We start from the raw sequence: 130,942 nt of genomic DNA, 5'->3' as shown, positions 1-130,942 counted from the left end.
GCAGACCTATTATTTCTGGGAATAACAGTTTTACAGAAAATATTAATCAATACATTGTTGAATTCCTATCTCCATTTGTTCCTAGCTTACCTGTCACCGCCAGCTCTCTGAGAAGCTCTGGCAGACGTTCTTCTGTACCTCTTGCATGATGTTCTTTGTTTTGGTTTCACTTTGTCATCTCTTTTCCTTCTCCCAGCTGTCACCTATTTACACTGATTGCCTCCCTTTATATTCCCTCCCATACTGCCTCATTTTGAGGTTTATACTACCGTATTTTTCGCCCCATAAGACGCACTTTTTCCCCCTCAAAAGTGGGGGGGAAATGCCCCTGCGTCTTATGGGGCGAATGCTTCCATTTTACATCGCAAACTGCGATGTATGAGCCGGGAGAGAGGAGGGACTGGAGTCCGGAACTAGGGACGGGGCCCGGTGCAGTCACTGTACTCTTACACCGGGCCCCGCCGCTCACTGAAGTATTTATAAACATGAATCCTTATCCTGTTATTAAGTTTAACTAACGATGCGCTCTCCCATGTTCCCCTGTATCCCCACAGCACTTACGAACAATCTTCAATAGCAGGCAGAGTGGACAGGAGCAGCAGTAACATCACTCACTGACGTCGAGCGCCTGCTCCGCCCACTTTATGAATGAAGCAGGCAGAGCAGGCGCGCGACGTCAGTGAGTGATGTTACTGCTGCCGTCCGCTCTGCCTGCTATTGAAGCTTGTTTGTATGTGCTGTGGGGATACAGGGGAACATGGGAACATGGGAGAGCGCAGTGTTAGTTAAAATTAATAACAGGATAAGGATTCATGTTTATAAATACTTCGGTGAGCAGAGGGCCGTTGTATTGGGGGACACTGTTATGAGGGGGATCTGTGGATGACATATAGCAGTGTCATCCACAGATCCCCTCCCCATAACAGTTCCATCCACAGATCCCCACCCCATAACAATGCCATCCACAGATCCCCCCACCCCATAACAATGCCATCCACAGATCTCCCACCCCATAGCAGTACCATCCACAGATCCCCCATAACAGTGCCATCCACAGATCCCCCATAACAGTGCCATCCACAGATCCCCCATAACAGTGCCATCGACAGATCCCCCATAACAGCGCCATCCACAGATCCCCCATAACAGTGCCATCCACAGATCCCCCATAACAGTGCCATCCACAGATCCCCCATAACAGTGCCATTCACAGATCCCCCATAACAGTGCCATCCACAGATCCCCCATAACAGGGCCATCCACAGGTCCCCCATAACAGTGCCATCCACAGATCCCCCATATGACAGTGCGTCATCCACAGATCCCCCATAATAGTGTCATGCACAGACCACCATTAATTCAAAACCCACCAAAAGCACACCCTTTGGTTAAAAATATTTTTTTTCTTATTTTCCTCCTCAAAAACCTAGGTGCGTCTTATAGGCCGGTGCGTCTTATAGGGCGAAAAATACGGTACTTCCTGGATTGTGTTCACTGCTAGAGGCTTCAACTGGTTCCTCAGATAAGTCTTTTTCCTTTATTTGTGTTTCCGTGCTGGCTTGATTCTAGGTGACCCTGACTCCCTCCGTATTAAGTGCAGGGAGGCGGTGGTCGTGTCCCCTCACTATTATAGGATTTTCAGGTGTCACACAGTCTAGGTACGAGGGCATGCAATCCTCTATCATAAAGATCTTTGCATGGGTATAGCAGTCAGGGAGAGCTCTAGGGGTTTTATAGGGCTCACCCATATTTTCCTTAGTTTGGGATCAAGTCAGTCGGATGTTTATTTATAACTTCCAGTTTTCTGCAACACCATCCGTGACATTATAAATCGCCAATACTGTCTTAACCGCTTTACGTCCGCCCATAGGATATAAACGTCTATTTCTGAACAGACGTTCCAGAACGTCCGTTCAGAAAGTGCAGCTGCGCGCTAATCGTGCAGCTGCTGATCGGGTTGCCCGCTGTCAGTGACAGAAGGGCAACCCTAAGACAAGGCAGGGACAGTTCCCAGGTGTCCCTGCCTTCCGGATCGCTGCATACACAGCACTCGGTGAGCGCTGTGTATGCAGAGAAGGAAGCGCTATGCTCTTCCTGTTCCGGCCCGGCGGTCATGTGACCGCCGGGACCGGAGTGTGCAGGAGCTGTGTGAGGTCTCTCAGAGACCTCGATCAGCCCTGCTCTGAGGCTGTACAGCGCTGGATTGCTGCTGTACAGCCTCTCTAGGGGTGTATTTGTCCTGTAACTGGGGCTACTATGTCAGCCCCAGTTACAGGAGAAATCAACAGAAAAAAAAAGTGAAGTAAATGTCCCCCAGAGGTCTTGTATGACCTTATGGGGGACGAAAAGTGTAAAATAAAAAAAATAAAAATAAAAGGTTGAAAATAAAAAAATAAAAAAAAGTTTCACATTTAAAAAAAAAAAAGTCCCCAAGTAAGGAATGAAAAAAAAAGTTAAAAATAGAAAAAATAAAAAAAAGTATACATATTAGGTATTGCCGCGTCCGTAAAAACCAGCTCTATAACCCCTCGGGTGAACACCGTAAAAAAAAAAAAAAAAAAAACGGTGTCAAAACAAGCAATTTTTGTCACCTTGCATCACAAAAGGTGCAACACCAAGTGATCAAAAACGCGTATGTCCCACAAAATAGTACCAATAAAACCGTCACCTCATCCCGCAAAAAATGAGCCCCTACATAAGAAAATCTCTCAAAAAATAAAAAAAACTATAGCTCTTAGAACATGGAGACACTAAAACATCATTTTTTTGGTTTCAAAAATGCTATTATTGTGTTAAAGTGAAACAAATAAAAAAAAGTATACATATTAGGTATTGCCGCATCCGTAAAAACCAGCTCTATAAAAATATCACATGACCTAACCCCTCGGGTGAACACCGTAAAAAAAAACAAAAAAAACTGTGTCAATTTTTGTCACCTTGCATCACAAAAGGTGCAACACCAAGTGATCAAAAACGCGTGTTCACCCGAGGGGTTATGTCCCACAAAATAGTACCAATAAAACCGTCACCTCATCCCGGAAAAAATGAGCCCCTACATAAGAAAATCTCTCAAAAAATAAAAAAACTATAGCTCTCAGAACATGGACACATTAAAACATAATTTTTTTGTTTCAAAAATGCTATTATTGTGTAAAACTTTAATAAATGAGAAAAAGTATACATATTAGGTATCGCCACGTCCGTAACAATCTGCTCTATAAAAATGTCACTTGACTGAACCCCTCAGGTGAACGCTGTAAAAATAAATAAATAAATAAATAGAAACTGTGCTAAAACAACCAATTTTTTGGTCACCTTGCCCCATAAAGTGTTATAATGAATGATCAAAAAATCATATGTACCCAAAAATAGTACTACTAAAACTGGCACCTTATGCCCTAGTTTCCAAAATGGGGTCACTTCTTGGGAGTTTATACTGTAAGGGTGCATCAGGGGGCTTCAAATGGGACATGGCATCTAAAAACCATGTGGAGTTCCTTTTCTTCTGCGCCCTGCCGTGTACCCATACAGCAGTTTACGACCACATGTGGGGTGTTTCTGTAAACCGCAGAATCTGGGTAATAAATATTAAGTTTTGTTTGGCTGTTAACCATTGATGTGTTAAAGAAAAAAATTGATTAAAATGGAAAATCTGCCAAAAAAGTGAAATTTAAAAATTTGATCTCCATTTTCCTTTAATTCTTGTGGAACGCCTAAAGGGTTAACAAAGTTTGTAAAATCGGTTTTGAATACATTGAGGGGTGTAGTTTCTACAATGGGGTCATTTATGGGGGTATCCACTATGTAGGCCCCACAAAGTGACTTCAGACCTGAACTGGTCCTTAAAAAGTGGGTTTTGGCAATTTTCTTAAAAATTTGAAGAATTGCTTCTAAACTTCTAAGCCTTCTAACGTCCTAAAAATATAAAATGACATTTCCAAAATGATGCCAACATAAAGTAGACATATGGGGAATGTTAAATAATAAATATTTTATGAGGTATCACTTTCTGTTTTAAAAGCAGAGAAATTGAAATTTAGAAAATTGCGAATTTTTCAAATTTTTGGGTAAATTTGGGATTTTTTCATAAATGAAGGTGAAATATTTTGACTCAAATTTATGACTATCATGAAGTACAATGTGTCACGAGAAAACAACCTCTGAATGACTTGTATAAATAAAGGCGTTCCAAAGTTATTACCACATAAAGTGAGATATGTCAGTTTTGCTAAATTTGGCCTGGTCAGGAAGGGGGCAAATGGCCCAGATGGCAGGTGGTTAAGCATGGATCCGGTTTCAGCCTTGATTGACCGCATGCAGGCTCTTTCACTGGAGGTAGCAGATCTCCGTAAAACTGTGTCTCAGTTTCAGGTGACAGGTTCTGCTTGCGTTCATGGAGTTTGTTCCGAGCCTAAGATCTTGCTTCCGGATACGTTCTCCGGGGGTAGTGAGAATTTGTTCGCTTTAGAGAGGCTTGCAAACTCCATTTTCGCCTACTTCCCCATTCCTCTGGTGATGAGGAGCAGAGGGTGGGGATCATCATCTCGCTGCTCAGGGATAACGCTCAGTCTTGGGCCTTTTTTCGCTGCCGGTGGGGGCACAGCCCCTCCGATCGGTGGATGAATTTTTTGTAGCCCTGGTGCAGATATATGATGACCCGGATCGTATTGCTCTGGCTGAATCTAAACTGCGTCTTTTATGCCAGGGTAAACAGTCCGCAGATATATATTTTTCAGAATTTCTGAGATGGGCAGCTGATACTGGTTGGAATGATGCTGCACTCCGAAGTCAATTTTGCCATGGTCTTTCAGAGGGATTGAAAGATGCATTTGCCTTTCATGAGAGACCTGCCTCGTTGGAGTCTGCCATGTCTCGTATTGTCAGGCTGTTCGTATTGACAGGCATCTTAGAGAGAGAGGAGAGACCACTCCTTCCTGTCATATTCAGTCCACGGACAGTGGGACGGTCTCATTCAGTGCGCAGGGGCCTCAGTCTCTCTCAATCCCCTCTGAGGAGGAGGCCATGCAGCTGGGTTTGCTTGCCTCTGATGTTAATTTATAACTTTCAGTTTTCTGCAACACTATCCGTGACATTACCATCACATATTAAAGACACCAAGGATGCGGTCACCAGGCTCCAGAATTACAGCTGACACAAAATTGGCAAGTCTAGACATAGAAGCGCTGTACACTAATATCCGACATGATTTGGGGATTCAAGCAGTCTCCTTCTTATACACTAAGGGCACTCAATTTCACGCTCACAATGATTTTATTTTGTCACTTTTACAGTTTGTGTTGACACATAATTATTTCATTTTCAATGGTCACTATTATTTATAAATCAATGACACTGCGATGGGTAGTAAATGCGCACCAAATTACGCAAATTTGTTTTTGGGGTGGTGGGAGGACACTATTGTTTTGGGGTAGGTATTTAGATGACGTATTAATTTTTGGGAAGGCACCACATCATTTTGTAACGAATTTGTTAACAGCCTCAATCAGAATGACATTGGTATGAGATTGATATGCATACGCTGACTTTCCTTGATTTAACCCCTTAAGGACTCGGCCCTATTTCACCTTACGGACTTGGCCATTTTTTGCAAATCTGACCAGTGTCACTTTAAGTGCTGATAACTTTAAAACGCTTTGACTTATCCAGGCCATTCTAAAATAGTTTTTTCGTCACATATTGTACTTCATGATACTGGTAAAATGAAGTAATACATAGTAATACCTCCAAAAAAGGTTATTCCTTTACATTCCCCATATATCTACTTCATGTTTGGATCATTTTGGGAATGATATTTTATTTTTTGGGGATGTTACAAGGCTTAGAAGTTTAGAAGCAAATCTTGAAATTTTCAAAAACCCAATTTTTAGGGACCAGTTCAGGTCTGAAGTCACTTTGCGAGGCTTACATAATAGAAACCACCCAGCAATGACCCCATTCTATAAACTACCCCCCTCAAGGTATTCAAAACTGATTTTACAAACTTTGTTAACCCTTTAGGTGTTCCATAAGAATTAATGGAAAATAGAGATACAATTTCAAAATTTCACTTTTTTGGCAGATTTTCCATTTTAATAATTTTTTTCCAGTTACAAAGCAAGGGTTAACAGCCAAACCAAACTCAATATTTATGGCCCTGATTCTGTAGTTTACAGAAACACCCCATATGTGGTCGTAAACTACTGTACGGGCACATGGCAGGGCGCAGAAGGAAAGGAATGCCATACGGTTTTTGGAAGGCAGATTTTGCTGGACTGTTTTTTTTTACACCATGTTCCGTTTGAAGCCCCCCTGATGCACCCCTAGAGTAGAAAATCCATAAAAGTGACCCCATCTAAGAAACTACACCCCTCAAAGTATTCAAAACTGATTTTACAAACGTCATTAACCCTTTAGGTGTTCCACAAGAATTAATGGAAAATAGAGATACAATTTCAAAATTTCACTTTTTTGGCAGATTTTCCATTTTAATTATTTTTTTTCCAGTTACAAAGCAAGGGTTAACAGCCAAACCAAACTTAATATTTATGGCCCTGATTCTGTAGTTTACAGAAACACCCCATATGTGGTTGTAAACTACTGTACGGGCACACGGCAGGGTGCAGAAGGAAAGGAATGCCATACGGTTTTTGGAAGGCAGATTTTGCTGGACTGTTTTTTTTGACACCATGTCCCATTTGAAGCCCCCCTGATGCAACCCTAGAGTAGAAACTCTATAAAAGTGACCCCATCTAAGAAACTACACCCCTCAAGGTATTCAAAACAGATTTTACAAACGTCGTTAACCCTTTAGGTGTTCCACAAGAGTTATTGGCTAATGGAGATGAAATTTCAAATTTTACATTTTTGGGCAAATTTTACATTTTTATCCATTTTTCCCAGTAACAAAGCAAGGGTTAACAGCCAAACAAAACTCAATATTTATGGCCCTGATTCTGTAGTTTACAGAAACACCCCATATGTGGTCGTAAACAGCTGTACCGGCAAACGGCAGGGCGCAGAAGTAAAGGAATGCCAAACGGTTTTTGGAAGGCAGATTTTGCTGGACTGCTTTTTTGACACCATGTCCCATTTGAAGCCCCCCTGATGCGCCCCTCACAGCTTCCGGCCTGTGAGATCCAGGGGGCTGGATCTCACAGGCTCGTCACCGGAAGGCAGCGCGATGCCTTCCTTAGACATCGCGCTGCCTTCCATGCCATTGGGTCCCCCCCACAGCCGCATGGGGACTCGATGGCACCGCCCGCCGCCGCCGCATTCGCAGGTAAAAGCCGCAAACCGCAGGTCTGAATTGACCTGCGGTTTGCGGCGATCGCCGATACGGGGGGTCACATGACCCCCCCGGCGTTGTGACAGGATGCCCGCTGAATGATTTCAGCGGGCTTCCTGTTCCTATTAACCCCCGCCGCGCCGCAATGTACTTTTAAACTTAGGACGTACCGGCACGCCATGTTTGCTGAGTCCTTAAGGACTCAGGACGTACCGGTACGTCCTGAGTCCTTAAGGACTCGGCAAACATGGCGTACCGGTACGTCCTAAGTCCTTAAGGGGTTAAGGATCTCCGTGGATCCTGGTGGCCGTATTCTAAGGCTACTTTCACACCTGCGTTCGGGTGTCCGCTCGTGAGCTCCGTTTGAAGGGGCTCACAAGCGCCCCCGAACGCATCCGTACTGCCCTAATGCATTCTGAGTGGACGCGGATCCGCTCAGAATGCATCAGTCTGGCATCACCCGAACAGCTTGCAGCGTTCGGGTGTCCGCCTGGCCGTGCGGAGGCAAGCGGATCCGTCCAGACTTACAATGTAAGTCAATGGGGACGGATCCGTTTGAAGATGACACAATATGGCTCAATCTTCAAACGGATCCGTCCCACATTGACTTTCAATGTAAAGTCTGGACGGTTCCGTTCAGGCTACTTTCACACTTAGAATTTTTTCTAAGTTATAATGCAGACGGATCCGTTCTGAACGGATACAAACCTCTGCATTATATGAGCGGATCCGTCTGGGCAGACCCCAGACGGATCCGCTCTGAACGCAAGTGTGAAAGTAGCCTAACGAAGGTGTATCGTAAACCAACGTCTACCAATAATTTATTACACTGGCAAGGCTTTCACCCGCTACCACTAAGGAAAGGTATCCCTACTGGTCAGTACATCAGGGCTCGAAGAAACTGTACGGATGATGCAAGTTTTCTTAGAGAAAGTGAGAATCTGTATCAACGGTTTAGACAGAGAGGGTACTCCAAAAGAGTTCTGCATAGGGCATTCGCACGGGTAAAGAGTATAAATCGTTCTGATTTACTGAGCAACAACAAACATACCACTAATTCTAAGATGATTAGAGGTATAGGCACATATGACGCTCAGAATCCAAAATTCTACAAGATACTCAACAAATACTGGCGCATCCTTCAGGTGGATTCTGACCTTCGGGAGGTGACAACTACACTTCCCAGTATTACCTATCATAGAGGTAAGAACCTGAGAGATTCTTTGGTTCATAGTCTCTTTACACCAGAAATTTCCCCCACCACATGGTTAAGATCTAAGATAGTGGGTACATATCCATGCCGAAGATGCTCCTTTTGTCCGTACATTAAGAAAGGTAAAACCCGTCTGACAGTAGGAAATACCACATTAGAGAATTCATCAACTTCCAGTCCACGGGTATTGTGTACATTGCTCAGTGTCCTTGCTTGAAAATATATGTGGGCAAAACCATACAAGAATTCAGATGCCGCATTTGTCAACATATCAGCAGCATCAACACCAAAGCTGATACCGCAATTTCAAGACATGTTAGACATTTTCATAATGGCAACCCTGGGTGCCTCACATTCTGGGGCATCTGTAAAAGGTCCTTAGGGGTGAGACAAGGCAATTTGGACAGAATCCTCTTACAGGAAGAGACCAGATGGATTTATCGGTTGGACAATTTGAGTCCTAAAGGGCTATATGAGGGTCTCCCTCGGGCTTGGGCTCCATGCAAGATCTCACCTTGTGGGGTATCACTGATGATAAGAAAGGTGAGGAATCAGCCCAGAAATACAAGGGAGGAGCTGGTCAATGACATGAAGAGAGCTGGGACCACAATTTCAAAGGTCACTGTCGGTAGAACACTACACTGTCATGGTTTCAAATTATGCATTGCACGGAAGGTTCCCCTGCTCAAGTCATCACATGTCCAGGCCCATTTGAAGTTTGCCAATGACCATCTGGATGATTCAGAGGAGGCATGGGGGAAAGTCATGTGGTCAGATGAGACCAAAGTAGAACTTTTTGGTCTAAACTTCACTCGTCGTGTTTGGAGGAAAAAGAAGGATGAGTTGCATCCCAAGAACACCATCCCTACTGTGAAGCTTGGGTGTGGTAACATCATGCTTTGGGGGTGCTTTTCTGCGAAGGGGACAGGACGACTGCACTGTATTAAGGAGAGGATGAATGGGGCCATTTATTGTGAGATTTTGAGCAACAACCTCCATCCCTCAGTCAGAGCATTGAAGATGGGTTGTGGCTGGGTCTTCCAACATGACAACAACCCGAAGCACACAGCCAGGATAGCCAAGGAGTGGCTCCGTACAAAGCATATCAAGGTTCTGGAGTGGCCTAGCCAGTCTCCAGACCTAAATCCAATAGAACATCTTTGGAGGGAGCTGAAACTCTGTGTTGCTCAGTGACAGCCCCGAAACCTGACAGATCTAGAGGAGATCTATGTGGAGGAGTGGGCTAAAATCCCTGTTGCAGTGTGTCCAAACCTGGTCAAGAGTGTGCTGTTATTTGTTAGTTCAGTGGTGTGTCATCTGTGAAGTTGGTCAAGAAAGGTATTGTCTTGCGGTATGAGATCCAATCGGCCCAGACTTTCTGGAAGGTGTTGTGTGATCTCGATTCCCATGCTAAGAGTTCCTCCATGTGGTATATGTGGTTGATTTTGTGGAGCCATTGTGAATGAGTAGGGGAAGTCTGTTGGTATCAGGGATTTTGCTGCGGAGGTCAGGTATAGGAGTTATTTTCTTTTTGTGTGGGGTATGTCTTGCAGCCCGACATTTATTAGTACTGCGGCTGTAGTGGGAGTTGTAGGTAGTGAGCATATGGTCTTAATTGCCTCTAAGCACTTGGACCAAAAAGGTTGAAGTACTGGGCAAGACCACCACATGTGCAGATAAGTGCCTTGTGAGAGAGAGCATTTCCAGCAATTGTCAGAGCTGAAACATCTCATCTGCTTGAGTCCATCTGGTGCAGAGTTTGAATCAGTTTTCTTGTAACCTGGTGCATCGTGAGATACCGTGTGATTGTCTGTATAATTGTTTTATCTCAGTTTCTGTCCAATACGTGTTGAAATCTCTGCTCGATGCCACAATGTATTCTCTCTCTGAGGGGTGTTTTATTTGTTGGAGGATCCTGTATAGTTGCGATAGCAAGTGTTTGGGGGGTGTTTTAACTGCTAACAATTTTTCGAATAGCATGAGGTCCCTCAGTGCATTGGGGAGTGCGAGGTAGGGAGATCACTTAGTAGCATGATTGGGGACGTGGGGGGACTTAGTTTGTCTCTGAGGGAACTCCGAATTTGCATCGAGGTCCTGGTGATCGGGTTTTGAATTTGGAGGTAGGATTTGGTTGTGTTGATATCCCATAACAAGGAGCAAGGTGGGTAGGAGGCTAACTGCTCCTCGAGAGAGACCCAGAGTTTTGTGGTTTTTGGTCTGGCCCATTGTATTATTCTAGACAGGTGTACGGCATCATGGTATAGTTTCCAGTCGGGAAATCCCATACCCCCTCGAGATTTATGCTGGGGGAGTAGAGTTTGATTTAGCCTGGGCCTTCTGTTTTGCCAGAGATATTTACTGGTGAGTTTTCTGATCGTTGAGAAGAAGGAGAGAGGTAAGGGGATCGGGAGAGTCTGGAACAAATACAGTAACTTGGGTAGAAGAATTGCCTTGATAAGGTTTTGCCTGCCTATCCAGGATAGATAGGGTAAGGACCAGGACTCTAGAGTGGCTTGAAATTGATGTGGAATATAAGCGTAATTGAGGGTGTATAGATTGATCTTAATTCCTAGGTAATAATGTGTGTAGATGCCCACGGGAAGGGGTGAAGAGCTTGGAGAGTTTTCTTTTGCGTCTGTCAATGTTAATCCATAGGGCTTCGGATTTTGTGGTATTTATTTTAAAATTGGAGATGAGGCCATAGTCTAACAGTAGGGATTGTAGAGCTGGGAAAGCTATTAGTGGGTTTTTCATGGTTATCAAGATGTCATCAGCGTCTGCTGCTAGTGTATGTGTGAATTGACCGTCATGGTAACCGTGGATATCTGGGTGTTCTCTAATCTTTTGGAGGAGTGGTTCGAGGGCAAGTACGAACAGGATTGGGGACAGGGGGCATCCCTGTCTCGTGCCGTTGTGAATATCAAAAGGTGAGGATAGGGATTGGTTAATACGTAATCTGGCAGAAGGGGAAGTGTACATACCGAATATAGCCTCTACAAACTGTATGGGAAAACCGAAGTGGAGTAATACTCGCCTCATGTAGGACCAATCCACCCTGTCGAATGCTTTCTCCGCGTCAGTCCCAAGTAGTACCAAAGGTATCTTTTTCCAATGGACGATTTGGAGAAGTGATAGTACTCGCATGGTGTTGTCCTTTTCCTCTCTGCCTGCGACGAACCCCACCAGTTCTGGAGAGATCAGAGAGGGAATATATGTGCTATTAGATGTACTCTCACTGTACTGTAGCTTATATACTCTTTTAGGGTATGGTCAATATCTTGCTTCTCTTATGTATATTCCATGATATTACTTAATTTTATGCATATTGTGCTTTTTTGTATTTATGTTTGGAAAACCTTCAATAAAAACAAGGTTAAAAAAGTATCAACCTATAAAACAGTCCTTGAAAAGTAAATAAAAACCCAAAACTTATATATTTCCTGAAAGCAGACAACCTCATGATTGCAGTTGCCTTGATGGACAACCATGTCCACTTTCATCTTTGTGACAAACAGGAATTATTTTTAAAAAAAGCATCAAAACAAACATAAAAAAAAATTTGAAATTTTATCGTTAGAGAAGTAGTCAGTATATTTTACTCTGTAGATCAGGTATGGACAAAATAGGAACAAAGTAAAATATATATTTTTCATATTATTTATCACTTTTCTTATATGGTAGCCATAGATTACGTTATATATCTCCCTTTGGATATAAATTTAAGAGAAGAGATGAAGTCCCTTTTCAGGGGAAATATATATGTATTTTTTATATTATTTTTAATTTTGACTGTTGGAATGTGAACTAACATATTTAATAATTGATAAAGCAAAGCTTTTTAAATAAAACACATTAAACTGCAAAAAAACCGCATAAAATCGCTTTGTAAACCACGTGAGTTTAGAATAATAGGTATATGAGCTTTTATGTGCAATAATTTGTTGGTATGGGGATAAATTGTGGATTTATATGTTTATAATAAAGAAATTTGGCAATCCCTTGGAATATACCTATATGTGTTTTTGTATACGGTCCGGAACTAAGGTGTATACGGCAATGCTCACACTGGAGCGAACTCCTTGCTGCTGAAGGAGGTAGCGCGCTACAATCCAATACTACTTGGCGACTTGCAACATACAAACCTGCAGCCACAGAAAACCTCCATAAGGATCGATTAGCGCTGACACAAAAGAAGGAGGCAAGTGATATAAGGTAGGGGGCGGCACCACTACAACGGCTCAGCACACATGAATGAGACGCTGGCGTGGCTAGGAGAGGACACACACGATCGGTGGTGCTCAGCTGGACGTAACAGATAAGGTACAAAGCGGAACCAATGTAGAAGTGAAAATAGGCAGCGGCACTCACCCGTGTGTAAGTAGACAGCTTTTATTTCTCAAAATAACATGAGGCAGGGGACGGAAGGAATGTACATTTTCTTTTAATATTTTTTTTCTTTTTAGCAATAAATATTTGTCTCTATATGCAAAACTAGAAGGATGTGTACACACCGTGTTTTTTCCAATTTTCATCCATTATTTTCTACTAGGATTGGGTGACCCAGTAAGGTTGTGAACCCTCAATATCCATCAGGTCCGGGTGTGAGCCCCCTTTATTTTTATTTTTACTAAAAGAAAAAGCATAGCTTTTTTTAGGTTTTTATTTTTTTTTAACTATTAAAATGCAAGAAAAACAAGTGCAATCATACTGACCTGGAGAATGAAGGTAACAGGTAAATTTTACAGCATAGGGAACCCCCGTATAAAAACTGGCAGAATTGTGTTTTTTTTCCAATTCCACCCCATTTGGATTATTTTTTCCAGCTCCCCATTATATCATGTGCAATATTAAATAGTACCATTAGAAAGTACAACTTGTCCTGGAAATAAATAAGCCCTGTAGTAGAGTCCACAGGATAATAATGGACGGACGATACGTGCCACCAGAGGTCCTTGCCTCGGTGGAGTAAGAACCGGATCATTGCAGTTACAGCGAATGCTGCTGGCACAGCGTATCCGGGCCGGTTCTTACTGAGAACAGATAAAGAGCAGGGTAAGTGCCTGTTCCCCATGGCCATCCCAGGTTTTTGGTGGAGCTGGGCCTTTGAAGAACCCAGACTGCTGAAGATGGGGGGTGGGGTGTGTCTTGCTGTGCTGGAGATTTTGACAGTCGGTGCTGGTCAAGGAGAGACTGGGCGCAGCACAAACTAAAGGATAGCCCTGGGACCTGTGGTGCCACTAGCCGAAGGGCCACCGGCCTGAGGGAGACAAAGGCAGGTAGCCTAGAAGCCTGCAGGACGGGTGTGGTCCGTACAGAAACAAGGTGACTCAAACCTGCTGTTTGTTTGCTATGGAAGGACTTTTTGTTCTATGCTCTATGTGGATACGCCGCTGTGTGGTCTGCACATTGCCTGTTATGCCTTTGGTGTGAATAAAGTCACGGTGTATCACAAAGACTGTCTGTGATTGCCTCAATACTGCCACTGCTATCGTAGTCTACCATGAGCACACGCCCACAGCCCTCATAAGGCTATGTGAATGGAAAAATAAAAAGTTATGGCTCTGGGAAGGTGGGGAATGAAAAATGCAAAAAATTGAAAATTGCATCAGATGGACCATGTCATGGACCATGTGATGAGCGCAGTGACATCATCAAAGGTCCTTTAGCCAGGTCCTGAAGAAATTAGAAAGAAGAGGAGATCCGCTACGCGATCAAGTGGATGGGTGAGTTAAATTTGTTTATTATTTTTAACCCCTCAATGGACATTTTACTAAGCATTCTGTATTAAGAATACTATTATTTTCCCTTATAACCATGTTATAAGGGAAAATAATAAAATCTACACAACACCGATCCCAAACCCGAACTTCTGTGAAGAAGTCCGGGTTCGGGTCTGGGTACCAAACATGTAAATTTTTCTCACGCGCGTACAAAACGCAGTAAAAAGCTTTGCACTCGCGCTGAAAAATTGCGCATTTTCCTACAATGCACCCGCATCTTGTCCGGTCCTCACACGCGACGCCCGTGTGAAAGAGGCCTAAGGGTTCAAAAACTTAATTTGTATAGACTTCAGGATAGAAGGGAAAGAGGGGACATGATAAAAAAAAATTACTTTTTCCCTGCCAAGGATGTATCTCATACATCCTTGCAGGGTGGTATTTCAGTAGCCAAGGACATATCTAAGTTTTAAAGAAGACAACCCAAGACACAACAGTTAGAGCTCATGCACATCACCGTATGTATTTTGCGGTCCGCAAAAACTACGGATGACGTCCGTGTGCATTCCGTATTTTGGAACAGCTGGCCCCTAATAGAACAGTACTATCGTTGTCTGTAATGCTGACAATAATAGGACATGGAGTAACTTCTGTTTTTTTGTGGACCCATTGAAAGGAATGGTTCCGCATATGGTCCGCAAAAAAAATATGGAACGGACACGGAAAGAAAATATGTTTGTGTGCATGAGCCCAGGTGCAGGTATCTTGCTATACAGCCTGTGATATACCAGGTTAAAGCAGTACCCTCTCCTTTTAGCCAGCTCTAATCACAGCCAACATGGAGAAGAAGGGGTGGGGGGACTTGTTGACAGGCAAGGATAAGAGGAGAGAATTGGGTCCAGGAGGATAATTTCGTGGACTTTTGTTTATATCAGCAATCCCCCTTCCCCATCAATCAGAGAGCATACTTACTCTCTGATTGTCTCATATGGTGAATCTTTTTTTTTTTCAGAAAAGGAGTGAGAAGATGAGCGCTCCTCATGTAATCACACCTAATTAGGCAGTTTATTTATTTATTTATTTTAAATGTATTTTTATTAATATAAAGAAACATGCAAACCATTATGTTTTTCATTCCATATTACAATATGAATTTGTTATTATTTTCAATTCCCCATAATCACCCATTTCCCACCCCTCCCTACCCTTGCAATGCATCTCTAGGTCCTCTATCATCCTACTCAAATAGGCAATAATGGAAACATATCTTAGTCCACTTGTCCTGACTATTTCTTTGCCTATATAGGACCTTCTCATAGTTTTTAACCTTATTAACCAGATTTTTCCAAGTATTCAAGCTTGGAGCATCTCGTGAGAACCAAACTCGGGTAATCAGAAGTCTTGCCAAAAACAATATTCTATTCAAAAGAATCTTCCCATACTTCTGGCAATTTTCCTTAGAAAGATCACTCAGTATACAACATTCAACCGAAAATGGAATTGGGAGTCTCAATTTCTGATTAATAAAGTTACTAATGGCAAACCTTTTTTTTTTAAATTCTGGACAACACCAGAACATGTGTAAGTGATCACCCCCAAAAAGACCACACCGTGGACACTTAGAACTATCTCTTAACCCACATTTATTGAGCCACAAAGGTGTGACATATAATTTATGTAGAATATTAAATTGTATCACTACGTGATTAAAGTTATGTGATATTGAACTTATATTCGATAATATATTTCCCCATCCCTCTAGTTGGATCCTTGGACAATCAACTCCCCAGGCCCTTTGCCCTGGTGATTGTGTTTTATTAAATAGTGCCTTTAGTAAGAATTTATACAAGTGTGCAATCCTAACCTTATAATGTAGATCATCGAGGAATTCATTTAAGAAGGTAGAAATATCTATCTCCAAGGGTGATTTATTCTTTACACTAGAAAGTGCCGAACGTAATTGAAAATATCTAAACCAAGACAAACCAACCATTTGTGCTAACCCCAAGAATGGAAGTATTTCTCCATTCTTCACCACTTGTGCTATATATAAAATATTATTTTTTTGCCAATACTGGTCGTCGGCTATTTTGCCTAAAGTTTGTAGTTGAAAATTATACCAGAGGGGAGTACACTGAAGAGATCCTGTTATTTCCAGCCATCTTCTAATAGTGTCCCATGCCTTAGATAATAACTTTTTAGCCTCTCTATACTCCTGTTGCATATTAGTTCCGATTCCAATAATGTGAAAATGTTGTTATACGGAGATCTTCTCAATAGTAGTACACAATACACTTTTTTCCATTCACAATATAGCCAAAGTTGCCCGGCTATAAAATAGCCCTTAAAATAGGGAAGATTCAATCCTCCATGATCCAGGGGCTTATATAAATATTCTAATTTATGCCTTACCCTCTTTCTTCCCCACAACAAATCATTAATAATTCTCTCGATAAGCTTAAAAAACATATCCTTTATCCATATAGGTGAATTCCTGAGAATATAGAGGAGCTGGGGCAAAATCACCATCTTAACCAGGGAGACTCTATCAGCTCTAGATAAAGGAAGTCTGAGCCATATCCCAATTTTGGACTTCAACTTAGTTAATAATCAAATCAAGTTAAGTCTTAGGAGATAAAGTCATGCCCAGATATTGAAAAGAATTAGAAACATTCAACATAGTCGAAGTTCCTTTAGTAGCGAGCACAAAACTATCCACTGGCATAAGAGTGGTTTTTGACCAGTTTATATCTAGGCCAGAAACCTTGCCAAAAGATTTAACTAAATGGATGAGTCTTGGAAGAGTTGTGTTAGTGCGATCTATAAAAAATAAAACATCATCCACGTATAAAGAAATACGGTCCTCCACCCCCATTGCTCCAAACCCTTCAATATTACTGACAGCCAGAGCTAAGGGCTCAATATAAATATCAAATAGCAATGGGGAGAGAGGACAGCCTTGGCTAGTGCCCCTGTTCAAAGTGAAACTTGTTGTCAAACTCTCATTTATATAAAATCTCACCAAAGGAGATCTATACAATAATTTGATCATATCTATAAATCTGTCTCCAAACCTCATCCTACCCAAAACCTTCGAGAGGAATCTACACTCCACCCTGTCAAAGGCCTTAGAGGCGTCCAAAGACAGAATGGAGCGGGAGATCCCCCAGGAGACTGAATGTTAGTAAACAATCAATGAAGATTATAATGGGTACGCTTATCTGGAATAAACCTGTTCTGGTCAGGGTGTATCACCGAAGAGACAACCTTAGAGAGTCCTGTAGTCAGAATCCTTGAAAGAAGCTTAACATCAGTATTGAGTAAGGATATAAAGTAGGTCTATATGACCCCAAGTCTAAAGGATTCTTACCTTTTTTCAGTATTAATGTTATTACAGCTTCTGTCATTGACTCTGGTAAAATCCCATCCTTTAATGAGTCAACAAATACCTTCAGTAGGCGGGGGAGGATAACTTCTCTATAGCTACGATGAAATTCATATGGAAATCCATCTGACCCAGGGGAGGAATTGCCAGAGCATGCCTTAATTGCAGCCTCTACTTCTTGTAAGGAGAAATCTGCCTCAAGCAATTCTTTTTGAGTATCTGTAAGAACTGGAAAGGAAATAGCATCCAAATAGGAATCCATGATTTCATCAGTAATATTAGTATCTGCCTTATATAAATCTGAAAAATAATTCAAAAAAATCCCCTTTATGAACTCTTGATCATTAACAATTCTACCATCTATTAAGCGGATACTACCTATCTGGATTTTTTTTATCTTGATTAGAGATCACCCTTGACAAAGATTTTCCCGGGCGACCTGATTTAGTAAAATATTTCTGACTTTTAAAAAATAGCCTCTGCTGGGCCTTATCAAGCAAAAAGTCAGAATATGCCTGACTTGTGTTCTCCATGACTCTTCTATTTACTTCTATCCTGTTCTTAAAAAAATTGTCATTCATGGCTGCAGTCGCTGCTTCTTTTAAACCTTCTCCTTGACACTATAACCTTTCCTTAAATTAAAGATATTACTAACAAAAAAAACCCTCTTAAAGGCCTTAACCTCTTGGGTACGTCATGATGTCATGGTACTTAAGGACACATGACGTACCGGTGCGTCATGTGTATTTCCGATCACCGCCGTGCGCAGGGGCGGACTGACCGGTCGGGCACTTCGGACATGGTCCGAGGGCCCGGCCGAGATGGGGGCCTGCCGCAGAATAACAATGTGTTATGGTGGTAATGGCAGCGGGGCCCGGTGCACTCACTGTATTCTATCGCACCAGGCCCCGCTCACTGTAATACTAATTTTCATATGTGAACAAGAAGAGAAATCCTCTGCGATCCTCTCCCTCTCTGTACTCACAAACTTAGTAGCAGCCTGGCAGTGGCAGGCCGGGCGGCAGCGCAACTCACTGACGTCACGCGCCTGCTCCTCCTGCTTCATTCATAAAGTGGGAGGAGCAGGCGCGTGACGTCAGTGAGTTGCGCTGCCACCCGGCCTGCCTGCTACTAAGTTTGGGAGTACAGAGAGGGAGAGGATCGCAGAGGATTTCTCTTGTTCTTGTTCACATATGAAAATTAGTATTACAGTGAGCGGGGCCCGGTGTAATAGAATATAGTGACTGCACCGGGCCCCGCTGCCATTACAACACCAGATGCCAACCCCCAGACCCTGTATTGGGGGTCATTCACTCACAGGGACACTGTTATGGGGGGATCTGTGGATGACACATATATAGCATAAGGTGCTATATATGTGTCACCCACAGTGCCATCCACAGAGCCCCCACGACAGTGCCATCCACAGAGCCCCCACGACAGTGCCATCCACAGAGCCCCCACGACAGTGCCATCCACAGAGCCCCCACAACAGTGCCATTCACAGAGCCCCCACAACAGTGCCATCCACAGAGCCCCCACAACAGTGCCATCCACAGAGCCACCACGACAGTGCCATCCACAGAGCCCCTACGACAGTGCCATCCACAGAGCCCCCACGACAGTGCCATCCACAGAGCCCCCACGACAGTGCCATCCACAGAGCCCCCACGACAGTGCCATCCACAGAGCCCCCACGACAGTGCCATCCACAGAGCCCCCACGACAGTGCCATCCACAGAGCCCCCATGACAGTGCCATCCACAGATCCCCCACGACAGTGCCATCCACAGAGCCCCCACGACAGTGCCATCCACCGAGCCCCCATGACAGTGCCATCCACAGACCACCATTAGTTCAAAACCCACCAAAAGCACACATAGAAACATAGAAACATAGAATGTGTCGGCAGATAAGAACCATTTGGCCCATCTAGTCTGCCCAATATACTGAGTACTATGGATAGCCCCTGGCCCTATCTTATATGAAGGATGGCCTTATGCCTATCCCATGCATGCTTAAACTCCTTCACTGGATTTGCAGCTACCACTTCTGCAGGAAGGCTATTCCATGCATCCACTACTCTCTCAGTAAAGTAATACTTCCTGATATTACTTTTAAACCTTTGCCCCTCTAATTTAAAACTATGTCCTCTTGTAGCAGTTTTTCTTCTTTTAAATATTCTCTCCTCTTTTACCTTGTTGATTCCCTTTATGTATTTAAAAGTTTCTATCATATCCCCTCTGTCTCGTCTTTCTTCCAAGCTATACATGTTAAGGTCCTTTAATCTTTCCTGGTAAGTTTTATACTGCAATCCATGTACCAGTTTAGTAGCTCTTCTCTAAACTCTCTCCAAAGTATCAATATCCTTCTGGAGATATGGTCTCCAGTACTGCGCACAATACTCCAAATGAGGTCTCACTAGTGCTCTGTAGAGCGGCATGAGCACCTCCATCATTCTACTGGTAATGCCTCTCCCTATACACCCAAGCATTCTGCTAGCATTTCCTGCTGCTCTATGACATTGTCTGCCAACCTTTTGGTTCAAAATATTTTTAAATTTGGCTATTCCCCACCCCTCTTGTAATTGTTCCGCTACTTGTGGGCTGCGCGGGCATGAGTTCAGTCACTTCGGTGGGTAATCCCGTCCTGCAGCGCGTGATCCCGCAAGACCCGCCGCTGTAGGTCACGGGTCTCGCGGGATCACGCGCCGAAGTGACTGAACTCATGCCCACGTAGCCCGCAAGTAGCAGATCAGTGGAACAAGTACAAGGTGGAGGGGACTGTTTCTAACAGAGGGTCACTAATGGACGCTGAGATTAGATCACCCCATAGGAAAGCATTGAATCAATGCTTTCGTATGGGGAAAAATCTGACCCTGGAGGTCATCATGCAGAGTGTGAGGACGTCCAGCGTCAGATACCGGACCAAAGGTCTGTTTTACTCCAGGAAGCCCTCAGGTGGCTGCCAGCCACTAGAGGCTGACTTATTGCTGGAACATAAACAATGCAGTTTCTCTAGAACATTGCAAAAGGGACACTGTACCCAGACCACTTCAATGAGCTGAAGTGGTCTGGGTGCCTTTTGTGTCGCTTTAACTTTGAAATCTTATTAAAGATTGTGTAGGGTGTGGCTGGAGGCGGGGCATGGAGGCGGGACAAGGGTGGGGCTTGCAGCAGAACATGGGTGGGGCCTGTAAGGGGGCCCTTGATTTATTTTGCCCGGGGCCCTGAGGGTTCTCAGTCCGCCCCTGGCCTTGCGATTACCAAGTGGTAATAACTTCGGCTCATAGGAGCTAATACATTCTAATACTGTACGGAGCGCTCACTCTGTGCAGAATTCAAACAAAGTTTTATGCGAATCGACTTCGGATGTTTAAAATTAACACTTTGGAAAAAAATAATTTTTTCTTTGCATCACCATATTCTTACCCCTATAACTTTTTATTTTGATGTGTATGGCTCATTTTTGCAAAGTGATCTTTACTTTTAATTTTGTGGCTTTGTGGTGTCAATAACTTTATCACTCTTTATAGAATTTTTTGTGGTTCATCGGGTAATTGAGGGTACATTTACACCGCCAGATAATCGCTAACAAGCATTCCTATGCATGCTCGTTAGCGATTATTTGCGGGATTCTCAGCCCATGCAAAAGGGCCCTTTACTTTCTTCTTTCTTCTCTGGTGAAAAAAACATATGGTAACTGCCAAGGCTATCCAGTAGCTACCTTATGCACTATGATAATAGTGAGCGTGATATTACCTTATTGTTTGCCAAGGTCACAGCATAATGTGCATCCATAAATAGTTATGAGAAAAATCCTCCCCATTCTCCAGCATTTAATATTGGTTCCTCTTTAAGGTACTATAACAAATGTGAGCCATCACTTTTTTTTTTATAAATAAAGATGATAACTAGAAGCCACTGGAGAACTCATCACTATTACCTTTTACCAGGTTTTCTATAGAGTTTAGAAGTTCAAGGACAAGACTATAATTTTATACAGCTTGTAAGTCGTCTTATCATTATTATAGGTATGCATTTTTCCGCTAACGCAATGGGTTCATGTGAGATTAATATTGGACTAGAAAAAGGGGAGTGAACAATGAGCTCTGGACTTTGCCCTAGCTGCTGACACTGGGAATCAGAGAGGAAGAAAGAGTGGAGCAGAATCGAGAGGAGGGAAATAGACAGAAATAAAAGGATACAGGCATAAGAAATAGCACAATTCAGGTGAAAAGAATTTCAAAATTACCAGTGAGGTTTAGACAACTCAAGAGAACTCTCCATGGACACTCCACTGCAACCAGCGGATAAGAATGTGCCATCTGCTCCTGCAGAGTAAGTGACTTTATGTATTGCTAAGCCATGTACTTCTTCCTGTGTTTTGTTATAAAAAAAAGAAAATATATAACTTTATGCCTTGATTTTATAGATGAAACTTATATATTACCATTATAAAAATTTTACTATTTACAAGTCCAATTTTCAAATTAATTTTCGATTTGCCTGCACGTTTAATACAGAACCTGGTAATGTAAATGTACTGCATAAAAAAGTCATTACAGTTAGAACATTTCTGGAAACCAGAAGAATACAGCCTTGTTCAAATCTGCGTTAGAGGCTCCATTTGGAGTGGAAATCGAACAGATCCTATTGTAGTCAATGGGGTCTGTTAGGCTCCGTTCCTGTCAGTTATGTGCCTGATCCAACACTTCCATTATTTGCATTGTTCTGCTCCTATAATGGAGCACAACAACAGAAATCATTAGCACCAGTGACAGCCATACCACTGCTATCCATTCTGTTTCCTGAGTTTGTCTAAATCAGGGATGCCCAACCTGTGGCCCTCCAGCTGTTTCAAAACTACAACTCCCAGAATGCCCTGTTAGCTGTAGGCTGTCCAGGCATGATGGAAGTTGTAGTTTTGGAACAGCTGGAGGGCCGCAGGTTGGCCACCCTTCGTTTAAATGATCTATATTGAAAACATATATTTTTTAAAGGAGCTGTCCTATATGTTGATATTGATGGTCTATCATTAGGATGGGATATTAGTATCTGATCAGTGGGGGTCTATCTCTAGGCACCTCCTCCGATCAGGGATGCTTTGGTGAGCGGTGAAGCCTCCTTACAGCTTACCAAGCAAGCGCTGTACATTGTATAGAGCCCAGGCCTGTTAACTTGAATGGGATTAAGCTGCGCCTAGGCTATGTGACCAAAAATGTAATGTCACTGGCCTAGGAAGAGGCTGCAGCACTTACTGGAGTGCCGTGACCTCTTTAAATACCTGATCAGTGGGAGTGTCTGGAGTATGAACCCCCACCAGTCGGATACTGATGACCTATCTATAGTATAGGCTAACAATATAATAATCTCGGACAACCCATTTAATGTTATCCATGGCCCATAAATCTCATAGGTTGCATTGGTTAACATCCACGACTCAAGCCCTAATGCAAAGCAGCTGAATACCTCCGCATTTAACTAGACCTTTCCTGTTACCATAAGAAATGATTTCATATGGAGTTCATTTGCGCATTTCTAACCATATATAATGAAGACCTGCTTGATTTGGGTAAACTGTGAGCTTTGAGTACATACTCAGAGCAGACTAGCTAATAGTTGAAAGAGAAATTGGATAACTGTGGTATTAAGAATTGCTGATAAATACTTTCTAAGGCTGGGTCTACACAGCGACGCGCAACATTCCATGCAATGTATTTTAATGGAGTCACAATGCGACAAGCTGCAAGACGTCTCAGTCCCCAAATCCATCCAAGTCAGGACTTTTAGCGACTGTCATGTCGCAGTAGCAGCATGTCGCATTGCTACACCACTGAAATGCATGACATGAAATATCACGCAATAAATGTTGCCGTGTAGCCCTAGCCTTATATAGTCAATACATAATTTTTTATATACAATACGAAAGTATACAGCCCTGACCCTCTTATTCTAGAAGCAGATAGGTTTTTTAAATTAAAAGTGGCAAGTCATTTCTTACATATTCTTTTAATTAAATGTGGTTTGCTTCTGTCACATGACAAATTATGACACATGAGAAAAAGGCACTGCTTAATCTGTGAACAAAGTCCAAACCTGACTAGTAATGATCGTAACATTCCTATTTATGTCCTCTGCACAGAAAACAAAGTGGGTATTTTAACCCCTTATGTAACGTGCCCATTTTTAGTTTTGCATTTTCATTTTTTTCTCCCAATGTTCCAATACCCATATCTTTTTTAACTTTCCATTCATATAGCCATATGAGGGCTTATTTTCTTACAGCATACGTTGTATTTTTTAAGGGCACCATTTAATTTAGTAAAAAAGCGAAAGGGTGGTCCCTCAGGGGAAAGGTGGTGCTGTCGCACATAACCCCGATACTGCTCGACAATGTAAACTACATGAAACGAAAGGGGGCAGCAACGTGTTTAAAACATAAAATTTTATGATGTTAGTAAAAAATCCCAGGAGCGGGAAAATGGACCCCTTACAAACATGAAACACAGACAGACAACAAAGGACCTGGAATGGGTGTAACATACCAGGTCACCTTTGATGTGGTCCCTAGCACAACCCCTAAACAAGTTGGAGTGGGTCTTACAGGACAAACCAAAGGTAGGTAAATGCAAGACCACAGATGTGTACTCAAAGATGCTCGTAGCACCCTACTAGGTCTAATAGCATGCCAGACAGGCAGAAAAAGGGTAGGTCTTACCGGGAGGAGGACAATCAAGACCGGCACACAGGTGCACATTCAGAGGTGATTCTTTAACTTGAGGAGGTCTTTGGGTAGACAGTCAACATAATAAGGGTGGGTCTCAAGGAGAGGATCTGTCCCTGTTGAGCCCTATTTGGCCTGTTGTACCCTGAAATAGCCTCCTAACACGGGGTCCTTGCCCCGCAAGGGGTAGCCCCGCCCGGAACCTAATCCTAAACTAATAACCCTAATTGGCCCTGCCAGAAGCAAAGTGTAGAGGCCAAGGGTAGAACATAAAATGTAGTGATGGATATAGAAAGCTAAGGTAGTGATATATTCACGTGTCCCTACGCGTTTCATATACAAATATATCTAAAGGGAGATACCTGTAACTATGAAGACCCCATAAATCATCAGGGGACAAAGGTCTTAAAATGAGATACCCCCAGGGCCGTTTCTAGGGGCGGGCGGGCCGGGCAGCCGCCCGGGGCGCTGTCAGAAGGGGGGCGCGCAGGCAGGGGCGCCCTCTTGTCGTTTCTCTGCCGTGCGCCCCGGCTCCCTCCCTCTGAGATCTCGCCTGCCCTGCGACCTGCGCCCGAGTGCCGAGTCCTCTCACTCTTCAGACAGTGTACATGCGGGCGGCACTTACTGACGTCACGCTCCTCCTCCTCCCACTAGGCGGCGCAGGCGCGTGACGTACAGTGAGTGAGTGCGCTCCGCACTGCCTGCCTCTTACCGCCCGCCCTGAGCCCCTGAGCAGTGCTGAAGGTGAAAAGAAGCCTGCTGTGAGGCGAGTGATGGTCTGGGGGGGAAAGCATTAATTACAATTGGGGGGGCATTAATTACAATGGGGGGCGGGGGCCACTGTGGGAGACATGAAAATGGGGGCCACTGTCACTGTGGGGGACATTAAGTTTAATAAGGATCACTATGGACATTATTTAGAATGGAGGCTGCTGTGGGTGTCATTATAACTATAATGTCTGATAGACCTAGTCCTGAGTTATATTACCCTGCCCATGCCCTGTATAATAATGTACCCATCCCTGATACCCCTTAGTTATATTACCCCGCTGGGGTAATATAACTAAGCGGTATCAGGGTAGATTATTATACAGGGCAGGGTAATATAACTCAGGACTAGGCCTATCAGACATTATACAGTTATAATGACACCCACAGCAGCCTCAATTCTAAATAATGTCCATAGTGATCCTTATTAAAAATAATGTCCCCCCACAGGCAGGCTCTGCAGGCGTCGGCGCTCACTCACTGTACGTCTTGCGGCGCGTGACGTACAGTAGTGAGGTGAGCACCGCCGCCTGCAGAGCCTGCCTGTTACCGCCCGCCTGGAGCAGTGCTGAGAAAGAAGCCTGCTGTGAGTGAGAGCCTGAGTCTGTGGGACAGTGCATCACTGGGTGCGTCACTGTGACCGTCCGTGCAATGTGGTTACACATTTTTTACAATGGGGAGACACTTATTTCATCGAGCAGTTTTGAGGGGGGGGGGGAGTTTTTTTGACACTCGCCCTGAGAGAAATTTTACCTAGAAACTGCACTGGATACCCCCACTCCTGAAACAGCTATGAGATAAGGTGTAGCTGGGCGGAAGGGGGGAAAAGATATGTTGCCACAGACCGTACAGGGCATATTGCCCTATTCCACATTGACACCTAAAAAATGGAAACACCAAAATAGAATCCTGTCAGGGCAATGGTCTAGCTAGCTGTAGACCCTGTCAGACCCACTCCAACTTGTTTAGGGGTGGTGCTAGGGACCACATCAAAGGTGACCTGGTATGTTACACGCATTCCAGGTCCTTTGTTGTCTGTCTGTGATTCATGTTTGTAAGGGGTCCATTTTTCCGCTCCTGGGATTTTTTACTGACACCATTTAATTTTTCATGCCTGTCATTGGAAAATGGCAAAAAAAAAATAATCTTTGTGGGGTTAAATTGGAAAAAAAAACACAATTCTGCCAAGATGGTTGGGGGTTTGTCATCATGGCGTACACTGTGCGCTAAAACTGACATGACATGCTTTTTCTGCCGCTCAATATGAATACGGTGATACCAAACTTGTATTTTTTTTTACTACTTTTGAAAAAATAAAACCCTTTCAAAAAATTCTAAATTTTCTTTGCATCGCTATTTTCTGTTCACAGAGCTGTATGAGGGCTTGTTTTTTGTGGGAGGAGCTGTAGTTTTTACTGGTCCCATTTTTGTGTTACATGCGACTTTTTGATCAGTAATAATTTTTTGGGAGGGGAAAAGGTGACTAAAAAATTGCAAATTGTGTGGTTTTCACTGCACAGGAAATTTAAAAAAATATTTCAATAGTTCAGACATTTTTGGACGCAGTGATACCTGATATGTTTATTTTTTTGTTGTTTATGTATTTATATACAGTACAGACCAAAAGTTTGGACACACCTTCTCATTCAAAGAGTTTTCTTTATTTTCATGACTATGAAAATTGTAGATTCACACTGAAGGCATCAAAACTATGAATTAACTCATGTGGAATTATATACATAACAAACAAGTGTGAAACAACTGAAAATATGTCATATTCCAGGTTCTTCAAAGTAGCCACCTTTTGCTTTGATTACTGCTTTGTACACTCTTGGCATTCTCTTGATGAGCTTCAAGAGGTAGTCCCCTGAAATGGTCTTCCAACAGTCTTGAAGGAGTTCCCAGAGATGCTTAGCACTTGTTGGCCCTTTTGCCTTCACTCTGCGGTCCAGCATACAGTGCAGTACTGCCGGCAAGGGACCAATCAGAGTGGCCCCTTGCCGGCAATCGATCCGATTGGTTAGTCTGTGCAGACTAACCAATCGAATCGAGGCAGTGTTAAAATGCCGGTTTCAGGCTCTGATCTGTGCTCTGCTGTCACGAGGGTGTCGAGGACCACGCCTGACTCCGTTATACCCGGGGTCAGGAAGTCGCAGCGGTTGGCTGCACGCTCTATTTAAGATAGGGCTGTTTTCCTTATGGTAGCTTTCTGGGTTTGCTTAGCAAACCCTTTTGGCTCACTCAGGGATCCGTAGCTCCTTCTCCTCAGCTGTTCCTTGTCCAGCACTCCCAGACCTCCTTATATTTCTCTCTCACACTTCTCTGGTTGCCAGAGATAGAGCTTCCTGCCTGGACATCTATTCTGACCTTCTGGAGCTGTGTTGCTGCGTTCGCTCGTGGTTGGTCCAGTACGCTACCCTCCAGATCCCTGTTGGACCTTTTTGGTTTATTGTGGTCGCCCACCTGGGTGTATGTGTTTGTATGTTTTGTCTGTCCTCTCCCTGGTGTTTCCCTCTTAGTGATAGTGGTGTGGACTAGCGATCCCACCGGCCTGTTCACTATCCAGGGCTCATATTAGGGAAAGCCAGGGTTTAGGCACGCGTTAGGGGTCACCACCGAGTTAGGGGTCACCACCTTTCCCTCTCCCTTGGGCAGGGCTTTCCCTGTTTTCCTCCCTGTGCGTGTCGTCGGTCATTACATTATCTCTGGCTATTATTTTGTGTAGGTAAAAAAATTTTTAAAAAAAAATAATTTTTTTTTTTTTTACCTACTTAGAATCCAGTATGGATCAAATTGCTGCTCTGTCCAAACAATTTCATGGCCTGTCTTTGGAGGTGGTAGGATTGAAGGCGTCGGTCCTCCAGCAACAGCAGCAATTACAACTGACTGCAAGCCCAGCGGTTGCTACTGGTAACCAGGTTGTTGCGGAACCCAAGGTCCCTCTCCCTGACAGATTTTCTGGGGGAAGGGACAAGTTTTTGACATTCCGTGAGGCCTGTAAGTTATATTTTAAACTGCGCCCTTACTCCTCTGGTAATGAAGATCAGCGGGTGGGGGTTGTTATTTCCCTGCTGCAGGGGGATCCGCAGTCCTGGGCGTTCTCTTTACCTACTGATTCCCAGGCTCTTCGGTCAGTGGATGAGTTTTTCGGGGCCTTGGGTCTCATATATGATGACCCTGACCGAGTCGCCCTGGCTGAATCAAGATTACGGAGACTCTTACAAGGAGAGCGGCCGGTAGAGGAGTATTGCTCTGAATTCCGTAGGTGGGCTACGGATACCCAATGGAACGACCCGGCTCTCAGGAGTCAGTTCTGCTCTGGGTTATCCGAAAGGGTTAAGGATGCGCTTGCATTATATGAGACCCCCTTTTCCCTTGATGCGGTTATGTCCCTTTCTATCCGAATAGATAGACGCCTTAGGGTCAGGTTGAAAAAACCGGAGCAATTGGTAACCCCTCCCAAGCAGCAGTTAGTCTGTACGGACTTAGACGAGCCTATGCAGCTAGGAGGAACTACTCGTCAGGTCCGTCCTCCTGAGGCTCGCCGTAGGCGTGGGGTTTGTTTTTTTTTGTGGGGAGAGGGGTCATTTCATTAATGTCTGTCCTTCTTTCCTCAGAAACAAAAGACCGTCGGAAAAACTACTAACCCCAGGCTGTGTGGAGGATGTCAGCCGGGGGGTATACGTTTCCTCCATACGTACATCGCAATTTGTGTTGCCAGCGGTTATTATTTTTGGTGATAAGACGGAGACTATTTCTTTCTTTCTAGACAGTGGAGCAGGGGTAAATTTGATAGATGCCCATTTTGCCCGCACTTTGGGTTTGTCTCTCTGTACTTTACAGAGACCCATTCCCATATTCGCTATTGATTCTGCTCCCCTGTCTCAGAGAAACCTCACGCACATTGTTCATAATTTACACCTTCGGGTAGGGGACCACCATAACGAGATGCTTTCAGGTTATGTTCTGGAGGGGCTTCCCACTCCGGTAGTGCTGGGTCTTCCCTGGTTGGTAGCGCACAATCCAGTGGTGGATTGGCAGGCCAGGGAGATATTGGAGTGGAGTGAGCAGTGCAGAGAAAATTGCTTAAATAGCAATTGCTTAGTCGCCTCCATAACTACCCTACCTACATTTATTTCGGACTTTGAGGATGTTTTTTCTAAAAAGGGTTGTCAGAAGTTACCACCTCATCGTCCTTATGATTGCCCGGTTAACCTTATTCCCGGCGCAAAATTACCCAAGACCAGGTTATATAATCTTTCGGGTCCAGAGAGACAAGCCATGAAAGATTATATCTCCGAGAGCTTGGCTAAGGGACACATCAGACCCTCTTCTTCACCCGTGGCTGCAGGGTTTTTCTTCGTTAAAAAGAAAGATGGGGGCCTGCGTCCTTGCTTAGATTTTCGCGAATTAAATCAGATAACCATCCGAGACCCATACCCTCTTCCTCTCATTCTTGACCTGTTTAATCAGATTGCGGGTGCTAGGTGGTTCTCCAAACTTGATCTTAGGGGTGCCTACAATCTGATTCGTATTAAGGAGGGGGATGAGTGGAAGACAGCGTTTAACACCCCTGAGGGGCATTATGAAAATCTAGTTATGCCTTTCGGTCTGACCAATGCTCCTGCCGTCTTTCAACATTTCGTTAATGACATTTTTAGTCATCTAATCGGCAGGTTTGTGGTAATATACCTAGATGATATTTTAATTTATTCGTCTGATCTGAAAACACATGAGGTGCATGTTAGACAAGTACTGCAGGTCCTACGGACGAATGAATTATATGCTAAAATTGAAAAATGTGTCTCCGCCGTTCAGGAGATACAATTCCTGGGTTATTTTTTATTTGCGTCAGGTTTCCGTATGGATCCTAGGAAGGTCCAGGCAATTTTAGATTGGGATCTTCCTGAGAACCTCAAAGCACTACAACGGTTCTTGGGCTTCGCGAATTTCTATAGGAAATTCATTAAAAATTATTCACTTATTGTAAAACCGCTTACTGACATGACTAGGAAGGGGACTGATTTTTCTAAATGGTCTGACGCCGCTAAAGTTGCTTTTTCCTCTCTAAAAGAGAGGTTTACCTCAGCACCTGTACTGGTCCAACCTGATGTCTCTCAGCCTTTTATTGTTGAAGTCGATGCGTCAGAGGTGGGAGTGGGGGCGGTGCTGTCTCAGGGTCCGTCTCCTGGCAAATGGCGTCCTTGTGCTTTCTTTTCTAAAAAACTATCTGCAGCAGAAAAGAACTACGATATTGGCAATAGGGAACTATTAGCTATTAAACTTGCGTTTGAGGAGTGGCGTCATTTCTTAGAGGGGGCAGTCCACCCCGTCACTGTGATTACGGACCACAAAAATCTTCTGTACCTCGAATCAGCTAAGCGTCTCACCCCTAGACAGGCTAGGTGGTCGCTATTTTTTACCAGGTTTAACTTTGTGATTACCTATCGTCCTGGGGCAAAGAACACCAAGGCTGATGCACTATCTCGTTGTTTCCCTAGAGGGGGTAATGTGAGTGATCCGGTACCCATTGTTCAAAGAGGAGTGGTTGTTTCTGCGGTACACTCTGTTTTGGAGGGGAAGGTGTTAGAGGCCCAGGGGGACGCCCCGGTCTCTTGCCCCTCAGAGAAATTGTTTGTACCGTTGAACTTACGTTTCGAATTATTAAAGGAACATCTTAATTCGGCACTTGCTGGGCACCCGGGTAGTAAAGCAACCTTGGAACTATTGTCTCGTCGTTTTTGGTGGCCAAGGTTGCGTCAGGATGTATTGGATTTTGTGTCTTCTTGTTCTACCTGTGCGCGCGCAAAAGTTTCACATACACGTCCTGCAGGGTTTCTATTACCACTCGTCATTCCCAATAGACCGTGGACACATCTGTCAATGGATTTTATCACTGACTTACCTTTGTCTGCGGGTAAAACAGTTATTTTGGTAGTAGTGGACAGGTTTAGCAAAATGGTACACTTCATTGCGTTACCCGCACTACCTAATGCTAAGACTCTTGCTCAGGTATTCGTCAGTGAAATCGTGAAGCTTCACGGGGTCCCCTCCGATGTTGTTTCGGATCGGGGTACCCAGTTTATTTCTAAATTTTGGAAAGCTTTTTGTTCTCGTTTGGGGGTACACTTGTCCTTTTCCTCTGCTTTCCATCCTCAGTCGAATGGACAGACTGAGCGTACCAACCAAAACCTTGAGACATATCTAAGATGTTTTGTGTCTGAAAACCAAGAGTTGTGGTCATCATATTTACCGTTAGCTGAGTTTGCCATAAATAATCGTCGTCAGGAATCCACTGGCAAGTCACCATTTCTTGGTGCATATGGTTTTCATCCCCAATTCTGTACTTTCAAAGAGGGGGGGTCTTCTGGGGTTCCCGAAGAGGAACGGTTTTCGTCATCTCTTTCATCGGTATGGCAGAAGGTGCAAGCTAACTTGAAAAATATGGGAGGTAAATACAAATGCATGGCTGATAAGAGACGGTCGCCAGGTCCGGACCTAGGAGTGAATGAGTATGTGTGGTTGTCTACTAGGAATATTAAATTGAAGGTTCCCTCTTGGAAACTGGGTCCTAGGTTTATTGGCCCTTAAAAAATTGTAGCCATCTTCAACCCTGTGGCTTTTCGCCTGGAGTTACCTCAGACTTTTAAAATTCATAATGTTTTTCATAAGTCGTTACTCAAAAAATATGTTCCACCTCTAGAACCATCACCGCTGCCACCCCCTCCTGTTGTCGTGGATGGTAACCTAGAATTTCAGATATCCAAAATTGTTAATTCTCGTCGGGTCCGCCGCTCTCTTCAATATCTGGTGCATTGGAGAGGTTACGGTCCCGAGGAAAGAATGTGGGTTCCTGCGTCTGAGGTAAACGCCGACAGGTTAGTTCGGGTTTTTCATGTCTCTCATCCTGAGAGACCTGGTCCTGAGTGTCCGGAGGCCCCTCGTAGAGAGGGGGGTACTGTCACGAGGGTGTCGAGGACCACGCCTGACTCCGTTATACCCGGGGTCAGGAAGTCGCAGCGGTTGGCTGCACGCTCTATTTAAGATAGGGCTGTTTTCCTTATGGTAGCTTTCTGGGTTTGCTTAGCAAACCCTTTTGGCTCACTCAGGGATCCGTAGCTCCTTCTCCTCAGCTGTTCCTTGTCCAGCACTCCCAGACCTCCTTATGTTTCTCTCTCACACTTCTCTGGTTGCCAGAGATAGAGCTTCCTGCCTGGACATCTATTCTGACCTTCTGGAGCTGTGTTGCTGCGTTCGCTGGTAGTTGGTCCAGTACGCTACCCTCCAGATCCCTGTTGGACCTTTTTGGTTTATTGTGGTCGCCCACCTGGGTGTATGTGTTTGTATGTTTTGTCTGTCCTCTCCCTGGTGTTTCCCTCTTAGTGATAGTGGTGTGGACTAGCGATCCCACCGGCCTGTTCACTATCCAGGGCTCATATTAGGGAAAGCCAGGGTTTAGGCACGCGATCGCCGCACGGGTGAGGAACCCGTCTAGGGACGTCAGGGCAGTCAGGTGCCAGCCGCAAGGTGAGTTAGGGGTCACCACCTTTCCCTCTCCCTTGGGCAGGGCTTTCCCTGTTTTCCTCCCTGTGCGTGTCGTCGGTCATTACATCTGCAGATCAGAGCCTGAAATCAGGTAATGTGTCCTGAAGCCCCCGATCTGTGCCCCCTTCTTGAAGCCCCCGATCTGTTCCCCCTTCTTGTCCTTGTCCTTCTTCTTATCCTGCCCTCGATGCGGTCCGCCCTCTCCTGCCCCGATCTGTAATTTGTAAAATGCTGCCCCCACTCCCCCCTTTCCAGCGCTGCCCCCGATCGGTCCCCCTTCTGTGTGTAATGGCGGCGGCTCCATTCCTGAGCCGCCGCCATCAGCAGCGTGTGTCAGCTGTATGCTGACACTGCTGTAACCCCATAGATGCCGCAGTAGCGGCATCCATGGGGTTAATAGAGGGAGGGGGCTCCCTCTCTCAACCATCAGGGCTGCTGCGATCGCTTTGCAAAGGCGTCCGGTTGCCATGGCATAGGCGTCCGGTGCTGCCACCTACAGGGCATCTGATTGTATTATACTTTGCAATGCAAGAGCATTGCAAAGTATAGTACAACCATCAGCCCCACTGGATCTTCAAGATCCAAGAGGGAACTGATAAAAAAAATTCAAATAATAAAAGTAAAAATAAATAAATAAAAATGTAAAAAATAAATTGCCTTTATCTATAAAAAAAACAAAAACAAAAAAAACACACATATTAGATGTCACCGCGTCCGTAACGACCATCTCTATAAATATATCACATCATCAACCCCGTCCAATAAACACCATAAAAAATAAAATATAAAAACGGTGTAAAAGAATAAGCCATTTTTGTCACCTTACATCACAAAAAGTGCAACACCAAGCGATCAAAAAGGCGTATATACCCCAAAATAGTACCAATTAAACTGTTACCTCATCCCGCAAAAAATGAGCTCATATTTAAGACAATCGCCCAAAAAAAAAAAAAGCTATGGCTCTCAGACTATGGAGACACTAAAACATCATTTTTTTGGTTTCAGAAATGCTATTATTGTGTAAAACTTAAATAAATAAGAAAAAGTAGACATATTGGGTATTGCCACGTCCGTAACGATCTGCTCTATAAAACTGTCACATGACCTAACCCCTCAGATGAACGCTGTAAAAAAAATAAAAAAAATAAAAAAACGTTCCAAAACAGCCAATTTTTTTGCCACCTTGCCCCATAAAGTGTAATAATGAATGATCAAAAAATCATATGTACCCAAAAATAGTACCAATAAAAACCTCAACTCTTTCTGCAAAAAACGAGCCCCTGCACAAGACGATCGGTAGAAAAATAAAAAACATATGGCGTTCAGAAAACCAATCCAGCAAAATCTGCCTTCCAAAAACCATACGGTGTTCCTTTCCTTCTGCGCCCTGCCGTGCGCCCTTACATCAGTTTACGACCACATGTGGGGTGTTTCTGTAAACCCCAGAATCAGAGTAATAAATATTGAGTTTTGTTTGGCTGTTAACCCTTAATGTGTTAAAGAAAAAAATGTAATAAAATAGAAAATCTGCAAAAAAAGTGAAATTTTGAAATTTCATCTACATTTTCCTTTTTGGTAAATTTGGGATTTTTTCATAAATAAAGGTGATATATATTGACTCAAATTTATGACTGTCATGAAGTACAATGTGTCACGAGAAAACAATCTCAGAGTAGCTTGGATAAGTAAAAGTGTTTCAAAGCTATTACCACATAAAAAGACGCATGTCAGATTTGTAAATTTTGACCTGGACACTGGGGCATCAATGACCTTTGGTCATGAAAGGGTTAAAGAGATTTGTTTCAACATTTGCTGGATGTATTGGTCCCAAGCAGTCCTCTGCAGTCCAATCCCTGTACTTCATGCAGAATGTCTGTCCCTGATGTTTTTCAGCTTCTTTGCTGCCTTTGTGGACATCAAGCGACCATATTTTTGCTTTGCATCCAATCCTCAGTTTTTGCGGATTGGATACTGACCCATTCATTTCAATGTGGATGCATTTCAATGTATGTCCGTTCCGCAGCCCTGCAAACAAGATAGAATAGGAATTGTTAGGACCCATTCACACAACCGTATTTTTCCTCTGCATCTGATCCACATTTTTTGAAGATCAGGGGCCTGATGGGATACACCCAAAGCTATTAAAAGAGCTCAGCGTTGAACTAGCAAAACCATTAACAGATTTATTTAACCAATCGCTGGCAACAGGAGTCGTCCCAGAAGATTGGAAATTAGCAAATGTTGTGCCCATTCACAAGAAAGGTAGTAGGGAGGAATCGGGCAACTATAGGCCAGTAAGCCTGACATCAATAGTGGGGAAATTAATGGAAACCATACTTAAGGAGAGGATTGTGGAACATCTAAAATCCCATGGATTGAAAGATGAAAAACAGCATGGGTTTACTTCAGGGAGATCATGTCAAACTAATCTTATTGATTTTTTCGATTGGGTGACTAAAATAATAGATGGAGGAGGTGCAGTAGACATCACTTATCTAGACTTTAGTAAGGCTTTTGATACTGTCCCACATAGAAAGCTTATCAATAAAGTGCAGTCTTTGGGCTTGGACTCCCATATTGATGAATGGATTAGGCAGTGGCTGAGGGACAGGCAACAGAGGGTTGTAGTCAATGGAGTATATTCAGACCAAGGTCTTGTTACCAGTGGGGTACCTCAGGGATCTGTTCTGGGACCCATATTGTTTAATATCTTTATCAGCGAAATTGCAGAAGGCCTCGATGGTAAGGTGTGTCTTTTTGCTGATGACACAAAGATTTGTAACAGGGTTGATTTTCCTGGAGGGATACACCAAATGGAAAAGGACTTAGGAAAACTAGAGGAATGGTCAAAAATATGGCAACTAAAATTTAATGTTGATAAGTGCAAGATAATGCACCTGGGACGTAAAAACCCAAGAGCAGAATATAAAATCAGTGATACAGTCCTAACCTCAGTATCTGAGGAAAGGGATTTAGGGGTCATTATTTCAGAAGACTTAAAGGTAGGCAGACAATGTCATAGAGCAGCAGGAAATGCTAGCAGAATGCTTGGGTGTATAGGGAGAGGAATTACCAGTAGAAAGAGGGAGGTGCTCATGCCGCTCTACAGAGCACTAGTGAGACCTCATTTGGAGTATTGTGCTCAGTACTGGAGACCATATCTCCAGAAGGATATTGATACTTTGGAGAGAGTTCAGAGAAGAGCTACTAAACTGGTACATGGATTGCAGGATAAAACTTACCAGGAAAGATTAAAGGACCTTAACATGTACACCCTGTACAGAATTATTAGGCAAATGAGTATTTTGACCACATCATCCTCTTTATGCATGTTGTCTTACTCCAAGCTGTATAGGCTCGAAAGCCTACTACCAATTAAGCATATTAGGTGATGTGCATCTCTGTAATGAGAAGGGGTGTGGTCTAATGACATCAACACCCTATATCAGGTGTGCATAATTATTAGGCAACTTTCTTTCCTTTGGCAAAATGGGTCAAAAGAAGGACTTGAGAGGCTCAGAAAAGTCAAAAATAGTGAGATATCTTGCAGAGGGATGCAGCACTCTTAAAATTGCAAAGCTTCTGAAGCGTGATCATCGAACAATCAAGCGTTTCATTCAAAATAGTCAACAGGGTCGCAAGAAGCTTGTGGAAAAACCAAGGCTCAAAATAACTGCCCATGAACTGAGAAATGTCAAGCGTGCAGCTGCCAAGATGCCACTTGCCACCAGTTTGGCCATATTTCAGAGCTGCAACATCACTGGAGTGCCCAAAAGCACAAGGTGTGCAATACTCAGAGACATGGCCAAGGTAAGAAAGGCTGAAAGACGACCACCACTGAACAAGACACACAAGCTGAAACGTCAAGACTGGGCCAAGAAATATCTCAAGACTGATTTTTCTAAGGTTTTATGGACTGATGAAATGAGAGTGAGTCTTGATGGGCCAGATGGATGGGCCCGTGGCTGGATTGGTAAAGGGCAGAGAGCTCCAGTCCGACTCAGACGCCAGCAAGGTGGAGGTGGAGTACTGGTTTGGGCTGGTATCATCAAAGATGAGCTTGTGGGGCCTTTTCGGGTTGAGGATGGAGTCAAGCTCAACTCCCAGTCCTACTGCTAGTTTCTGGAAGACACCTTCTTCAAGCAGTGGTACAGGAAGAAGTCTGCATCCTTCAAGAAAAACATGATTTTCATGCAGGACAATGCTCCATCACACGCGTTCAAGTACTCCACAGCGTGGCTGGCAAGAAAGGGTATAAAAGAAGAAAATCTAATGACATGGCCTCCTTGTTCACCTGATCTGAACCCCATTGAGAACCTGTGGTCCATCATCAAATGTGAGATTTACAAGGAGGGAAAACAGTACACCTCTCTGAACAGTGTCTGGGAGGCTGTGGTTGCTGCTGCACGCAATGTTGATGGTGAACAGATCAAAACACTGACAGAATCCATGGATGGCAGGCTTTTGAGTGTCCTTGCAAAGAAAGGTGGCTATATTGGTCACTGATTTGTTTTTGTTTTGTTTTTGAATGTCAGAAATGTATATTTGTGAATGTTGAGATGTATATTGGTTTCACTGGTAAAAATAAATAATTAAAATGGGTATATATTTGTTTTTTGTTAAGTTGCCTAATAATTATGCACAGTAATAGTCACCTGCACACACAGATATCCCCCTAAAATAGCTAAAACTAAAAACAAACTAAAAACTACTTCCAAAAATATTCAGCTTTGATATTAATGAGTTTTTTGGGTTCATTGAGAACATGGTTGTTGTTCAATAATAAAATTAATCCTCAAAAATACAACTTGCCTAATAATTCTGCACTCCCTGTATAGCTTGGAAGAAAGACGAGACAGAGGGGATATGATAGAAACTTTTAAATACATAAAGGGAATCAACAAGGTAAAAGAGGAGAGAATATTTAAAAGAAGAAAAACTGCTACAAGAGGACATAGTTTTAAATTAGAGGGGCAAAGGTTTAAAAGTAATATCAGGAAATATTACTTTACTGAGAGAGTAGTGGATGCATGGAATAGCCTTCCTGCAGAAGTGGTAGCTGCAAATACAGTGGAGGAGTTTAAGCATGCATGGGATAGGCATAAGGCCATCCTTCATATAAGATAGGGCCAGGGGCTATCCATAGTATTTAGTATATTGGGCAGACTGGATGGGCCAAATGGTTCTTATCTGCCGACACATTCTATGTTTCTATGTTTCTATGTAAGATCAGATGCAGACCTATTCATTTAAATGCGGTCGAAAAAAATGCGGAAAGCACACCGTGTGCTGTCCACACCTGTATGTCCGTTCCACAGCCCTGCAAAAAAGATAGAACGCTGCTGACAAAAACAGGCATTGTAACAATGGGTCCGCAAAAAAAAAAAAGAGGGATGCAACAAGGATGTCGCATGGACATAATCTGTATTTTTTTAGGAATACAAAATGCATCCGGTCATGTGAATGCACCATCACTGTGTGTACAGATGCACTCACACCTGCCTGCTGCCATTCCTGAACACACTCTACACTGGTTGTGATTCAATCCCATAGCTGAATCCTTGGACTTGTTGGGATTTCTTGGGTGCCCTAAAATTTTTCTCACAGCAAATCATTTAAATTCTTTATGATCTGATAAATAGTTAATTTAGGGTTCATGTACATGAGTGTAAGGGCCCAGTTCCCATGCTGTGGACTGCAAATAGCGGTCCGCAGTGTATAGGCACCGGCTGTGTGTACTCCGTTAAGTTACGGCCAAATATAGAACATGGAACCGAAAGTTGAAGTCCTATATTAGGTCGTTTCCTGCGGATTGTGGACCCACTCAAGTCAAAGGGTCCGCACCACAGAGTACATACAGCCAGTGCCCATATATTGCGGACCAGCCGTTTACGGTCCGTAATACGGGCACTGAGCCAGTATGGTTGTGTGCTTGAGCCCTTAAGTGCAATCTTACAAGCGGCAAAGTATTTGCCTGTAAAGCCCTTTTGATGCAAAGCAATGATGACTTCACATGGTTAACAGAATTCCAGCACCATCCCCTTTTTAAAGGAAATGTGTCACCTAAAAAGTTATCTGCCAGTGAAAACCAGATAGCAACACATATATCTTTTTTCTAATCTGTTTTTATGTTCTGATTGCACATTCTGTTTACTGAACATGATTATGGGGGCGGCCATCTTGTCTGAGCTGTACTTAACAATGATCTATGGGAAAGTTTTCTGGGCATGCCCAGTGACCTGTGCGGAGGACATTGTACAAGAAAAGAATAAATAAGCTTTGACGAACAATGTTGAATCCTGGCTTATCTATACACAGAGGTGATATTATTACAGGCAGAATTAGAGTGACAGATAAACAGGTAACTGCAGTAAAGTGATCTGTACAGACCAAGAAGTTGTGCCTATTATTAGGCTTAGTGGCCAGTCTAAAAACTGCAGAATTTTATGTTTTTTGTTTAAATATAGATATTGACATGGAAAATAAAAAATAACATCATCATAAGTTCTTTAAAAATATTTTAAACAGTGAGAGGCTGCCGGAATAAATGTCGGACATGTCGTAGTTTTATTCCGGCAGCCTCTCGCCATGCGCTGCCGTGCCTCGTCGGGTGAACAGCCTGACGGATCCGTCCTGCCGCTAGTGACCGCGTGACTCCGGACTGCCGCTCCGTCCCCATTGACTATAATGGGGGCGGGGGTGGAGCGGCAGTCCGGAGGCACACGGTCACTAGTGGCAGGACGGATCCGTCAGGCTGTTCACCCGACGGAACAGCTAGTGTGAAAGTAGCCTAAGTCATTTTCTGATAAAACATTCCCTTTAAAACAACCTGCTCTTCTATCTCAGTCAGCATGACAGAGTGATATTAGTTGCCTTGTCCTTCTCTAACGAGAAGATCACTAAAAGGATGTTAGCAGGTCATCTTCTGGTAGGGCTAAAATGCAGTGGAAATGGGTGTTTGTGATTAAGTAAATTTTTTATAAGAAGGAATGACTTTTCAATTAATTGCAATTCATTTGATCAGTCTTCATCAGATTAATCTAGAGCTAATGCAAATTGCCACCCTGAAAACTGAAGGAGCAAACTTAGTGAAAACCAAAATTTGTGTCAGTCTCAAGACTTTTGCCAATGACTGTACAAAACAGAGCCATAATATGGCCATGTGCATTCCTAACCCTTCAAACCACTGATCCACACTCCAGCCACACGTAGCTCATGAAATGGACGATTATCAGGGACGGGTTTCTAAGTGCTCAGGAGTTACCATATATACAGAACTACTGCACTGCATCATTTACAATTGAAAGCATGCTGAACTCCAAAGGGTTAATAAACACAGGTATAAATTCAGAAGATGATTGTCAACCACTGATTACTTATTTTTTTTAACAGAGTTGTACTGTAGCATTTATGTAACACTCCCAGAGGAGACTTACAGGTTCAGTACGTGCTGTCTGCACAGAGGTTAAATAACCGGCTCCGTCATATGTAGCATTGTGGGTCTGTTACCTCTCCTGTCATTCGGAGACAAAGGAGGAGAGCAGAGTTGACAATGTTCTACTGTAGATTCTACCAGACTAAAAGGAATTTGTTATTTTTGCAGAGACTAAAGGCAGCATTACTGGCAGACTTTGTGTAACTTCATACATAGGCTAATTTGAGGTCCGGGAAACACACTCCATGTGATGGCTCCTCTGATCCAAACTCACAGCATCATATTGATTAATAAAGCCTCATTCACCCGTCGGTGTTTCACGGACGTGTGCTGCACTGTTCCCCACGGACAGCACACGTCTTATTCATTTTAATGTGTGTATTCAGACATCAGTGTTTAAGCACGGTCCGTGGATTCGTGTTTTTAGCACGGATGCATGCTCTATTTTGTCCGTGTTCACGGATCCATCACGCCCATTATAGTCTATGGGTCAGTGAAGACCACAGATGCCATTCGTGTTGCATTCGTGTTTCACGGATCATTAAGAAGATATGCTTTGAAAGTTATTTTTCAGCTGTTCAGTGTCAGTGAAACACGGATGCAACACAGACAGCAAAAAACGGATCCTTCACGGACAGCTTCACGGATACATCACTGACCATCTGCTCATGGATTTCAGCATGAACACGGACGTGTTAATGAGGCTTAATGCTGTGAGTTCCTGCCTAACTGTGGGTCAACTGCACTGTACTCACATAATGTTGATAGGCAGGAACTCACAGCATCATAAATCATTATGAATCTGTGAGTTCAGGGCAGAGGAACAATGTTCAATCCAGGAAATGTTGCTATAACATGGAGTGTGTTTCCCGGACCAAACACGCCTGTGTGAAATTAGCCATACTCACTAAAACAATGATTAATAAATAACTTAATATATTCCTTTAAAATTATATAATGACATTTATAATGCACTAGCAGGATGACCCAGCTCTGCACAGGTATATTTCTACTATTTCATTTAATGTTTGTGTGTGAGGTTAAATGAGTACTCCCCATGACTGTGACCTCTACAGCACCTCCCCCCTAAATAGTGACCTCCACAGCAGCCCACCTCCTTAACTTTGACCTCCACAGCAGCCTGCCCCTTTAACAGTGCCCCACCCCATTAAGGTTTCATGCACACGACCGTATGTATTTTGCGGTCTGCAAAAAAACGGATCCGCAAAAAATACAGATGACGTCTGTGTGCATTCCGTATTTTGCTGGCCCCCAATAGAACAGTCTTATCCTTGTCCATAATGCGGACAATAATAGGACATGTTCTATTGTTTTGCGGAACGGACATGCGGAAACGAAATGCACACGGAGTAACTTCTGTTTTTTTTATGTACCCATGGAAATAAATGGTTCCGCATACAGTACGCAAAAAATAAATAAATGGAATGGACAAAAAAGAAAATACGTTCGTGTGCATGAGCCCTAACTGTGACCTTCACAGCCCCCCACCCCCATAACAGTGTTCTCCACAGCAGCACGTCCCATTAACACTGACTCTCCACAGCACCCTGCCCCTTAACATTGACCTCCACAGTGGCCCACAGTGTGCCCTTTACAGTGACCTCCACAGCATTCCGCCCCCTTAACAGTGACCCCCCCCCCCCCCACAGTGGCCCACAACTTTTACAGTGACCCTCCACAGAGATCTACCCCTTAACAATGACCTCTACAGGGATCCACCCCCTTAACATTGGCCTCCACAGCACCCTGTCCCCTTAACAGTGACCCCCCACAGTGCCCTGCACAGCAGCCTGCCCCCTTAACATTGACCTGCACAGGGCCCCTCCCATTTAAGACTTCCACAGCACCCTGCCCCCTAATCATTAAGAAAAATGTTGTTATGGAAACCTGGTGTAACTGTGTATGTCAAGACTGAAGAACTGATTTTGGATAAGGGTCATGTGACTGTGTGAATGGCAGTTAGAATGTGAGTAAAGCTGCAAGCTCCTATTGGCCAATAATTTTTTGGGGAATATCTCAGGAATGGTATGTCCCAGAGAGCTGAGTCTAAAACCTTCCCGGACACCCTATGTACCTTTGTACCAAATTTGTTGCAGATCGGCCCAGTCATTTGGCTGCGCATAAAGAACAGACACACAACAGACAGAAATTCATTTTTATATATATATAGCAAGGGTGGCTCTTGGCTCTTGAGCCGCATGCGGCTCTTTGCTTCTTCAAGTGCGGCTCTAGCTGTGGAGCCGGGAAGCAGTCAGGCCGGCTCACTCTCCACCCCATGCTCAGATCTCTTTTCCTGATCGGGCACTGTAGCTCCAGCTGACTCTCCACTACGTCCTGATGCACACAGTGTGAGAACGTAGAACGTGGAGACACACACTATGACCTGACGTTGTGCTCATCAGGTCACAGTGGAGAGCATGTCAGACCTGCAGAGTAGCAGGTGCCCGAGCAGGAACCCAGTGCCTGATCAAGAGAGGGAAGAGATTTGTTTAAATTATAAGACTGAGCATGGGGGTCTGATCTAAGCATGGGAGGTTCTGATCTGAACATGGGGGGGGGTCCTGATCTGGGCTTTGGGGGTCTGATCTGAGCATGGGGGGGTCCTGATCTGAGCAATGGGGGTCTGATATGAGCATGGGGGTTCAGATTTGAGTATGGGGGGCAGATCTGAGCATGGGGGGTCTTGTTTGAGCATGGGTTGGTCAGGTCTGAGCATGGGGGGGTCAGATCTGAGAAGGGGGGAGATCTGAGCATGGGGGGAGATCTGAGCACTGAGGGTCTGACACTGGGGGTCTGATTTGTGTTGTCTGATCTGAGCATTGGGGGTCTTATTTTGGGGGTCTGATTTAGAGGTCTGATGAGGTTTGGGGATCTGATTTATTAGTCTGATCTGAGGTCGATGAAATATATTTTTTTTCTTTTTTTCTCTGCTAATGAAAAATAAGAAAAAAATATCAGATACAAATATTTTTTTTCTCTTATTTTTCTTTGTTAAAACCTAGGTGCATCTTGTAGGGCGAAAAATACGGTGACTCGTTTGTAAATGTATAGCTTGTGGCTCTTGGTAGTCATACGTTTAGTTTTTTTTTTTTGGCTCTTTGTGTCTGTAAGGATGGGCACAACTTATACAAACCGAGTAAAGTTTAATCCGAGTAAATGTATCATTTTAAAGGAAAAATACGTTGATTCCAATTTTCACGGTGTCAACAAATCCCAAAAAAGTTGGGACAAGTAGCAATAAGAGGCTGGAAAAAGTAAATTTGAGCATAACGAAGAGCTGGAAGACCAATTAACACTAATTAGGTCAATTGGCAACATGATTGGGTATAAAAAGAGCTTCTCAGAGTGGCAGTGTCTTTCAGAAGCCAAGATGGGTAGAGGATCACCAATTCCCACAATGTTGCGCAGAAAGATAGTGGAGCAATATCAGAAAAGTGTTACCCAGCGAAAAATTGCAAAGACTTTGCATCTATCATCATCAACTGTGCATAACATCATCCGAAGATTCAGAGAATCTGGAACAATCTCTGTGCGTAAGGGTCAAGGCCGTAAAACCATACTGGATGCCCGTGATCTCCGGGCCCTTAAACGACACTGCCCCACAAACAGGAATGCTACTGTAAAGGAAATCACAGAATGGGCTCAGGAATACTTCCAGAAACCATTGTCAGTGAACACAATCCACCGTGCCATCCGCCGTTGCCAGCTGAAACTCTACAGTGCAAAGAAGAAGCCATTTCTAAGCAAGATCCACAAGCTCAGGCATTTTCACTGGGCCAGGGATCATTTAAAATGGAGTGTGGCAAAATGGAAGACTGTTCTGTGGTCAGACGAGTCACGATTCAAAGTTATTTTTGGAAATCTGGGACGCCATGTCATCCGGACCAAAGAGGACAAGGACAACCCAAGTTGTTATCAACGCTCAGTTCAGAAGCCTGCATCTCTGATGGTATGGGGTTGCATGAGTGCGTGTGGCATGGGCAGCTTGCATGTCTGGAAAGGCACCATCAATGCAGGAAAATATATTCAGGTTCTAGAACAACATATGCTCCCATCCAGACGTCATCTCTTTCAGGAAAGACCCTGCATTTTTCAACAAGATAATGCCAGACCACATTCTGCATCAATCACAACATCATGGCTGCGTAGGAGAAGGATCCGGGTACTGAAATGGCCAGTCTGCAGTCCAGATGTTTCACCTATAGAGAACATTTGGCGCATCATAAAGAGGAAGGTGCAACAAAGAAGGCCCAAGACGATTGAACAGTTAGAGGCCTGTATTAGACAAGAATGGGAGAGCATTCCTATTTCTAAACTTGAGAAACTGGTCTCCTCGGTCCCCAGACGTCTGTTGAGTGTTGTAAGAAGAAGGGGAGATGCCACACAGTGGTGAAAATGGCCTTGTCCCAACTTTTTGGGGATTTGTTGACACCATGAAATTCTAATTCAACATATTTTTCCCTTAAAATGGTACATTTTCTCAGTTTAAACTTTTGTTCCGTGATTTATGTTCTATTCTGAATAAAATATTAGAAGTTGGCACCTCCACATCATTGCATTCAGTTTTTTCACGATTATAGTGTCCCAACTTTTTTGGAATCCGGTTTGTATATAAAGATAAATACATAAGAGATTTTCTGCTTATCTGCACATGGGTTGGTTCTTCCAATTTACTAATGTATAATACAAAGTGGAAGAATCTTTTCTCCAGATGACTAATTGTTAGTGAGTAAAGCCTATTACAGGATGAAGGAGTGAGGCAATTTATATGGATTACTACTAAGCATCTCCTTGACATGGACTTTAAACAGACTTGTCATTTCAAAGCTTACAACAGTTACACATGACCTGTTATCTTGTATGCGCCAATTCTATCTATCTATCTATCTATCTATCTATCTATCTATCTATCTATCTATCTATCTCTCTATCTACAGTATCTATTTATCTTTGACTAGATAGTGTAAACTGTGTAAATTTATTGTTGGAAACCTATATATTAAAGGTAATTCCATAACAAATACAAACAGTAATATCAGGCTTTTTACTATATAATTAAATATATATATATATATATATATATATATATATAAAAAATATTGTTTAGCGTATTTTTTGCCCTATAAGACGCACTTTGAAATGTCAGTGCATCTTATGGGGTGTATACTAATAAGCGCTTCCATTTATGAAAGCGCTCATTAGCACAGGAGGACTGGGAAGCAGTGGATGCAGCACTCCCTGGGCTCTGAACTCACTGCTTCCTGGTCCTTGGCTGCTCGCTGTGCTGTGACAGCGTGCATGTTGAGATAGATCCCTGGAGCACCAGCGGCGCCAGAGCAGGAGAGGTAAGTTGATTTATTGTTTTCGTCTGATCTGAGGTCTGAATGGAGGTCTTAACATTTGGGACCTGATCTGAGTGTCTGAAAAGGGGTCTTATTAAAATGCCGGTCTCATCAGAGGTCTGAATAGGGGTCTTAACATTAGGGGTCTGATCTGATTGTCTGAATAGGGGTCTTATTAACATGCTGGTCTTATCTGAGGTCTGAAAAGGCATCTAAACATTGGGGGTCTGATCTGAGTGTCTGAATAGGGGTCCTATTAACATGGGGGTCGGATCTGAGGTCTGAATAGGGGTCTTATTAACAATGGGGTATGATCTGAGGTATGATTGGCGGTCTTATTAACATTGAGAGTCCAATCTGGGGTCTAATTGGGGGTCTTATTAACATTAAGGGGCAGATGTAAGGTCTGATTAACATTGGGGGTCTGATTGGGGCTCTGAGCTGAGGTCTCATGAAAAATATTTTCTTCTTATTTTCCTTCTCTAAAACCTATGGGCAGGTGTGTCTTATAGGGCAAAAAATACAGTATATTTCAATTATTTTTTTATTTTATTTTAATATCTAGACGCCAAATCTAGTGAATGTGACTACTTTTCTTCCGAAATGTAACTGGATCATAAATCCCATGTGATGTAACACTAATAAATGTCATAAACTGCAGACGAAAGAAGCTGTGTGCTGCAATTCTCTATTATTATACAATTAATATGTAGTCCCCAAGACCTCAGCCCCGGGACTGCAAAAGGTACTTTTGTATAGTTGTCAATACACGTAAAGAGGTAATCTCATAATTAATGTAAAAAAATGTAATCATACATTATGAAGTACATGACAGTCTATTTCTAGCAAAGCTCCATTTATAGCTCCGATTGCCCTGCTAAATTTTCTTCAGGCTGGCCTCTCAGGGGCCTTGTCCTTTCTTTTTCAGCTCTCTTCCTTTCCCAGCTTCTAAGGGCTGTATTATACTATCAGATTATCTGACAGATTTTCTGACCAATCATTAAAGGGACTCTGTCACCACTTTCTAACCCCCCCTTTTAAAAGTATTGTTATCTCCATGGCGCCCCTGTGATTACAAAGGTGTTGTTAGAAGATAAATTCGCCGTCTCCTTTTGATAAAAAGAGCTTTTATCTAACCTGTCAATCTTCTTGATAAGGTGCCCAGGGCGTTTCTGTTGGTCTCAAGCTGCCGCCCGCCGCCGCCGCCGTTGGTGCCCAGCTCCTCCCCTGATGCTTTCAGCGCCGCCTGAATGTAATGAAATACGCCTCCGGCTGTATGAGTGTCCGCACAGGCCTGTGCGCACGCGCGGGATCTTTGAAAAGGAGGAGGGGGCACTGAGCGAGAGCCGGAGGCGTATTTCATTACATTCAGGCGGCGCTGAAAGCATCAGGGGAGGAGCTGGGCACCAACGGCGGCGGCGGTGGGCGGCAGCTTGAGACCAACAGAAACGCCCTGGGCACCTTATCAAGAAGATTGACAGGTTAGATAAAAGCTCTTTTTATCAAAAGGAGACGGCGAATTTATCTTCTAACAACACCTTTGTAATCACAGGGGCGCCATGGAGATAACAATACTTTTAAAAGGGGGGGTTAGAAAGTGGTGACAGAGTCCCTTTAAAGGAGATCCAGTTGACCTGCTCACTCAGCTCAGTAGGAGATGCACATTACTATACAGACTAAACACCAGGGGGCACTCATAGCAAAGTGAAGGGAATATCTGGCAACTGGCACATTTTTGTAATAGACTGTAAATTTAAAAAGTAATTTGTTTTCCTGAATTATAATAAAATAACATTTAATGTTCAGACAACCCCTTTAAAATATTTACACTTACTATATCTTTTAGCTGGGGGTGTCTTGGAGGTGCCTTGGGGAATGTGGGGGATTAGGCCCTTAGGTTTTAGAAGCTCCTTGGGAATTGCCCCTCCCTATAATCTGGCCCTGGATATTGAGTTTGTATAACAGATTAGGAAATATAGGTTCCTTACATGGAGTTTTTAATTCTTTGTACATTGTAAAGCAACAGCCAAAGGTTACACAAAATCTACACTACAAGAGATGGAGCATGATATTTTATTTTCAAAACACAGCGTCATTTCCCTGATTTCTTATGGCATCTTCCTTATTGACTTCTGAGAAAAAATGCGTTGTGGTCACCTGATTGCATACTAGAACAACCTCTCACAATTTCCTTGAACAAGTTGTCAAATTTAGAATGAATTGTGCTTAAGCAGGGTTGGGAAATCTTTTTGCTGCTGAGGGCAATTTGGATATTTGTAACATCGTTCGTGGGGCCATACAAAATTCTTAACTTAAAAATTTGACGGCTATATTTGGTCAAACATACAACTGACTTAGGGGTAAGGTACAGAAATGGCGCTTCAATTTAAAAAATCGAGAGCGCTGTATTTTTGCAGAACAAAATGGCACTTGCGCTATATATATTACAAATACTACAGGCGCCATTTTGACCACGCAGTCTAATATTTAACTTGAGAATGTTATATATGTAGTTCTTTATTTGCCATTAATGGCAGCCAAGCTCATCCCAGAGGGGGTCACCCAGCTTTCACTCTCCCTGCCACTGTCCCTGCCTCTTTTTTTCGCAACTGTCCCTACCTTTGTCCCTTTCTCAGCCTCAGATCTGCCCCCCCCCACCTCCATCAGCCTCCTATAAGACCTCCCAGCTTACATCAGCCTCAGATTATACCCTCATCAGCCTTAGATCAGAACCACAGCCTCAGATCAGACCCCCATCAGACCTTCCAATCTCAGATCAGACCCCCATCAGACCCTCCCTAGCTCAGATCAGCCCCCATCAGACCCCCCCAGCCTCATTTGACACCCCCATCAGAGCTCCCGACTTCAGCTCAGACCCCCATCAGACCCTCCCTAGCTCAGATCAGACCTGCAGCCTCAGATCACACCCCCATCAGACCTCCCAACCTCAGATCAGACCCCCATCAGACCTTCCTTAGCCTCAGTTCAGCCCCCATCAGACCCCCAGCCTCAGATCAGACCCTCATCATACCCCAAGCCTCAGATCAAACCCCCGGCCTCAGATCAGACCTCCAGCCTCAGATCAGACCCCTCAACCTCAGATCAGACCCCCCAGCCTCAGATCAGACCCCCAATAGACCCCCAGCCTCAGATCAGACCCACCCAGCCTAAGATCAGATCCCCCAGCCTAAGATCAGACCCCCAGCCTCAGATCAGTCCCCCAGCCTAAGATCAGCCCCCAACAGACCTCCCAGCCTCAGATCAGATCCTGCCAGCCTCAGATCAGACCCTATCAGACCTCCCCGCCCTCAGATCAGCCCCAATCAGACCTCAGATCAGACATTTAAAATTAATAAAAAAATAAACTTACCTCTCCAGCTCCGGACAGTGCTGCCACTTGGCAGATTCACTTACCCTCCTTGGTCTTCTTCCTGCCGCACTGTACTGTAACCTGACAACGCACCGCATCAGGTCATAGTGTACATAGTGTGCATCTATGTGCATTCCTGTGTTGTCTTGGCTGTGTGATTAGGGTCACTGGTCTTGTTGGATTTAAACCTTCTGCCCAGTCTGAGCTCCAAAGCACTCTGGAACAGGTTTTCATTAAGAATATCTCTGTTCTTTACATTCAGCTTTCCGTAACCAATCTCCCTGCCCCAGCCATTCAAAAACACCCCCACTGCATTATGCTGTCACCACCATACTTCACTGTTGGGATGGTATTGGGCAGGCGATGAGCAGTGCCTGGTTTACTCCAGAAAAGACACTTAGAATTGAGGCCAAAAAGTTCAATCTTGGTTTTATCAGCCCAGGGAATCTTGTTTCTCATAGTCTGAGAGTCCTTTAGGTGCCTTTTTTGCAAACTTAGATGGGTCTTTAATATGTCTTTATTGAGAAGTAGCTTCTTTCTGGCAATTCTGTCATAAAGCCCAGATTGGTGGAGAGCAGTAGTGACCATCTGTAAGTTTCTCCCATCTGCACACAGGCTCTTGGGAGCTCAGCCAGAGTGATCATTGGGTCTCCTCTCTTTTCTCCCGATTACTTAATTTGGTTAGCCAGCTCTAGGAGTCTTGGTTGTTCCAAACTTCTTCCATTTAAGAATTGTCCTCTTAGGAACTTTCAGTGGAGCAGAATTTTTTTGTACTCTTCTCCAGATGTGTGTCTCCACACAATCTGGTCTCTATAGGCAGTTCTTTTCTTCTCATGGCTTGGTTGTTGCTCTGATATGCAGCTGTAAGACCTTATATAGACGGTTGTGTCTTTCCAAATCATGTTGACAGGTGGACTCCAATCAAGGTGTAGAAACATCTCAAAGATGGTCAAGAAAAATGGGAGGCCCCCAGACCAAAAGGTCATGGATAGTTATGTCCATGTGAATGTGAATGTTAATTTGTGTTTTCACTTTCTTATTATAGGGTATTGAGAGTGGGAGTCGGTGCTTTGAGGATTAAAGATGGTGCACGCTCATGAGTGCGGTGGGCTTGGCAGGTGGCATAGCTGCCGGGTGACTGTTGTTTTCTACAGCAGACACCTGTGGCTGTTGTCTGCGACAGGCGGTAATGCCTGTTACGGACTTTTAACCCTTTAGATGCCTTGGTCAAATGTGGCCATGGCACCTGGACGCACTAAAACCCAGAAAAGCGGTGAGCCCTGGCTAGGATTGGGGAACCTGGATGAAGTGTGAGGCAGCACCTGTCCTCCTGTGTGACAGGAGGCTGCTGCACATTAGGTCCTTATATAGTATAATCCCCATAGACTCCAATTCCAATGCATTGGAGTCTATGAAAGAAGTAATCTAATCTAATCTAATCATTGCTTGCCATAGTTCCCTATGGTCTCGCCTTTTTTTGGTTGCTTCTCCACCTGCGTTTTTTTCCAATTTCACCCCATTTGGATTTTTTTTTCCAGCTTCCCTCTAGATCATATGCAATATTAAATGGTAGAATTAGAAAGTACAAATTGTCCTACAAAAAACAAGCCCTCGTACTATGTGAATAAAAAAGGTTATGGCCCCAGAAAGGCAGGCAGTGAAAAACGTAAACACAAAAACAGAAAAAAATTATCCCCTGTGAGCGATTAAATATCTTTCTGGGAAAATTCTTTAAAAAAAAACATCCTTTGTCCATGAACAATCTGTCTTTGAACAGAAAAAATCTTTATTCTGACTATCGGACAAAATGTAAAACACGGCCAACTTCTTTTCAGACAATGTTTTCTTCTCATGGCTTGGTTGTTGCTCTGATATGCAGCTGTGAGACCTTATATAGATGGTTGTGTCTTTCCAAATAATGTTGACAGGTGGACTCCAATCAAGGTGTAGAAACATCTCAAAGATGGTCAAGAAAAATGGGAGGCCCCCAGAGTCGTTAGTCAGCTCAAACCATTGTTTGCTGTTAAATTTGAACAACTGTTTTGGCGATAAATGTCCATTTTTATCATCTTTAGACTAATGTTTTTGCACCTTTTAGTTTGAGTATCTCCAGTATTTCCTTGTACTTCGCTCAAGACAGATAAGGGTGGATTATCTGTTTGGCTTCATGTGGTCATGACAGTGGCTTTTGTTAATATGTCTCTGCTAGCCAGGGATGTCAAGCTAGTCTAAACCAGAGAAAACCTGTCATGCAGTCAGGTTTTTCAACTAAAATGTACAATGACTATCAGGTTCATCCCTGAAGGCAGGGAATATGACACAACATTATTCTTTCTTTCTTTTTGGTATTGTATAGAACATATATTAGAAAAGTCCTATCGGCCCTACATGGGTGATCTGATGAGATAACCTGACGCCAACTTGACAGATTTTCATCCATCACCATCTGTGATATTAATTAAAGCACAAGAGAAAAAAGGAGCTGTTATGTAATGTTTTCCCACAGGAGACTGGATGGGATAAGACATGACAAGATGCTAGGAACTTATTCTATAACAAAGCTATCCATTGTATTGTGCCATGCGATGGTCAGTAGTAAATTAGAAAAAAAAAAAGTTTTTCTAAAGGACATTTTGTTCTCAAAAACTTGCACAGGAATCATATGTGCTTGTGACATTCTTATTATATAGCGTTTTTAGACAAAAAAGAGAAGGCGCTCATAGGGTAAATAAGTAAAGTACTGTTTTCCCTTGCCTAGGGGAGGTAATATGCTCACCTGTCAAAGTTGCACCTAATTGGGTGCAACTACAATGAAGGATGAACAGTAATGGTGATTGGTTGGTGCCGCCGGTCTTGTCCAAACACCCTTTGGTCGGGGTCAAACCGCCAATCGGGTGAGTGTGAGAGCTGTAGGTTTGCTGGACCGAGGAAGTCCAAGAGGAACGGACAAAATGAAGGGCGCAGGACCACAACCAATGGTCAGAAATATTTTTGATTTATTCAGAGACTGAATAAATAAATAAAAATTCTGACCATTGGTTGTGGTCCTGCGCCCTTCATTTTGTCCGTTCCTCTTGGACTTCCTCGGTCCAGCAAACCTACAATTCTTATTATATTAGCAGGAGTGAAAAGCTGCTAATGAAAGGCACGGTGCATGGTTTACTTTATGGTTTTTTTAACTTTAGGTTTCATTTTATGTATGGCTAAAAAATTGTGCATGACAATCCTTATCAAAAGTGCGGCACGACTTCACTATAAATTTATAATGAAATAGATATGATTTCCGATTTTATTTCATACACTGATGTATAGTAGTATCTACAAGTTATAACCTTTCTGTTCATATTTCCATCGGAGGTTACCTTAGAAGCCTCAGTTGGAAATTCAGTCATGTCTAATTGGAAAAATATGAACAGATTTCGAATTAAATGTACGTGGATGTCACTTCTCCTCCAGTGGAGATTTACAGAAAAATACCAGGATTTTGTCTGCTTGTGTTATAAAGGGGTGTCCCTTGTAAGTACCGTATTTATACAGGTCCTTTTTGCCACTAAATAGTACTGTACTTTTGCATTTTTTAGAGGTGTTTTTTGCACCTGTGTTTTTGGTTATATTTGCAGCTATAGATGTTAGCTGAAGCAGGTCTATGCGAAATATGAAATGCAGGACACGTGCTTTTTTGCTCCTGGCGTTTTTGTTCATTAGGTGGCTTTTTTTTTGTCTTTCTGGCTTCTTTTCAAAAACGTAGCATGCTGTAGCTCTTGGCATTTATAAATCACCTTCTCTATTTTTTCCACCATGAAGAAAACGCTAGTAGACGAACATTGGGGAAAAATATTCAAAGCGCAGGAATAGTTGTTTAGCCGTGGTGACTAACTGGGAGTTTCCCCTAATATGTGTGGCCGTACCCTTAAAGGGGTTGTCTCATTATGGACAATGGGGGCATATTTCTAGGATATGCCCCCACTGTCTTATAGGTGCGGGTCCCACCGCTGGGACCCGCACCTATATCGAGAAAGGAGTCCCGCAAGTGAAGGAGGGCGCACTGCGCATGTGCCCTAGATTCATTTTCTATGGGGTTGGCAAAAATAACCAAGCGCCGGCTCGGCTATTTCCGTCTGACCCAGGCTCCGTTCTCTACAGGGAGTGCAGAATTATTAGGCAAATGAGTGTTTTGACCACATCATCCTCTTTATGCATGTTGTCTTACTCCAAGCTGTATAGGCTCGAAAGCCTACTACCAATTAAGCATATTAGGTGATGTGCATCTCTGTAATGAGAAGGGGTGTGGTCTAATGACATCAACACCCTATATTAGGTGTGCATAATTATTAGGCAACTTCCTTTCCTTTGGCAAAATGGGTCAAAAGAAGGACTTGACAGGCTCAGAAAAGTCAAAAAAAGTGAGATATCTTGCAGAGGGATGCAGCATTTTTAAAATCGCAAAGCTTCTGAAGCGTGATCATCGAACAATCAAGCGTTTCATTCAAAATAGTCAACAGGGTCGCAAGAAGCGTGTGGAAAAACCAAGGCGCAAAATAACTGCCCATGAACTAAGAAAAGTCAAGCGTGCAGCTGCCAAGATGCCACTTGCCACCAGTTTGGCCATATTTCAGAGCTGCAACATCACTGGAGTGCCCAAAAGCACAAGGTGTGCAATACTCAGAGACATGGCCAAGGTAAAAAAGGCTGAAAGACGACCACCACTGAACAAGACACACAAGCTGAAACGTCAAGACTGGGCCAAGAAATATCTCAAGACTGATTTTTCTAAGGTTTTATGGACTGATGAAATGAGAGTGAGTCTTGATGGGCCAGATGGATGGGCCCGTGGCTGGATTGGTAAAGGGCAGAGAGCTCCAGTCCGACTCAGACGCCAGCAAGGTGGAGGTGGAGTACTGGTTTGGGCTGGTATCATCAAAGATGAGCTTGTGGGGCTTTCGGGTTGAGGATGGAGTCAAGCTCAACTCCCAGTCCTACTGCCAGTTTCTGGAAGACACCTTCTTCAAGCAGTGGTACAGGAAGAAGTCTGCATCCTTCAAGAAAAACATGATTTTCATGCAGGACAATGCTCCATCACACGCGTCCAAGTACTCCACAGCGTGGCTGGCAAGAAAGGGTATAAAAGAAGAAAATCTAATGACATGGCCTCCTTGTTCACCTGATCTGAACCCCATTGAGAACCTGTGGTCCATCATCAAATGTGAGATTTACAAGGAGGGAAAACAGTACACCTCTCTGAACAGTGTCTGGGAGGCTGTGGTTGCTGCTGCACGCAATGTTGATGGTGAACAGATCAAAACACTGACAGAATCCATGGATGGCAGGCTTTTGAGTGTCCTTGCAAAGAAAGGTGGCTATATTGGTCACTGATTTGTTTTTGTTTTGTTTTTGAATGTCAGAAATGTATATTTGTGAATGTTGAGATGTTATATTGGTTTCACTGGTAAAAATAAATAATTGAAATGGGTATATATTTGTTTTTTGTTAAGTTGCCTAATAATTATGCACAGTAATAGTCACCTGCACACACAGATATCCCCCTAAAATAGCTAAAACTAAAAACAAACTAAAAACTACTTCCAAAAATATTCAGCTTTGATATTAATGAGTTTTTTGGGTTCATTGAGAACATGGTTGTTGTTCAATAATAAAATTAATCCTCAAAAATACAACTTGCCTAATAATTCTGCACTCCCTGTATATAGGTGCGGGTCCCAGCGGTGGGATCCGCACCTATAAGACAATGGGGCATATCCTAGTGATATGCCCCCATTATCTATGATGAGACAACCCCTTTAAGGCTACATTCACATGGCAGTGATGAAAAACAGTCTTTAAAAATGGTAAAAGGTTAATTTTTCACTGCCGGGCGACTTTCCAACAAATAGCCATTCAAAAGAGCCCCTTGAATTGGGTTGCCACCTTTCCCAACAAAAAATACCGGGCAAGTTAAGCCACAACCCAAAGGGGGTGTGGTTGTGGGGGCGTGGCTTAACACAGTGTGTGAAGTCGTTGTCATACTGTGGCTCCCCAGGAATATTAAAGCCCCCATTAGCGCCCCCAGTAATAGTAATGCACCTAGTAATAGTAATGCCCCATTAGTGCCCCTTCAGTAATAGTAATTCCCCCATTAGTGTGCCCCAGTAAGAGTAATGGCCCTATTAGTGCGCCCCAGAATGAATAATGCCCCCTATTAGTGCCCCCCAGTAAGAATAATGCCCCCATTAGTGACCTCCAGTTAGAGTAATGTGGCACTCATCCCCCGGGAACCGTCACTCGGGGCCGGCACACTGACTGTAGAGTGTTGTGTGAGAGTCTGGCAGCTTTCCTGGGCCCGGTAACGGAGACCGGGGGAGGTGATAGGAAAGGAGCGCAGCAGAAGAGCCAGGGACGGGACGAGCGCGACCCCGCGGCTCGTCTCATTGTTATCCGGCCTGATCTGGGAGTGAGAGCAGCTCAGTCCCGGCACGGCCGCCATGCTGTGGGGCGAGGGTTTGCTGCTCTCCTTCAGCAGCGTCTTCGTGCTCCTGACCACCTGCAGCCCCCAGCTCTCCGGCTTCCAATCCATCCTGACCGTCGGCCTCGTCCTCTTCAGGTTCGAGCCAGTCCCGGAGTGCCGGCCGCTCACAGTTCGCCGCTGCTCACTCACCGCCAGCTGTCAGGACCGTGAGCGAGCAAGTCAGACAGTCTGCACTGCAGTTGGAAATGAATCCTGTGCCCGGGTCTGAGAAAGGCTTGTACCTGGGCACAGGATTACAAACCCGGACTGTCCGGGTCAATCCCGTACGGGTGGCAACCCTAGGTTTGAACGACTTGTATGTCAGATCACATAATGGGGGGCTATTCACACATCACTGACCCCCGTGCCTGGTCCGAGAATTTCACCACAGGTCCTACTATTGTCTGTTTTTGCAAATAAGAATAGCAAGTTCTTGCAGACCAAAAATCAGATAGGTAATGAGGCAACATATGTGCCATTCCAGTCAAATAGCATTCACCCCCATTATTTACTCTCTATCTAGAGCCTATTTATGTCACCATGGGCACTGTAGCACTAGCCCTCCAAGAATTAGGCGGGAATAAGAAAAGGTCCACCATCATCCCCTAACTCCATTCAGGCTCTGGCATTTGAGTCACGAAGACCTAAGCGGTCATATGACATTCCAGCTGGTACAGTGTACGCCTAGCAGCTGGGGCATGTGTACATGGAGAGGCACTGCCCCCTCAGCGTCAGTGTGGTGTGGGGAGGCGTGGCTGCCGGGATTTGCTGAGGGGGACGGCCTGTCTGCTTCTCATATGGGACACGCATCCTGTGTGGAAATTTGACGGACTGCCGTGTTTGCCCACGGACTTGGTGAAGTTCTCTGTTCTCACAGTGCCAAGCATGAAGCTCATCGGCCGGGGTGGTCGGGACAGTGCCACGTTGCCAATAAGGTAAGCTCTTTGTGGCGTGAGGTAACGTGCCCAGTAGACAGGTCTGGGGGATAACTGGTGGAACTTATGCCATACCTCAGCCCCTATCATCTGCTCTCTCTACCAGTTGCCATGGTGAAGTGTGCCCCTCTGCTTTGCCTAGCATACTGGGTTCAGTGCCCACCGAAAGAAACAGGAAACTGTTGGGAAATCTGTGGCTTGGGCAATGTCGTCAGTGCTCAGCTTTCCCTGTGGCAGTCATGCTGCATTGTTTGCTATGCTTACACCTAAAGTCCAGTGACGCCCTCCCACATATGGATGCCATAGGGCAGTGATGGCAAACCTTTTGCAGACTGAGTGCCCAAATTGCAACCCAAAACCCACTTATTTATCACAAAGTGCCAACACGGCAATTTAACCTGAACACCACTATAGTATATCTTCCATGTAGTTTATTTATCATTTATCTATAGTAGCCTGTCTACTTTCAATGCGCTGCCTGTGCTGTTCATAGTGCGCCCTGCGCTGATGAATGGCAGGCATATTGGTACACCTTAGACTTCTTCCAAAGTGCGGGTGCCCACAGAGAGGGCTCTGAGTGCCGCCCCTGGCACCCGTGCCATAGGTTCGCCACCACTGCCATAGGGCATGGCGATCATTAGTCACTGGCCATGATCCTGCGACCACCTGCCTGACTGGATTTACAATCCTGTATAATGAGTGAGGGCTCATGCACACAAACGTATTTATTTTCCGTGTCCGTTCAGTTTTTTTTTTTTTTGCGGGCCGTATGTGGAACTATTCATTTCAGTGGTTCCACAAAAAAACAACAACTGCAGGTTACTCTGTGTGCATATTTCCGTTCCGCAAAAAAATTGAACATGTCCTATTATTGTCCGCATTATGGACAAGGATAGTACTGTTCTATTAGGGTCCAGCTGTTCCGTTCCGCAAAATATGGAATGAACACGGAAGTCATCCGTATTTATTGCGGATCCGTTTTTTGCAGACTGGAAAATACATACGTGTGCATGAGCCCTAAATCTGAATAAATACTTGCCTTACAGAATATCCACGGTGTCTTTATAAGATGGCGCTTCTAGTATGTATAATATGTGCCATTTTTCACCATCAAAATAATTGCAATTGCGTAGATGTGTGTCCTGTACCAAACCCCACGACCCTCTGCTCCTGCCATACCACCTCCCGCTCATATAGTGGACTGGGTAAAGGTATGTTCCATCACATTTCCGGTTGTACATCCAGCGGATTTGCACATCCAGCATTATGTCAGTGTTATCCAATACATTCCAGAACTGTAAGGGTTACATAGCATCAGAAATCAATATAATGCCATGTGACCCCGGCAGCGCTGCGATGCGGACTCGCTGCGGGAGGAACGCTCGTCTGCAAGGGGCCTTAGACTCAACACTAGGATGCCTACGGGTTTGAATCTTATGTATTTCTATCAGTGATCAAATCCTTCTGGTCAAGGATAGATTGCAGTTTAGTTCTACGCCGTTGTATTTAGGGTACTTTCACACTTGCGGCAGAGGATTCCGGCAGGCAGTTCCGATCCGTATGACAAATGCATTGAAATGCCGGATCTGTCTCTCCGCTGTCATCCGGAAAAACTGATCCGACATTTTTTTAAAAAGAAAATTCACATTTTTTCCTGTCTTAGCATGCGCAGACCGCAATGCCGGATCCGTTTTGCTGGACCACTCGGCGCTGGATCCGGCATTAATGCATGTCAATGGGAAAAAATGCCAGATCCGGCAAGTGTCCCGGAATGTTGGACGGAGATAAAACCGTAGCATGCTGCGGTATTATATCCGTCCTGAAAAGGCCAAAAGACTGAACTGAAGACATCCTGATGCATCCTGAACAGATTGCTCTCCATTCAGAATGCATTAGGGTAAAACTGATCAGTTCTTTTCCAGTATAGAGCCCCTAGGACGGAACTCAACACCGGAAAAGAATAACGCTAGTGTGAAAGTACCCTTATCTGATTTTATTTCAATTTTGTAAAATGATGTGTATCTCTATTCACATTGTGCGGTTTTTTTTGTTTTAATTATATGTTGCTCCATTTAGAGCAATGAGTCAGGTGGTGTGGGTGCTGTTACAATAGGTGTGAACTTGTGTCCTGCTTTATGGCTGCACTGCCTGACACCAGCCCTCAGAACTCACATGTGAGTTGCATAACAGGTGGTTTTGATGTGATGGGGGTTAATTTTCATTTGAACCTACCTCCCCACCCCCCATTTCCTGTGGGGGTTGGGGTTACTGGTGGGACTTTAAATTTCCTCACTTCAACATTAACCTAAGTTACGACTAAGGGTACTTTCACACTTGCGGCAGGACGGATCCGACATGCTGTTCACCCTGTCGGATCTGTCCTGTTGCTATTTCGCAGTGCCGCCGCTCCGTCCCCATTGACTATAATGGGGACGGGGGCGGATCTCCGGCGCAGCACGGCAGTTTGCGGTGAGAGGCTGCCGGACTAAAAAGTCGGACATGCAGTACTTTTAGTCCGGCGGCCTTTCGCTGTGCACTGCCGTCTGCGCCGGAGCTCCGCCCTGTCCCCATTATAGTCAATGGGGACAGAGCGGCAGCACGGCGAAATAGCGGCAGGACGGATCTGACAGGGTGAACAGCCTGTCGGATCCGTCCTGCCGCAAGTGTGAAAAATAGCCTAAGGACATTATGTCTGAAACGCGTAAGCTATCGCATGGTTTAAGGATTTGTCTGTATATGATTATTTGTGAATAAAGTGAGCTGGATGTGTAAACTTTTGACTAAAAACCGCCACTCTGAAAACTGCTTGTCAAAACAGCAACCTTAGACCTGGATCACACTTCAGTGATTTGGTCAGTGTTTGATCAGTGTCTCTATCAGTGATTGTGAAATTTCCCAGTGGGCTGATGCTCAGGGGGCAGCCCAAGCCCTCCTCACTGCCACCGGCTGGGTACATACCGGTCTGGTGCTCTCAGCATTGATTATTACGGCCTAAGGAGCCTTCTCCTGTCCACAGGAGGGTGATACAGTTCAATACTGTGCAGTATTTTGGGCTGCACTGTGGTATTTGGTTCTGTTGGGGCTGTATTTTGTGCTGCACTGCAGTATTGCAGTTCCCCCCAGCTTCTGTTGTCCCCGCCTACTTGTGTTGCACCGCCTTCTGTTATTTTGGACCCACCAACAACAAGATCATATTGCAGTATTTCTGTTCTTCTGTGTATAATGACAGGATAACTGTACTGACCAATGTTTCCAATGTGGTCGACCATGTTTGCCATATACAGTATGTATATTTCAAATATTTTTCTTTAAATTTTTTCTTGTTATATTTAGTATTTCTCAAGATTCTTCGTTGGGTACTGTGAAAGTAAAGAAGGGCAAAAAACGACTTGCAGACGTTAAGTCATTCAGTCTTGAAGAACCTCTGCCGGGGTATGGTGGTGAGAAAGGAGAGAAAGCTGGAAACTTGATCAGGTGCGACCAAGTAGAAGTAAAAATGATCAACTAGAGTATTCACCTGTAGTGCACACTGTCTGTAGGAAATTGTACAAGCGGTTATTCCATGGGCAATAAGGCTAGGTCCACACGACATAGGGCACAACTACACTGCAAAATGTGTCGCGCGACAATTTTTATAATGATAGTCTATGGTGTCGCACTTTCTCATTTCTAATGGATTTTTTGCGCCTGTCGCGTCGCAGTGCGACACCCTAGACTGCCATTATAAAAATTGTTGCGTGACAAATGTCGTCATGTAGACCTAGCCTAAGAGTCCTAGAGAGACCTGACAAAGAGAGAAACAAGTTAACATGTCAGTGCAATGTTTTGGGGACCACCCTTAGTTTCCACCGCCTGTTGATTTTCCTGTGGACTGTTTGAACTGTGGTTACTGTCCTTTGTGGACTATTGTAGCCACAATTGTTTTACATAAAGTTGGTTCCAAATAATTGTTATATTTCACACTCCTTCCTAACTCCAGACCCTACACACATAGAATGAGAGAAGAAGCCTGTCACTTACAGGCAGTGTAAGGCCGAATGCACACGGCCGTGTTCCGTGACCGAGAGCGGTCCGTGGTATGCCGGACTGGATTTCTGTTCAGAGCAGGAGCGCACGGCGTCATTGGTTGCTATGACGCCGCGCGATTCATGTCGCCGCTGCAGTACAGTAATACACTATATGAGTGTATTAGTGTAGTGCAGCGGTGGCATGAAGCCGTGCGCTCCTGCTCTGAACAGGAATCCAGTCCGGCATACCACGGACCGCTCTCGGCCGCGGAACACGGCCGTGTGCATTCCGCTACGTGTGCTACACAACTTGTTTGGCGGCAGAAAGACATAATCTGGTCTGACTGTAATAAACTGACCATTCACTATAGAATTTGCCCCAGTTCAACCAGGGTTAAAATATTAACTAGATATGCAATGAAATGTGTTGACTCTATTTTTGGGTCCATGCCATAGAAATGCCAAATACACAACCGAACATTGAAATTACAACACCAAGAAGGAAATGTCTTGGAATTATGGAACTCACAGGATAGATAGACATGTTAATGATATGCAACTGATAAAAAATAAAATAAAAAATATCTTGATATATTCAGTATTAAGTATGAAGAAATGCACCCCTCCTCGGCATGGTATCAGTGAGGTTATTAATGGTTGTCTGAGGAATGTTCTGCCACGCTGAATGCACTTGGGCATACAAATCATCAAGCTCCCTTTGCCATTGCCAACCAATGACATCCCTATTGTGCTCGATCGGAGACCCAAGTCTGGAGACTCTGCAGACCATGGTAGCATGTTTAGGCCACACAGGCTACTCACAGTAGCACAAGCAACATGTGGCCTGGCGTTGCCCTGTTGAAAAATGGCTCCTGGGACACTTTGGAGAAATGGTTGTATTACTGGTTCCACAAGCAAATCAATGTAACTCCTAGCCGTTAGTGTACCTGAAATTAAGACTAGAGGGGTCCGGCTACTAAACATTATTCCACCACACACCATAATCCTGGAAGTAGGTCCTTTGTGATGTTAACTTGTGAAGGCCTCTTTATCGCATTGTTCACCCGGTCCCCAAACTAATCTCTGGCTGTCATCGCTGAAGAGGCTAGACCTCCATTCCACCTCCATTGAAATCTTGCTGTGCACCATTATAGCCTTTGAAAGCCATGGCATAAGGTAAATGGACCACCTGTAGCTGGACATCTGGCTCGTAGCCCAGTGTCGTGCAAACACCTTCTGATGGTTTGTGTACACACTGTTTACTGCACTAGGCTTGGGAAGTGACGTCCAATTTCACTTGCAGTACAGAATAGATCACTTTGTGCCATTCTTCTAATCCGATGATCTGTCTGTGCAGGGGTTCGCCTAAATGTCTCTTTTGCTGTCCTTCCAGTTCGGCATTGTTCTCCCAATCACTTGGTCACAAAACTTTAAACAATGCTGACATCTTGGCCAAGGTGCATAGTGATCTGCTTGAGTGATAAACCAAGTTCTCTCAATTCAAGGATTCTGTACCTCTCAGTTTGCGACAAGTGGTGATAACTGGAGGCATTACACAAATATCCCACACAACTGATCTGATTTTTGAGGTTTCATGTGGCTAAAAAACTTTGCTTTCAATATGGCTTTTTATGCCCCTCCCACATGCCACAGATTGGAGCTAGGTGCTTGAAAATGTGATCATATACAGATCTTAGCAACACCTGCTTCTTCCTCGATTTGCATAACCTTAAAAATCGTCCTTGATGTTGCAATTTCAATGTTGAAGAGTGTACAAGCATTTGCATGAGGCTTAGAGACCTTGACATTTGTTGTCTGGGAACGGATTGAAATGACATGTATTTTTTTCCTTTTTCTAACTATTCCTGCTGTGCTATCTATACATTGTATTCATTGGTGTCAAAATTTTCCTTCCAGATCCAAAACTTATGAACAGACTTCATCATTTAGGACGACTGACGATGTTCCAGCAGACAGGCGCCGTTCTATCACTAGCAATGTAAGGCTTCTTTCACACTATCAATTTCTGTTGTTCTGCAATGTTGTAGGAGTGAAACAATGAAAATAATGGAAGTGCTGGATCAGGCACATAACTGACAGGAATGGCGTCAAACGGCCCCATTGACTATAATGGTGTCTCTTCAGTTTCCATTCAGGAGTCCACTTCTTTACAGGAAAAAATAAATCCTACATGCAGGACTTTTGCCTGCTGATTCTGACAATCTGCAACAGTGGCCTCTAATGGAGCCTCCAACACAGATTTGAACTCAGTATTTGGCTAAAACCTCGAAAATTAAAAAAACTATTGTACTTTTCCCCCCTGTAGATTTATATACTGTGTTTTTACTTTTACTGCATATTTTGCATTAGTAAATCTTAATACATTTACTTTGAATATTACAGCTACCGAAACATAACTGTACATTCCACAAGATATTTCGAGAAGTTTCTGAAGATGAAGAGTTAAAAGATAGTAAGTCTACCTTATTTTTTTTTTTTATATATATATTTTTTTTCCCCTTTAACTTGTTTAGTTGTTAACCCCTGATATTGATGACTTATCCTTAGGATAGGTCATTAATATCCAATTGGTGAGAGTCTGAGACCCTGCAGCCCCACTGACCAGGTGTTCTCTGCTGGCGCTGGAACTAGTTCCTATTGAAGTAAATGAGAGCTGAGCTGCGGGTAACTCAACATAGCCACTACACTTTGGACACAGCTGTGCTTCCCATGCCATTCAAGTGCCAGTGGTTGCAGGAACTACCCTTAGATTGGCGGGGGCCAACAACCGGGATCAGCTGTTTAAAGAGACTTCGGCGTGCTGATGAGCGCCTCAACTTCTTCTTAAGCCAGTGACATCACATTTATTGGTCACATGGTCTAGGGGAAGCTCAGTCCCAGGTATAGCGTAAAAGTTTTCCGGTATTGAGTTCCGTCATACCAGAAAAAAACGCATCTGTTTTGTTCTAATGCATTTTAAATGGAAAGGAATCCGTTCAGTATGCATCAAGATGTTTTCCGTTTCGTCCCTTTTACGGTATTTGGCCTGAGAAAATACCGCAGCATGCTGCAGTATTTTCTCTGGCCAAAATTCCGGAACACATGCCGGATTGCCGGATCCGGCATTCATTTCCATAGAAAATTCAAAAATAAAAATTACAAATAAAATTAAAAAAAATGTAAATAAAAATACAAATAAAATAAAAAGGAAAAAGTGCAAAATAAGAGTGTTCATTGTCCCTCCCCCCCCCCCCAACAGTCTTTTTATGACCTCTTGGGGGACCTATTATGTGGCAAAATATATTTAAAAAAAAATGTAATAAACCAATTATAAAAAAATAATACAATAAAATACAAATAAAAGGAAAAGCTGCAAAAAAAAAAAGTGTCGGTGTCCCCCAAAGGTCTTTTTATGAATCAGTGAGGGCTGTCCTCTGCAGTAAAGGAAAGGGCTTACTGGTTATTGCAGGGCCCCTATAACTAGGGGGCAGGAGGCGGTAATAACCAGTGACTACCGTCCTCTGCAGTAAAGGAAAGCGCTTACTGGTTATTGCAGGGGCCCCTATAACCAGGGGGCAGGAGGCGGTAATAACCAGTGAGCACCGTCCTCTGCAGTAAAGGAAAGTGCTTATTGGTTATTGCAGGGTCCCTATAACTGGGGGCAGGAGGCAGTAATAACCAGTGAGCGCCTACCTCTGCAGTGAAGGAAAGTGCTTACTGGTTATTGTAGGGCCCCTATAACCGGGGGGCAGGAGGCGGTAATAACCGGTGATCACCGGCCTCTGCACTGAAGGAAAGCGCTTACTGGTTATTGCAGGGCCCCTATAACCAGGGGGGCAGCAGGAGGCGGTGATAACCAGTGACTACCGTCCTCTGCAGTGAAGGAAAGTGCTTACTGGTTATTGCAGGGCCCCTATAACCGGGGGGCAGGAGGCGGTAATAACCAGTGACCGCCGTCCTCTGCAGTGAAGAAAATGCTGATTTATGAATAGGAGGCAGGATGGAAGGAAATGTCGCCACTTTTCTGGTAAAAATGATTTTTAACCAGTTCCTGCAGCATGGCCCTGAAACAAAAGGTTCATATTTACCTGCTCCCTGCTGCTCCGGTCTTCTGCGCTGCCCCCATCTTCTGGTCCCCGCTCTGTTTACACCTGTGCACGCCTGGCCATGGTCACATGCACCTCTCCAGCCAATGACTGGCTTCATCAGTGACATGCTGCTTGTGGGCACATGACCCCTGAAGCCAGTCATTGGCTGGAGAGGTGCATGTGACCATGGTCATGCACTGCCAGGTGAAAACTGCGGGGGACCGGAAGATGGAGGCAGTGCAGAGGACCAGAGCGGCAGGGAGCAGGTAAGTGTATGTCTTCGGTTTCAGGGGCTATGCTGCAGCACAATATTCAGCACAATTACTGGGAACAAGTCCTCATAGGAGCGCTCATATCTTATATCTGGCCGGTATAATAGTGCCGCTGATCAGTCAATGAACAGTTTGTCGGCTGATTTGCATATTTTATCAGGGTGAAGGATGTACAATTATCGTCAGCACATCTCACCATTAAATCAGGAATGTGCTACCGATAATCAATATAACAATGAAGGCGGAATGACTGTGATGGCGATCATTCCTCCCCAGTCACTTTGCATTGGCTTGTGTAATAGGCTGATGCAAATGAGCGCCGATAGACATTTTTTTAATTTGAGGCCCCTTCAAATACAGCGACGTGAGAATGCGGCCCCCAGATCAAAAAAGGTTGTGCACCCCTGCGTTATACCAATTTAACAGGGTAGGGGATAACTATTAGATCAGTGGGGGTCCTACTGCTGGGACCCCATGCTCTGTGGAGCCTCTGAAATGAATGGAGCATTCGGTCAGACATGCGCCCTGCCACTCCATTCAGTTCTGTGAGTGTTCCGGAGATGGCAGAGCACAGTGCACGCCTGTCTCCGGAACTCCCATGTAAATGCATGAAGCGGCTGTTTGCATGCCTGATGGACTGCCCTGTTTATTTCAGCGGGCTCTGTGTGGTACGGGCTGCCAATTCTCGTGATCGGTGGTGGATAAGGGATAACTTCACACACCAGAATACCCCTTTAAGGCTTTTTGAGACCTGGTCATTAAGTAGTTGAAGTAAGAGACCCTGCGTTTTGCTCACCCAAACAGTTATAGTGCAACAGAGAGGCATCTAGGCAGATTGTAAACCGAAATCAGTGGCAAACCTAGTTGTCATCTTTCCCAAATGTGACCCATTTTGACTGTATGTATTTCAGAAAACTAAGCTCTATTCTGTACATCCACAGGCTTTACTTGTGCCTTCCAAAAAGAGGTCTTGTACCAAGGACGGCTCTATATCTCCCACTGCCACTTAGCATTTTTCTGCAGCATGCTTCGCAAGGAGATCAAGGTGAGCGTATGTTGCACTGAGCCCATATGAACAGATGATTTTAAGATCCTAGCTGTATTTCTGGTGCTTTTATTTTTGATGTAATACGTTCTGGTTCTAAAGTCAGTTGAAATATGACCGTTCTACGCTGTTAATACCTGTAGCTCTAGTGTAACCTTTCCTGTTAATTTGAGATATTTTTATTAAGAAGTTGCTTGGCCTCAATAAACTGTTTCACCAAAGCAATTTCCATTGCACAACATTTTGATAATGTTCCTGCTTTTTCCAGGGTGTACCGTATTTTTCGCCCTATAGGACGCAACTAGGTTTTTGAGGAGGAAAATAAGAAAAAATATATTTTTAACCAAAAGGTGTGCTTTTGGTGGGTTTTGAATTAATGGTGGTCTGTGCATGACACTATTGTGGGGGATCTGTGGATGACGCACTGTCATGTGGGGGATCTGTGGATGACGCACTGTTATGGGGGATCTGTGGATGGCACTGTTATGGGGGGATCTGTGGATGGCACTGCTATATGTTATCCACAGATCCCCCTCATAAGTGTCCCCCAAAACACCGGCCCTCTGCTCACCGCAGTATTTATAAACATTAATCCTTATCCTGTTAATAAGTTTAACTAAAGCTGCACTCTCCCCTGTTCCCCTGTATCAGTACAGCACTTATGAACAAGCTTCCATAGCAGGCAGAGCGGACGGCAGCAGTAACATCACTCACTGACGTTGAGCGCCTGCTCCTCCCACTTTATGAATGAAGCAGGAGGAGCAGGCGCTCAACGTCAGTGAGTGATGTTACTGCTGCCGTCCGCTCTGCCTGCTATGGAAGCTTGTTAGTAAGTGCTGTACTGATACAGGGGAACAGGGGAGAGTGCAGCTTTAGTTAAACTTATTAACAGGATAAGGATTCATGTTTATAAATACTGCGGTGAGCCGCGGGGCCCGGTGTAAGAGTACAGTGACTGCACCGGGCCCCGCCCCTAGTTCCGGACTCCAGCCCCTCCTCTCTCCCGGCTCATACATCGCAGTCTGCGATGTAAAATGGATGCATTCGCCCCATAAGACGCAGGGGCATTTCCCCCCACTTTTGGGAGGAAAAAAGTGCGTCTTATGGGGCGAAAAATACGGTAAATACAGTATATCGGAATACAGCCTAGCCTAAGAACTGCAATGTAGTGCTATTGAGATCTTTATATATAGTGCCGCCATATTCTACAGTGCTTTACAATTCAGAGGGTTAATGTACAAATCAAAAGATATCACAATACAAATTACAGGGTAATAAACAACTAAAACACTAGGAGTGAGGGCCCTGCTCACAAGAGCTTACAGTCTGAGGGAAGTCTAGTAGGTGATGAATAGGCATCATACCAACCTCCCCTGTCGCCCCAGATATGTATTTCCTGACAGCTGTTAGTATTGCAGTCTCTAGCCTACTACAGAACCCGTTCTCTCGCCTGCTTTTACATGGTACAGCTGGCATAACAGCCTGTGGTTTACAGCTAGCATGCACTGTCAGCAGTCTAGGGGGTCCGAGAGAGATCGCTGCACTTTCCTTTACATTGTAAACCCCCATTTATTTATTTTTTACTATTTGTATTAGTAAGCTATAACATTGCAGGATTCACATATTTTTATATGGTTTCTCATTTATCAATAAGTCCCAGAGAAATTAAAGGGGGTTGTCCAGGACTAGAAAAAGTAGGCTGCTTTCTTCCAGTCACAACCCATGGACAGGTGTGGGGCTGTTTTTGGAATAAAGCATTCATGTTTTTTCTAATCTTAGACCACTCCTTTAATCCCTCTACATGTGTGTGTGCTTTAATAATTTTTTATTTTTTATTTTTTACGGTTGAGTTGCCTGTAATATATTTTAACAATTTAAAAATAGTGATACTTTGCTCTGTCACGGTTTCCTACGTTGGATAACTAGCTAGCCTATGAAGCAGAGGTATTCATGTCAGCAGCTCAGCCACGCATGTGATAAATCTAACAAACAAGTGCAAGTCGTATCACTTTTTTCCCATTGCCTGTAAATTCACATGCATCAAGTACATTTGCATACATGTATTCGGAACTGTGTAAAAACACGCAGAACACTTAACACTTTCCACCTTATGAATTATTTACAAGTTCCTATTTATTTCATGTACAGGTTTTGATTCCTGTCAGTTCCGTGTCTATTGTTAAAAAAGCAAATACAGCTTTACTGGTGCCTAATGCACTGAGTGTTCGAACCATTGACGGAGACAAGGTCAGTGTATCTAAAGTACTAGTTCCATACATTAACCGATTCAGCACCTGACTTCCAAGACCCATAACTTTTTTTACCTTTTTGTTCCAAAAGCTAAAGGAGGGCTTGTTTTAGTTTTTTTTGCAGGACAAGTTTTTTTTTTTTTTTTTAATGGCTCCATTTAATTTACCATATGTTTCATCGCAAAACAGGAAGAAATGTTTGTGGGGTGAAATTTGAGGAAAAACTTGCAATTCCTTCATGTTTTTAGGGCCAGGGGGCCCATCTCATTCATCATTTTCTACGCCTGTTTGCTCTAGATCTACGCCAGCTCCCTTGCTGATTTAGAAGCGGTGGTGGAACCTTCGAAGTTATGTAGACACGGCGTCTCTACATATCTTTGACGGACCCAGCGCAGGGGCATATTAAGACCGGCGTCTAAAACCCCGGTCTTAATAAATGACCTCCTAAGTCTTCTATACATTAACCACCTCCGGACCGCCTAACGCAGGATCGCGTTCCGGAGGTGGCAGCCCTGCGCAGAGTCACGCATATATGCGTCATCTCGCGATGGCCGAGATTTCCTGTGAACGCGCGCACACAGGCGCGCGCGCTCACAGGAACGGAAGGTAAGAGAGTTGATCTCCAGCCTGCCAGCGGCGATCGTTCGCTGGCAGGCTGGAGATGTGTTTTTTTTAACCCCTAACAGGTATATTAGACGCTGTTTTGATAACAGCGTCTAATATACCTGCTACCTGGTCCTCTGGTGGTCCCATTTGTTTGGATCGACCACCAGAGGACACAGGTAGCTCAGCAAAGTCCCACCAAGCACCACTACACTACACTACACCCCCCCCCCCGTCACTTATTAACCCCTTATTAGCCCCTGATCACCCCTGATCACCCCATATAGACTCCCTGATCACCCCCCTGTCATTGATCACCCCCCTGTCATTGATTACCCCCCTGTAAAGCTCCATTCAGATGTCCGCATGATTTTTACGGATCCACTGATAGATGGATCGGATCCGCAAAACGCATCCGGACGTCTGAATGAAGCCTTACAGGGGCGTGATCAATGACTGTGGTTATCACCCCATATAGACTCCCTGATCACCCCCCCTGTCATTGATTACACCCCTGTCATTGATCAACCCCCTGTAAAGCTCCATTCAGACGTCCGCATGATTTTTACGGATGCACTGATAGATGGATCCGATCCGCAAAACGCATCCGGACGTCTGAATGAAGCCTTACAGGGGCATGATCAATGACTGTGGTGATCACCCCATATAGACTCCCTGATCACCCCCCTGTAAAGCTCCATTCAGATGTCCGCATGATTTTTACGGATGCACTGATAGATGGATCCGATCCGCAAAACGCATCCGGATGTCTGAATGAAGCCTTACAGGGGCATGATCAATGACTGTGGTGATCACCCCATATAGACTCCCTGATCACCCCCCTGTCATTGATCACCCCCCTGTAAAGCTCCATTCAGATGTCCGCATGATTTTTACGGATGCACTGATAGATGGATCCGATCCGCAAAACGCATCCGGACGTCTGAATGAAGCCTTACAGGGGCATGATCAATGACTGTGGTGATCACCCCATATAGACTCCCTGATCACCCCCCTGTAAAGCTCCATTCAGATGTCCGCATGATTTTTATGGATGCACTGATAGATGGATCCGATCCGCAAAACGCATCCGGACGTCTGAATGAAGCCTTACAGGGGCATGATCAATGACTGTGGTGATCACCCCATATAGACTCCCTGATCACCCCCCTGTAAAGCTCCATTCAGATGTCCGCATGATTTTTACGGATGCACTGATAGATGGATCCGATCCGCAAAACGCATCCGGACGTCTGAATGAAGCCTTACAGGGGCGTGATCAATGACTGTGGTGATCACCCCATATAGACTCCCTGATCACCCCCCTGTCATTGATCACCCCCCTGTCATTGATCACCCCCCTGTAAAGCTCCATTCAGATGTCCGCATGATTTTTACGGATGCACTGATAGATGGATCGGATCCGCAAAACGCATCCGGACGTCTGAATGAAGCCTTACAGGGGCGTGATCAATGACTGTGGTGATCACCCCATATAGACTCCCTGATCACCCCCCTGTCATTGATCAACCCCCTGTCATTGATTACCCCCCTGTAAAGCTCCATTCAGACGTCCGCATGATTTTTACGGATCCACTGATAGATGGATCGGATCCGCAAAACGCATCCGGACGTCTGAATGAAGCCTTACAGGGGCGTGATCAATGACTGTGGTGATCACCCCATATAGACTCCCTGATCACCCCCCTGTCATTGATCACCCCCCTGTCATTGATCACCCCCCTGTAAAGCTCCATTCAGATGTCCGCATGATTTTTACGGATGCACTGATAGATGGATCGGATCCGCAAAACGCATCCGGACGTCTGAATGAAGCCTTACAGGGGCGTGATCAATGACTGTGGTGATCACCCCATATAGACTCCCTGATCACCCCCCTGTCATTGATCAACCCCCTGTCATTGATTACCCCCCTGTAAAGCTCCATTCAGACGTCCGCATGATTTTTACGGATCCACTGATAGATGGATCGGATCCGCAAAACGCATCCGGACGTCTGAATGAAGCCTTACAGGGGCGTGATCAATGACTGTGGTGATCACCCCATATAGACTCCCTGATCACCCCCCCTGTCATTGATCAACCCCCCTGTCATTGATCACCCCCCTGTCATTGATCACCCCCCTGTCATTGATCACCCCTCTGTAAGGCTCCATTCAGATATTTTTTTGGCCCAAGTTAGCGGAATTTATTTTTTTTTTTCTTACAAAGTCTCATATTCCACTAACTTGTGTCAAAAAATAAAATCTCACATGAACTCACCATACCCCTCACGGAATCCAAATGCGTAAAATTTTTTAGACATTTATATTCCAGACTTCTTCTCACGCTTCAGGGCCCCTAGAATGCCAGGGCAGTATAAATACCCCACATGTGACCCCATTTCGGAAAGAAGACACCCCCAGGTATTCCGTGAGGGGCATATTGAGTCCATGAAAGATTGAAATTTTTGTCCCAAGTTAGCGGAACGGGAGACTTTGTGAGAAAAAAATTAAAAATATCAATTTCCGCTAACTTGTGCCAAAAAAAAAAAATTTCTATGAACTCGCCATGCCCCTCATTGAATACCTTGGGGTGTCTTCTTTCCAAAATGGGGTCACATGTGGGGTATTTATACTGCCCTGGCATTCTAGGGGCCCCAAAGCGTGAGAAGAAGTCTGGTATCCAAATGTCTAAAAATGCCCTCCTAAAAGGAATTTGGGCACCTTTGCGCATCTAGGCTGCAAAAAAGTGTCACACATCTGGTATCGCCGTACTCAGGAGAAGTTGGGGAATGTGTTTTGGGGTGTCATTTTACATATACCCATGCTGGGTGAGAGAAATATCTTGGTCAAATGCCAACTTTGTATAAAAAAATGGGAAAAGTTGTCTTTTGCCAAGATATTTCTCTCACCCAGCATGGGTATATGTAAAATGACACCCCAAAACACATTGCCCAACTTCTCCTGAGTACGGCGATACCAGATGTGTGACACTTTTTTGCAGCCTAGGTGGGCAAAGGGGCCCATATTCCAAAGAGCACCTTTAGGATTTCACAGGTCATTTACCTACTTACCACACATTAGGGCCCCTGGAAAATGCCAGGGCAGTATAACTACCCCACAAGTGACCCCATTTTGGAAAGAAGACACCCCAAGGTATTCCGTGAGGGGCATGGCGAGTTCCTAGAATTTTTTATTTTTTGTCACAAGTTAGTGGAAAATGATGATTTTTTTTTTAATTTTTTTTTTCATACAAAGTCTCATATTCCACTAACTTGTGACAAAAAATAAAAAGTTCCATGAACTCACTATGCCCATCAGCGAATACCTTGGGGTCTCTTCTTTCCAAAATGGGGTCACTTGTGGGGTAGTTATACTGCCCTGGCATTCTAGGGGCCCAAATGTGTGGTAAGGAGTTTGAAATCAAATTCTGTAAAAAATGACCTGTGAAATCCGAAAGGTGCTCTTTTGAATATGGGCCCCTTTGCCCACCTAGGCTGCAAAAAAGTGTCACACATCTGGTATCTCCGTAATCGGGAGAAGTTGGGGAATGTGTTTTGGGGTGTCATTTTACATATACCCATGCTGGGTGAGAGAAATATCTTGGCAAAAGACAACTTTTCCCATTTTTTTTTTACAAAGTTGGCATTTGACCAAGATATTTATCTCACCCAGCATGGGTATATGTAAAAAGACACCCCAAAACACATTCCTCAACTTCTCCTGAATACAGAGATACCAGATGTGTGACACTTTTTTGCAGCCTAGGTGGGCAAAGGGGCCCACATTCCAAAGAGCACCTTTCGGATTTCACAGGTCATTTACCTACTTACCACACATTTGGGCCCCTAGAATGCCAGGGCAGTATAACTACCCCACAAGTGACCCCATTTTGGAAAGAAGAGACCCCAAGGTATTCGCTGATGGGCATAGTGAGTTCATGGAAGTTTTTATTTTTTGTCACAAGTTTGTGGAATATGAGACTTTGTATGAAAAAAAAAATAAAAAAAAAAATCATCATTTTCCACTAACTTGTGACAAAAAATAAAAAATTCTAGGAACTCGCCATGCCCCTCACGGAATACCTTGGGGTGTCTTCTTTCCAAAATGGGGTCACTTGTGGGGTAGTTATACTGCCCTGGTATTCTAGGGGCCCAAATGTGTGGTAAGGAGTTTGAAATCAAATTCAGGAAAAAATGAGGAGTGAAATCCGAAAGGTGCTCTTTGGAATATGGGCCCCTTTGCCCACCTAGGCTGCAAAAAAGTGTCACACATCTGGTATCCCCGTACTCAGGAGAAGTTGAGGAATGTGTTTTGGGGTGTCTTTTTACATATACCCATGCTGGGTGAGATAAATATCTTGGTCAAATGACAACTTTGTATAAAAAAAATGGGAAAAGTTGTCTTTTGCCAAGATATTTCTCTCACCCAGCATGGGTATATATAAAATGACACCCCAAAACACATTCCCCACCTTCTCCTGAGTACGGAGATACCAGATGTGTGACACTTTTTTGCAGCCTAGGTGGGCAAAGGGGCCCATATTCCAAAGAGCACCTTTCGGATTTCACAGGTCATTTTTTACAGAATTTGATTTCAAACTCCTTACCACACATTTGGGCCCCTAGAATGCCAGGGCAGTATAACTACCCCACAAGTGACCCCATTTTGGAAAGAAGAGACCCCAAGGTATTCGCTGATGGGCATAGTGAGTTCATGGAAGTTTTTATTTTTTGTCACAAGTTAGTGGAATATGAGACTTTGTAAGAAAAAAAAAAATAAAAAATCATAATTTTCCGCTAACTTGTGACAAAAAATAAAAAGTTCTATGAACTCACTATGCCCATCAGCGAATACCTTAGGGTGTGTACTTTCAGAAATGGGGTCATTTGTGGGGTGTTTGTACTGTCTGGGCATTGTAGAACCTCAGGAAACATGACAGGTGCTCAGAAAGTCAGAGCTGCTTCAAAAAGCGGAAATTCACATTTTTGTACCATAGTTTGTAAACGCTATAACTTTTACCCAAACCATTTTTTTTTTACCCAAACATTTTTTTTTTATCAAAGACATGTAGAACTATAAATTTAGAGCAAAATTTCTATATGGATGTCGTTTTTTTTTGCAAAATTTTACAACTGAAAGTGAAAAATGTGATTTTTTTGCAAAAAAATCGTTAAATTTCGATTAATAACAAAAAAAGTAAAAATGTCAGCAGCAATGAAATACCACCAAATGAAAGCTCTATTAGTGAGAAGAAAAGGAGGTAAAATTCATTTGGGTGGTAAGTTGCATGACCGAGCAATAAACGGTGAAAGTAGTGTAGGTCAGAAGTGTAAAAAGTGGCCTGGTCTTTCAGGGTGTTTAAGCACTGGGGGCTGAAGTGGTTAATAAAGATAATCTCAAATGCAGCTTCTACATCATGAATAACTCATAGTTCTGTATTAATGTTCTATTGTAAATATGCATAAAAACACAGACAAACATAAGGCAAAGTGTCAAACCTGCTCTAGAAATACAGATTCTGATTGTTTACTATGGGCAAACGTTTCATATTTTAATGTTTTGACGTGGTTTTGTTATTTTCTCCTCAGTATCTTTTTGGGTCCCTGCGTAACAGAGAGATGTGCTACCATGCAGTTCGCTCTGTGTGTCCTAATCTCCAAGTAAGTATTTGCTCATTTTACCACTTTTTGACGATTACCACTACAAACCTTTTCAGTCCTGTACAGTCAAAGATTGCCAAATTGACCAGAAAGAAAACAAAAAAACACAAATTTCTGTAAAATAGGTTATGTCAGGCTACCTGCCAAACAAAAATCCAGCCCCACAAATGTAGTCCTTTGCACAAACGAATGTGACTACTGCGTGGATTTTTGGCCAACTTGTAATTCTACTGTCAATGTCATAGTGGCAAGAAGGTAGGTGATCTAATTGGGTCCTTTTCATTAGCCAAAATCCATAGACGTACAGTAGACATTCTGTGAATCCTTAGGGTCCTCGCTCCACTGTCAGAGGTGAGCTGAGCAAAACAAAGGGGCATAGCACTCAGCTGAAAACAGCAATGGCTGTTCAGAAGGTACATTACATGTGCAGTCATTACATGATTTAGTGCGTACTGTTGCTTCAGTATAGTTCTCTGCTTGTTTTTCTGGTAAAGGATGGCAGTACTTGCAACACTCCATCGGCATCTCCTGCAGAGCCAAGTTCAGAACAGAGCAGCAAAATTCTGGTAAGGATTTCATAGCATGTAGAATATTATAACTGGTTTGGAGGAGAATACTAAAGATTCTCTCAAATGTGAAGATTTGTTTTAACACTGTACATGTGGTACCTTACAGAATTCCAGCCATTCTGACCTAGAACAAACACTGCATGAATCAGACAGCACAGAGAACTGCAATAAAGACCTAGGTGAGTAACAAAAAATAAAAGATTGTAAATACTGTATTTTCCAGATGCTTTCACTGCCCAAGCCTGTTCTATCAAAGCGGAGAGTGTGCAGCCGTTGCAGAGCAGAGCAGATTCTCTAGATGTAATGGCAACATAGCTTAATAAGAAAAGAATAATGGCAATCATTGGGAGCCTTTGTTAGGTTCCAGGCTTCCACGGCAATGCATTGGCAACCTGCAAACATGTTTATGGTGAGCAAGTGGGCACTGAGGGAGCCCCTTCTCTCAGACTTACTGCTGTGGCAACTCCTTTAAAGGCTATGTACACGTTTTGGGGCAATTTTTTTTTTTTATTATTGCATTGTACTCATTTTGAGTTCAAAATAATTTTTTTAATTGGTCTTTATTAAAAATATGGATTCCTTTTTTGTGTACAGGGCTCAGATGCTGTAGTAGCAGCTGTGGATTTTTTGTCTTTTCCGTCATCTGAGGAGCAGACAGACTCTTTATCTCTGCTCTCTGACATATAAACACTGATTATAGCTCAGCTCTTATCTTAGGGTACTTTCACACTTGCTTCAAAGTTTTCCAGTATTGAGTTTCGTCCTAGGGGCTCAATACCGGAAAAAAAAAAGATCAGTTTTATCCTAATGCATTCTGAATAGAAAGCAATCCGTTCAGGATGCATCAGGATGTCTTCAGTTCAGTCCTTTTACGGCATTTGGACAGAGAAAAAAACCGCAGCATGCTGCATTTTTCTCTCCGGCCAAAACTGAACAGTTGCCGGAATGCCAGAATTTTTTTCCATTGGAATGTATTAGTGCCGGATCTGGCATTAAAATTGCCCCATTGATTGCTATTTTCAGAAGTTCCACAGTGGTAAAAGGAGGGTGGCCACGCTTGCACGATGTGTTCTTCTTAACTTTGAGGGGCCCCCTACTGGAGATAGGTGCGGGTCCCAACTCTGGGATCTGCTCCTATCTGACATTAGTGGCATACCCTAGCAAAAATGCCACCAATGTCTGAGGTGGGAATACCCCTTACACACATTCATATTATTATATATTTGCTTTTCATAGGCCCATACTGTATGTCCATATGCATAAATGTATCTAGCAGCTGTTTATCTTCTCTGTTGAAATCACATGCACAGTTTGCCAAGTGAAACGTGTATTGTTATGTATGAATCGGAGGAAATACAGTGGTTTGTGCAGAAAAACTTTAGTGCAGTGATGGCTAACCTCCAGCACTCCAGCTGTGCTGAAACTCCAATTCCCAGCATGTGCTGAGGAGTGTGCATTTTGGGAGTTGTAGTTTTACCACAGCTGGAGTGCCAAAGGTTAGCCATCATAGCTTTAGTGTGTCTATACTTTGTGCACGTATACCTGTTGTGGAAACTATTAACTCATAGCACAAAGATACATCTTAATTGGTGAGAGTGATTGTGTTTGTTCAGTGGCTGATTAATATGTATGATGTGTTCACATCTCAGTACACTGTTATTAGCTTATTTCACTACAGCTGATTGAGTATTGTATAGAGCTGCAGTATTTTATACAGAGTATAAAACTCACAATTACACTACTAAAGTGGCAGATGGGTGATTGGAGCGGCCACTGACCTTCTACAAATGTGACTGTGTACAGAACGTTAAGTCAATACCTTATTTAATATGGAAAATATTGTTCATTTTCCACAGTATACACTGTTGTACAGAAATACTCCTTCACACTGATTCACAGCTTGGGCAGTGTAGGTAGAGGAAGTGGTGTCTCACTGGTAAATTTTAAATAGCCATGTATGTAGCAGACTGATAAAAAGGCGCTCACACAATTACTGTTCCCATACAGATGATATGTTTTCTCTGCAAAGCCAGCTAAGATCTAACAATGAACTGGATGGACAAGCCCAAGATGTTTTTCTGAATGGTAGGTGTCATTTTTCAAAAGAGAAATCTATAGTTTTGAGAATGTGTCTGGTCAATATGTCAGGATACTTCTTCATACCAGAAAGTCAGCACATTGGTATTAGCTATGTTTACTTGTGTCCAAATCATCTAGGACAGTGGTCCCCAACCTTTTTTGTGCCAGGGACCGGTTTGACGCAAAAACATTTCCAGTGGGCGGTGAAGTCATGGGGATAAATCACCCACATATCAATACACAATCATTAATAATCCCTTTTAGGCACCCACTGGATCCTTTTCAGTGGTGTTATCAGAAGTCATTTAGACCTGGATCAGGTCCTTCCTCAATTAGAAACACAGCCTACGTTGTTAACCGAGAATGGACCTGGTCCGGATCTGAAATGGCTCAGGCAAACCACTAACCAGGCAGGGCCATTGGAAGTGTCTAATCTAAAACTCTGCCTTCACCACAACTTCCATAGGTGAACACAAAATCTGCAGCATCTACCACTATATTACACTGTGTATACAATTCTGCACATGAAGCTTCTCATTTATTTATTTAATTTGTATGCTATTCATATCACTAAATGTCTCTCTTTTTACTTAAATAGGGGATGTTTGCCAAGAGAAGTTGACTTCAGACAATGGTCACACACAATGGGCAGATCAAAGGGCTGTGAATACTCTCCTTGTTATTTATATGCTGCTGTAAGTCATTATGAAGATTGCATTTTCATATGTATGGGTCTGCTTTGGTCTTGATATGATGATTCCCTTGTATTTGCAGTGTAAAATAATGACCTCTATTTTTTTGTCAGGGTTTTACTTCTGCTCTTCTCATCAGGATATATTGGGTTGCGTATTATGGAGTTGGAGAACCAACTGAACATCTTGGGTGCTTGGCCAAAAGAAGATCAAGCTCCGGGGTTAGTATGTCCATTAAGTGCATATCTGTGATGAGTCACGGGCTGTGAGAGTGAATCCACTGTGCCAACCAACCGGTTCAACTTTGGGTTAGTCCTGAGAGTGTTAGTCCCTTGGTTATCACTCTTTAACCCCTATACACGGATCCGGCCTTTTCTACAGGGAAGCCATCAAGCTGCTAACTCTTGGAATGGTGCCGGTGTGGTTGGCTGGTGACCAATTGAGGTCAGCGACAACAGTGTTCAATCAGCAGGGATGAGGCAATACACATAGTCAGGAAACAGATAGTGGTTAGGGCACGTAGAAGTTGGTATAGCTCTTTTTTTAGGGCCTAGCAAGCAAGTGAAACCAAATGAAATCTTAAGGAATCTCTTGCTCAGGCAAAGGGTGGAACAAACAGCCCAGCATATATAGGAGGGCTGATAAGCTCATTAGTCAAACAGCTAAACACAGAGAGAAAGGGAATTAACCATTGCAGAGCTACAGGGAACGGTTCAATGAATATACACTAATGCACACACACAGAAAGAGACCTAGAAGCCAGGCTGCAGCTTTGGGTCCATTCACACGTCCGTAGTCTATTGCGGATCCGCAATACACCCGGCCGGCACCCCCTATAGAACTGCCTATTCTTGTCCACAATTGCGGACAAGAATAGGACATGTTCTATTTTTTGCGGTGCCGCGGCCCGGAATTTCGGGGCTGCGGCACGGAAATGCGATTGCGGACAGCACATAGAGAATGAATGGGTCCGCACAATTGCGGAACGGATGCCGACCCATTTGCGGACTTGTGAATGGAGCCTTACAGCATGTGACACAGGAGTCTGACAGCCAACCTCAGACAGAAGCTAGGTGAGCACTACTGTGTCTGTGCCCACCATAGACAGTGGGATAGTGGCAGACACGAAGCATCGCCATGACATGGTGTTTTGTTTGCAATTGTAGAATTTAACACAATTACAGTCTTGCTTGTTGAAGATGGAAAGACATTTAGCAATATTGTATCTTTATTTTCTTTCTTTTCTCTGTTGACTTTTAAAGAACTTAATGTCCGCAGAGTTAGTCAGTATAGGATGGCTATTTTTAGTGATTCACATTAACAGAACAGACAAAAATAAGCCAAGTCACACATTCCTATTCATCCGTGTACTTATCTGGATTGCCTCACAGAGATTTTTATATAGTTACACAATGTAAGGTTGACAAGGTTAAAAAAAAGACACAAGTCCATTAAGTCTAATCTATAATCCTACAGTGTTGGTCCAGAGGAAAGTAAAAACACCAATGAGGTGGATACCAATTGCCTGTATTAGGGATGAATATTTCTCCCTGATGCCAAATATAAACGAGACAATCCCTGGATTAACATTCCATAGTAGATATGGTATCCTGCAGGCTCTATTATCACTTAAGGTAGATTTAGTCAGGCAGAAAAAGGAGCAGATTGTCAGGAACGAACGTTCCTGCAAACACTCAGTCTCGACAGTCTGCCTGTGTAAAGTTACAGCCAATGAATGAGCAAAACACTGGTTCATTGGGTGAAATGATCATTAGTGCAGGCACATAAATTATCATTTCTGGTGGGCAGCAGATCGTGCTATACAGTGATTTGCTGCCCAGAAACAATGCAGCTGTATAAGGATGATCGATCGCTATAGCCATCACTCATCCTCATACCGTGGAGGTGATTGCTGCATGTAAATGCAGCATTTCACCTCCACTTAACGAACAGCCGACTGTTGGTAAGGACGCTTCATTCCCGATAACTGGCTGCTCCTCTGCATGTGTAAATCCACCTTAAGTCATGAAGACAAAATGGAAAGTTTCCGATGCACAATAGTTTAATTTTGGTCGCTCTCTACCAGCATAATGCTTTATCTCCGTCTCCCTATTAAACTAAGCATGCATGCTTGCCTGAGCCAAATGTACATGTACATGTACAGTACAGACCAAAAGTTTGGACACACCTCATTCAAAGAGTTTTCTTTATTTTCATGACTATGAAAATTGTAGATTCACACTAAAGGCATCAAAACTATGAATTAACACATGTGGAATTATATACATAACAAACAAGTGTGAAACAACTGAAAATATGTCATATTCTAGGTTCTTCAAAGTAGCCACCTTTTGCTTTGATTACTGCTTTGCACACTCTTGGCATTCTCTTGATGAGCTTCAAGAGGTAGTCCCCTGAAATGGTTTTCACTTCACAGGTGTGCCCTGTCAGGTTTAATAAGTGGGATTTCTTGCCTTATAAATGGGGTTGGGACCATCAGTTGAGTTGAGGAGACGTCAGGTGGATACACAGCTGATAGTCCTACTGAATAGACTGTTAGAATTTGTATTATGGCAAGAAAAAAGCAGCTAAGTAAAGAAAAACGAGTGGCCATCATTACTTTAAGAAATGAAGGTCAGTCAGTCAGTCAGCCGAAAAATTGGGAAAACTTTGAAAGTAAGGGCTATTTGACCATGAAGGAGAGTGATGGGGTGCTGCGCCAGATGACCTGGCCTCCACAGTCACCGGACCTGAACCCAATCGAGATGGTTTGGGGTGAGCTGGACCGCAGAGTGAAGGCAAAAGGGCCAACAAGTGCTAAGCATCTCTGGGAACTCCTTCAAGACTGTTGGAAGACCATTTCAGGGGACTACCTCTTGAAGCTCATCAAGAGAATGCCAAGAGTGTGAAAAGCAGTAATCAAAGCAAAAGGTGGCTACTTTGAAGAACCTAGAATATGACATATTTTCAGTTGTTTCACACTTGTTTGTTATGTATATAATTCCACATGTGTTAATTCATAGTTTTGATGCCTTCATAGTCATGAAAATAAAGAAAACTCTTTTGAATGAGAAGGTGTGGCCAAACTTTTGGTCTGTACTGTACATGTTTATGGGGGATTTAAAAAGTGTGAGCTGTCGGCTCTATGCATTTTCTCATTTATACCTATTGATAGAGAGTCCTGATTATAAATCTGATGAATTGGACAGTTCTCAGACAATGAGATTATTTTAATTTCATGATTTGTGCTATTCAGGAAGTGACCTTGCTGTTAATAGACTGTAAGCATAAAGTCACTAGACTGGAGGAAAAACAAATGTTGCTTATCTTATCATTGTGCTCATGGAAAAAACCTGCTCATATTACGCTGACATGGCAATTGAAGATTTTCCTAGCTATTGTAACAGAAAATATAGATTTTATTGAAGACAGGAGGCTCCTATTGTGCAGAACTTTCTTTTACTACTCCTATAGCAGCAAGGACTATTACAACAGGTGAATGAAAAGTTTTTTTAAAACAGGTAATCCGTAATATAAATGAGGAATACAGGTAACCAATCAGTGTGCATCTCAGTGGATATAAGGTGAAGAGAGCATGGACCCCCCCCCCCCCTCTTTCTAGATGACGACCAGAAAAAAGTGGATCCGGCTTGAAGTAATCGGAATATGACCGCAAAGGAATAAACGTAGGTCTGGATGATAGAAGACTGGAATAACAGGAACTTCTGAGGATGGATGAAATGATGAAGTATCCAAAATGTTCTAGTATGCTGTGGAGACAGAATATATACAGTCAGGGTTGGGTTAATAGGGAGGGACAATGTTCGCCTCCTGTCTTTAATAAAATTTATATTTTCCATTACAATAGCTAGGAAAATCTTAAATTTTATTGCAACAGGAGGCTCCCATTGTGCAAGTTTAAAGCTAAATAGTACGTAAAAAACACATGATAATAATGATTTACAAAATGGACATGAGAGTCATGTTTGAAATAAAACGTTTTAAAAGTGGACTCTGAAGACCAGTCTGCGGCCTTCAGAATATCAGAGAGGGAGCCTCCTTTTTGGAAGACTTTAGTGGATACTGCCCCCCGGACTGAATGGGCACCAAAGATTGCTGTATTAATCTCGGCCATTTGCATGGTAAGTTTAACCCACCTGGATAGTGTAGAGGAAGATACTGGAAGATGTGGTTTACGGAAGGAGATAAGAAGTTGGGAAGATTGAGGGGTGCGTGGGTCATAAGTTCATATGCCTTTTATATAACAGACAACACATAGTTTATCATGAAAAGGGAAAGCTGGATAGAAGACCGTGTGTAGGTTGGTTTTGGTTCGTCTAACAATACGGAAGGTTACTCCGTTAGGGGTAAAGGATCTGTGAGTGATGTCCAAAGCTCTGACGTCTGACACTCTCTTAATGGAGATTAGACATAAGAGAGCTGTGAGTTTAAGGGAAAGTAGTTTTAGCGGTAGATGTTCGTTGTCCTCCCAAGATGAGAAGAGGTTTAGAAGGAGGGTAACATCCCAAGTGGAGCGGTATCTAGGTTCAGGAGGTTTCCTAAAACGTATGCCCTTCATAAGTCTGCAGATCATTGTGTGTTTACCAACAGGGATGGAGTTAACGGGGGCATGTTCCGCTGATATCGCAGAACGGTAAAGGTTTATGGTCCTATAGGCCTTCCCAAATTCAAAGGATGCAGATAAGAAGTTTAAGATATCGGTAATAGATGCATGAACTGGATCCAAATCTCGTTGAGAGCACCAATGAAGCCAAATTTTCCAGGCTGATCTATAAGCCTTTCTGGTACCTGGGGCCCATGCGTCAGAGAGGATGTCAAGAGTAGATTGCGAAAGGCCGTGATCGAATCCTGATTGCCTCAGATCAACCAGGCTACTAATAATAGGAGTCCCGACAAGATCAGAGGGTGAAGATGTCCTGAAGGATCTCGGAGAAGATTTTGGGATATCTATGGCCAGACTGAGTAGTGTGGGGAACCATGCTTGAGGCGGCCACCAAGGAGTGATGAGCACTAATGTTGATCTCTGGGAAATCGTCTGAAGTAGAACTCTGGGGATTAAGGCGAATTGGGGGAAAGCGTAAAGGCGTTTCTGTGGCCAGAGTTGGCGAAGAGCATCCAGAGCATCTGGATCTGGATGCCAGCTGAAGAAAATAGGTAATTGGCTGTTCAATCGTGATGCGAATAGATCCATATGGAGGGGGCCCCATAAGCTGTTGATTTGTTGGAAGATGAGAGGATCTAATTGCCAGTCGCTGGAATCCGATAGGTATCGGGAATTCCAGTCTAGGACCAGATCTGATAAGGAATTGAATATAATTTTTCCATTCCATACCTGGATGTGTTGGAGCCACCAAAGAAGTTCTTCCTTGGCTTCTGGAGAGAGGAGGATTTTGTTTGAATATTGTAGGCCCTCCCGTAGATATTGTGCCTTGAGGCGTTGGAGGGCTCTGTAGTGTAATGGGGCATGGAAGATGGCTTGTATGGAAGCCGATAACAGCCCCACGATCCGCGCAATAGTGCGTAGGGATACCAGATGTTTAACACCGATCGGATTTCCTTCCAAATCAAGGAGAGTTTCCTAGTAGGAAGACTTAGGAGAGCTGAAACAATATTGATATTGAAACCTAGGAATTCTATTTCCTTGGATGGGGAAAGAATGGATTTATTGGAGTTGATTAGAAACCCAAGATTGGTCAGAAGGAATACAGTCCATTGTAAATGAAGTCTGATTAGTGGAATGGATTGTGCCATAATTAGGATGTCGTCCAAATAGATGATTAGATGTACACCCCGGGATATTAAGGATGAGACTACTGGTTTCATTAGTTTGGTGAAACACCAAGGGGCGGATGATAGGCCAAATGGAAGGCAAGTAAATCGCCATTTTTGGTTGTTCCAGAAGAATTGTAGGTAAGGTTGATGGCAAGAGTGTATAGGTATAGTAAGATAGGTGTCCTTGAGGTCTATCTTTATGAGCCAATCTTGAGGGAATAATGGGTCCCTGAGAAGATGAATTCCCTCCATCTTGAAGTGATGGTAATCGTTGAGGGTTCTTTTCTTTTTAACTAGAAAGAGGTTGCTGATAAAACCCGGAGATAGGGGGGGAACTTGGATGATGGCTCCTTTTGTACAAGAGATCATTTAACTCTGACTCTGAGGTTCTGATCTAGAGTAGAGTAGAGAAGAGTATTGGTTGAGGGGTGTGGTTTTGTGAAGGAGGGGACAGGAAATCTATCTAATAACCTAAGATGGTATTTAGGACCCATGAGTCTGAGGTTAGCGAAGCCCAAGTCTGGAATAAATGTTTGTCTTCTCCTAAAGGTATGTGGAGATAGTTTAGGGTAGAAAGACTTACCTGACGATGGTCTCGATCTAGGGAAGCCTCGATGGCCTCGAGCTCTCCATGGACGTCCTCTGGTAGGGAAGAATTGTGTAGGTATGGCAGATGATGTAGAGGTGGTAGGTCTGTCTGTGTGGTAGGGGGCCTGCTGAAACTGTCTGAAGTGTGAGCGCCCCCTGCCTTTCCCAGCCCTACCAAAAAATTTAGGCTGACCTACTTTGATCAAAGATGTTTTAGCTTTGTCAAGAGAGGTAAACACTCTGACAAACTTCAGCAGAGGGATCAGGCTCTGAGTTGGCCAGGTGAGTGAGCTGTGGGTCCAGTTTCATTAAGACATTACGTCTTCTTTCCGTGCTGAGGGCAGAGTTAATATCACCGAAGAAACACATGGCCCTTTGGGCCCAGCCACAGAGTACTGATGTGTCTACGGGTTGGCCTGTTCGGACAAGTTCAATATTTTTGTGAGAGGCCCTAGTAGGTTTAGAAGTTTATCCTGACACAATTTTACCTAGCAAGGCCTCTTTTGGGATTTTTTTAATTTAAGTATTTAGTGATAATAGGATCTAGTTCCGGCATTTGGGATACTTTCTGATGCAGGGTAGGCCCCGGACACTCCGCTTTCAATTTGTTTCTGGATGATTTGTCTAGGGATTTGTTGACCCAAAGAGATTTGAGAATTGAGGGTGGGGGACCCACTCCCCAGATCTGGGATGTTTTATTTGGTCAGGGCTGAAAAAGGGGATACCCTGACTGTCTAGGACCAGGGAGTCCGAGAGTTGGTTAGCCGAGACCGAATCCTCAGGATTATCTGAGGAGTTATCACTAGAGTAAAATGGCAATACGTCTTCCGAATCAGATTCAGACTCACTGGATGGAGATGTGGATGCTTGTTTCTTTGTAAGAGATGTTCTTAGCCCTCTTACTGGCTGTCCATAGCATGGATATTGAAACATTTGGCTAGGTCCGCAACAGAATCTTCCGCTGAGAGGAAGTTATCTGAAGAGTTAGAAGGGTAAAGCTGAGGTGTTCCTTAAATTTACAACTAAAGAAAAGGACTTTAGTAATGGAGTCCTGAAGAGACACCATGGCTGATTGTATAGCAACAGATACTGACCTAGATACGGATTGATCCACCATTTGTTGAATGGAATCTTCCTTAAATTTACAACTTCCAACTTCCAAATTTACAACTTCCTTAAATTTACAACTAAAGAAAAGGACTTTAGTAATGGAGTCCTGAAGAGACACCATGGCTGATTGTATAGCAACAGATACTGACCTAGATACGGATTGATCCACCATTTGTTGAATGGAATCCGTAGTTAATATCTCATAGCTAACAGACATGGGTTGACTGGTCGGGGGGTTAGGTTGTTCCTCTGAGGGATTCATTTTGCTAAAGATGTGTGTATGGGTTAAGGAGAGAAAAAAAATGGGAGATAAATGAAATTGTGTAGTTATAACAATATATATATATATATATATATATATATATATATATATATATATATATATATATATATATATATACAGTACAGACCAAAAGTTTGGACACACCTTCTCATTCAAAGAGTTTTCTTTATTTTCATGACTATGAAGGCATCAAAACTATGAATTAACACATCTGGAATTATATACATAACAAACAAGTGTGAAACAACTGAAAATATGTCATATTCTAGGTTCTTCAAAGTAGCCACCTTTTGCTTTGATTACTGCTTTGCACACTCTTGGCATTCTCTTGATGAGCTTCAAGAGGTAGTCACCTTAAATGGTCTTCCAACAGTCTTGAAGGAGTTCCCAGAAATGCTTAGCACTTGTTGGCCCTTTTGCCTTCACTCTGCGGTCCAGCTCACCCCAAACCATCTCTATTGGGTTCAGGTCCGGTGACTGTGGAGGCCAGGTCATCTGGCGCAGCACCCCATCACTCTCCTTCATGGTCAAATAGCCCTTCCTTTCAACGTTTTCCCAATTTTTCGGCTGACTGACTGACCTTCATTTCTTAAAGTAATGATGGCCACTCGTTTTTCTTTACTTAGCTGCTTTTTTCTTGCCATAATACCAATTCTAACAGTCTATTCAGTAGGACTATCAGCTGTGTATCCACCTGACTTCTCCTCAACGCAACTGATGGTCCCAACCCCATTTATAAGGCAAGAAATCCCACTTATTAAACCTGACAGGGCACACCTGTGAAGTGAAAACCATTTCAGGGGACTACCTCTTGAAGCTCATCAAGAGAATGCCAAGAGTGTGCAAAGCAGTAATCAAAGCAAAAGGTGGCTACTTTGAAGAACCTAGAATATGACATATTTTCAGTTGTTTCACACTTGTTTGTTATGTATATAATTCCACATGTGTTAATTCATAGTTTTGATGCCTTCAGTGTGAATCTACAATTTTCATAGTCCTGAAAATAAAGAAAACTCTTTGAATGAGAAGGTGTGTCCAAACTTTTGGTCTGTACTGTGTATATATATATATATTACATACACACACACACACCTAAATACAAATGTATATAATATATTATATCTCCACAGTATAGTAGCTATACTGACAAAGGAATGGTAATATGAGTTAATGAACTGTGATGAAAAGCTATGTAAGGAAGATGGATGAAAATATACAAATATATATATATATATATATATATATATATATATATATATATATATATATACACATATATATACACAGGTAGTGCTGTGAGTACACCGTAGGTGACTAGTAGAGTTGAGCGAACACCTGGATGTTTGGGTTCGAGAAGTTCGGCCGAACTTCCCGGAAATGTTCGGGATCCGAACCCCATTGAAGTCAATGGGGACCCGAACTTTTCGGCACTAAAAATCCCCTGCAAACAAATGTGGATAGGGAAATGAATTAAAATAAAAATAAAATAAATAAAAATTAACCAATATCAATTGGAGAGAGGTCCCATAGCAGAGAATCCGGCTTCATGTCATAGCAGAGAATCATGCTTCATGTCATAGCAGAGAATCAGGCTTCACGTCACCCACCACTGGAACAGTCCATTGTCAGATATTTAGGCCCAGGCAGAGGAGAGAGGTCCCATAACATAGAATCTGGCTTCATGTCAGCGACTCAGCAGAGAATCAGTCTTCATGTCATAGCAGAGAATCATAATTCACGTCACCCAACATTAGAACAGTCCATTGTCATATAATTTAGGCCCCGGCACCCAGACAGAGGAGAGAGGTCCCATAGCAGAGAGTCTGGCTTCATGTCAGCAGAGAATCAGTCTTCATGTCATAGCAGAGAATCATGCTTCACATCACCCACCACTGTAACAGTCCATTGTCAGATATTTAGGCCCAGGCACCCAGGCAGAGGAGAGAGGTCCCATAGCAGAGAATCAGGCTTCACGTCACCCACCACTGGAACAGTCCATTGTCAGATATTTAGACCCAGGCAGAGGAGAGAGGTCCCAAAGCAGAGAATCTGGCTTCATGTCAGCAGAGAATCAGTCTTCATGTCATAGCAGAGAATCATGCTTCACATCACCCACCACTGTAACAGTCCATTGTCAGATATTTAGGCCCAGGCACCCAGGCAGAGGAGAGAGGTCCCATAGCAGAGAATCAGGCTTCACGTCACCCACCACTGGAACAGTCCATTGTCAGATATTTAGACCCAGGCAGAGGAGAGAGGTCCCAAAGCAGAGAATCTGGCTTCATGTCAGCAGAGAATCAGTCTTCATGTCATAGCAGAGAATCAGGCTTCATGTCACCCACCACTGGAACAGGCCACTGTCAGATATTTTTACGCCCCGGCACCCAGACAGAGGAGAGGTTCATTCAACTTTGGGTTGCCCCGCAATATAATGATAAAATGAAAATAAAAATAGGATTGAATGAGGAAGTGCCCTGGAGTACAATAATATATGGTTAAGGGGAGGTAGTTAATGTCTAATCTGCACAAGGGATGGACAGGTCCTGTGGGATCCATGGCTGGTTCATTTTTATGAACGTCAGCTTGTCCACATTGGCTGTAGACAGGCGGCTGCGTTTGTCTGTAATGACGCCCCCTGCCGTGCTGAATACACGTTCAGACAAAACGCTGGCCGCCGGGCAGGCCAGCACCTCCAAGGCATAAAAGGCTAGCTCTGGCCACATGGACAATTTGGAGACCCAGAAGTTGAATGGGGCCGAACCATCAGTCAGTACGTGGAGTGGTGTGCACACGTACTGTTCCACCATGTTAGTGAAATGTTGCCTCCTGCTAACACGTTCCGTATCAGGTGGTGGTGCAGTTAGCTGTGGCGTGGTGACAAAACTTTTCCACATCTCTGCCATGCTAACCCTGCCCTCAGAGGAGCTGGCCATGACACAGCTGCATTGGCGACCTCTTGCTCCTCCTCTGCCTTCGCCTTGGGCTTCCACTTGTTCCCCTGTGACATTTGGGAATGCTCTCAGTAGCGCGTCTACCAACGTGCGCTTGTACTCGCGCATCTTCCGATCACGCTCCAGTGCAGGAAGTAAGGTGGGCACATTGTCTTTGTACCGGGGATCCAGCAGGGTGGCAACCCAGTAGTCCGCACACGTTAAAATGTGGGCAACTCTGCTATCGTTGCGCAGGCACTGCAGCATGTAGTCGCTCATGTGTGCCAGGCTGCCCAGAGGTAAGGACAAGCTGTCCTCTGTGTGAGGCGTATCGTCATCGTCCTGCGTTTCCCCCCAGCCACGCACCAGTGATGGGCCCGAGCTGCGTTGGGTGCCACCCCGCTGTGAACATGCTTCATCCTCATCCTCCTCCACCTCCTCGTCCTCCAGTAGTGGGCCCTGTCTGACCACATTTGTACCTGGCCTCTGCTGTTGCAAAAAACCTCCCTCTGAGTCATTTCGAAGAGACTGGCCTGAAAGTGCTAAAAATGACCCCTCTTCCTCCTCCTCCTCCTGGGCCACCTCCTCTTTCATCATCGCCCTAAGTTTTTTTCTCAAGGAGACATAGAAGTGGTATTGTAACGCTGATAATGGCGTCATCGCCACTGGCCATGTTGGTGGAGTACTCGAAACAGCGCAACAGGGCACACAGGTCTCGCATTGAGGCCCAGTCATTGGTGGTGAAGTGGTGCTGTTCCGCAGTGCGACTGACCCGTGCGTGCTGCAGCTGAAACTCCACTATGGCCTGCTGCTGCTCGCACAGTCTGTCCAGCATGTGCAAGGTGGAGTTCCACCTGGTGGGCACGTCGCATATGAGGCGGTGAGCGGGAAGGCCGAAGTTACGCTGTAGCGCAGACAGGCGAGCAGCGGCAGGATGTGAACGCTGGAAGCGCGAACAGACGGCCCGCACTTTATGCAGCAGCTCTGACATGTCGGGGTAGTTGCGAATGAACTTGTGCACCACCAAATTCAGCACATGCGCCAGGCAAGGGATGTGCGTCAAACCGGCTAGTCCCAGAGCTGCAACGAGATTTCGCCCATTATCGCACACCACCAGGCCGGGCTTGAGGCTCACCGGCAGCAACCACTCGTCGGTCTGTTGTTCTATACCCCGCCACAACTCCTGTGCGGTGTGGGGCCTGTCCCTCAAACATATGAGTTTCAGAACGGCCTGCTGACGTTTACCCCGGGCTGTGCTGAAGTTGGTGGTGAAGGTGTGTGGCTGACTGGATGAGCAGGTCTAAGAAGAGGAGGAGGAAGCGGAGTACGAGGCAACAGGAGGCAAAGAATGTTGCCCTGCGATCCTTGGCGGCGGAAGGACGTGTGCGCCAAACAGCTCTCCGCCTGGGGCCCAGCCGCCACTACATTTACCCAGTGTGCAGTTAGCGAGATATAGCGTCCCTGGCCGTGCTTACTGGTCCACGTATCTGTGGTTAGGTGGACCTTGCCACAGATGGCGTTGCGCAGTGCACACTTGATTTTATCGGATACTTGGTTGTGCAGGGAAGGCACGGCTCTCTTGGAGAAGTAGTGCCGGCTGGGAACAACATACTGTGGGACAGCAAGCGACATGAGCTGTTTGAAGCTGTCTGTGTCCACCAGCCTGAATGACAGCATTTCATAGGCCAGTAGTTTAGAAATGCTGGCATTCAGAGCCAGGGATCGAGGGTGGCTAGGTGGGAATTTACGCTTTCTCTCAAATGTTTGTGAGATGGAGAGCTGAACGCTGCCGTGTGACATGGTTGAGATGCTTGGTGACGCAGGTGGTGGTGTTGGAGGAAGAGGCCGAGGCGGCAGCAGCAGAAGAGGCCGAGGCAGCAGCAGCAGAAGAGGTAGCAGGGGGAGCCTGAGTGACTTCCTTGTTTTTAAGGTGTTTACTCCACTGCAGTTCATGCTTTGCATGCAGGTGCCTGGTCATGCAGGTTGTGCTAAGGTTCAGAACGTTAATGCCTCGCTTCAGGCTCTGATGGCACAGCGTGCAAACCACTCGGGTCTTGTCGTCAGCACATTGTTTGCAGAAGTGCCATGCCAGGGAACTCCTTGAAGCTGCCTTTGGGGTGCTCGGTCCCAAATGGCGGCGGTCAGTAGCAGGCGGAGTCTCTTGGCGGCGGGTGTTCTGCTTTTGCCCACTGCTCCCTCTTTGTCTTTTGCTACGCTGTTGGCTCGGTCTCACCACTGCCTCTTCCTTTGAACTGTGAAAGTCAGTGGCACGACCTTCATTCCGTGTGGGGTCTAGGACCTCATCGTCCCCTGCATCGTCTTCATCCCTGACCTCCTGTTCAGTCTGCACACTGCAGAAAGACGCAGCAGTTGGAACCTGTGTTTCGTCATCATCAGAGACGTGCTGAGGTGGTATTCCCATGTCCTCATCATCAGGAAACATAAGTGGTTGTGCGTTAGTGCATTCTATGTCTTCCACCGCTGGGGAAGGGCTAGGTGGATGCCCTTGGGAAACCCTGCCAGCAGAGTCTTCAAACAGCATAAGAGACTGCTGCATAACTTGAGGCTCAGACAGTTTCCCTGATATGCATGGGGGTGATGTGACTGACTGATGGGCTTGGTTTTCATGCGCCATCTGTGCGCTTTCTGCAGAAGCCTGGGTGGGAGATAATGTGAACGTGCTGGATCCACTGTCGGCCACCCAATTGACTAATGCCTGTACCTGCTCAGGCCTTACCATCCTTAGAACGGCATTGGGCCCCACCAAATATCCCTGTAAATTCTGGCGGCTACTGGGACCTGAGGTAGTTGGTACACTAGGACGTGTGGCTGTGGCAGAACGGCCACGTCCTCTCCCAGCACCAGAGGGTCCACTAACACCACCACGACCATGTCCGCGTCCCTTACTAGATGTTTTCCTCATTGTTACCGTTCACCACAATAAGAAAAATATTATTTGGCCCAATGTATTGAATTCAAATTCAGGCCTTTTTTTACAGACACCTAACACTATCTGGCTATCTATTTAGGTACCGTATTACACTAATACAGGCACAGCAGTAATGACAGATTTAGCTGAATATAAATTTGAGGCCTATTTAGGCGCTGGGTGACAGGTATACGTTTACGGACAGAATTAGACTTGGATATGCACAGTAGCGTGTGTGTGAAGTTATTGAGAATGACCCTATCAGCACCTTGAATCTAATATACCCTTTTAGGGATAGATTTAAATAACCACACTATTGATGGTTAAATGGACTTGGTGGCAGCTTGCCCCTGATGTAGGATATAGCCAAAAAATAACCACACTATTGATGGTTAAATGGACTTGGTGGCAGCTTGCCCCTGATGTAGGATATAGCCAAAAAATAACCACACTATTGATGGTTAAATGGACTTGGTGGCAGCTTGCCCTTGATGTAGGATATAGCCAAAAAATAACCACACTATTGATGGTTAAATGGACTTGGTGACAGCTTGCCCCTGATGTAGGATATAGCAAAAAATAACCACACTATTGATGGTTAAATGGACTTGGTGGCAGCTTGTGCTGGCGCACCACAAGCCACAAAATGGCCGCCGATCACCCCAGAAAAAAGTGACTGAAAAACGCTCTGGGCAGCCTAAAAACAGTGAACAATTGAATAGCAGCAGTTCAATGATCCACAGCTGTAGATCGATCACTGTCTTAAGTGTTTTGGAGGAGTTAATCACTGCCTAATCTCGCCCTAACGTCGCAGCTGCAACCTCTCCCTACACTTGTAACTGCAGAGTGACGTGCAGCTCTACGTGACCCAAGCTTATATAGAGGCTGGGTCACATGCTGCACTGGTCAATCACAGCCATGCCAATAGTAGGCATGGCTGTGATGGCCTCTTGGGGCAAGTAGTATGACGCTTGTTGATTGGCTGCTTTGCAGCCTTTCAAAAAGCACCAAGAAAGCGCCGAACACCGAACCCGGACTTTTACGAAAATGTTCGGTTCCGTGTCACGGACACCCCAAAATTCGGTAAAGAAAGCAGAAGAGGAGAAGGTTGTTATAAGTGGAGACTAAAATTCTCGGGTGCCCAGTGGAATATCGGCGGCAGAGAGGGGAGAAAGTGAAAGAGTTAAAGAATAATAAGAGAGTTCAGTAGCAAGTACAATAAATTCACAAATATCAATAACAATATCAGAGAAATCTATACGTACCCTCCTTGGGAGCAGCAAGCTCTCTTCACCTTCTAACCACTGAGATGCACACTGGTTACCTGTATTCCTCATTTACATACTGATTACCTGTTTTGAAAAAACTTTTCATTCACCTGTTGTAATAATTCTTGCAGCTATGGGAGTAGTAAAAGAAAGTTCTGCACAATGGGAGCCTCCTGTTGCAATAAAATCATTCATTTAATGGTCATTAATAAAACTGTGTTTTAAACTTGCTGCCAGAAAATTACTAATTTATGTTAACTTTGTTGGTTGTGAAATCATTACTACATAAAGACTGTTCATTTTGGGGATGTAAATGAATCATTGCCTGTAGCCAGAATAAGTGATAACATACAACATAAAATTAGTTTGAGTCTAAGGAGCCTTTTACATGGGCTAGCGGTTTGCCCGATTCTTGCCACGTGTAAACTGGCTGATAATCGCCTGACAATCGAGAAAACGCCTATTTTCAGGTGATTGCATCTTTTTAATGGCATGGAAAAACTGATCATTTCTCGGCAGCACTTTGCCCTATGTAAAAGGTTGATGTGCTTCCAACAAATGAACTGTATGGATGAAGAATCCTATTACAGGTAGCCTCTATACTGTCAATAATTGTAATTTTTGAATGCAGTTAATTTGCGCCAATAGACATGCCGTTATCGTTGATTGACACTGATTACGCGGCAGAATATCTGATCATGTAAAAGGGCCCTAAGTTGTCTTTCTTAACCTGCTTATTCACAAATAAATCCAAGGCTGTCCTATACACCTTAATGTTGTGCATTGTGTGCATAGAATCTGACTGTCTAACCTTAGGCTACTTTCACACTTGCGGCAGGACGGATCCGACATGGTGAACAGCCTGTTGGATCCGTCCTGCCGCAAGTGTGAAAGTAGCCTTATTCAAAATATCTGGTAAAAAATAATTTTTTTCTGTTTCCCTTTTTAATTAAGATTCTTTTTAAAGGGAGTCTGTCACCTCCAAAATTCAAAGTAAGCATACTGCTATGTCGGGTAGGTGCTCCAATACATAACCACAAATGTACTGTGTCAAAAAAGTCTCCTTAGGCTACTTCCACACTAGCGTTAATATTTTCCGTTATTGAGATCCGTCAAAGGGGACAAAACGTAACTGAACAGAACGGAGTGCTCCAAAATGCATTCCGTTCTGTTTGGTTGCGTTCTCATACTGGAAAGCAAACCGCAGCATGCTGCATTTTTCTTTCAGTCATGGGATGCAAAGCAAAACGGATCCGTCATTGTGACAACCACCCGCCAATCCCGTTGTACTATGCCACAGTTGCCATACAGGTCTCGTCCACTAAAGACTTCTGAAGGCGAATCCACTGTGAGCACAGTAGACGTTTAAGATTGTTTGGTGTGCCCATACATGATACAATCACGATTGTATGTACAATCAGTAAAAAAAAAAAAACAATTTTGCACTGGAAATCAAATTAATTTGCTGCCCTCACTCTTTGCATTGAATCGGGGCAAAGAGCCAACGGCTAGCTAATCCTAAAGGGAAGAAACGGTTATTTGCAACCTAGCTAACCAACTAACAATGTATAAAAATAAGACAATGCGGTAGTATGTCTCCTTTAAGGACAGAGTCCCTAGCGTAGACCAGATAATCGGGTAACAAGGGCAAAACTGGAACGATTAAATCGTTAGTTTTATTTTAAAAACTATACACAAAATATACATTAAAACTGACAGATAAATATACCTGCCAGTCGAACAGATTGGTTGGATGGAAAGGAGTAAAATGTCTGTAAGTTCAGAATTACCGTGGTAGTGTCCAGTAAAACATAGTCTTTGCAAGGAATAATCCATGATGACGGTGTGCCCATGTCCAGCGGGCGGTCGTGATGTTAATCGACTTCAGATGGTAGATGGAGGAACCCCAGACCTGAGTGGGTCACTGTGTTTTACCCACTCTGTAGCTGGGAGTGGCTATGACATGTACAAGTCCAACCTTGTGTAATTAGAAGAGGGGCATTTCTTGCCCTGAGAGGGAGAAAATCTGGCAGAATCTTGGCTTTGCCAGTTTCTCCGTACCTGTAGGTCAAATTAAGAAATAAAGTTAATATTTATAATCAGGACAATTTTACTCATCATCTGATTCCAAATATGACTGGAAGATAATACAGGGTGCCTGAGAACCGTTATATCTCAGAGCGGGAATTTCCAATTGACTTGCGGATTTCTTGGAAGGTGTGTTAGAAGAACCAAAACATTTTCTGAAGAGATTGTTCATTTTGTATTTTCCTAACCCAGGAAATATGAATAAAATATGGGAAAAATACGAAGTCTATGGATTGGAGGTGACCTTTGGCCAGGGTTTGCTAATTAACCTCTGTTCTGCGAGCTGTAACGGAAAGTTTTAACTCTTGTGTGCAGGAGAGAGCTCTGGCGATTCTATGATTTTTAGAACATAATGCATTCGCGATTTCTTTGTATTGCCGAGATCACGAAGCGTCAGTCATTACCCACAATGCAAGTCAATGGGGACAGATCCGTTTTCTCTGTCACAATCTAACACAATAGAAAATGGATCCGTCCCCCATTGACTTTCAATGGTATTCAAGACTGCTCCGTCATGGCTATAGAAACATAATAATACAACCGGATCTGTTCATAACCGATGCGGATAGTTGTATTATCAGTAACGGAAGCATGTTTGCTGAGCCCTGCCGGATCCAGCAAAAACGCTAGTGTGAAAGTTGCCTTAACCAGAGAAATGCTGCTTTTTATTTCCAACCAAAAAAGATTTTCGGTGCACTGTGGACACTGCTCAGTGTGGTTCACCATCACACTAATTCTTGTTTGATTGACAGTCCCTTAGATATAAGAGACAATAGTAATGATGCAGGGGAAGCCTAGTGCACTGAATAAAGTAGCCATGCTCCTGGTGCACTTAAAACTTCATGTGCATAAAAATAGAATGAAGCATTTCTCAGAGTTAAGGGACCGGTTTTTCACAAAAAAGGTATAGTTGTGTTTTGGGGCACCTACCCAAAATGGCGGTATGCTTACTTAAAACTGATTTTGGAGGTGTAAGGCTCCCTTTAATTGCATATCATCCTTTATAGATTTGGTATGGTGGCACAATGTTATAATGTTGGTTTCTTCTGCAGATCTCAAGATACTTGAGGTGACAACATTGACAAGATTGCTAGTCCTATTTATTTCTCAATCTACTTGGAAGTGACTTGTGAATTAGACCATGATGCGTGCTGCAATGAAGTCTCAAAATCATGGTTCAATTGAAGAACACAGGATTAAAGAGTGAAGGAAGAAAGAAGACAACCACTCCTTCCAGAGTGACATTCAGAAAAAAACTGCACTTTGTGTGGCCTGCTATGGCAAGATTAGCAGTGATCTTCAGGAAGTCGTAGCAGAAGTGAGATGAGGAAGACCTGCTGTAATCTATTGTGAACAGGTTGATCTTCAGCTGGACAGCGAAGTTGCACAAAGACACTTTTTACAGGTTTACTGTTTTCCTTCAACATGAATGAGAACCCATTTAGTATTTCACACACTCAGGTATTTCATAGCTTGTGTCTGTGCAGTAGTGAATGTCTCAAAGGCAAGGGATGTGAGTAGATTCTGAATATCTGTAAATATGTGTATGTTTTCTCACAATGAGAATGTCGTAGAATTATGTGTGTATGTTTGTCCTCTGCGCAAATGGAATCTTGCCCAGCAGAATAAAAGATCATTCGATAGTATACAGGATCAGGTGCTAAGAACCAAAGGGCCCATATCTACCTATGCAATATAAGAAATCCGGCGACAATGTGGGCAGTGTTGTTGTTTGCCCTTATCACAAATGAACTCTCTTCATAAAAGTATTAAGCACAATTCTTGCCATTTCTTCAGTTTTGAAGTTAGATAGCGCTTTAATAGAATATCCTAACTGCAGTTCCAATGTTATACCTTCAGTACAATTTAATCTGAATATTTCGCCGACGCCACGATAAATGGACAAACCATATCCATTATTTGATAGATATATATATATATATATATATCCTGAGGACTCACAATTGCTTCACATGTTTAAATGGTGTTGGATACAAATATTGATCTTTTGCTATAGATCAGCTTTGTAATTCATCTATAAATCCTCAGTCACCTTTAAGTAAATATACACCTGTACTTTAGGGTACGGCCACATGTGCAGGTTTTTGGATGCAGTGTTTGAAGTCAAAATCAGGAGGGCATCATAAAACGACAGGTACTGCATCATAAAACGACAGGTACTAGTGCTTCAGAAACCTGCATGTGCGGCCATACTGTAAGAAATGTACCTGAAGGTAAGGCTACTTTCACATTAGCGTTTTTGCTGGATCCGGCAGGGTTAAGTAAAAACTCTTCCGTTACTGAAAATACAACCATCTGCATCCTTTATGAACGGATCCGGTTGTATTATCTTTAACATAACCAAGACGGATCCGTCAAGAACTCCATTGAAATTCAATGAGGGACGGATCCATCACGTCCCCAGTGATTTGCATTGTGGGTCATGACTGATCCGTCTTGCCTGTTCATTTGCGTATTGTCCCCATTGACCCCTATGACTGATCTCAATACCGGAAAATATTAACGCTAGTGTGAAAGTAGCCTAAGCGTGTAATGCTATAAAACCAGCTCCAGCTATAACTACCTGCTGCCATTTTATGTTGCATAAGAAGTACTGGTGACGCTGTGCACCACCAACAAGTGAGAAGACCAGATCCCTCATGGTTACCTCACCAAATTGCTAGGTTTTGCCAACACTTGGTTGATTCTTTGGAAATTCTGCATTTGCAGAAAGTGTTCATTAGGAAGCCTGAATGATTTGCAAATGAATACCTACAAGGGAAACTCTAAGGCCTCTTTCACACTGGCGTCGTGTGTGAGGGCCAGATAGGATGCGGGTGCATCGCGGGAAAATCGTGCGAGTAGGTACGCAATTGCAGTCAGTTTTGATTGCGTTCCGATGTTCAGTTTTATCGCGCGGGTGCAATGCGTTTTGCACGTGCGTGATAAAAAACTGACTGTGGTACCCAGACCCGAACCCGGACTTCTTCACTGAAGTTCGGGTTTGGGATCGGTGTTCTGTATATTTTATGATTTTCCATTATAACATGGTTATAATTGAAAATAATAGCATTCTTTAATTCAGAATGCTTAGTAAAAGGTCCATTGTGGGGTTAAAAATAAAAATGTAACTTGCCTTATACACTTGATTGCGCAGCCGGGCTCGTCTTCTTTTTTCTTCTTCTTGCAGGACCTGGCTGGAAAAAGACCTTTGATGACGTCACCGCGCTCACCATGCGGTGAGCGCGATTACGTCACCAAAGGTCTTTTTGAAGGTCCTGAAAACAGAAGCAAGAAGAGGATGCCGGCTGCGCGATAAATTGGAACAGGTAAGTAAATTTATTTTATTTTTTTAAACCTCAATCTACAATTTACTAAGCATTCTGTATTAAGAATGCTATTATTTTCTTTTATAACCATGTTATAAGGGAAAATAATACAGGGAATACACTTTAATGGGGTCCGGAGTTGCTTTCATCCCTATCATCTCCTAGCAACCATCCGCACTTGCTTTCGATTTTCACGCATACCCATTCATTTCTATGGGGCCTGCATTGCGTGAAAAACGCAGAATCTAGAACATGCTGCGATTTTCACGCAACCCACAAATGATGCATGAAAATCACCGCTCATGTGCACAGCCCCATTGAAGTGAATGGGTCCAGATTCAGTGCGGGTGCAATGCGTTCACCTCACGCATTGCCCCCGAGCGGAATTCTCACCGGTGTGAAAGGGGCCTAAGGTGTCATATATTTTCTTGTAATATGACACCTTGCAACTTCAGTGCAGCATTTCATGTTAGTATCAGCAGAACATAGCAGATCTATGTTCGTTTTTGTTGTATCTGCATATGAAGTATTGGATTTCACTGAAACATCTGTTTCATTGTGGAGATCTAGCACTATGTACGGTATTTCTAAGAGCCGTGCAATAAGTGTTTTAGAACTAGAGCCTCTGATTACCTCAATACTATGCAAGTACAGTTAGAAAATTGCCTCCTAGATTTCTGTATATCCATATTGTAATATAATCTCATAAAAATGTCTTTTTATGTAATGTGATATTTTGACAAACAGATTTTGTAATATAATTTGAGATTCTGTATATTGACAGATTTTTACATAGAATATTTATAAGTATTGCACTCTTGTCTTTTTTTTACTAGATTAACAAAAATCTACAAGAATAAAAGTTTTTATTTCTTAAAATTTGTTGCACTGCTGATAAATCTTACAAAGAACATCCATCACCAAAAGACATTTTAAGGCATCTAAGGCTACTTTCACACTTGCGTTCGGAGCGGATCCGTCTGGTGTCTGCACAGACGGATCCGTTCCTATAATGCAAACGCTTGCATCCGTTCAGAACGGATCCGTCTGCATAACAGTTTTTTTCCGATCTGAGTTTTCACTTCGTGAAAACTCAGATCCGACAGTATATTTTAACACAGAGGCGTTCCCATGGTGATCGGGATGCTTCAAGTTAGAATATACTATAAGAACTGTGTACATAACTGCCCCCTGCTGCCTGGCAGCACCCGATCTCTTACAGGGGGCTGTGATCCGCACAATAACCCCTCAGGGGGTCAATTGTGCGTATCATAGCCCCCTGTAAAAGATCAGGTGCTGCCAGGCAGCAGGGGCCAGACCCCCCTCCCTCCCCAGTTTTAAATTCATTGGTGGCCAGTGCGGCCCCCCTCCCTTTCTCCCCAGTATTATATTCATTGGTGGCCAGTGTGGCCCCCCCTCCCTCCCCAGTATTATATTCATTGGTGGCCAGTGCGGCCCCCCTCCCTCCCTCCCCAGTATTATATTCATTGGTGGCCAGTGCGGCCCCCCTCCCTCCCTCCCCAATATTATATTCATTGGTGGCCAGTGCGGCCTCTCCTCTCCCCCCCCCCCCCCCACCCTAATTAAAATCACCCCCCCCATCATTGGTGGCAGCGGAGAGTTCCGATTGGAGTCCCAGTTTAATCGCTGGGGCTCCGATCGGTTACCATAGCAGCCAAGACGCTACTGCAGTCCTGGCTGCCATGGTTACTTAGCAATTTTAGAAGCATTATACTTACCTGCGATGTCTGTGACCGGCCGGGCGCTCCTCCTACTGGTAAGTGAAAGGTCTGCTATAAGCAATGCGCCGCACAGACCTTTCACTTACCAGTAGGAGGAGCGCCCGGCTGGTTACAGACATCGCAGGTAAGTATAATGCTTCTAAAATTGCTAAGTAACCATGGCAGCCAGGACTGCAGTAGCGTCTTGGCTGCCATGGTAACCGATCGGAGCCCCAGCGATTAAACTGGGACTCCGATCGGAACTCTCCGCTGCCACCAATGATGGGGGGGGGGGGGGATTTTAATTAGGGGGGGGGAGAGGGGAGGCCGCACTGGCCACCAATGAATATAATATTGGGGAGGGAGGGAGGGGTGCCGCACTGGCCACCAATGAATATAATACTGGGGATGCGGCACCTGAGGGGTTAATTGTGCGGATCACAGCCCCCTGTAAGAGATCAGGTGCTGCCAGGCAGCAGGGAGCAGTTATTACACAGTTCTCAGTATATTCTAACTTGAAGCGTCCCCATCACTATGGGAACGCCTCTGTGTTAGATCGTGAAACTCAGATCCGACAGTATATTCTAACTCAAATCCGATGGTATATTCTAACATAGAGGCGTTCCCATGGTGATGGGGATGCTTCAAGTTAAAATATACCATCGGATTAGAGAAAACTCTGATCCGATGGTATATTAATAGGGACTCCTGACTTTACATTGAAAGTCAATGGGGGACGGTTCCGTTTGCAATTGCTCCATATTGTGTCAACGTCAAACGGATCCGTCCCCATTGACTTGCATTGTAAGTCAGGACGGATCCGTTTGGCTCCGCACGGCCAGACGGTCACCCGAACGCTGCAAACTGCGTTTGGGTGTCCGCCTGCTGAGCGGAACGGAGGCCAAACGGTGCCATACTGATGCATTCTGAGCGGATCCGCATCCACTCAGAATGCATTGGGGCTGTACGGATCTGTTCGGGGCCGCTTGTGAGAGCCTTCAAACGGAACTCGCAAGCGGAACCCCGAACGCAAGTGTGAAAGTAGCCTAACGAACGGCTTGAGTCCTCCCAGACAGTCATATAGAAGTATAGAGGGGTCTCACATGTTTAATTGCTTTAAAAATCAAGAATTCATTTATGTGGTAAATGTCTAAAATAAAAACTACTACTAGTATGTTTGACAGACACAACTAAAAACATGATGGACCCAACCCTCAAGTTTAAAGGAGTTGTACGATCAACCATAATTATGAGTCTTAAATTCTACTTTGTTTATAATCTATTTTATGTAGCTGTCTTGTCTGTATTGATAGATGTCTACTGTTGTCACATGTCGCCGTCCATTCTACAAGACTGCCTTTCCACCAACATCAGTTCCGTTGCTCTGCTTTCTCACCCATATTCATTGGGGGACACAGGAACCGTGGGTATAGCTATGTCCTCTAGAAGGTGTTGACACTAGATAAAGCTGTTAGCTCCTCCCCTGGCAGCTATACCCCTCCAGCCTAGAGAGAAAGCTTCAGTTTTTTCTAGTGGCAATAGGAGGCAAGACCTCCCGGCTCTGCAGGGTAGCTCCTGAAGATTATTATTATTATATTTTTTTTCATTCTTTTTCAGGTGGGAAACAGTGGTCGTCTGGCCTCCCTGACCAACGCCAGGGTTGGTCCGACACGCTGCCTCCTCCCCCACAAGAAGACAAGGTGGACCAGGGCAGCCTCGCTCCCCTGAATCCCGCCAGCAGAAGGGTCACCCATCCAAGTCCCTCTTCCAGCGTCCTGCCACTAGGGTGCCAGTAGCTGAAGGGGTGACCCTGCTGGAGAAGAGAAAGGGTGAAGATGGCTGCATGGAAGATAAGAGGATGAAGATGAGGTGAGTACACGAGACTAGGTAAGTATGTTTAACCCTCCTGGGCCGTTTGGTCTCCCCCTCCCTCCCTCCCTGGTGGCAATAGTGTTCAGAGGTTAACAGGCACAGGGCTTCAGCATAGCCCAGCACCCCTGCAGCCATTCCCTTCCTCCCCCTCTGGCAGGTTCCGGTCGCTCATTGCCAAGCCGGGACAAAGGCACATAAGGGGTTAATGCAGTGGAACCCCCTGGCAGGCGCTTCCAATAGCGGGAGGCTGAGCGCATGGTCAGACATGCAGAGGAGAGTGGAGGAGGCTCTCGCTTCCCAACAGAAGGAATCGGAATAACTAGTGGGCCACTTCCAAAGGCCGGCACTTACTCCGCCCCTGGTCCTCAAGATGACCTTAACCCTTCCTGGCCAGCCACCTCTTAGGCCGGCATATCTGGGGAGGGGTAGAGATCTACTCCTAGTGCAATGTTCCTCATGTGGAGGAATTTAACCCTTTCCTGCCTCTTGTGCACTTGAGGCCAGCATCTTATAAAAAAAAAAAAGAGAGATGTGCGTCCATACGGGTACCCCTCCCCAGCCCTCATTACCGCAGGACCACCCTGTCTGTGTGGTACCACACTGGGCCCGTGTCCTATCTCGGATAAGGAGGACCTCTCATATTTTCCAATCCGCCCTCCGGGGCCGTTTGGTTGATAATCCCTCCACCTTCGCAAATCCCGTGGAGGACATCTGAAGTATTCCCAATGCACCCTCTGGGTCGTTTGGTTGATAATTCTCCACCTGCGCAATCCAGTGAAGGATCTCTGAAGGATTCCCAATCCACCCTCCTGGGTCGTTTGATTGGTAATTCTCCACCTGCGCATTACAGTGGAGAACCTCTGGGATTCCCAATCCACCCTCCGGGGTCGTTTGGTTGACAATTCTCCACTAGCGCATTCAATAAAGGAACTCTGACATTCCCAATCCACCCTCCCGGGTCATTTTGTGATAATTCTCCACCTGCGCAATCCAGTGGGGGACCGCTGGAACCTCCCAATCCACCCTCCGGAGTCGTTTGTTTGATAATACACCTCTTGCGCAATCCGGTGGAGAGACCTCTAGAAGTTCCCATTCCACCCCCTGGGTAGTTTGGTTGATAAGTCCCCACCTGCGCAGTCCACAACTGCCAGGTGAGAGATTCTGAGGGGTAGACACGGTGGCCACACAGCAGGTCATCTTTCGCCTTGAATATCTCCGCACCCCCTCCCTCCCTGGGTCACGCTCAGACGCACCCTCCCTCACAGGAGTGGGTCTGTCCGGGGGAAGGGGGGGGGAGAGAATCACTGATTCAGACCCAGACATGAATCCGAAGCAATCTCCCAAGATTGCATCTACGGTGGCCAGCAGTACTTTCAGGATACAGTACTTGCCTTATACATTGTCCCCTGCCATAGGTGGACTAAGTACAATAACACTGTTTTCAGTGCTGGACGTATGCATTCCCCCTTCTGTAGGTGGCGGAATTGCATCTCCACTGGGTTCAGTACCTGCCATATGCATTAGCCCCTTCCATAGGTGGCGCGATGATATTCTCACTGGTTACAATGTGCTGTATGCATTACCCCACGAAGTACAGGACTCGCCATATGCACTAGTTCTCGCCGTGGGCATTCGCCCAGCTTCATAGGTGGAGTATTCTTTCTACCACTGGCTTAAGTACTTGCCGTATGCTTCCACCTTCCTTAGGTAGGGTAATTGCACTACCATTGAATACTGTTCCGACTGTCGCGCTATCCTTCCATAGGTGGAGTGTTGCACATCACCGTGCTTTCTGTTGCATTACCCCCTTCCACAAGTGATCCACTAGCGGGGGAATAACTAAGCATCTTCAGATGCTGCAATTCTGCGGCGCCACGGCTCCAGGTGTCTACGCTTATTTCACAAATGGGCGTGACAACAGTCGGTGCTCGCAGGTAGGGGTGGGCGATATAGACGATATAGGCGATATGCGATATAAATTTGTGCCACGATATGGATTTTGAGCATATCGCCTATATCGCCGGACCGCGATATGATCCTGAGCCGGCACAGTGGAGAAGGAGAGAGTCCCTCCCTCCCCACTGTGCGCGGCTGCCGCTGACCACCAATGACAAAAGAGGAGGAGGGGAGGGACTGACAGTAAATAATTGAGTTTTCACGATCTCAGTGAGCGCGTGAAAACTCAAATCCGATGGTATATTCTAACCCCCAGGCGTTCCCATGGTGACAGGGACGCTTGCCTGGGGGTTAGAACATACAGGGCCACGCCGCTGACAGTAGAACATTTAAAAACTAATCAGTAACTTTAACTTTATTAATTGGTGATCTCTTTACTGTATACCTTACTAGGTCTTAGCTCCGGTAACTAGTGATGTCCGGTTCATGAACGAATCGTTCATTTGAATCGATTCAGTTCAGTGAACCGGAGGAGTCGATTCACTTGAATGATCCGATCTGTTTGAATCGGCTCTCAGTCCCAGCACACAGACACTGCAGACAGAGACGCTCAGCTCACCTCACCTCACGCTGGCAGCAGGAGCCTGAGGGAGGGACTGGGGAGGAGTCAGTAATATGATCTTAGAGTGGAAGAGATGCTTCTGCCAGCCCCACCCCTTCCTGCCCACCAACCAATCACCGACCAGAGCTGAGGGGGCGAGGCCAGCACAGCACACTAGCAGCTCTGACTCGAGTCCTTGGAGTAGTGCAGGGTCAGGGAGTCTAAATGAATGGAATGAGTCACAAGAATCTAAAGATCCGACTCAGTCAGTGACTCATTCGATTCATTGAGTTAAAAGAGCCGAGAGTCAGACTGTAGAACAGTTTACACTGAGGCTGTCGGCTCTTGTTGCAGCAGTGATAAGGAGCAGAGAGATAAGAGAAGGGACAGATGACACAGAGTTTAGATTACAGGATGAATTAAATTAACCCTTTAGAATCAAATTGGCTTCTCAGGAGATATATATGTTAAAGGCATATATAGGCAGTACTACTGAATGAGATGCCTTTAACATATATATCTCCTGAGAAGCCAATTTGATTTGTGGGATCTGTGGATGGCACCGTTTAGGGGAGGGGGGGGATCTGTGGATGGCACCGTTTAGGGGAGGGGGGGGGGGATCTGTGGATGGCACCGTTTAGGGGAGGGGGGGGATCTGTGGATGGCACCGTTTAGGGGAGGGGGGGTGGATCTGTGGATGGCACCGTTTAGGGGAGGGGGGGTGGATCTGTGGATGGCACCGTTTAGGGGAGGGGGGGGTGGATCTGTGGATGGCACCGTTTAGGGGAGGGGGGGGTGGATCTGTGGATGGCACCGTTTAGGGGAGGGGGGGTGGATCTGTGGATGGCACCATTTAGGGGAGGGGGGGGTGGATCTGTGGATGGCACCGTTTAGGGGAGGGGGGGGTGGATCTGTGGATGGCACCGTTTAGGGGAGGGGGGGATCTGGGGATGGCACCGTTTAGGGGAGGGGGGATCTGTGGATGGCACCGTTTAGGGGAGGGGGGGGGATCTGGGGATGGCACCATTTAGGGGAGGGGGATCAGCTCCCTGCTGTTGTGTGCACAAAGCACAGGGCAGCAGGGAGAGTGTAAAGTCCTATTCACCCTAATAGAGCTCTGTTAGGGTGAATATGACAAGGGTTCTACGTTCTAGCCCTTAAGGAGACTAATAGTTATTAAATAAAAAGTAAAAAAAAGTTTAAACACGCCCCCCCAAATATAGAAAACAATATATCGCAATATATATCGCATATCGCACATGCTTAAAATTATATCGCAATATAGATTTTAGGCCATATCGCCCACCCCTACTTGCAGGTGCCCGGTACTCTTACTCTAGTGCTATATGGGTGCCACCAGTGGACACGGTGACTATTCCTCATTGTATCCTTCCTTTCCTTTGGTGCTGGTTTTGCGCATGATTATAACATCCTCTGTCTTCTCAGGGGTTTTTCCTAGCATCTCTTATGTGTCCTAGAGACCCCCATCTCCATGGGCCTCCATTGTTCCAGTCGGTCATGGTATTGTCCGCATCAATACGTAGGGAGTACACCATTGCACATATATGGTGAGTACGTTTCAGCGAGTTGAGTGTTTCACTGGCTCCGTATTCTCTATCCACTACTCCTCCTTCTCTGGGAAAGTGGTTATGCTGGCACTCTGGTTTAGCTACTGCAGCGTATTCTTCTCCACAGGTGCAGTTTTTTGCTAATGCTTGAGTTTGTGGTTGTTGCAATGGAACATCCCCTCAGTTCGGGACCCTACCCTGGCACTGGCTTAGCAGTTGCTCCTGTTCAGCGCCCTTCCAGGTAGAGTTTTTAAGGTTAGCTCTACTTATCTGGAGCAGTATGGTACGTGGCTTCCACGGATAGTCTCAGGCCCCCACCCCTCAGTTTTGCGCTGGCTACTACGGTGGGAGCGGTATTGTGTTACCACTACATACTTGGTTCTTACTGCACAGCTCTTTTATCAGGTGGTGGACTCTTCTAGCACCGAATTCGGTGGCCTCTGCGGGTGCCCCCTCCTATGCTGAGCTATGGGGCTAGCAGTACAGTGTGACTCCCCTTACCTGGCTTCCTCCTCAGGCAGAGTTTTTTTTTCAGAACAGTCACTTAATTCCTCGCTACATCTGTATATCGCCGGTCTCAGACGGGGAATGGGCTTAGACCTAGCCTACTCTTCTCCTGTCTTTTCCCCTCTGGTTCATGGTTCATAGCCACCCCGCAAGCCTTGGTAGCTCCTATGTTCCTACCTTCCCTCATCTGCATTGCACAGTGTATTCGTTTTGTGGCTCCCATTTCCAGACACTCTCCAGTACAGCGCCCACCACATCCCTCCTTCTACAGGGAATCCTTCTATGGTCCCGGGTGTGCTAACGATATCCACACCACAGCTGCCACCTTCTCTCCCGGACAAGAGATCCGGAAGCATGCGGCGTGGACAACCTGATATCTCCTTGGCGGAAATCCTCCCTCCTTTACGTATTTTCCCCCTTCCCCCTCCTACCCAGGGTTCCACGGAAGATCAAGATGGAGGGCATTCCGACAACTCCTAGTCACTCCGGATTGGCCGTCACGCGTGGTACGCCGACCTCGTTCTCCTTCTAGGAGATGTCCCTTGGTCACTGCCACTCTCAGACGACCTTCCTTCACAGGGTCCGGTCTTACATCAGCATTAGGGTCTTTTGGTTTAACAGTGTGGCGATTGAAACCGCCATTCTGACGTGGAGAGGGTTTTCGGCGGACGTCTCCGCACTATGATTCAGGCCAGGAAGCCTGCATCGCCCAGGATCTATTGTAGGACCTGGAGGTCCTTCCTGGGCTTCTGTAAGGCCTTGACATCCCCTCACTCCGTTTTTTTTCTCTCCCACGGTCCTCTCTTTGGAACTTGGTTTAGCCCTTAGTTCCTTGATGGGTCAGGTGTTGGCGCTTCTGTCCTGGGGGACATCGCTTTTCCAGCGTCTTCTGGTGCCCATGAAAACCTTCCTTCTGGGAGTGGCACATGCGGTTCTTCCGTACCATCCTCTACCACCTTGGGATCTAAAAATAGTTCTCTCAGCGCTCCTGTCTACTCCCCTTGAACCCTTGCGGGAGATCTCACTCTGACTCCTGTCCTAGTAGGTAGTTTTTCTGGTAACTATCACGTCCATCAGACAGGTGTTCGAGTTGGGGGTGCCTTCCCGGGTCTTCACAAGGATAAGACGGCTCTCCGGCCCATTCCTTCTTCTCCCGAAGGTGGTCTCTGACTTCCATATCAATGAAGAAATTGTCATTCCTTCACTGTCCCTCTCCTTCACACCCTACGGAAGGGAGTTACATCATTGGACGTTGTCAGGGCTCTGATCATTATTGGCAGCCTCCAGTCCCTTCTGGCGTACGGCACCCCTTTTTGCCCTCCTGAGAGTCCTTGCAATGGATTGGCGGCCTCCAAAGTGGCAATTGCACGATGGATCGGTCTGCAAGTGCTGAACCATACCGCGCCCGAGGCAGGGTTCCGCCCTTAAGTGTCACGGCTCACTCCACTAGTGCGGTGGGCGCTTCTTGGACTCGGAGGAATGGCGCTCGGCTGCAAAGTTGTGTAAGGCGTCTACTGGTCCGTCTTACACACATTCACACGATTTTACCAGGTGCATACTTATGCATCGGCGGACGCTGCCTTTGGCCGCATGGTCTTGCAGGCGGCAGTTTCTTTGATGCCGGCAGGGACGCTTGCTTCCATGGGTCTGTGGTTTTTCCCTTCCTGTAGACTGTTTTTGGACGTCCCACGGTTCCTGTGTTCCCCAATGAATATGGGCGAGAAAAGGAGATTTTTGTATAACTTACCAGTAAAAATTTTCTCGCTCTTCATTTGGGGACACAGCACCCACCCAGTATTGTTGTTCGACCACAGTTGTGGCAGTTGCTGGTATGAACCCCGTTGGGTCTTTTGGCATGGTTGGTGTTCCATGTTTTTTCTTGGTTGGCTTGCTTCTCCTACTGCTTGTACACAAACTGAAGCTCTCTCTCCAGGCTGGAGGTGGTATAGCTGCCAGGGGAGGAGCTAACAGCTGTATCTAGTGTCAACGCCTCCTAGAGGACATAGCTATACCCACGGTTCCTGTGTCCCCCAATGAAGAGCGAGAAAGAGGTTTTACTGGTAAGTTATACAAAAATCTCCTTTTTCTGGTCCGAAGAGTTTCACAGCGCATTACAACCTTACTGAATTGCGTGGGCGGATAGTAGGTAATGCCAGAATCCTTCCACCCGTCCTAGCTATATAAAGCTCTATAAAGAACACATGTACCAGGACTGGGGGAAGGGTTCTGAAACCAACTATTGACCGCCATGCAAATCAGTAAGGTAAGTGATACGTTCTGAAACTCGCCCAACTGAAAGACAGAACAGCAGAGCAATGGATGTGGTGTTGGTGGAAGGACCGTTTTGTGGAATGGAGAGAGTCATATGACTGGAGTAGAGATCTAGTGCTACACGCCACACAGGCACACATAGTATATTACAAACTGAAAAGTCTTTACATATAAAGTCCTGATCAAACGTTTAACACCACTTGAAAAATGGAATAAAAATCATATTTATCATTGCTGGATCTTAACAAGGTTCCAAGTAGAGCTTCAACATGCAACAAGAAGAAATGGGAGTGAGACAAAACATTTTTTGAGCATTCAATTTAATGAAAACAACGAATAAACTGAAACAGGCTGTTTTTCAGCTGATCAAAAGTTTAGGACCACATCTCCAAAAAAAAAACTAACCCCCCCCCCCCCCCCAAAAACAGAAATCCAACTTCCAAACATGAACTCAGTAATGAGTAGCTCCGCCGTTATTGTTTATCACTTCCAAAATTCGTTTTCGGCATGCTTGATGCAAGCGTTTCCATGAGGTGAGTGGGAACATTTCTCCAAGTGGTGAAGACGGCCGCATGAAGGCCACCTACTGTCTGGAACTGTTGTCCATTTTTGTAAACTTCCCTTGCCATCCATCCCCAAAGGTTCTCAATTGGATTTAGATCAGGGGAACACTCAGAATTGGCCAAAAGAGTGATGTTATCCTCTTGGAAGAAGTCCCTTGTCCTGCGGGCATTGTGTACTGTAGCGTTGTCCTGTTGAAAAACCCAGTCGTTACCACACAGACGAGGGCCCTCAGTCATGAGGAATGCTCTCTGCAACATCTGGACATAGCCAGCGGCCGTTTGACGCCCCTGCACTTCCTGAAACTCCATTGTTCCACTGAAGGAAAAAGCACCCCAGACCATTATGGCGCCCCCTCCACTGTGGCGCGTAGAAAACATCTCAGGTGGGATCTGCTTGTCATGCCAGTAACGTTGGAAACAATCAGGACCATCAAGGTTAAATTTTTTTCTCATCAGAGAATAAAACTTTCTTCCACCTTTTGAATGTCCCATGTTTGGTGCTCTCTTGCAAAGTCCAAACGAGCAGTTCTGTGGCGTTCAAGGAGACGAGGTCTTTGAAGAAGTTTTTAGTTTTTGAAGCCCTTCAGTCTCAGATGCCGTCTGATGGTTATGGGGCTGCAGTCAGCACCAGTAAGGGCCTTAATTTGGGTCGAGGATCGTCCAGTGTCTTGACGGACAGCCAATTGGATCCTCCGGCTCAGTGCTGATGAAATTTTTTTGGGTCTTCCACTTGACTTTTTTGTTCCATAACCCTCAGGATCATTTAAGAAATTCCAAATGACTGTCTTACTGCGTCCCACCTCAGCAGCGATGGCGCGCTGTGAGAGACCCTGCTTATGCAGTTCAACAACCCGACCACGTTCAAAAAGGGAGAGTTTTTTTTGCCTTTGCCATCACAACGTGTGACTACCTGACAGAAAATGACAATGAATCCACATCTTTGCACAGATTTGGCCTTTTAAAGGCATGTGGTCCTAAAATTTGGATCAGCTGACAAACAGCATGTTTCAGTTTAATAGTTATTTTCAATTAATTGAATGCTCAAAAAATGTTTTGTCTCACTCTCATTTCTTCTTGTTGCATGTTGAAGCTCTACTTGGAACCTTGTTAAGATCCTACAATGTAAAATAAGATTTTTTTTCCATTTTTCAAGTGGTCTTAAACTTTTGATCAGGACTGTATATCTTATTGCTGCCAGGGCAACCCATTTACGGTTCAATCATTATTTTATTAAATCGTATAATTGAATAATGTATAAATATATCCAATGAGTATACAAAACAGTAAAGTACAAGGTCGAGAACTGGACATACCAATAAGTCTGAGGTAGTATTACATTCAATAATTAGTCTTACGGAACAAAATTTCAAGCATTAGTACCGTTGGGGCTTCCAGAGATGAATCTAAGAGCATACACAGCATTTATTCTCTAACTTCCAGACTAGTAACCACATAAGACAAGGAAGACATCACAAGACGTGACAGACCAAAACAAGACATACACAAAAGGAAGGGGGGGGGGGAGAGGGTGTATAGGATAGGATAGGAGATTCTGCTTAGTGTAGTATTTAGGAGCTATTACCGGGGACAATACCTGTTGTCAACCAATCATGGAAAGATGTGGAGGTACGAAATTGATTCCATGGGTCCCAAGTCCCCCAAAAGGCTGTAGCAGATCCTGAATCCCTAGCGCCTAATTCTTCCATATGAACTAGTGAATCCAGGGTGTTAGACCAGGTCACTCTCAAAAGACTCTCTGTAGACCTCCATTGACGGGGAATTATCTGTCTCATAGCTAGGATAAACAATCGGAGGGCGCCCTTCTTAATCTGTGAGATCCGCCCTGAGAACATGGATAGAAGAGCTAACGCAGGTGAGGGTGTAATAGTAGCTTTGTATAAGAAATTATATAAGTCAAAGATCTCCCGCCACAGTGGGGCTACACCCGGGCAGTCCCACCAAATATGAGTCATGGATCCCCTTGCACTAAGACATCTCCAACATGCATCAGAAACCTGAGGATAAAATTGGTGTAATCGCACTGGGGTCCTATACCATCTGCTAAGGATTTTATAGTTGAGTTCCTGTAAATTACAAGACACAGTTAATTTGTGAGTGAAGAGGAGAGATCTAGACCATTGGTCTACAGAGAAGGTGGATCCCAGTTCCGATTCCCAATCAGACATGAATTTGAGTTTAGTTCCCTGGGTGCCCGTGGAAGAGTCCTCTTTCTCCCCAGAGTTCAACATGGCATATAAATGAGATATAGCATGATCAGGAGCTGACCTCGCTGTGCACATCTTTTCAAATTCAGTTAAGGGGGGACATGACCGCGATCCAGGTATCAGGGATTTAATGAAGCTTCGCAACTGAAAGTAGAGGAGCCAACGCCCAGGGCCTGCAGGAATAATGTGGGAAAGATCCTCCAAAGGGAGTAAACCATTCTGTTTATATATGTCTATTAATTTGATTGGTTGTCTATTCTGGTCTCCTAAAGCTGGGAGTTGACTCAAGCCTGTGGGGAGATCTGTATGACCCGTGAGTGTCGTGAAAGGACCAGGAGAATGTATAAGGCCAAGTTTAACCGCAAATTTAGCCCAGGACTTAGCCAAGGAATATAGAAGCATCGGGGATTGCGAATTAGATAATGAATTCAAGGAGGTAGGGGACAACCAAAAGATTCCAGTGGCTAAATGTGGAGCCATTTCATGCTCAATTTCTACCCATAGTTTAGTAGAGCGGTTGTGACATAGATCAAGCACACAATTCATGATTGTCGCTTTATAATATGAGCTAAAATTTGGTAGTCCCGTACCCCCCAGAGCTTTAGAACGAGATATTAAGCTATAACTTAGTCTAGCTCTGGGTGCTTTCCATACAAAAACCGATACCATTCTCCTGATCTTAGCAAAATAGGTTAAAGGGATTTTACATGGGATCGTCTGAAACAAATATAGAAGACGCGGTAAAATGTCCATATTCACCACATTAATCCTCCCAAACCAAGAAATCTGGAGTGAAGTCCATTTATGGAAACTGGATTCAATAGCTCTAAGCAAAGGTAGATAGTTAAGTTTAAAAACATGTGTCAAGTTGGCTGGGATATGTACTCCTAAATATTTAATATGTTGGGAGGTCCACTTAAAGGAGAAAGAGTCCCTTAAGGAATCTGCTTCCCGTTGGGGCATGTTTATGTTTAAAATCTCTGATTTCTGCACATTGACTTTAAAGTTACTAAGGCGCCCAAAAAGATCAAATTCACGAAGAATCGAGGGCAGGCCAATCCTGGGAGAAGTTAAGTAAATAAGCAGGTCATCTGCGAACAGGGACAGTTTGTGCTCTTTATTACCAAGCTTGAGACCCGAGATGGAAGGGTTTGCCCGAAGAGCATTAGCCAGGGATTCCATCACAAGAGTGTATAAAAAGGGCGACAAGGGGCACCCTTGACGTGTTCCATTCCGGATCTCAAAAGGGGCAGAAAGAAGTCCATTAACACGAACACAGGCTGAAGGGGAGGAATAAAGAGCTAATATCCTATAGATCATTTTGTCTCCTAGGCCAACGTGGCGTAGGGTCTCCTCCAGGAACCGCCAGCTCACCCTATCAAACGCCTTCTCAGCGTCTACAGCGAGAAGGCATAGTGGAATTTTGGTTTGTTGTGCTCTCGCTATCAGCCCTAGCGTTTTAAGTGTATTATCTCGGGCTTCTCGTCTAGGTACAAATCCTACTTGCTCTTTGTGTATACAACCTGGAATGTGGGAATGGAGCCTCAGAGCCAAAAGCTTGGCATACATTTTGAGATCCACATTGAGCAAGGAGATAGGCCTATAATTAGAGCATGACGCTGGGTCCCTGCCTGGTTTGGGGATGACTGTGATATGTGCCTGGAGTGCCTGTCGTGTAAATGGACAATCTGGTGAGATGGAATTAAAGGTTTGAACCAATAAGGGTGTAAGATCCTCTCGGAGAATATTATAGAACCGTGAGGTCAATCCATCAGGGCCTGGGGATTTCCCATTCTTCAGGTTCTTGATCACTGATTCTAGTTCAGGGAGGGTGAAATCATCCTCCAACGTGGCTGTATCCTCGCCAGATATATGTGTAGGGCCAAATTGGGTTATGTATTCACGAGTTTCATCACTAAGGGGTTCTCGTGAGAGAGCGGATGCTGGTAAATTATATAAGGATGCATAATAGGATTGAAATTCCGCTGTGATATCTACTTGGTTGTGTACAGAGCTTCCAGTACCTGTATTAATTGATGGCACGTGAGTCAAAGCAGTTCGGGGATGTAAGGCCCTAGCTAGCCAGCTTCCACATTTATTACCATATTCAAAGAACCCGTGTCTAATTTTATCTCTAAAACATAATGATTTTTGGTCTAGGATCTGCAATATTTGATGTTGAACTAAAGAAATGTCTGATTTTAAGGGGTCAGTAGGGGAATTTTTGTTTAGGTTTTCTTTTATGGCAAGGTCAGATAGAAGAGATTTCAATTTATGGGAGCGTTCCTTCTTCAACCTGGAGCCATGTGAAATAAACACCCCTCTAAGCACGCATTTGAGGGCCTCCCATTTAATAGGGGGGGGCGGTCATATCCGTTAGATGATCATTAGTAAAGTTGGTAATAGCTTTCCGGATGTCTGCTAGGCAGGCTACATCTGATAGCAGGTTATCATTCAATCTCCATGAGAAGGGCCGGGGGTAAGAAGGTTGGGAAGAAATAATGCCACACACCGGTGCATGATCAGACCACAGGCGAGTGTCAATAGAGCATTTAGGCCCAGAGTCCAGCAGTTGAGATATAAAGATGTGATCGAGTCTACCATAACTATTATGGATTGGAGAGTGGAAGCTATAATCCCTGACACCTGGATGCAAAATGCGCCATAAATCCACCAGGCGAAGTGCCATGAGCTCGGATTTAAAACTGCGCAGAGAACTCGGGGAGATCGAGGACTTACCAGATGAGGAGTCCAGCAGTGGGTCCATCACAAGGTTGAAATCGCCTCCAAGTATGATCGGGGAACCATCTGCAAATTTGGATAGTTTTTTCAGGATCTTGGATCCAAAAGTTGTTTGTCCCTGGTTAGGAAAATAGACATTAGCTACAGTTATAACAGAATGATCCACAGAGAGCTTAATGAAAACAAACCTGCCCTTTAGGTCTATCTCAGAGGATAAAACTGTATGGCTAAATGATTTGTGGAGTCCTATAGAGACTCCCCCTGATCTGCTAGTGGGATTAGGACCATGAAACCAATTCTGATAATAACGGTTGGCATATTTGGGAACGGCGCCTGCTTTAAAGTGAGTCTCCTGAATCATAGCAATCATAACTCTCTTCTTATGGAGGTTGTATAAAATCTGACTTCGCTTCTCGGGTTTATTGAAACCCCTGACATTAAAAGTGCAAAACGATATGGGTGCCATTTTGAGGAATATTAGTGAGAGGGAAGCATAATCTCCCAGATTCTGTCAATACTATCAGAAATGTAGTAGGGGTATGGGGAAAGACACATAAGGGAGGGAAGACCACAAGGGGAACAATTAAACACAGAGCAGTGCACATATAAAGCATATAAATCTTATTTGGAAGAACCAACATCGTCGGTTCCAAGGGTGCTAGGTGACGACTGAGGTCTTTCGCAGCGGTGTGTGCTGCGGTCCCTAAGTGGGGTGGGGAGAAAGCAAGGACCAACCGTCTCCTTACTGGACTCCAACTTATAATAACGCAGGAATAACATTTGCTGAATATATAACAGGACAGGTGTGTGTATAGGTCTAGGAGACCTATACATAAGAAAATGGTATGCACATAATTTCTATAACAGTATAGAACAATAAAGGCAACAGGAGGGTGTAGGTCCCCTCAGGTGGGTGAGCGAGAATATCCCAACAGTCAATCGTTAGGGTTAGGCTCACGTCTAGAGATCCTCTTCTGCTTAGGTGAGGTCGTCTGCCATCTTTCCCTCTGTGGGATGGGAATGGGTTGCTTCGGACTAGGCCAATCCGGCAACTCCAAAAGCGGGATATCAAACGCTGCACAGAGGTTGGCGAGGTCATCAAGGGATCTGAATACAGCTGACCTCCCTTCTTTAGTAGCGGACAATTGAAATGGATATCCCCATCTGTAAGGAATGTCCTTGGCTTTGAGTGCTGTCAGTAACGGTTTCAGTGCTTTGCGTAGCTGCAAGGTACGCCTGGCTAGATCCTGTAGAATGATGACTTCTTTGTCAGCATGCATGATTTTGCTTGCAGATCTGGCAGCTTTCAAGATGGCCTCTTTATCTTTAAAGAAATGTATACGGCATATGACATCTCTGGGGCGATTAGGATCGCTTAGTTTAGGACCAAGGGCTCTGTGGATACGATCTATTTCAAGAGATTGTCCTGGTTCTCTGGACATCAATGTATTGAAGAAGGAAGTGGCCCATTTCTCAAGATCTTGTGGTAAAATATCTTCAGGAAGGCCCCTAATGCGTAGGTTATTCCTCCTATTTCTATTTTCAATATCGTCCAGATGTGTGATGATATCTTGGATCTGAGCAGAGTGTGTCTGGATGACTTGTTGGTGTGACTCCAGGACCCCCAGTACTTGCTCCTGCATGGATTCTGCCTCCTCCACCCTCTGACCCACCTGCTTCAAGTCATGCTGCAAGGCCTCCATATCTCTTTTATGAGAAGTTTCCAGCCTGGAAAATAAGGCATCTATTTCATGCCTGGTGGGGAGGGATTTGAGGTGAACCTTCCAATCCCAGTCCTCATCCTCTCTCTGTGGGGTTATGGATGCCCCTGACTCCAAGATCGAGGTCTGGGAACAGCGACCTCTAGAAGAATGTCCCTGAGGTGCTGCTGAGGACGACCCTGTATATGGCGGAGATGAAGCCGCCGACGAGCCGGAGCTTGCTGCCGCAGCATAGGATGCCGGCGAACCGGTAGGTGTACCCCTCAGCTGCTGCGGTGACTCTGGGGCTTGTGGGCCTGAGTCTTCATGGTGCGTGGGGGACGCCGCTCTAACCTGTCTAGCCGCCATCTTGGGAGAATTGTCTTCCCCTCGGTAAGCGTCTGTCTGGCTGGAAGGGACGAAGAAGCGGGAAATCGCTCCCGTTTTGCGGCGTGTCGGAGCGGGCGTCGATGTGGGTCTCCTCCTGCGACCTGTCATGTGGTCAGCGAAGCGGATGGTGTCCTGTCAGGCTGTAAAGTTGGAGTCGGTCGGGAGCCGAGGTAAAGCACGTCTTACCCGGCCATTGGTTAGCTCCGCCCCCCCCAGGGCAACCCATTTAAAGGATACTCAAAATCTATTTTGGAATGTAGGCGGCAGTATATCAGCATAAGTGTGTCATAATTGAATTTTAACAAATACCTGAAACTTTCACTGGAGTCCTTTTTCGTAGAGTTGAGTAAAGTTAACTTGATGAAAACTATAAGAGCTCTTTAACCCCTTAAGGACCCTGCCATTTTTCACCTTAGGGACCAGGCCATTTTTAGCAAATCTGACGTGTGTCATTTTATGTGGTGATAACTTTAAAACGCCTTTACTTATCCAAGCCATTCTGAGATGGCTGGTAAATTTGAGTCAAAATATTTCATTTTTATTTATAAAAAAAATACCAAACTTAAAAAAAAAAAAATCAAAAGTTAGCAAATTTCAATTTCTCTACTTTTAAAATAGTAATACCTCCAAAAATAGTTATTACTTTGCATTCCCCATATGTCTACTTCATGTTTGGATCATTTTGAAAATGAGATATTTTTTTTTGGGGGGGGACGGGGACGTTGGAAGGCTTAGAAGTTTAGAAGCAAATCTTAAAATTTTTAAGAAAATTTCCAAAACCCAATTTTTTATTTTCCCAAAGGGTAACAGGACAAATGAACCCCACATTTTGTTCCCCATTTCCCCCTCAAATACAGAAACACCCCATATGTCCTCAGAAAATGTATGGGCGCACAGCAGGGCTCTAGGTTCAAACAGCAAAATATGGATTTTACTGACCTGAATTGGCAGACATTGATTTTAAGTGCCTTGTCCCCAGAAATTAAAAACCAAAGTAAGTGACCCTATTTTGGAAAGAGAACCCCCGTACGAACATTTTAAGTGGTGGAAAGGGTACTTTCCAGCAAACAGGTGTCTCACACAAAGCAGAAACACTTGTAAAAGGATTTCAAAGCACACATTTGTGAAAATGAAGGGTACTTTTGACCTAACAGGTGTTTCACAGAAATGAATAAGTAGTGGTTTGTGAAAAGTGGTTATGTAAGCTATGCGGACTAAATCAGAGATATAAGGTGGTAAAACTACAGGGTATATCATGGATGAAATTACATTAATATTCCGTGGATGAGTGGTAGATTTTAAATCACTCCTGCATGCACAGGCCAGGTTTCGCAATGGTAAATGGTGTCTTTCCTTATCCCCCTTTTGGAACACACCCTGCATCTTTTTTGGGTCCTTCCCTTCCTTGCTGTCTGGGGGACTTGACCTGGAAAATGTTGCCCTGGTACAACATGGACACCATGACTTCCAGAAGTACTGGTACCCTCCCCGGCATGGCTTGGAAAAATTAGGGCCTTGATAACCACCTCTAGGAACTGAAGGAAAGTTCCTGTGTGGCCTGCAGATTAAAATAGCACGTACGCATTGCACATTGCCATCTGTACAATGTGTACGTCCAGCTTTTTGCACCACACTTTCGTTTTTCATGTGAAACTGTAGGGCTTTAGAAGTTGATCTGAAGTTGATCTGAAAGATCCACCCCTCCCATGTGCCTGTTGTAGTCCAGGATACAAACTAGTTTGGGGGTAGTGGTTGTGGTACCTTGTAAAGGAGCAGGGGAGCTGGTGTTAGAGTGAATGGTGGTCAGTACAAGGACGTCCCTCTTGTCCTTGTACTTAACCACCAGCATGTTCTCATGGAGGAGAGCCCTACTTTCACCCATTCTCAGGGGTTGCCCTACCAGGGAACTAGGGAGGCCTCTCTGATTTTTGCGCACTGTGCTGCAAGCCACAGTACCTCTGGCAGTTAGAGTCATAAATAGGAGTATGCTGGTATAATAGGTTTTCACATAGAGGTGGGTGCAGTAAGTTCCACACGATTGTCACAGGTAATGGGGAAGAGGAAAACACCAGATACACACAAAAGAAATAGACAACAGTCTAGGCCTCAAAAGCTAAGGAAGAGGGATGGTGACCTCCTAGTAATCCCTATGCCTTTCCATAACTCCTGCCAGTATGAGCAGATCTTGATAGTGGAAATGCTCATATGCTGGATACCTATGCCCTGCTAAAACTGACGAGCCCTAGGATAGGTAGCAGGAGACGAGACAGCTGGTTCCTTCACAGATGAAGAAACTGTCACAAGGGTGTCAAGAACCACGCCTGACTCCGTTATACCCGGGGTCAGGAAGTCGCAGCGGTTGGCTGTTTCCTTTTGGTAGCTTTCTGGGTTTGCTTTGCAACCCTTTTGGCTCACTCAGGGATCCGTAGCTCTTTCTCCTCAGCTGTTCCTTGTCCAGCACTCCCAACCTCCTTATATTCCCCTCTCACACTTCTCTGGTTGCCAGATATAGAGCTTCCTGCCTGGACATCTATTCTGACCCTCTGGAGCTGTGTTGCTGCGTTCTCTGGTTGTTGGTCCAGAACGCTACCCTCCGGATCCCTGTTGGACCTTTGTGGTCTGCTGTGGTCGCCCACCTGGGTGTATGTGTTTGTCTGTATTGTCTGTCCTCTCCCTGGTGTTTCCCTCTTAGTGTCAGTGGTGCGGACTAGCGATCCCACCGGCCCGTTCACTATCTAGGGCTCATTTTAGAGAAAGCCAGGGTTTAGGCACGTGATCGCCGCACGGGTGAGGAACCCGTCTAGGGACGTCAGGGCAGTCAGGTGCCAGCCGCAAGGTGAGTCAGGGGTCACCACCTTTCCCTCTCCCTTGGGCAGGGCTTTCCCTTTTCCCTCCCTGTGCGTGATGCCGATCATTACATTATATCTGGCCCTTATTTTGTGTAGGTAAAAAAAAAAAAGATTTTACCTACTTAGAATCCAGTATGGATCAAATTGCTGCTCTGTCCAAACAATTTCATGGCCTGTCTTTGGAGGTGGCAGGATTGAAGGCGTCGGTCCTCCAGCAACAGCAGCAATTACAACTGACCGCAAGCCCAGCGGTTGCTACTGGTAACCAGGTTGTTGCGGAACCCAAGGTCCCTCTCCCTGACAGATTTTCTGGGGGAAGGGACAAGTTTTTGACATTCCGTGAGGCCTGTAAATTATATTTTAAACTGCGCCCTTACTCCTCTGGTAATGAAGAACAGCGGGTGGGGGTTGTTATTTCCCTGCTGCAGGGGGACCTGCAGTCCTGGGCGTTCTCTTTACCTACTGATTCCCAGGCTCTTTGGTCAGTGGATGAGTTTTTCGGGGCCTTGGGTCTCGTATATGACGACCCTGACCGAGTCGCACTGGCTGAATCAAGATTACGGAGACTCCTACAAGGAGAGCGGCCGGTAGAGGAGTATTGCTCTGACTTCCGTAGGTGGGCTACGGATACCCAATGGAACGACCCGTGAAAGATTATATCTCCGAGAGCTTGGCTAAGGGACACATCAGACCCTCTTCTTCACCCGTGGCTGCAGGGTTTTTATTCGTTAAAAAGAAATATGGGGGCCTGCGTCCTTGCCTAGATTTTCGCTAATTAATCCGAGACCCATACCCACTTCCCCTCATTCCTGACCTGTTTAACCAGATTGCGGATGCTAGGTGGTTCTCCAAACTTGATCTTAGGGGGGCCTACAATCTGATTCGTATTAAGGAGGGGGATGAGTGGAAGACAGCTTTTAACACCCCTGAGGGGCATTATGAAAATCTAGTTATGCCTTTCGGTCTGACCAATGCTCCTGCCGTCTTTCAACATTTCGTTAATGACATTTTTAGTCATCTAATCGGCAGGTTTGTGGTAATATACCTAGATGATATTTTAATTTATTCGTCTGATCTGAGAACACATGAGGTGCATGTCAGACAAGTACTGCAGGTCCTACGGACGAATAAATTATATGCTAAAATTGAAAATTTGTCTTTGCCGTTCAGGAGATACAATTCCTAGGTTATTTTTTATCTGCTTCAGGTTTCCGTATGGATCCTAGGAAGGTCCAGGCAATTTTAGATTGGGATCTTCCTGAGAACCTCAAAGCACTGCAACGGTTCTTGGGCTTCACGAATTTCTATAGGAAATTCATTAAAAATTATTCACTTATTGTAAAACCCCTTACTGACATGACTTGGAAGGGGACTGATTTTTCTAAATGGTCTGACGCCGCTAAAGTTGCTTTTTCCTCTCTAAAAGAGAGGTTTACCTCAGCACCTGTACTAGTCCAACCTGATGTCTCTCAGCCTTGTATTGTTGAAGTCGATGCGTCAGAGGTGGGAGTGGGGGCGGTGCTGTCTCAGGGTCCGTCTCCTGGCAAATGGCGTCCTTGTGCTTTCTTTTCTAAAAAACTATCTGCAGCAGAAAATAACTACGATATTGGCAATAGGGAACTATTAGCTATTAAACTAGCGTTTGAAGAATGGCGTCCCTTTTTAGAGGGGGCAGTCCACCCCGTCACTGTGATTACGGACCACAAAAATCTTCTGTACCTCGAATCAGCTAAGCGTCTCACCCCTAGACAAGCTAGGTGGTCGCTATTTTTTTACCAGGTTTAACTTTGTGATTACCTATCGTCCTGGGGCAAAGAATACCAAGGCTGATGCACTATCTTGTTGTTTCCCTGGAGGGGGTAATGTGAGTGATCCGGTGCCCATTCTTCAAAGAGGAGTGGTTGTTTCTGCGGTACATTCTGTTCTGCAGGGGAAGGTGTTAGAGGCCCAGGGGAACGCCCCGGTCTCTTGCCCCTCAGAGAAATTGTTTGTACCGTTGAACCTGCATTTCGAATTATTAAAGGAACATCATAATTCGGCACTTGCTGGGCACCCGGGTAGTAAAGCAACCTTGGAGCTATTATCTCGTCGTTTTTGGTGGCCAAGGTTGCGTCAGGATGTATTGGATTTTGTGTCTTCTTGTTCTACCTGTGCGCGCGCAAAAGTTTCACATACACGTCCTGCAGGGTCTCTATTACCACTTGTCATTCCCAATAGACCATGGACACATCTGTCAATGGATTTTATCACTGACTTACCTTTGTCTGCGGGTAAAACAGTTATTTTGGTAGTAGTGGACAGGTTTAGCAAAATGGTACACTTCATTGCGTTACCCGCACTACCTAATGCTAAGACTCTTGCTCAGGTATTCGTCAGTGAAATCGTGAAGCTTCACGGGGTCCCCTCCGATGTTGTTTCGGATCGGGGTACCCAGTTTATTTCTAAATTTTGGAAAGCTTTTTGTTCCCGTTTGGGGGTACACTTGTCCTTTTCCTCAGCTTTCCATCCTCAGTCGAATGGACAGACTGAGCGTACCAACCAAAACCTGGAGACATATCTAAGATGTTTTGTGTCTGAAAACCAAGAGTTGTGGTCATCATATTTACCGTTAGCTGAGTTTGTGGCAAGTCACTATTTCTTGGTGCATATGGTTTTCATCCCCAATTCTGTACTTTCAAAGAGGGTGGGTCTTCTGGGGTTCCCGAAGAGGAATGGTTTTCGTCATCTCTTTCATCGGTATGGCAGAAGGTGCAAGCTAACTTGAAAAATATGGGAGGTAAATACAAATGCATGGCTGATAAGAGACGGTCGCCAGGTCCGGACCTAGGAGTGAATGACTGTGTGGTTGTCTACTAGGAATATTAAATTGAAGGTTCCCTCTTGGAAACTGGGTCCTAGGTTTATTGGTCCTTACAAAATTGTAGCCATCATCAACTCCGTGGCTTTTCGCCTGGAGTTACCTCAGACTTTTAAAATCCATAATGTCGTTACTCAAAAAATATGTTCCACCTCTAGAACCGTCACCGCTGCCACCCCCTCCTGTTGTTGTGGATGGTAATCTAGAATTTCAGATATCCAAAATTGTTAATTCTCATCGGGTCCGCCGCTCTCTTCAATATCTGGTGGATTGGAGAGGTTACGGTCCCGAGGAAAGAATGTGGGTTCCTGCGTCTGAGGTAAACGCCGACAGGCTAGTTCGGGTTTTTCATGCCTCTCATCCTGAGAGACCTGGTCCTGAGTGTCCGGAGGCCCCTCGTAGAGAGGTGGGTACTGTCACGAGGGTGTCAAGAACCACGCCTGACTCCATTATACCCGGGGTCAGGAAGTCGCAGCGGTTGGCTGCGCGCTCTATGTAAGATAGGGCTGTTATCTTTTGGTAGCTTTCTGGGTTTGCTTTGCAACCCTTTTGGCTCACTCAGGGATCCGTAGCTCTTTCTCCTCAGCTGTTCCTTGTCCAGCACTCCCAACCTCCTTATATTCCCCTCTCACACTTCTCTGGTTGCCAGATATAGAGCTTCCTGCCTGGACATCTATTCTGACCCTCTGGAGCTGTGTTGCTGCGTTCTCTGGTTGTTGGTCCAGAACGCTACCCTCCGGATCCCTGTTGGACCTTTGTGGTCTGCTGTGGTCGCCCACCTGGGTGTATGTGTTTGTCTGTATTGTCTGTCCTCTCCCTGGTGTTTCCCTCTTAGTGTCAGTGGTGCGGACTAGCGATCCCACCGGCCCGTTCACTATCTAGGGCTCATTTTAGGGAAAGCCAGGGTTTAGGCACGTGATCGCCGCACGGGTGAGGAACCCGTCTAGGGACGTCAGGGCAGTCAGGTGCCAGCCGCAAGGTGAGTCAGGGGTCACCACCTATCCCTCTCCCTTGGGCAGGGCTTTCCCTTTTCCCTCCCTGTGCGTGACGCCGGTCATTACAGAAACCTGCGTCTCCCTGAGGCCTAGAACCAAAACACACCAGAGAACAACAAACAGAACAGGCAACTTGTACTTAGCTTTGAGATGAATGGAGAAGCAGGAGATCCAAGACAAACAAGCTCTAGCAACTCCAAGAGGAAATATCAACCGCATGGTCAGTAGTGTGAGGCGGACCTAAATAGAGCCTCATCACTGATGAGCAGAACCTGAGGAGAGGTGAGATCCTGCCAAACAACCTACAAAGAGGAAAACGGAGAGACCTGTCAGCCTCACGTGCAGCAAGTCTATCCGATCTTTTCACCTCTGTCACGGGAGGGACCGTGACAACGATCCTCCCACTAACTCCTAGGATGGCCCATATGCAGCACAAGTCCCCAAAACTTCATCTGCTGCACTTACTGGGGTCCAACCTAGGGGTCTAGCGTATGCCGATGTAGGGTTCTGATCAATGAATTGTTGGGTGTATAAATTGGTTTGGGCCACCATTACATTTACAAAATCTTCGGAGAAGAAGATTTTGAACAAATCTAGGTCAGTGAAGCCCACACAGTCTATCTGTATTCCGGAGATGCCCTCAAAATCCGGAATTTGGGGCTGATAATCGTCAGGGGGTGGGGTCCATATGGGCTCACTTTGGGGGGCTGCCTCAGCTGTTGTTCTGGGGAGCATTCTAAAGGGTCCCTCACTAGTGGATGATGATGAGGGGGTAGAGGAGTAGAGGAAAGTGGCATCCTCTTCTCCCTCACTGACAGACTCCGTATCGGAGGCAAGCATGGCGTATGCCTCTTCAGCTGAGTATACTCGTTGGGACGTACGGGCCATTTTTATTTTATTGGGGTGTGACGTGTGAAATGTGTAAACCTTTATTTAGTGTGAGGGGTGTGTATGTTGTGTTTTAACACGTAAAGGGGCTTGTAATAAATGTGAAATATAGAGATAATGAGTAGAGAAAAAAGTTTAAAATAAATTGCAGGATGCACGCACACACAAAGATGTTACGTGCATGCAAAAACTACACTAACACTACCTAACTAAAGTTATATTCTATATATATATGTATATGGAGATTTATATATACACTGCCTGTCCAAAAAAAAAGTCGCCACCTGGATTTAACTAAGCAAATAGTTATGAGCCTCCTATTGGATAATTACTGCATGGGCGATTTATCTTTCAGCTGGCAATAAGTTATTTAACCCCAACTGGTGCAATGAGTTGCTTCTCATTTCTTAAACAACCATGTCAAAAGACGCATCTCGTGGTGGTGGAAAAGATGTTAGCCTTTTTGAGAAGGGTCAAATCATTGGCATGCATCAAGCAGAGAAAACGTCTAAGGAGATTGCAGAAACGACTAAAATTGGGTTAAGAACTGTCCAACGCATTATTAAAAACTGGAAGGATAGTGGGGAACCATCGTATTCGAGGAAGAAATGTGGCAGGAAAAAAATCCTGAATGATCGTGATCAGTGATCACTTAAACGTTTGGTGAAATCAAATCGAAGAAAAACAACAGTAGAACTCAGGGCTATGTTTAATAGTGAAAGTAAGAGCATTTCCACACGCACAATGTGAAGGGAACTCAAGCGATTGGGACTGAACAGCTGTGTAGCCATAATAAAATCACTAATCAGTGAGGCAAACCAGAAAAAAAGGCTTCAATTTGCTAGGGAGCATAAAGATTGGACTCTGGAGCAATGGAAGAAGGTCATGTGGTCTGAGTCCAGATGTAACCTGTTCCAGAGTGATGGGCGCATCAGGGTAAGAAGAGAGGCAGATGAAGTGATGCACTCATCACGCCTAGTGCCTACTGTACAAGCCTGTGGGGGCAGTGCTATGATCTGGGGTTGCTGCAGTTATCAGGTCTAGGTTCAGCAACAGTATGTGCTCCAAGAATGAGGTCAGCTGACTACCTGAACATACTGAATGACCAGGTTATTCCATCAATGGATTTTTTCCTTCCCTGATGGCACGGGCATATTCCAAGATGACAATGCCAGGATTTATCGGGCTCAAATTGTGAAAGAGTGGTTCAGGGAGCACGAGACATCATTTGCACACATGGGTTGGTCACCACAGAGTCCAGACCTTAACCCCATTGAGAATCTTTGGGATGTGCTGGAGAAGGCTTTGTGCAGCAGTCAGACTCTACCATCATCAATGCAAGATCTTAGTAAAAAATGAATGCAACACTGGATGGAAATAAATCTTGTGACATTGCAGAAGCTTATCGAAACAATGCCACAGCGAATGCGTGTCATAATAAAAGCTAAAGGCGGTCCAACGAAATATTAGAGTTTGTGACTTTTTTTTTTTTGGGGACAGGCAGTGTATATAGATATAACTAACTACACGGAAAAAAAAAATCTGCACAGTAAACTGAGCAGACCAGTTAGAAAAATTGATGTTTCTGATCAGCGTTCAGCAGGTGTAGGACGCACGCACGCACACAGATATTATGTGCTTGCAAAAATCTAAACTAACACTACCTAACTAAATTTGAATGCTATATATATTGTGACACAGTGAGGGGAATGGCTTGGGAAAACAGGTATTTTCCTCCCAGCGTGTGCTGCTGGGCTGATTTGCAGCCAGGTGGAGTCAAATACCGGACTGGATTTTAATTGCCAGTCTGGGTTTTTGCCAGCACCTGGCTGTCCTTAAATAGGCAGCTGGGCTCAGCACCAGGATCTCTATGTTGGGATCTGAGGCTTGGTGCCAGGTTGGAGGGCTGAGACCCATGGGCCGAGGAAACAGGCCGCCTAAAGCCTGCCGTGGACTGCTAGAGGCAGAACTGACATCAAGGTGACTTGTCTTATATGAACTTTCCAATTTGTGTGAAGTAACATCAAGATCTACTTTCCATTGTGTGTGAAGTAAACACCAAGACTGCAAAGTAATGCATTGTTTTGTGCATTTTCCTCAAGTGTGAATAAACACTGATGTTTTGCGTTAAGAACTTGTCTTTTGCCTCTGTACTGCGTCCGCTTACCCTATCTACCAGAGCGAAACCCCACAATTGGTGGAGGATGCAGGCAAGCACAGTGAGGCAGGCGTGATCGCCGAAGTAGTATTGTTTTTCATTTTTGTTCCGGGCACGGTTGTATGTCTTGCATTAAACCCGCTAAATTTCAACCCGTGACCCTCGACAAAATGGAGGCCATAATGAAGGCTCTTGTGGAGGCGAACCAGCAGTAGCGAGAAACCAACCGGCAACAATGGAAGGCTAACAGGCAGCAGCAAGAAACAAACCAGCTGCTATTACAACACGTGATGTCTATAAAGACAGCAGGAACTTCCCAAAGGGTCCATGATGTTCAGAAAGCGGTCCATGCGGCGATTCCCAAGATGACACCCTTAGATGATGTCGAAACCTACCTGGCGATGTACGAGAAGGTGGCCACAAGGGAAAAACTAACCCGAGATCACTGGGCTGAGGTAGTCGCTCCATTCCTGGCATCCGATTCTCAGCGGGTGTATTTAGACTTGCCGGACGATCAAGGGGCCGACTACCAAAAAGTAAAGGGTGAGATTCTGGCAAGACTGGGGTTGAATGTGTTGGTCCTGGCCCAGCATGTACATCAGAGGGGGTTTAACCTGGCTGACCCTGCGAGACCCCAGTATTATGACTTATTTCACCTCTTCCAAAAGTGGCTATAGCCTGATGTGCTGAGTCCCACGGCTATGCTGAATCGATCTATTAGCTGATATGTTCTGGAGGGCTTTGCCACCCCCTCTCCAGCTCTGGGTCGGCCAGGTGTCTCCTGGCAATGCCCTGGAGATGGTGGACCTGGTGGAACTCTGAGACTACTAAGAATCTACAGGGGGGTTCTTTTGGGAGGGGGGCAGTCAAACCCCGGAAATCTCCACCCCAGGCCCAGAGATTTGAGCCTATGAAACCCACCCAGGATGTACCCACTATGGTGGGCCTGGCTCCGTTAGTCTGCTGGCAGTGTCAGGAGCCTGGCCATTACTGTCCTCATCGGGTTGAGCCCATGGACACTAATTGTGGTTACCATCAGTCGCTATATGCCAGGAAACTGTGTGCAACAGGTACCCCAGAATCTTTAGACCACTTGTGCCAGGTGGAAGTGGGAGACACTCAAGTGGAGGCGCTGCCGAACTCAGGGAGCCTGGTCACCCTAGTAAGGGCTATCCTAGTGCGGTCCACTGAGTATACTGGTCGGAAAGTCGGGGTGATGTGCAGCCATAGAGACTTAAAAGACTACCCCACTACGCTGGTGTCTTTAACCACGGTAGCCGGCAGGTGGACCCATAAATCTACACTACGAACTCATAATAGGGAGAGACTTTCCGGCCCTATGGCCGATTGTGAGAGTTACTGATACCCGTGAGTCAGGGGTAAACCTAGGAGATTAGCCTTGTTCAGGAGGAAGGCCAGAACCCTGGGAACCTGAGGCCGAAGGGCCAGTAGTAGGGGTGACCGCCACTTCGGTGGAAGAGGGGGAGACAACCCCGCTGAGTGTAATGGTGGGAGACGTGGAAGACTTGCCACTGGGTCCTGAGTTGGCAGACCTCAATGTCTCTGGGAAAAATTTCAGTACAGCACAACACCGGGACCCAACCCTATCCCGAGCCTGGGAGAATGTGGTAATAATTGATGGTGAACCACAACAACCTGGGCCCGAGTCGATGTTTCCCGTTTTGTGGTTCATCAGAATATGCTGTATCGCATAAACCAGCTGCAGGGTGAACATATTGAACAGTTGGTGGTGCCTCAGGCTTATCACAAACTTGTGTTAGAGTTAGCCCACCAACATGTTCTCGGAGGGTCACCTGGAAATGCAGAAAACACAGGACCGGATATTACAACGGTACCGAACGCTACCAAAGTCCGCTATAGGAAACAAACACATTTTGGTCTTTCTAGATTAGGCCACTCGGTATCCGAAGGCGGTGCCACTGCGACATACATCGGCTAAACTTATAGCTAAAGTGTTAATGGAGATGTTTTCCCGAGTGGGGCTACCTAAAGAGGTTCTGACTGACCAGGAGACCCATTTTATGTCCAAGGTCATGAGGGAACATTGTAAGTTGCTGCACATCAAACAGCTATGGACATCCGTTTATCATCCGCTAACTGATGGCCTGGTAGAAGGGTTTAACCAAACATTAAAAAACATGTTAAAAAGAGTGGTGTCTAAGGATGGGAAGGACTGGGACCTCCTTCTGCCCTATCTTATGTTGGCAGTGCGATAGGTGCCCCAGGCCTCTACTTGGTTCTCGCTCTTCGAACTGCTATAAGGCAGACATCCTCGTGGTCTGTTGGACATAGCCAAAGAGGCGTGGGAGCAACAACCCACCCCGTATAAAAGTATTATTGAATACGTCACCCAGATGCAGGAACGTATGGAAACAGTGTTGCCTCTTGTAAGAGAGCATATGGAGGCAGCTCAGCGAGCTCAAAGTCGGGTATATAATCGGCAGGCTCGGGTCTGGATCTTTAACCCGGGAGATTGGGTTTTAGTTCTGGTACTGACTGTGGACAGTAAGTTCCTGGCTAGGTGGCAGGGACCCTACGAAGTAATCGAAAAAGTTGGAGAGGTAAACTACAAGGTCCACCAGCCATGGCTGCGAAAGCCAGAGCAGGTGTACCATGTGAATTTACTCAAACTGTGGAAAGATAGGGAAACGTGTACAGAAGACAGCCCACGGCCAGGTTTTTTAGGAGAAGTACCGGCCTCTCTGTCTGATGCAAATTCGATGCGTATCCAATTGGCAGCTGGGCTCAGCAGCAGGATCTCTGTGTTGGGATCTGAGGCTTGGTGCCAGGTTGGAGGGCTGAGATCCATGGGCAGAGGAAACAGGCCCCCTAAAGCCTGGCATGGACTGCTGGAGGCAGAACTGATATCAAGGTGACTTGTCTTATATGAGCTTTCCAATTTGTGTGAAGTAACACCAAGATGTACTTTCCATTGTGTGTGAAGTAAACACTAAGAGTGCAAAGTAAGGCAGTGTTTTGTGCATTTGCCTCAAGTGTGAAAAAACACTGATGTTTTGCGTTAAGAACTTTTCTTTTGCCTCTGTACTGCGTCCGCTTACCCTATCTACCAGAGCGAAACCCCACAATTGGTGGAGGATGCAGGCAAGCACAGTGAGGCAGGCGAAACCCTACAATATGTATATGGAGATTTATATAGATATATAGATATAACTAACTACACGGAAAAAAATATATATCTGCACAGTAAACTGAGCAGACCGATCAGAAAATTGGATGTTTGTTATCAGCGCTCAGCAGGTGCAGGACGCACGCATGCACACAGATATTATATGCGTGCAAAAATCTACACTAACACTACCTAAAATTGATTTCTATTTAACACTAAATGTATTTTTACACACAAAAAAAAAAATTAAAACTAAGCATAAAAGCGACCAGTAAAAAAAAAAATTATTTATTGGTTTTCAGGGCTGCAGAACGCACGCAAGCTGACATTTGGTGCGTCCGTGCAGACACTGCAGTATAAAAAATTACCGCAGATACAAAAAAAAGAACACTATCTAAAAATCAACATCTATATATAATATATATACACTGCTCAAAAAAATAAAGGAAACACAAAAATAACACATCCTAGATCTGAATTAATTAAATATTCTTCTGAAATACTTTGTTCTTTACATAGTTGAATGTGCTGACAACAAAATCACACAAAAATAAAAAAATGGAAATCAAATTTTTTAACCCATGGAGGTCTGGATTTGGAGTCACACTCAAAATTAAAGTGGAAAAACACACTACAGGCTGATCCAACTTTGATGTAATGTCCTTAAAACAAGTCAAAATGAGGCTCAGTAGTGTGTGTGGCCTCCACGTGCCTGTATGACCTCCCTACAACGCCTGTGCATGCTCCTGATGAGGTGGCGGACGGTCTCCTGAGGGATCTCCTCCCAGACCTGGACTAAAGCATCTGCCAACTCCTGGACAGTCTGTGGTGCAACGTGACGTTGGTGGATAGAGCGAGACATGATGTCCCAGATGTGCTCAATTGGATTCAGGTCTGGGGAACAGGCGGGCCAGTCCATAGCATCAATGCCTTCGTCTTGCAGGAACTGCTGACACACTCCAGCCACATGAGGTCTAGCATTGTCTTGCATTAGGAGGAACCCAGGGCCAACCGCACCAGCATATGGTCTCACAAGGGGTCTGAGGATCTCATCTTGGTACCTAATGGCAGTCAGGCTACCTCTGGCGAGCAGATGGAGGGCTGTGCGGCCCTCCAAAGAAATGCCACCCCACACCATTACTGACCCAATGCCAAATCGGTCATGCTGGAGGATGTTGCAGGCAGCAGAACGTTCTCCACGGCGTCTCCAGACTCTGTCACGTCTGTCACATGTGCTCAGTGTGAACCTGCTTTCATCTGTGAGGAGCACAGGGCGCCAGTGGCGAATTTGCCAATCTTGGTGTTCTCTGGCAAATGCCAAACGTCCTGCACGGTGTTGGGCTGTAAGCACAACCCCCACCTGTGGACATCGGGCCCTCCTATCACCCTCATGGAGTCTGTTTCTGACCGTTTGAGCAGACACATGCACATTTGTGGCCTGCTGGAGGTCATTTTACAGGGCTCTGGCAGTGCTCCTCCTGTTCCTCCTTGCACAAAGGCGGAGGTAGCGGTCCTGCTGCTGGGTTGTTGCCCTCCTACGGCCTCCTCCACGTCTCCTGATGTACTGGCCTGTCTCCTGGTAGCGCCTCCATGCTCTGGACACTACGCTGACAGACACAGCAAACCTTCTTGCCACAGCTCGCATTGATGTGCCATCCTGGATAAGCTGCACTACCTGAGCCACTTGTGTGGGTTGTAGACTCCGTCTCATGCTACCACTAGAGTGAAGGCACCGCCAGCATTCAAAAGTGACCAAAACATCAGCCAGGAAGCATAGGAACTGAGAAGTGTCTGTGGTCACTACCTGCAGAACCACTCCTTTATTGGGGGTGTCTTGCTAATTGCCTATAATTTCCACCTGTTTTCTATCCGATTTGCACAACAGCATGTGAAATTGATTGTCACTCAGTGTTGCTTCCTAAGTGGACAGTTTGATTTCACAGAAGTGTGATTGACTTGGAGTTACATTGTGTTGTTTCAAGTGTTCCCTTTATTTTTTGAGCAGTGTATATACAGTACAGACCAAAAGTTTGGACACACCTTCTCATTCAAAGAGTTTTCTTTATTTTCATGACTTGAAGGCATCAAAACTATGAATTAACACATGTGGAATTATATACATAACAAACAAGTGTGAAACAACTGAAAATATGTCATATT

General features: G+C 44.7%; 1 protein-coding gene across 4 annotated transcripts; it reads left to right on the top strand.

Annotated features, from left to right (window-relative positions):
• The first annotated feature begins 21,755 nt into the window (after positions 1-21,755).
• LOC120989632 (GRAM domain-containing protein 2B-like) lies at positions 21,756-96,785 on the top strand. Of its 4 annotated transcripts, none has more exons than XM_040417859.1 (13): positions 21,756-21,940; positions 59,578-59,718; positions 62,169-62,250; positions 62,655-62,724; positions 65,553-65,656; positions 67,805-67,903; positions 74,102-74,173; positions 74,668-74,739; positions 74,849-74,921; positions 76,750-76,827; positions 77,420-77,516; positions 77,627-77,734; positions 95,555-96,785. In XM_040417859.1, exons 1-13 carry the CDS (start codon positions 21,888-21,890, stop codon positions 95,568-95,570), a joined length of 1,065 nt encoding a protein of 354 aa, XP_040273793.1. In that variant the 5' UTR covers positions 21,756-21,887; the 3' UTR covers positions 95,571-96,785. The 4 variants fall into 4 exon arrangements, with proteins under 4 accessions (XP_040273793.1, XP_040273791.1, XP_040273794.1 ...); XM_040417857.1 differs by having other exon boundaries at positions 74,662-74,739; XM_040417860.1 differs by lacking the exon at positions 21,756-21,940 and adding an exon at positions 56,090-56,244.
• The last annotated feature ends 34,157 nt before the right edge of the window (positions 96,786-130,942 follow it).

Source organism: Bufo bufo, chromosome 2 (assembly GCF_905171765.1).
Source record: "Bufo bufo chromosome 2, aBufBuf1.1, whole genome shotgun sequence".
Lineage (NCBI taxonomy): Eukaryota > Metazoa > Chordata > Amphibia > Anura > Bufonidae > Bufo > Bufo bufo.
This window is presented reverse-complemented; position numbering and strand designations above follow the sequence as displayed.

What these genes read in the sequence shown, in the direction of transcription:
- LOC120989632 (XM_040417857.1), top strand. Translation starts at nt 21,888, where the DNA reads ATGGACACTCCACTGCAACCAGCGGATAAGAATGTGCCATCTGCTCCT. An exon ending in AAAGCTGGAAACTTGATCAG is followed by an intron (nt 59,719 to 62,168) that starts GTGCGACCAAGT and finishes TTTTCCTTCCAG; the next exon opens with ATCCAAAACTTATGAACAGA. An exon ending in AACAGAGCAGCAAAATTCTG is followed by an intron (nt 74,740 to 74,848) that starts GTAAGGATTTCA and finishes GGTACCTTACAG; the next exon opens with AATTCCAGCCATTCTGACCT.